Genomic DNA, 139,133 nt, shown 5'->3' on the forward strand with positions numbered 1-139,133 from the left:
CCGGGGAAATGCGGGGGTTGGGCTGGAAACGCAGGTAGCATCTAGTGCCTCCCCATGGACAGGGGAGGTAATTAGCGGACTTCTCCTTGCGAGGGAACACCTGTGACACCAGGAAGCTGCGTGGAGGGCGGCCCCGAACCTCCCCCACACAGTCAGCCGTGTTCCGGAATTCTGAGTGTGGGGAGGTTCTGTCTTCTGTCTGCAGCACCCAAGATCTCCTAGGAGCCCTTCGAGAGTCTTCCCCGAGTCCCTCCCAGTACGGGTTGCCGGGGAAATGCGGGGGTTGGGCTGGAAACGCAGGTAGCATCTAGTGCCTCCCCATGGACAGGGGAGGTAATAAGCGGACTTCCCCTTGCGAGGGAACACCTGTGACACCAGGAAGCTGCGTGGAGGGCGGCCCCGAACCTCCCCCACACAGTCAGCCGTGTTCCGGATTTCTGAGTGTGGGGAGGTTCCGTCTTCTGTCTGCAGCACCCGAGATCTCCTAGGAGCCCTTCGAGAGTCTTCCCCGAGTCCCCCCCAGTACGGGCTGCCGGGGAAATGCGGGGGTTGGGCTGGAAACGCAGGTAGCATCTAGTGCCTCCCCATGGGCAGGGGAGGTAATTAGCGGACTTCCCCTTGCGAGGGAACACCTGTGACACCAGGAAGCTGCGTGGAGTGCGGCCCTGAACCTCACCCACACAGTCAGCCGTGTTCCGGAATTCTGAGTGTGGGGAGGTTCCGTCTTCTGTCTGCAGCACCCGAGATCTCCGAGGAGCCCTTCGAGAGTCTTCCCCGAGTCCCCCCCAGTACGGGCTGCCGGGGAAATGCGGGGGTTGGGCTGGAAACGCAGGTAGCATCTAGTGCTTCCCCATGGACAGGGGAGGTAATTAGCGGACTTCCCCTTGCGAGGGAACACCTGTGACACCAGGAAGCTGCGTGGAGTTCGGCCCTGAACCTCACCCACACACTCAGCCGTGTTCCGGAATTCTGAGTGTGGGGAGGTTCCGTCTTCTGTCTGCAGCACCCGAGATCTCCTAGAAGCCCTTCGAGAGCCTTCCCCGAGTCCCTCCCAGTACGGGCTGCCGGGGAAATGCGGGGGTTGGGCTGGAAACGCAGGTAGCATCTAGTGCTTCCCCATGGACAGGGGAGGTAATTAGCGGACTTCCCCTTGCGAGGGAACACCTGTGACACCAGGAAGCTGCGTGGAGTTCGGCCCTGAACCTCACCCACACACTCAGCCGTGTTCCGGAATTCTGAGTGTGGGGAGGTTCCGTCTTCTGTCTGCAGCACCCGAGATCTCCGAGGAGCCCTTCGAGAGTCTTCCACGAGTCCCTCCCAGTACGGGCTGCCGGGGAAATGCGGGGGTTGGGCTGGAAACGCAGGTAGCATCTAGTGCCTCCCCATGGACAGGGGAGGTAATTAGCGGACTTCTCCTTGCGAGGGAACACCTGTGACACCAGGAAGCTGCGTGGAGTTCGGCCCCGAACCTCCCCCACACAGTCAGCCGTGTTCCGGAATTCTGAGTGTGGGGAGGTTCTGTCTTCTGTCTGCAGCACCCGAGATCTCCTAGGAGCCCTTCGAGAGTCTTCCCCGAGTCCCTCCCAGTACGTGTTGCCGGGGAAATGCGGGGGTTGGGCTGGAAACGCAGGTAGCATCTAGTGCCTCCCCATGGACAGGGGAGGTAAGTAGCGGACTTCCCCTTGTGAGGGAACACCTGTGACACCAGGAAGCTGCGTGGAGGGCGGCCTTAAACCTCACCCAAACAGTCACCCTTGTTCCGGAATTCTGAGTGTGGGGAGGTTCCGTCTTCTGTCTGCAGCACCCGAGATCTCCTAGGAGCCCTTCGAGAGTCTTCCCCGAGTCCCTCCCAGTGCGGGCTGCCGGGGAAAGGCGGGGGTTGGGCTGGAAGCGCAGGTAACATCTACGCCTCCCCATGGACAGGGGAGGTAATTAGCGGACTTCCCCTTGCGAGGGAACACCTGTGACACCAGGAAGCTGCGTGGAGGGCGGCCCCGAACCTCCCCCACACAGTCAGCCGTGTTCCGGAATTCTGAGTGTGGGGAGGTTCCGTCTTCTGTCTGCAGCACCCGAGATCTCCTAGGAGCCCTTCGAGAGTCTTCCCCGAGACCCTCCCAGTGCGGGCTGCCGGGGAAAGGCGGGGTTTGGGCTGGAAACGCAGGTAGCATCTACGCCTCCCCATGGACAGGGGAGGTAATTAGCGGACTTCCCCTTGCGAGGGAACACCTGTGACACCAGGAAGCTGCGTGGAGTGCGGCCCTGAACCTCACCCACACAGTCAGCCGTGTTCCGGAATTCTGAGTGTGGGGAGGTTCCGTCTTCTGTCTGCAGCACCCGAGATCTCCGAGGAGCCCTTCGAGAGTCTTCCCCGAGTCCCTCCCAGTGCGGGCTGCCGGGGAAATGCGGGGATGGTCTGGAAACGCAGGTAGCATCTAGTGCCTCCCCATGGACAGGGGAGGTAATTAGCGGACTTCCCCTTGCGAGGGAACACCTGTGACACCAGGAAGCTGCGTGGAGGGCGGCCCCGAACCTCCCCCACACAGTCAGCCGTGTTCCGGAATTCTGAGTGTGGGGAGGTTCCGTCTTCTGTCTGCACCACCCGAGATCTCCGAGGAGCCCTTCGAGAGTCTTCCCCGAGTCCCTCCCAGTACGGGCTGCAGGGGAAATGCGGGGGTTGGGCTGGAAACCCAGGTAGCATCTAGTGCCTCCCCATGGACAGGGGAGGTAATTAGCGGACTTCCCCTTGCGAGGGAACACCTGTGACCCCAGGAAGCTGCGTGGAGGGCGGCCCCGAACCTCCCCCACACAGTCAGCCGTGTTCCGGAATTCTGAGTGTGGGGACGTTCTGTCTTCTGTCTGCAGCACCCGAGATCTCCTAGGAGCCCTTCGAGAGTCTTCCCCGAGTCCCTCACAGTACGGGCTGCCGGGGATATGCGGGGGTTGGGCTGGAAACGCAGGTAGCATCTAGTGCCTCCCCATGGACAGGGGAGGTAATTAGCGGACTTCCCCTTGCGAGGGAACTCCTGTGACACCAGGAAGCTGCGTGGAGGGCGGCCCCGAACCTCCCCCACACAGTCAGCCGTGTTCCGGAATTCTGAGTGTGGGGAGGTTCCGTCTTCTGTCTGCAGCACCCGAGATCTCCTAGGAGCCCTTCGAGAGTCTTCCCCGAGTCCCTCCCAGTACGGGCTGCCGGGGAAATGCGGGGGTTGGGCTGGAAACGCAGGTAGCATCTAGTGCCTCCCCATGGACAGGGGAGGTAATTAGCGGACTTCCCCTTGCGAGGGAACACCTGTGACACCAGGAAGCTGCGTGGAGGGCGGCCCCGAAACTCCGCCACACAGTCAGCCGTGTTCCGGAATTCTGAGTGTGGGGAGGTTCCGTCTTCTGTCTGCAGCACCCGAGATCTCCTAGGAGCCCTTCGAGAGTCTTCCCCGAGTCCCTCCCAGTACGGGCTGCCGGGGAAATGCGGGGGTTGGGCTGGAAACGCAGGTAGCATCTAGTGCCTCCCCATGGACAGGGGAGGTAATTAGCGGAATTCCCCTTGCGAGGGAACACCTGTGACACCAGGAAGCTGCGTGGAGTTCGGCCCTGAACCTCACCCACACACTCAGCCGTGTTCCGGAATTCTGAGTGTGGGGAGGTTCCGTCTTCTGTCTGCAGCACCCGAGATCTCCGAGGAGCCCTTCGAGAGTCTTCCCCGAGTCCCTCCCAGTACGGGCTGCCGGGGAAATGCGGGGGTTGGGCTGGAAACGCAGGTAGCATCTAGTGCCTCCCCATGGACAGGGGAGGTAATTAGCGGACTTCTCCTTGCGAGGGAACACCTGTGACTCCAGGAAGCTGCGTGGAGGGCGGCCCCGAACCTCCCCCACACAGTCAGCCGTGTTCCGGAATTCTGAGTGTGGGGAGGTTCTGTCTTCTGTCTGCAGCACCCGAGATCTCCTAGGAGCCCTTCGAGAGTCTTCCCCGAGTCCCTCCCAGTACGGGTTGCCGGGGAAATGCGGGGGTTGGGCTGGAAACGCAGGTAGCATCTAGTGCCTCCCCATGGACAGGGGAGGTAATTAGCGGACTTCCCCTTGCGAGGGAACACCTGTGACACCAGGAAGCTGCGTGGAGGGCGGCCCCGAACCTCCCCCACACAGTCAGCCGTGTTCCGGAATTCTGAGTGTGGGGAGGTTCCGTCTTCTGTCTGCAGCACCCGAGATCTCCTAGGAGCCCTTCGAGAGTCTTCCCCGAGTCCCTCCCAGTACGGGCTGCCGGGGAAATGCGGGGGTTGGGCTGGAACGCAGGTAGCATCTAGTGCCTCCCCATGGACAGGGGAGGTAATTAGCGGACTTCCCCTTGCGAGGGAACACCTGTGACACCAGGAAGCTGCGTGGAGTGCGGCCCTGAACCTCACCCACACAGTCAGCCGTGTTCCGGAATTCTGAGTGTGGGGAGGTTCCGTCTTCTGTCTGCAGCACCCGAGATCTCCGAGGAGCCCTTCGAGAGTCTTCCCCGAGTCCCTCCCAGTACGGGCTGCCGGGGAAATGCGGGGGTTGTGCTGGAAACGCAGGTAGCATCTAGTGCCTCCCCATGGGCAGGGGAGGTAATTAGCGGACTTCCCCTTGCGAGGGAACACCTGTGACACCAGGAAGCTGCGTGGAGGGCAGCCCCGAACCTCCCCCACACAGTCAGCCGTGTTCCGGAATTCTGAGTGTGGGGAGGTTCCGTCTTCTGTCTGCAGCACCCGAGATCTCCTAGGAGCCCTTCGAGAGTCTTCCCCGAGTCCCTCCCAGTACGGGCTGCCGGGGAAATGCGGGGGTTGGGCTGGAAACGCAGGTAGCATCTAGTGCTTCCCCATGGACAGGGGAGGTAATTAGCGGACTTCCCCTTGCGAGGGAACACCTGTGACACCAGGAAGCTGCGTGGAGGGCGGCCCCGAACCTCCCCCACACAGTCAGCCGTGTTCCGGAATTCTGAGTGTGGGGAGGTTCCGTCTTCTGTCTGCAGCACCCGAGATCTCCTAGAAGCCCTTCGAGAGCCTTCCCCGAGTCCCTCCCCGTACGGGCTGCCGGGGAAATGCGGGGGTTGGGCTGGAAACGCAGGTAGCATCTAGTGCTTCCCCATGGACAGGGGAGGTAATTAGCGGACTTCCCCTTGCGAGGGAACACCTGTGACACCAGGAAGCTGCGTGGAGTTCGGCCCTGAACCTCACCCACACACTCAGCCGTGTTCCGGAATTCTGAGTGTGGGGAGGTTCCGTCTTCTGTCTGCAGCACCCGAGATCTCCGAGGAGCCCTTCGAGAGTCTTCCCCGAGTCCCTCCCAGTACGGGCTGCCGGGGAAATGCGGGGGTTGGGCTGGAAACGCAGGTAGCATCTAGTGCCTCCCCATGGACAGGGGAGGTAATTAGCGGACTTCCCCTTGCGAGGGAACACCTGTGACACCAGGAAGCTGCGTGGAGGGCGGCCCCGAACCTCCCCCACACAGTCAGCCGTGTTCCGGAATTCTGAGTGTGGGGAGGTTCCGTCTTCTGTCTGCAGCACCCGAGATCTCCTAGGAGCCCTTCGAGAGTCTTCCCCGAGTCCCTCCCAGTACGGGCTGCCGGGGAAATGCGGGGGTTGGGCTGGAAACGCAGGTAGCATCTAGTGCCTCCCCATGGACAGGGGAGGTAATTAGCGGACTTCCCCTTGCGAGGGAACACCTGTGACACCAGGAAGCTGCGTGGAGGGCGGCCCCGAACCTCCCCCACACAGTCAGCCGTGTTCCGGAATTCTGAGTGTGGGGAGGTTCCGTCTTCTGTCTGCAGCACCCGAGATCTCCTAGGAGCCCTTCGAGAGTCTTCCCCGAGTACCTCCCAGTACGGGCTGCCGGGGAAATGCGGGGGTTGGGCTGGAAACGCAGGTAGCATCTAGTGCCTCCCCATGGACAGGGGAGGTAATTAGCGGACTTCCCCTTGCGAGGGAACACCTGTGACACCAGGAAGCTGCGTGGAGTGCGGCCCCGAACGTCCCCCACACAGTCAGCCGTGTTCCGGAATTCTGAGTGTGGGGAGGTTCCGTCTTCTGTCTGCAGCACCCGAGATCTCCTAGGAGCCCTTCGAGAGTCTTCCCCGAGTCCCTCCCAGTACGGGCTGCCGGGGAAATGCGGGGGTTGGGCTGGAAACGCAGGTAGCATCTAGTGCCTCCCCATGGACAGGGGAGGTAATTAGCGGACTTCCCCTTGCGAGGGAACACCTGTGACACCAGGAAGCTGCGTGGAGGGCGGCCCCGAACCTCCCCCACACAGTCAGCCGTGTTCCGGAATTCTGAGAGTGGGGAGGTTCCGTCTTCTGTCTGCAGCACCCGAGATCTCCTAGGAGCCCTTCGAGAGTCTTCCCCGAGTCCCTCCAAGTACGGGCTGCCGGGGAAATGCGGGGGTTGGTCTGGAAACGCAGGTAGCATCTACGCCTCCCCATGGACAGGGGAGGTAATTAGCGGACTTCCCCTTGCGAGGGAACACCTGTGACACCAGGAAGCTGCGTGGAGTGCGGCCCTGAACCTCACCCACACAGTCAGCCGTGTTCCGGAATTCTGAGTGTGGGGAGGTTCCGTCTTCTGTCTGCAGCACCCGAGATCTCCGAGGAGCCCTTCGAGAGTCTTCCCCGAGTCCCTCCCAGTACGGGCTGCCGGGGAAATGCGGGGGTTGGGCTGGAAACGCAGGTAGCATCTAGTGCCTCCCCATGGACAGGGGAGGTAATTAGCGGACTTCCCCTTGCGAGGGAACACCTGTGACACCAGGAAGCTGCGTGGAGGGCAGCCCCGAACCTCCCCCACACAGTCAGCCGTGTTCCGGAATTCTGAGTGTGGGGAGGTTCCGTCTTCTGTCTGCAGCACCCGAGATCTCCTAGGAGCCCTTCGAGAGTCTTCCCGAGTCCCTCCCAGTACGGGCTGCCGGGGAAATGCGGGGGTTGGGCTGGAAACGCAGGTAGCATCTAGTGCCTCCCCATGGACAGGGGAGGTAATTAGCGGACTTCCCCTTGCGAGGGAACACCTGTGACACCAGGAAGCTGCGTGGAGGGCGGCCCCGAACCTCCCCCACACAGTCAGCCGTGTTCCGGAATTCTGAGTGTGGGGAGGTTCCGTCTTCTGTCTGCAGCACCCGAGATCTCCTAGAAGCCCTTCGAGAGCCTTCCCCGAGTCCCTCCCAGTACGGGCTGCCGGGGAAATGCGGGGGTTGGGCTGGAAACGCAGGTAGCATCTAGTGCTTCCCCATGGACAGGGGAGGTAATTAGCGGACTTCCCCTTGCGAGGGAACACCTGTGACACCAGGAAGCTGCGTGGAGTTCGGCCCTGAACCTCACCCACACACTCAGCCGTGTTCCGGAATTCTGAGTGTGGGGAGGTTCCGTCTTCTGTCTGCAGCACCCGAGATCTCCGAGGAGCCCTTCGAGAGTCTTCCCCGAGTCCCTCCCAGTACGGGCTGCCGGGGAAATGCGGGGGTTGGGCTGGAAACGCAGGTAGCATCTAGTGCCTCCCCATGGACAGGGGAGGTAATTAGCGGACTTCCCCTTGCGAGGGAACACCTGTGACACCAGGAAGCTGCGTGGAGGGCGGCCCCGAAACTCCCCCACACAGTCAGCCGTGTTCCGGAATTCTGAGTGTGGGGAGGTTCCGTCTTCTGTCTGCAGCACCCGAGATCTCCTAGGAGCCCTTCGAGAGTCTTCCCCGAGTCCCTCCCAGTACGGGCTGCCGGGGAAATGCGGGGGTTGGGCTGGAAACGCAGGTAGCATCTAGTGCCTCCCCATGGACAGGGGAGGTAATTAGCGGACTTCCCCTTGCGAGGGAACACCTGTGACACCAGGAAGCTGCGTGGAGTGCGGCCCTGAACCTCACCCACACAGTCAGCCGTGTTCCGGAATTCTGAGTGTGGGGAGGTTCCGTCTTCTGTCTGCAGCACCCGAGATCTCCGAGGAGCCCTTCGAGAGTCTTCCCCGAGTCCCTCCCAGTACGGGCTGCCGGGGAAATGCGGGGGTTGTGCTGGAAACGCAGGTAGCATCTAGTGCCTCCCCATGGGCAGGGGAGGTAATTAGCGGACTTCCCCTTGCGAGGGAACACCTGTGACACCAGGAAGCTGCGTGGAGGGCAGCCCCGAACCTCCCCCACACAGTCAGCCGTGTTCCGGAATTCTGAGTGTGGGGAGGTTCCGTCTTCTGTCTGCAGCACCCGAGATCTCCTAGGAGCCCTTCGAGAGTCTTCCCCGAGTCCCTCCCAGTACGGGCTGCCGGGGAAATGCGGGGGTTGGGCTGGAAACGCAGGTAGCATCTAGTGCTTCCCCATGGACAGGGGAGGTAATTAGCGGACTTCCCCTTGCGAGGGAACACCTGTGACACCAGGAAGCTGCGTGGAGGGCGGCCCCGAACCTCCCCCACACAGTCAGCCGTGTTCCGGAATTCTGAGTGTGGGGAGGTTCCGTCTTCTGTCTGCAGCACCCGAGATCTCCTAGAAGCCCTTCGAGAGCCTTCCCCGACTCCCTCCCAGTACGGGCTGCCGGGGAAATGCGGGGGTTGGGCTGGAAACGCAGGTAGCATCTAGTGCTTCCCCATGGACAGGGGAGGTAATTAGCGGACTTCCCCTTGCGAGGGAACACCTGTGACACCAGGAAGCTGCGTGGAGGGCGGCCCCGAACCTCCCCCACACAGTCAGCCGTGTTCCGGAATTCTGAGTGTGGGGAGGTTCCGTCTTCTGTCTGCAGCACCCGAGATCTCCTAGGAGCCCTTCGAGAGTCTTCCCCGAGACCCTCCCAGTGCGGGCTGCCGGGGAAAGGCGGGGTTTGGGCTGGAAACGCAGGTAGCATCTACGCCTCCCCATGGACAGGGGAGGTAATTAGCGGACTTCCCCTTGCGAGGGAACACCTGTGACACCAGGAAGCTGCGTGGAGTGCGGCCCTGAACTTCACCCACACAGTCAGCCGTGTTCCGGAATTCTGAGTGTGGGGAGGTTCCGTCTTCTGTCTGCAGCACCCGAGATCTCCGAGGAGCCCTTCGAGATTCTTCCCCGAGTCCCTCCCAGTGCGGGCTGCCGGGGAAATGCGGGGATGGTCTGGAAACGCAGGTAGCATCTAGTGCCTCCCCATGGACAGGGGAGGTAATTAGCGGACTTCCCCTTGCGAGGGAACACCTGTGACACCAGGAAGCTGCGTGGAGGGCGGCCCCGAACCTCCCCCACACAGTCAGCCGTGTTCCGGAATTCTGAGTGTGGGGAGGTTCCGTCTTCTGTCTGCAGCACCCGAGATCTCCGAGGAGCCCTTCGAGAGTCTTCCCCGAGTCCCTCCCAGTACGGGCTGCAGGGGAAATGCGGGGGGTTGGGCTGGAAACCCAGGTAGCATCTAGTGCCTCCCCATGGACAGGGGAGGTAATTAGCGGACTTCCCCTTGCGAGGGAACACCTGTGACACCAGGAAGCTGCGTGGAGGGCGGCCCCGAACCTCCCCCACACAGTCAGCCGTGTTCCGGAATTCTGAGTGTGGGGAGGTTCCGTCTTCTGTCTGCAGCACCCGAGATCTCCTAGGAGCCCTTCGAGTGTCTTCCCCGAGTCCCTCCCAGTACGGGCTGCCGGGGAAATGCGGGGGTTGGGCTGGAAACGCAGGTAGCATCTAGTGCCTCCCCATGGACAGGGGAGGTAATTAGCGGACTTCCCCTTGCGAGGGAACACCTGTGACACCAGGAAGCTGCGTGGAGGGCGGCCCCGAACCTCCCCCACACAGTCAGCCGTGTTCCGGAATTCTGAGTGTGGGGAGGTTCCGTCTTCCGTCTGCAGCACCCGAGATCTCCTAGGAGCCCTTCGAGAGTCTTCCCCGAGTCCCTCCCAGTACGGGCTGCCGGGGAAATGCGGGGGTTGGGCTGGAAACGCAGGTAGCATCTAGTGCCTCCCCATGGACAGGGGAGGTAATTAGCGGACTTCCCCTTGCGAGGGAACACCTGTGACACCAGGAAGCTGCGTGGAGGGCGGCCCCGAAACTCCGCCACACAGTCAGCCGTGTTCCGGAATTCTGAGTGTGGGGAGGTTCCGTCTTCTGTCTGCAGCACCCGAGATCTCCTAGGAGCCCTTCGAGAGTCTTCCCCGAGTCCCTCCCAGTACGGGCTGCCGGGGAAATGCGGGGGTTGGGCTGGAAACTCAGGTAGAATCTACGCCCCCCCATGGACAGGGGAGGTAATTAGCGGACTTCCCCTTGCGAGGGAACACCTGTGACAGCAGGAAGCTGCGTGGAGGGCGGCCCCGAACCTCCCCCACACAGTCAGCCGTGTTCCGGAATTCTGAGTGTGGGGAGGTTCCGTCTTCTGTCTGCAGCACCCGAGATCTCCTAGGAGCCCTTCGAGAGTCTTCCCCGAGTCCCTCCCAGTACGGGCTCCCGGGGAAATGCGGGGTTGGGCTGGAAACGCAGGTAGCATCTAGAGCCTCCCCATGGACAGGGGAGGTAATTAGCGGACTTCCCCTTGCGAGGGAACACCTGTGACACCAGGAAGCTGCGTGGAGGGCGGCCCCGAAACTCCCCCACACAGTCAGCCGTGTTCTGGAATTCTGAGTGTGGGGAGGTTCCGTCTTCTGTCTGCAGCACCCGAGATCTCCTAGGAGCCCTTCGAGAGTCTTCCCCGAGTCCCTCACAGTACGGGATGCCGGGGAAATGCGGGGGTTGGGCTGGAAACGCAGGTAGTATCTAGTGCCTCCCCATGGACAGGGGAGGTAAGTAGCGGACTTCCACTTGCGAGGGAACACCTGTGACACCAGGAAGCTGCGTGGAGGGCGTCCCTAAACCTCACCCAAACAGTCACACTTGTTCCGGAATTCTGAGTGTGGGGAGGTTCCGTCTTCTGTCTGCAGCACCCGGGATCTCCTAGGAGCCCTTCGAGAGACTTCCCCGAGTCCCTCACACTGCGGGATGCCGGGGAAATGCGGCGGTTGGGCTGGAAACGCAGGTAGCATCTAGTGCCTCCCCCTGGACAGGGGAGGTTATTAGCGGATTTCCGTCTGCCAGGGAACACCTGTGACACCAGGCAACTGCGTGGAGGGCGGCCCCGAACCTCGCCCACACAGTCAGCCGTGTTCCGGAATTCTGAGTGTGGGGAGGTTCCGTCTTCTGTCTGCAGCACCCGGGATCTCCTAGGAGCCCTTCGATAGTCTTCCCGAGTCCCTCTCACTGCGGGCAGCCGGGGAAAAGCGGGGGTTGGGCTGGAAACGCAGGTAGCATCTTGTGCCTCCCCATGGACAGGGGAGGTATTTAGCGGATTTCCCCTTGCGAGGGAACACCTGTGACACCAGGCAGCTGCGTGGAGAGCGGCCCCGAACCTCCCCCACACAGTCAGCCGTGTTCCGGAATTCTGAGTGTGGGGAGGTTCCGTCTTCTGTCTGCAGCACCCGGGATCTCCTAGGAGCCCTTCGAGAGTCTCCCGGAGTCCCTCCCAGTGCGGGCTGCCGGGGAAAGGCGGGGGTTGTGCTGGAAACGCAGGTAGCGTCTACACCTCCCCATGGACAGGGGAGGTAATTAGCGGACTTCCCCTTGCGAGGGAACACCTGTGACACCAGGAAGCTGCGTGGAGGGCGGCCCTGAACCTCACCCACACAGTCACACTTGTTCCGGAATTCTGAGTGTGGGGAGGTTCCGTCTTCTGTCTGCAGCACCCGAGATCTCCTAGGAGCCCTGCGAGAGTCTTCCCCGAGTCCCTCCCAGTACGGGCTGCCGGGGAAATGCGGGGGTTGGGCTGGAAACGCAGGTAGCATCTAGTGCCTCCCCATGGACAGGGGAGGTAATTAGCGGACTTCCACTTGCGAGGGAACACCTGTGACACCAGGTATCTGCGTGGAGGGCGGCCCCGAACCTCCCCCACACAGTCAGCCGTGTTCTGGAATTCTGAGTGTGGGGTGGTTCCGTCTTCTGTCTGCAGTACCCGAGATCTCCTAGGAGCCCATCGAGACTCTTCCCCGAGTCCCTACCAGTACGGGCTGCCGGGGAAATGCGGGGTTGGGCTGGAAACGCAGGTAGCATCTAGTGCCTCCCCATGGACAGGGGAGGTAAGTAGCGGACTTCCCCTTGCGAGGGAAAACCTGTGACACCAGGAAGATGCGTGGAGTGCGGCCCCGAACCTCCCCCACACAGTCAGCCGTGTTCCGGAATTCTGAGTGTGGGGAGGTTCCGTCTTCAGTCTGCAGCACCCGGGATCTCCTAGGAGCCCTTCGAGAGTCTTCCCAGAGTCCCTCACACTGCGGGCTGCCGGGGAAAAGCGGCGGTTGGGCTGGAAACGCAGGTAGCATCTAGTGCCTCCCCCTGGACAGGGGAGGTAATTAACGGATTTCCGCCTGCCAGGGAACACCTGTGACACCAGGCAGCTGCGTGGAGGGAGGCCCCGAACCTCGTCCACACAGTCAGCCGTGTTCCGGAATTCTGAGTGTGGGGAGGTTCCGTGTTCTGTCTGCAGCACCCGAGATCACCTAGGAGCCCTTCGAGAGTCTTCCCCGAGTCCCTCTCACTGGGGGCAGCCGGGGAAAAGCGGGGGTTGGGCTGGAAACGCAAGTAGCATCTAGTGCCTCCCCATGGTCAGGGGAGGTAATTAGCGGATTTCCCCTTGCGAGGGAACACCTGTGACACCAGGAACCTGCATGGAGGGCGGCCCCGAACCTCCCCCTCAGAGTCAGCTGGGTTCCGGAATTCTGAGTGTGGGGAGGTTCCGTCTTCTGTCTGCAGCACCCGAGATCTCCTAGGAGCCCTTCGAAATTCTTCCCGGAGTCCCTCCCAGTACGGGCTGCCGGGGAAATGCGGGGGTTGGGCTGGAAAGCAGGTAGCATCTAGTGCCTCCCCATGGACAGGGGAGGTAAGTAGCGGACTTCCCCTTGCGAGGGAACACCTGTGAAACCAGGAAGCTGCGTGGAGGGCGGCCCTAAACCTCACCCAAACAGTCACCATTGTTCCGGAATTCTGAGTGTGGGGAGGTTCCGTCTTCTGTCTGCAGCACCCGGGATCTCCTAGGAGCCCTTCGAGAGTCTTCCCCGAGTCCCTCCCTTTGCGGGCTGCCGGGGAAAGGCGGGGATTGGGCTGGAAACGCAGGTAGCATCTACGCCTCCCCATGGACAGGGGAGGTAATTAGCGGACTTCCCCTTGCGAGGGAACACCTGTGACACCAGGAAGCTGCGTGGAGGGCGGCCCTGAACCTCACCCACACAGTCACACTTGTTCCGGAATTCTGAGTGTGGGGAGGTTCCGTCTTCTGTCTGCAGCACCCGAGATCTCCTAGGAGCCCTTCGAGAGTCTTCCCCGAGTCCCTCCCAGTGCGGGCTGCCGGGGAAATGCGGGGGTTGGGCTGGAAACGCAGGTAGCATCTAGTGCCTCCCCATGGTCAGGGGAGGTAAGTAGCGGACTTCCCCTTGCGAGGAAACACCTGTGACACCCGGAAGCTGCGTGGAGGGCGGCCCTAAACCTCACCCAAACAGTCACACTTGTTCCGGAATTCTGAGTGTGGGGAGGTTCCGTCTTCTGTCTGCAGCACCCGGGATCTCCTAGGAGCCCTTCGAGAGTCTTCCCCGAATCCCTCCCAGTGCGGGCTGCCGGGGAAAGGCGGGGTTGGGCTAGAAACGCAGGTAGCATCTAGTGCCTCCCCATGGTCAGGGGAGGTAATTAGCGGACTTCCCCTTGCGAGGGAACACCTGTGACACCAGGAAGCTGCGTGGAGGGCGGCCCTAAACCTCACCCACACAGTCACCCTTGTTCCGGAATTCTGAGTGTGGGGAGGTTCCGTCTTCTGTCTGCAGCACCCGAGATATCCTAGGAGCCCTTCGAGAGTCTTCCCCGAGTCCCTCCCAGTACGGGCTGCCGGGGAAATGCGGGGGTTGGGCTGGAAACGCAGGTAGCATCTAGTGCCTCCCCATGGACAGGGGAGGTAATTAGCGGACTTCCCCTTGCGAGGGAACACCTGTGACACCAGGAAGCTGCGTGGAGGGCGGCCCCGAACCTCCACCACACAGTCAGCCGTGTTCCGGAATTCTGAGTGTGGGGAGGTTCCGTCTTCTGTCTGCAGCACCCGAGATCTCCTAGGAGCCCTTCGAGAGTCTTCCCCGAGTCCCTCCCATTACGGGCTGCCTGGGAAATGCGGGGGTTGGGCTGGAAACGCAGGTAGCATCTAGTGCCTCCCCATGGACAGGGGAGGTAATTAGCGGACTTCCCCTTGCGAGGGAACACCTGTGACACCAGGAAGCTGCGTGGAGGGCGGCCCCGAACCTCCCCCACACAGTCAGCCGTGTTCCGGAATTCTGAGTGTGGGGAGGTTCCGTCTTCGTTCTGCAGCACCCGGGATCTCCTAGGAGCCCTTCGAGGCTCTTCCCCGAGTCCTTCCCAGTGCGGGCTGCCGGGGAAAGCCGGGGGTTGGGCTGGAAACGCAGGTAGCATCTAGTGCCTCCCCATGGACAGGGGAGGTAATTAGCGGACTTCCCCTTGCGAGGGAAAACCTGTGACACCAGGAAGCTGCGTGGAGGGCGGCCCCGAACCTCCCCCACACAGTCAGCCGTGTTCCGGAATTCTGAGTGTGGGGAGGTACCGTCTTCGGTCTGCAGCACCCGGGATCTCCTAGGAGCCCTTCGAGAGTCTTCCCCGAGTCCCTCACACTGCGGGTTGCTGGAGAAAAGCGGCGGATGTGCTGGAAACGCAGGTAGCATCTAGTGCCTAACCCTGGACAGGGGAGGTAATTAGCGGATTTCCGCCTGCCAGGGAACACCTGTGACACCAGACAGCTGCGTGGAGGGCGGCCCCGAAACTCGTCCACACAGTCAGCCGTGTTCCGGAATTCTGAGTGTGGGGAGGTTCCGTCATCTGTCTGCAGCACCCGGGATCTCCTAGGAGCCCTTCGAGGTTCTTCCCCGAGTCCCTCTCACTGGGGGCAGCGGGGGAAATGCGGGGGTTGGGCTGGAAACGCAGGTAGCATCTAGTGCCTCCCCATGGACAGGGGAGGTAATTAGCGGATTTCCCCTTGCGAGGGAACACCTGTGACACCAGGAAGCTGCGTGGAGGGCGGCCCTAAACCTCACCCACACAGTCACCCTTGTTCCGGAATTCTGAGTGTGGGGAGGTTCCGTCTTCTGTCTGCAGCACCCGGGATCTCCTAGGAGCCCTTCGAGAGTCTTCCCCGAATCCCTCCCAGTGCGGGCTGCCGGGGAAAGGCGGGGGTTGGGCTGGAAACGCAGGTAGCATCTAGTGCCTCCCCATGGTCAGGGGAGGTAATTAGCGGACTTCCCCTTGCGAGGGAACACCTGTGACACCAGGAAGCTGCGTGGAGGGCGGCCCTAAACCTCACCCACACAGTCATCCTTGTTCCGGAATTCTGAGTGTGGGGAGGTTCCGTCTTCTGTCTGCAGCACCCGAGATCTCCTAGGAGCCCTTCGAGAGTCTTCCCCGAGTCCCTCCCAGTACGGGCTGCCGGTGAAATGCGGGGGTTGGGCTGGAAACGCAGGTAGCATCTAGTGCCTCCCCATGGACAGGGGAGGTAAGTAGCGGACTTCCCATTGCGAGGGAACACCTGTGACACCAGGAAGCTGCGTGGAGGGCGGCCCCGAACCTCCCCCACACAGTCAGCCGTGTTCCGGAATTCTGAGTGTGGGGAGGTTCCGTCTTCGGTCTGCAGCACCCGGGATCTCCTAGGAGCCCTTCGAGAGTCTTCCCCGAGTCCCTCACACTGCGGGCTGCCGGGGAAAAGCGGCGGTTGTGCTGGAAACGCAGGTAGCATCTAGTGCCTCCCCCTGGACAGGGGAGGTAATTAGCGGATTTCCGCCTGCCAGGGAACACCTGTGACACCAGGCAGCTGCGTGGAGGGCGGCCCCGAACCTCGTCCACACAGTCAGCCGTGTTCCGGAATTCTGAGTGTGGGGAGGTTCCGTCTTCTGTCTGCAGCACCCGGGATCTCCTAGGAGCCCCTCGAGGGTCTTCCCCGAGTCCCTCTCACTGGGGGCAGCCGGGGAAAAGCAGGGGTTGGGCTGCAAACGCAGGTAGCATCTAGTGCCTCCCCATGGACAGGGGAGGTAATTAGCAGATTTCCCCTTGCGAGGGAACACCTGTGACACCAGGAAGCTGCGTGGAGTGCGGCCCCGAACCTCCCCCTCAGAGTCAGCCGTGTTCCGGAATTCTGAGTGTGGGGAGGTTCCGACTTCTGTCTGCAGCACCCGAGATCTCCTAGGAGCCCTTCGAGAGTCTTCCCCGAGTCCCTCCCAGTACGGGTGCCGGGGAAATGCGGGGGTTGGGCTGGAAACGCAGGTAGCATCTAGTGCCTCCCCAAGGACAGGGGAGGTAATTAGCGGACTTCCCCTTGCGAGGGAACACCTGTGAAACCAGGAAGCTTCGTGGAGGGCGGCCCTAAACCTCACCCAAACAGTCACCATTGTTCCGGAATTCTGAGTGTGGGGAGGTTCCGTGTTCTGTCTGCAGCACCCGAGATCCCCTAGGAGCCCTTCGAGAGTCTTCCCCGAGTCCCTCCCAGTACTGGCTGCCGGGGAAATGCGGGGGTTGGGCTGGAAACGCAGGTAGCATCTAGTGCCTCCCCACGGACAGGGGAGGTAATTAGCGGACTTCCCCTTGCGAGGGAACACCTGTGACACCAGGAAGCTGCGTGGAGGTCGGCCCCGAACCTCCCCCAAACAGTCAGCCGTGTTCCGGAATTCTGAGTGTGGGGAGGTTCCGTCTTCTGTCTGCAGCACCCGAGATCTCCTAGGAGCCCTTCGAGAGTCTTCCCCGAGTCCCTCCCAGTACGGGCTGCCGGGGAAATGCGGGGGTTGGGCTGGAAACGCAGGTAGCATCTAGTGCCTCCCCATGGTCAGGTGATGTAAGTAGCGGACTTCCCCTTGCCAGGGAACACCTGTGACACCAAGAAGCTGCGTGGAGGGCGGCCCTAAACCTCACCCAAACAGTCACACTTGTTCCGGAATTCTGAGTGTGGGGAGGATCCGTCTTCTGTCTGCAGCACCCGGGATCTCCTAGGAGCCCTTCGAGAGCCTTCCCCGAATCCCTCCCAGTGCGGGCTGCCGGGAAAAGGCGGGGATTGGGCTGGAAACGCAGGTAGCATGTAGTGCCTCCACATGGTCAGGGGAGGTAATTAGCGGACTTCCCCTTGCGAGGGAACACCTGTGACACCAGGAAGCTGCGTGGAGGGCGGCCCTAAACCTCACCCACACAGTCACCCTTGTTCCGGAATTCTGAGTGTGGGGAGGTTCCGTCTTCTGTCTGCAGCACCCGAGATCTCCTAGGAGCCCTTCGAGAGTCTTCCCCGAGTCCCTCCCAGTACGGACTGCCGGGGAAATGCGGGGGTTGGGCTGGAAACGCAGGTAGCATCTAGTGCCTCCCCATGGACAGGGGAGGTAATTAGCGGACTTCCCCTTGCGAGGGAACACCTGTGACACCAGGAAGCTGCGTGGAGGGCGGCCCTAAACCTCCCCCACACAGTCAGCCGTGTTCCGGAATTCTGAGTGTGGGGAGGTTCCGTCTTCTGTCTGCAGCACCCGAGATCTCCTAGGAGCCCTTCGAGATTCTTCCCCGAGTCACTCCCAGTGCGGGCTGCCGGGGAAAGCCGGGGGTTGGGCTGGAAACGCAGGTAGCATCTACGCATCACCATGGACAGGGGAGGTAATTAGCGGAATTCCCCTTGCGAGGGAACACCTGTGACACCAGGAATCTGCGTGGAGGGCGGCCCTGAACCTCACCCACACAGTCACCCTTCTTCCAGAATTCTGAGTGTGGGGAGGTTCCGTGTTCTGTCTGCAGCACCCGAGATCCCCTAGGAGCCCTTCGAGAGTCTTCCCCGAGTCCCTCCCAGTACTGGCTGCCGGGGAAATGCGGGGGTTGGGCTGGAAACGCAGGTAGCATCTAGTGCATCCCCATGGACAGGGGAGGTAATTAGCGGACTTCCCCTTGCGAGGGAACACCTGTGACACCAGGAAGCTGCGTGGAGGGCGGCCCCGAACCTCCCCCAAACAGTCAGCCGTGTTCCGGAATTCTGAGTGTGGGGAGGTTCCGTCTTCTGTCTGCAGCACCCGAGATCTCCTAGGAGCCCTTCGAGAGTCTTCCCCGAGTCCCTCCCAGTACGGGTGCCGGGGAAATTCGGGGGTTGGGCTGGAAACGCAGGTAGCATCTAGTGCCTCCCCATGGACAGGGGAGGTAATTAGCGGACTTCCCCTTGCGAGGGAACACCTGTGACAACAGGAAGCTGCGTGGAGGGCGGCCCCGAACCTCCCCCACACAGTCAGCCGTGTTCCGGAATTCTGAGTGTGGGGAGGTTCCGTCTTCTGTCTGCAGCACCCGAGATCTCCTAGGAGCCCTTCGAGAGTCTTCCCGGAGTCCCTCCCAGTACGGGCTGCCGGGGAAATGCGGGGGTTTGGCTGGAAACGCAGGTAGCATCTAGTGCCTCCCCATGGACAGGGGAGGTAAGTAGCGGACTTCCCCTTGCGAGGGAACACCTGTGACACCAGGAAGCTGCGTGGAGGGCGGCCCCGAACCTCCCCCACACAGTCAGCCGTGTTCCGGAATTCTGAGTGTGGGGAGGTTCCGTCTTCTGTCTGCAGCACCCGAGATCTCCTAGGAGCCCTTCGAGAGTCTTCCCCGAGTCCCTCCCAGTACGGGCTGCCGGGGAAATTCGGGGGTTGGGCTGGAAACGCAGGTAGCATCTAGTGCCTCCCCAAGGACAGGGGAGGTAAGTAGCGGACCTCCCCTTGCGAGGGAACACCTGTGACACCAGGAAGCTGCGTGGAGGGCGGCCCTAAACCTCACCCAAACAGTCACCCTTTTTCCGGAATTCTGAGTGTGGGGAGGTTCCGTCTTCTGTCTGCAGCACCCGAGATCTCCTAGGAGCCCTTCGAGATTCTTCCCCGAGTCACTCCCAGTGCGGGCTGCCGGGGAAAGGCGGGGGTTGGGCTGGAAACGCAGGTAGCATCTACGCATCCCCATGGACTGGGGAGGTAATTAGCGGACTTCCCCTTGCGAGGGAACACCTGTGACACCAGGAATCTGTGTGGAGGGCGGCCCTGAACCTCACCCACACAGTCACCCTTCTTCCAGAATTCTGAGTGTGGGGAGGATCCGTCTTCTGTCTGCAGCACCCGAGATCCCCTAGGAGCCCTTCGAGAGTCTTCCCCGAGTCCCTCCCAGTACTGGCTGCCGGGGAAATGCGGGGGTTGGGCTGGAAACGCAGGTAGCATCTAGTGCCTCCCCATGGACAGGGGAGGTAATTAGTGGACTTCCCCTTGCGAGGGAACACCTGTGACACCAGGAAGCTGCGTGGAGGGCGGCCCCGAACCTCCCCCACACAGTCAGCCGTGTTCCGGAATTCTGAGTGTGGGGAGGTTCCGTCTTCTGTCTGCAGCACCCGAGATCTCCTAGGAGCCCTTCGAGAGTCTTCCCCGAGTCCCTCCCAGTACGGGCTGCCTGGGAAATGCGGTGGTTGGGCTGGAAACGCAGGTAGCATCCAGTGCCTCCCCATGGACAGGGGAGGTAAGTAGCGGACTTCCCCTAGCGAGGGATCACCTGAGACAACAGGAAGCTGCGTGGAGGGCGGCCCCGAACCTCCCCCACACAGTCAGCCGTGTTCCGGAATTCTGAGTGTGGGGAGGTTCCGTCTTCTGTCTGCAGCACCCGAGATCTCCTAGGAGCCCTTCGAGAGTCTTGCCCGAGTCCCTCCCAGTAGGGGCTGCCGGGGAAATGCTGGGGTTGGGCTGGAAACGCAGGTAGCATCTAGTGCCTCCCCATGGACAGGGGAGGTAAGTAGCGGACTTCCCCTTGCGAGGGAACACCTGTGACACCAGGAAGCTGCGTGGAGGGCGGCCCTAAACCTCACCCAAACAGTCACCCTTTTTCCGGAATTCTGAGTGTGGGGAGGTTCCGTCTTCTGTCTGCAGCACCCGAGATCTCCTAGGAGCCCTTCGAGATTCTTCCCCGAGTCACTCCCAGTGCGGGCTGCCGGGGAAAGGCGGGAGTTGGGCTGGAAACGCAGGTAGCATCTACGCATCCCCATGGACAGGGGAGGTAATTAGCAGATTTCCCCTTGCGAGGGAACACCTGTGACACCAGGAATCTGCGTGGAGGGCGGCCCTGAACCTCACCCACACAGTCACACTTCTTCCAGAATTCTGAGTGTGGGGAGGTTCCGTCTTCTGTCTGCAGCACCCGAGATCCCCTAGGAGCCCTTCGATAGTCTTCCCCGAGTCCCTCCCAGTACTGGCTGCCGGGGAAATGCGGGGGTTGGGCTGGAAACGCAGGTAGCATCTAGTGCCTCCCCATGGACAGGGGAGGTAATTAGCGGACTTCCCCTTGCGAGGGAACACCTGTGACACCAGGAACCTGCGTGGAGGGCGGCCCCGAACCTCCCCCAAACAGTCAGCCGTGTTCCGGAATTCTGAGTGTGGGGAGGTTCCGTCTTCTGTCTGCAGCACCCGATATCTCCTAGGAGCCCTTCGAGAGTCTTCCCCGAGTCCCTCCCAGTACGGGCTGCCGGGGAAATGCGGGGGTTGGGCTGGAAAAGCAGGTAGCATCTAGTGCCTCCCCATGGACAGGGGAGGTAATTAGCGGACTTCCCCTTGCGAGGGAACACCTGTGACAACAGGAAGCTGCGTGGAGGGCGGCCCCGAACCTCCCCCACACAGTCAGCCGTGTTCCGGAATTCTGAGTGTGGGGAGGTTCCGTCTTCTGTCTGCAGCACCCGAGAACTCCTAGGAGCCCTTCGAGAGTCTTCCCCGAGTCCCTCCCAGTACGGGCTGCCGGGGAAAGGCGGGGGTTGGGCTGGAAACGCAGGTAGCATCTAGTGCCTCCCCATGGATAGGGGAGGTAAGTAGCGGACTTCCCCTTGCGAGGGAACACCTGTGACACCAGGAAGCTGCGTAGAGGGCGGCCCCGAACCTCCCCCACACAGTCAGCCGTGTTCCGGAATTCTGAGTGTGGGGAGGTTCCGTCTTCTGTCTGCAGCACCCGAGATCTCCTAGGAGCCCTTCGAGAGTCTTCCCCGAGTCCCTCCCAGTGCGGGCTGCCGGGGAAATGCTTGGGATGGGCTGGAAACGCAGGTAGCATCTAGTGCCTCCCCATGGACAGGGGAGGTAACTAGCGGACTTCCCCTTGCGAGGGAACACCTGTGACACCAGGAAGCTGCGTGGAGAGCGGCCCCGAACCTCCCCCACACAGTCAGCCGTGTTCCGGAATTCTGAGTGTGGGGAGGTTCCGTCTTCTGTCTGCAGCACCCGAGATCTCCTAGGAGCCCTTCAAGAGTCTTGACCGAGTCCCTCCCTGTACAGGCTGCCTGGGAAATGCGGGGGTTGGGCTGGAAACGCAGGTAGCATCTAGTGCCTCCCCATGGACAGGGGAGGTAATTAGCGGACTTCCCCTTGCGAGGGAACACCTGTGACACCAGGAAGCTGCGTGGAGGGCGGCCCCGAACCTCCCCCACACAGTCAGCCGTGTTCCGGAATTCTGAGTGTGGGGAGGTTCCGTCTTCTGTCTGCAGCACCCGAGATCTCCTAGGAGCCCTTCGAGAGTCTTCCCCGAGTCCCTCCCAGTACGGGTGCCGGGGAAATGCGGGGGTTGGGCTGGAAACGCAGGTAGCATCTAGTGCCTCCCCATGGACAGGGGAGGTAAGTAGCGGACTTCCCCGTGCGAGGGAACACCTGTGACACCAGGAAGCTGCGTGGAGGGCGGCCCTAAACCTCACCCAAACAGTCACCATTGTTCCGGAATTCTGAGTGTGGGGAGGTTCCGTCTTCTGTCTGCAGCACCCGGGATCACATAGGAGCCCTTCGAGAGTCTTCCCCGAGTCCCTCCCAGTGCGGGCTGCCGGGGAAAGGCGGGGGTTGGGCTGGAAACGCAGGTAGCATCTACGCCTCCCCATGGACAGGGGAGGTAATTAGCGGACTTCCCCTTGCGAGGGAACACCTGTGACACCAGGAAGCTGCGTGGAGGGCGGCCCTGAACTTCACCCACACAGTCACACTTGTTCCGGAATTCTGAGTGTGGGGAGGTTCCGTCTTCTGTCTGCAGCACCCGAGATCTCCTAGGAGCCCTTCGAGAGTCATCCCCGATTCCCTCCCAGTACGGGCTGCCGGGGAAATGCGGGGGTTGGGCTGGAAACGCAGGTAGCATCTAGTGCCTCCCCATGGACAGGGGAGGTAAGTAGCGGACTTCCCCTTGCGAGGGAACACCTGTGACACCAGGAAGCTGCGTGGAGGGCGGCCCTAAACCTCACCCAAACAGTCACCCTTTTTCCGGTATTCTGAGTGTGGGGAGGTTCCGTCTTCTGTCTGCAGCACCCGAGATCTCCTAGGAGCCCTTCGAGATTCTTCCCCGAGTCACTCCCAGTGCGGGCTGCCGGGGAAAGGCGGGAGTTGGGCTGGAAACGCAGGTAGCATCTACGCATCCCCATGGACAGGGGAGGTAATTAGCAGACTTCCCCTTGCGAGGGAACACCTGTGACACCAGGAATCTGCGTGGAGGGCGGCCCTGAACCTCACCCACACAGTCACACTTCTTCCAGAATTCTGAGTGTGGGGAGGTTCCGTCTTCTGTCTGCAGCACCCGAGATCCCCTAGGAGCCCTTCGATAGTCTTCCCCGAGTCCCTCCCAGTACTGGCTGCCGGGGAAATGCGGGGGTTGGGCTGGAAACGCAGGTAGCATCTAGTGCCTCCCCATGGACAGGGGAGGTAATTAGCGGACTTCCCCTTGCGAGGGAACACCTGTGACACCAGGAACCTGCGTGGAGGGCGGCCCCGAACCTCCCCCAAACAGTCAGCCGTGTTCCGGAATTCTGAGTGTGGGGAGGTTCCGTCTTCTGTCTGCAGCACCCGATATCTCCTAGGAGCCCTTCGAGAGTCTTCCCCGAGTCCCTCCCAGTACGGGCTGCCGGGGAAATGCGGGGGTTGGGCTGGAAAAGCAGGTAGCATCTAGTGCCTCCCCATGGACAGGGGAGGTAATTAGCGGACTTCCCCTTGCGAGGGAACACCTGTGACAACAGGAAGCTGCGTGGAGGGCGGCCCCGAACCTCCCCCACACAGTCAGCCGTGTTCCGGAATTCTGAGTGTGGGGAGGTTCCGTCTTCTGTCTGCAGCACCCGAGATCTCCTAGGAGCCCTTCGAGAGTCTTGCCCGAGTCCCTCCCAGTAGGGGCTGCCGGGGAAATGCTGGGGTTGGGCTGGAAACGCAGGTAGCATCTAGTGCCTCCCCATGGACAGGGGAGGTAAGTAGCGGACTTCCCCTTGCGAGGGAACACCTGTGACACCAGGAAGCTGCGTGGAGGGCGGCCCTAAACCTCACCCAAACAGTCACCCTTTTTCCGGAATTCTGAGTGTGGGGAGGTTCCGTCTTCTGTCTGCAGCACCCGAGATCTCCTAGGAGCCCTTCGAGATTCTTCCCCGAGTCACTCCCAGTGCGGGCTGCCGGGGAAAGGCGGGAGTTGGGCTGGAAACGCAGGTAGCATCTACGCATCCCCATGGACAGGGGAGGTAATTAGCAGATTTCCCCTTGCGAGGGAACACCTGTGACACCAGGAATCTGCGTGGAGGGCGGCCCTGAACCTCACCCACACAGTCACACTTCTTCCAGAATTCTGAGTGTGGGGAGGTTCCGTCTTCTGTCTGCAGCACCCGAGATCCCCTAGGAGCCCTTCGATAGTCTTCCCCGAGTCCCTCCCAGTACTGGCTGCCGGGGAAATGCGGGGGTTGGGCTGGAAACGCAGGTAGCATCTAGTGCCTCCCCATGGACAGGGGAGGTAATTAGCGGACTTCCCCTTGCGAGGGAACACCTGTGACACCAGGAACCTGCGTGGAGGGCGGCCCCGAACCTCCCCCAAACAGTCAGCCGTGTTCCGGAATTCTGAGTGTGGGGAGGTTCCGTCTTCTGTCTGCAGCACCCGATATCTCCTAGGAGCCCTTCGAGAGTCTTCCCCGAGTCCCTCCCAGTACGGGCTGCCGGGGAAATGCGGGGGTTGGGCTGGAAAAGCAGGTAGCATCTAATGCCTCCCCATGGACAGGGGAGGTAATTAGCGGACTTCCCCTTGCGAGGGAACACCTGTGACAACAGGAAGCTGCGTGGAGGGCGGCCCCGAACCTCCCCCACACAGTCAGCCGTGTTCCGGAATTCTGAGTGTGGGGAGGTTCCGTCTTCTGTCTGCAGCACCCGAGAACTCCTAGGAGCCCTTCGAGAGTCTTCCCCGAGTCCCTCCCAGTACGGGCTGCCGGGGAAAGGCGGGGGTTGGGCTGGAAACGCAGGTAGCATCTAGTGCCTCCCCATGGATAGGGGAGGTAAGTAGCGGACTTCCCCTTGCGAGGGAACACCTATGACACCAGGAAGCTGCGTAGAGGGCGGCCCCGAACCTCCCCCACACAGTCAGCCGTGTTCCGGAATTCTGAGTGTGGGGAGGTTCCGTCTTCTGTCTGCAGCACCCGAGATCTCCTAGGAGCCCTTCGAGAGTCTTCCCCGAGTCCCTCCCAGTGCGGGCTGCCGGGGAAATGCTTGGGATGGGCTGGAAACGCAGGTAGCATCTAGTGCCTCCCCATGGACAGGGGAGGTAACTAGCGGACTTCCCCTTGCGAGGGAACACCTGTGACACCAGGAAGCTGCGTGGAGAGCGGCCCCGAACCTCCCCCACACAGTCAGCCGTGTTCCGGAATTCTGAGTGTGGGGAGGTTCCGTCTTCTGTCTGCAGCACCCGAGATCTCCTAGGAGCCCTTCAAGAGTCTTGACCGAGTCCCTCCCTGTACAGGCTGCCTGGGAAATGCGGGGGTTGGGCTGGAAACGCAGGTAGCATCTAGTGCCTCCCCATGGACAGGGGAGGTAATTAGCGGACTTCCCCTTGCGAGGGAACACCTGTGACACCAGGAAGCTGCGTGGAGGGCGGCCCCGAACCTCCCCCACACAGTCAGCCGTGTTCCGGAATTCTGAGTGTGGGGAGGTTCCGTCTTCTGTCTGCAGCACCCGAGATCTCCTAGGAGCCCTTCGAGAGTCTTCCCCGAGTCCCTCCCAGTACGGGTGCCGGGGAAATGCGGGGGTTCGGCTGGAAACGCAGGTAGCATCTAGTGCCTCCCCATGGACAGGGGAGGTAAGTAGCGGACTTCCCCGTGCGAGGGAACACCTGTGACACCAGGAAGCTGCGTGGAGGGCGGCCCTAAACCTCACCCAAACAGTCACCATTGTTCCGGAATTCTGAGTGTGGGGAGGTTCCGTCTTCTGTCTGCAGCACCCGGGATCACATAGGAGCCCTTCGAGAGTCTTCCCCGAGTCCCTCCCAGTGCGGGCTGCCGGGGAAAGGCGGGGGTTGGGCTGGAAACGCAGGTAGCATCTACGCCTCCCCATGGACAGGGGAGGTAATTAGCGGACTTCCCCTTGCGAGGGAACACCTGTGACACCAGGAAGCTGCGTGGAGGGCGGCACTGAACTTCACCCACACAGTCACACTTGTTCCGGAATTCTGAGTGTGGGGAGGTTCCGTCTTCTGTCTGCAGCACCCGAGATCTCCTAGGAGCCCTTCGAGAGTCATCCCCGATTCCCTCCCAGTACGGGCTGCCGGGGAAATGCGGGGGTTGGGCTGGAAACGCAGGTAGCATCTAGTGCCTCCCCATGGACAGGGGAGGTAAGTAGCGGACTTCCCCTTGCGAGGGAACACCTGTGACACCAGGAAGCTGCGTGGAGGGCGGCCCTAAACCTCACCCAAACAGTCACCCTTTTTCCGGAATTCTGAGTGTGGGGAGGTTCCGTCTTCTGTCTGCAGCACCCGAGATCTCCTAGGAGCCCTTCGAGATTCTTCCCCGAGTCACTCCCAGTGCGGGCTGCCGGGGAAAGGCGGGAGTTGGGCTGGAAACGCAGGTAGCATCTACGCATCCCCATGGACAGGGGAGGTAATTAGCAGACTTCCCCTTGCGAGGGAACACCTGTGACACCAGGAATCTGCGTGGAGGGCGGCCCTGAACCTCACCCACACAGTCACACTTCTTCCAGAATTCTGAGTGTGGGGAGGTTCCGTCTTCTGTCTGCAGCACCCGAGATCCCCTAGGAGCCCTTCGATAGTCTTCCCCGAGTCCCTCCCAGTACTGGCTGCCGGGGAAATGCGGGGGTTGGGCTGGAAACGCAGGTAGCATCTAGTGCCTCCCCATGGACAGGGGAGGTAATTAGCGGACTTCCCCTTGCGAGGGAACACCTGTGACACCAGGAACCTGCGTGGAGGGCGGCCCCGAACCTCCCCCAAACAGTCAGCCGTGTTCCGGAATTCTGAGTGTGGGGAGGTTCCGTCTTCTGTCTGCAGCACCCGATATCTCCTAGGAGCCCTTCGAGAGTCTTCCCCGAGTCCCTCCCAGTACGGGCTGCCGGGGAAATGCGGGGGTTGGGCTGGAAAAGCAGGTAGCATCTAGTGCCTCCCCATGGACAGGGGAGGTAATTAGCGGACTTCCCCTTGCGAGGGAACACCTGTGACAACAGGAAGCTGCGTGGAGGGCGGCCCCGAACCTCCCCCACACAGTCAGCCGTGTTCCGGAATTCTGAGTGTGGGGAGGTTCCGTCTTCTGTCTGCAGCACCCGAGAACTCCTAGGAGCCCTTCGAGAGTCTTCCCCGAGTCCCTCCCAGTACGGGCTGCCGGGGAAATGCGGGGGTTGGGCTGGAAACGCAGGTAGCATCTAGTGCCTCCCCATGGATAGGGGAGGTAAGTAGCGGACTTCCCCTTGCGAGGGAACACCTATGACACCAGGAAGCTGCGTAGAGGGCGGCCCCGAACCTCCCCCACACAGTCAGCCGTGTTCCGGAATTCTGAGTGTGGGGAGGTTCCGTCTTCTGTCTGCAGCACCCGAGATCTCCTAGGAGCCCTTCGAGAGTCTTCCCCGAGTCCCTCCCAGTGCGGGCTGCCGGGGAAATGCTTGGGATGGGCTGGAAACGCAGGTAGCATCTAGTGCCTCCCCATGGACAGGGGAGGTAACTAGCGGACTTCCCCTTGCGAGGGAACACCTGTGACACCAGGAAGCTGCGTGGAGAGCGGCCCCGAACCTCCCCCACCCAGTCAGCCGTGTTCCGGAATTCTGAGTGTGGGGAGGTTCCGTCTTCTGTCTGCAGCACAAGAGATCTCCTAGGAGCCCTTCAAGAGTCTTGACCGAGTCCCTCCCTGTACAGGCTGCCTGGGAAATGCGGGGGTTGGGCTGGAAACGCAGGTAGCATCTAGTGCCTCCCCATGGACAGGGGAGGTAATTAGCGGACTTCCCCTTGCGAGGGAACACCTGTGACACCAGGAAGCTGCGTGGAGGGCGGCCCCGAACCTCCCCCACACAGTCAGCCGTGTTCCGGAATTCTGAGTGTGGGGAGGTTCCGTCTTCTGTCTGCAGCACCCGAGATCTCCTAGGAGCCCTTCGAGAGTCTTCCCCGAGTCCCTCCCAGTACGGGTGCCGGGGAAATGCGGGGGTTGGGCTGGAAAGGCAGGTAGCATCTAGTGCCTCCCCATGGACAGGGGAGGTAAGTAGCGGACTTCCCCGTGCGAGGGAACACCTGTGACACCAGGAAGCTGCGTGGAGGGCGGCCCTAAACCTCACCCAAACAGTCACCATTGTTCCGGAATTCTGAGTGTGGGGAGGTTCCGTCTTCTGTCTGCAGCACCCGGGATCACATAGGAGCCCTTCGAGAGTCTTCCCCGAGTCCCTCCCAGTGCGGGCTGCCGGGGAAAGGCGGGGGTTGGGCTGGAAACGCAGGTAGCATCTACGCCTCCCCATGGACAGGGGAGGTAATTAGCGGACTTCCCCTTGCGAGGGAACACCTGTGACACCAGGAAGCTGCGTGGAGGGCGGCCCTGAACTTCACCCACACAGTCACACTTGTTCCGGAATTCTGAGTGTGGGGAGGTTCCGTCTTCTGTCTGCAGCACCCGAGATCTCCTAGGAGCCCTTCGAGAGTCATCCCCGATTCCCTCCCAGTACGGGCTGCCGGGGAAATGCGGGGGTTGGGCTGGAAACGCAGGTAGCATCTAGTGCCTCCCCATGGTCAGGGGAGGTAATTAGCGGACTTCACCTTGCCAGGGAACACTTGTGACACCAGAAAGCTGCGTGGAGGGCGGTCCTAAATCTCACCCAAACAGTCACACTTGCTCCGGAATTCTGAGTATGGGGAGGTTCCGTCTTCTGTCTGCAGCACCCGGGATCTCCTAGGAGCCCTTCGAGAGTCTTCCCCGAATCCCTCCCAGTGCGGGCTGCCGGGGAAAGGCGGGGTTTGGGCTGGAAACGCAGGTAGCATCTAGTGCCTCCCCATGGTCAGGGGAGGTAATTAGCGGACTTCCCCTTGCGAGGGAACACCTGTGACACCAGGAAGCTTCGTGGAGGGCGGCCCTAAACCTCCCCCACACAGTCAGCCGTGTTCCGGAATTCTGAGTGTGGGGAGGATCCGTCTTCTGTCTGCAGCACCCGAGATCTCCTAGGAGCCCTTCGAGAGTCTTCCCCGAGTCCCTCCCAGTACGGGCTCCCGGGGAAATGCGGGGGTTGGGCTGGAAACGCAGGTAGCATCTAGTGCCTCCCCATGGACAGGGGAGGTAAGTAGCGGACTTCCCCTTGCGAGGGAACACCTGTGACACCAGGAAGCTGCGTGGAGGGCGGCCCTAAACCTCACCCAAACAGTCACCCTTGTTCCGGAATTCTGAGTGTTGGGAGGTTCCGTCTTCTGTCTGCAGCACCCGAGATCTCCTAGGAGCCCTTCGAGAGTCTTCCCCGAGTCACTCCCAGTGCGGGCTGCCGGGGAAAGGCGGGGGTTCGGCTGGAAACGCAGGTAGCATCTACGCATCCCCATGGACAGGGGAGGTAGTTAGCGGACTTCCCCTTGCGAGGGAACACCTGTGACACCAGGAAGCTGCGTGGAGGGCGGCCCTAAACCTCACCCAAACAGTCACCATTGTTCCGGAATTCTGAGTGTGGGGAGGTTCCGTCTTCTGTCTGCAGCACCCAGGATCACATAGGAGCCCTTCGAGAGTCTTCCCCGAGTCCCTCCCAGTGCGGGCTGCCGGGGAAAGTCGGGGGTTGCACTGGAAACGCAGGTAGCATCTACGACTCCCCATGGACAGGGGAGGTAATTAGCGGACTTCCCCTTGCGAGGGAACACCTGTGACACCAGGAAGCTGCGTGGAGGGCGGCCCTGAACCTCACCCACACAGTCAGCCGTGTTCCGGAATTCTGAGTGTGGGGAGGTTCCGTCTTCTGTCTGCAGCACCCGAGATCTCCTAGGAGCCCTTCGAGAGTCATCCCCGAGTCCCTCCCAGTACGGGCTGCCGGGGAAATGCGGGGGTTGGGCTGGAAAAGCAGGTAGCATCTAGTGCCTCCCCATGGTCAGGGGAGGTAATTAGCGGACTTCCCCTTGCCAGGGAACACCTGTGACACCAGGAAGCTGCGTGGAGGGCGGCTCTAAACCTCACCCAAACAGTCACACTTGCTCCGGAATTCTGAGTATGGGGAGGTTCCGTTTTCTGTCTGCAGCACCCCGGATCTCCTAGGAGTCCTTCGAGAGTCTTCCCCGAATCCCTCCCAGTGCGGGCTGCCGGGGAAAGCCGGGGGTTGGGCTGGAAACGCAGGTAGCATCTAGTGCCTCCCCATGGTCAGAGGAGGTAATTAGCGGACTTCCCTTTGCGAGGGAACACCTGTGACACCAGGAAGCTGCGTGGAGGGCGGCCATAAACCTCACCCACACAGTCACACTTGTTCCGAAATTCTGAGTGTGGGGAGGTTCCGTCTTCTGTCTGCAGCACCCGAGATCTCCTAGGAGCCCTTCGAGAGTCTTCCCCGAGTCCCTCCCAGTACGGGCTGCCGGGGAAATGCGGGGGTTGGGCTGGAAACGCAGGTAGCATCTAGTGCCTCCCCATGGACAGGGGAGGTAAGTAGCGGACTTCCCCTTGCGAGGGAACACCTGTGACACCAGGAAGCTGCGTGGAGGGCGGCCCTAAACCTCACCCAAACAGTCACACTTGCTCCGGAATTCTGAGTATGGGGAGGTTCCATCTTCTGTCTGCAGCACCCGGGATCTCCTAGGAGCCCTTCGAGAGTCTTCCCCGAATCCCTCCCAGTGCGGGCTGCCGGGGAAATGCGGGGGTTGGGCTGGAAACGCAGGTAGCATCTAGTGCCTCCCCATGGTCAGGGGAGGTAATTAGCGGACTTCCCCTTGCGAGGGAACACCTGTGACACCAGGAAGCTGCGTGGAGGGCGGCCATAAACCTCACCCACACAGTCACCCTTGTTCCGAAATTCTGAGTGTGGGGAGGTTCCGTCTTCTGTCTGCAGCACCCGAGATCTCCTAGGAGCCCTTCGAGAGTCTTCCCCGAGTCCCTCCCAGTACGGGCTGCCGGGGAAATGCGGGGGTTGGGCTGGAAACGCAGGTAGCATCTAGTGCCTCCCCATGGACAGGGGAGGTAATTAGCGGACTTCCCCTTGCGATGGAACACCTGTGACACCAGGAAGCTTCGTGGAGGGCGGCCCTAAACCTCCCCCACACAGTCAGCCGTGTTCCGGAATTCTGAGTGTGGGGAGGATCCGTCTTCTGTCTGCAGCACCCGAGATCTCCTAGGAGCCCTTCGAGAGTCTTCCCCGAGTCCCTCCCAGTGCGGGATGCCGGGGAAAGGCGGGGGTTCGGCTGGAAACGCAGGTAGCATCTACGCATCCCCATGGACAGGGGAGGTAATTAGCGGACTTCCCCTTGCGAGGGAACACCTGTGACACCAGGAAGCTGCGTGGAGGGCGGCCCTAAACCTCACCCAAACAGTCACCATTGTTCCGGAATTCTGAGTGTGGGGAGGTTCCGTCTTCTGTCTGCAGCACCCGGGATCACATAGGAGCACTTCGAGAGTCTTCCCCGAGTCCCTCCCAGTGCGGGCTGCCGGGGAAAGGCGGGGGTTGCACTGGAAACGCAGGTAGCATCTACGACTCCCCATGGACAGGGGAGGTAATTAGCGGACTTCCCCTTGCGAGGGAACACCTGTGACACCAGGAAGCTGCGTGGAGGGCGGCCCTGAACCTCACCCACACAGTCAGCCGTGTTCCGGAATTCTGAGTGTGGGGAGGTTCCGTCTTCTGTCTGCAGCACCCGAGATCTCCTAGGAGCCCTTCGAGAGTCATCCCCGAGTCCCTCCCAGTACGGGCTGCCGGGGAAATGCGGGGGTTGGGCTGGAAACGCAGGTAGCATCTAGTGCCTCCCCATGGTCAGGGGAGGTAATTAGCGGACTTCCCCTTGCCAGGGAACACCTGTGACACCAGGAAGCTGCGTGGAGGGCGGCTCTAAACCTCACCCAAACAGTCACACTTGCTCCGGAATTCTGAGTATGGGGAGGTTCCGTTTTCTGTCTGCAGCACCCGGGATCTCCTAGGAGTCCTTCGAGAGTCTTCCCCGAATCCCTCCCAGTGCGGGCTGCCGGGGAAAGGCGGGGGTTGGGCTGGAAACGCAGGTAGCATCTAGTGCCTCCCCATGGTCAGAGGAGGTAATTAGCGGACTTCCCTTTGCGAGGGAACACCTGTGACACCAGGAAGCTGCGTGGAGGGCGGCCATAAACCTCACCCACACAGTCACACTTGTTCCGAAATTCTGAGTGTGGGGAGGTTCCGTCTTCTGTCTGCAGCACCCGAGATCTCCTAGGAGCCCTTCGAGAGTCTTCCCCGAGTCCCTCCCAGTACGGGCTGCCGGGGAAATGCGGGGGTTGGGCTGGAAACGCAGGTAGCATCTAGTGCCTCCCCATGGACAGGGGAGGTAAGTAGCGGACTTCCCCTTGCGAGGGAACACCTGTGACACCAGGAAGCTTCGTGGAGGGCGGCCCTAAACCTCCCCCACACAGTCAGCCGTGTTCCGGAATTCTGAGTGTGGGGAGGATCCGTCTTCTGTCTGCAGCACCCGAGATCTCCTAGGAGCCCTTCGAGAGTCTTCCCCGAGTCCCTCTCAGTACGGGCTGCCGGGGAAATGCGGGGGTTGGGCTGGAAACGCAGGTAGCATCTAGTGCCTCCCCATGGACAGGGGAGGTAAGTAGCGGACTTCCCCTTGCGAGGGAACACCTGTGACACCAGGAAGCTGCGTGGAGGGCGGCCCTAAACCTCACCCAAACAGTCACCCTTTTTCCGGAATTCTGAGTGTGGGGAGGTTCCGTCTTCTGTCTGCAGCACCCGAGATCTCCTAGGAGCCCTTCGAGAGTCTTCCCCGAGTCACTCCCAGTGCGGGCTGCCGGGGAAAGGCGGGGGTTCGGCTGGAAACGCAGGTAGCATCTACGCATCCCCATGGACAGGGGAGGTAATTAGCGGACTTCCCCTTGCGAGGGAACACCTGTGACACCAGGAATCTACGTGGAGGGCGGCCCTGAACCTCACCCACACACTCACACTTCTTCCAGAATTCTGAGTGTGGGGAGGTTCCGTCTTCTGTCTGCAGCACCCGAGATCCCCTAGGAGCCCTTCGAGAGTCTTCCCCGAGTCCCTCCCAGTACTGGCTGCCGGGGAAATCCGGGGGTTGGGCTGGAAACGCAGGTAGCATCTAGTGCCTCCACATGGACAAGGGAGGTAATTAGCGGACTTCCCCTTGCGAGGGAACACCTGTGACACCAGGAAGCTGCGTGGAGGGCGGCCCCGAACCTCCCCCAAACAGTCAGCCGTGTTCCGGAATTCTGAGTGTGGGGAGGTTCCGTCTTCTGTCTGCAGCACCCGAGATCTCCTAGGAGCCCTTCGAGAGTCTTCCCCGAGTCCCTCCCAGTGCGGGCTGCCGGGGAAATGCGGGGGATGGGCTGGAAACGCAGGTAGCATCTAGTGCCTCCCCATGGACAGGAGAGGAAACTAGCGGACTTCCCCTTGCGAGGGAACACCTGTGACACCAGGAAGCTGCGTGGAGGGCGGCCCCGAACCTCCCCCACACAGTCAGCCGTGTTCCGGAATTCTGAGTGTGGGGAGGTTCCGTCTTCTGTCTGCAGCACCCGAGATCTCCTAGGAGCCCTTCAAGAGTCTTGACCGAGTCCCTCCCTGTACGGGCTGCCTGGGAAATGCGGGGGTTGGGCTGGAAACGCAGGTAGCATCTAGTGCCTCCCCATGGACAGGGGAGGTAATTAGCGGACTTCCCCTTGCGAGGGAACACCTGTGACACCAGGAAGCTGCGTGGAGGGCGGCCCCGAACCTCCCCCACACAGTCAGCCGTGTTCCGGAATTCTGAGTGTGGGGAGGTTCCGTCTTCTGTCTGCAGCACCCGAGATCTCCTAGGAGCCCTTCGAGAGTCTTCCCCGAGTCCCTCCCAGTACGGGTGCCGGGGAAATGCGGGGGTTGGGCTGGAAACGCAGGTAGCATCTAGTGCCTCCCCATGGACAGGGGAGGTAAGTAGCGGACTTCCCCTTGCGAGGGAACACCTGTGACACCAGGAAGCTGCGTGGAGGGCGGCCCTAAACCTCACCCAAACAGTCACCATTGTTCCGGAATTCTGAGTGTGGGGAGGTTCCGTCTTCTGTCTGCAGCACCCGGGATCACATAGGAGCCCTTCGAGATTCTTCCCCGAGTCCCTCCCAGTGCGGGCTGCCGGGGAAAGGCGGGGGTTGCACTGGAAACGCAGGTAGCATCTACGCCTCCCCATGGACAGGGGAGGTAATTAGCGGACTTCCCCTTGCGAGGGAACACCTGTGACACCAGGAAGCTGCGTGGAGGGCGGCCCTGAACCTCACCCACACAGTCAGCCGTGTTCCGGAATTCTGAGTGTGGGGAGGTTCCGTCTTCTGTCTGCAGCACCCGAGATCTCCTAGGAGCCCTTCGAGATTCATCACCGAGTCCCTCCCAGTACGGGCTGCCGGGGAAATGCGGGGGTTGGGCTGGAAACGCAGGTAGCATCTAGTGCCTCCCCATGGTCAGGGGAGGTAATTAGCGGACTTCCCCTTGCCAGGGAACACCTGTGACACCAGGAAGCTGCGTGGAGGGCGGCCCTAAACCTCACCCAAACAGTCACACTTGCTCCGAAATTCTGAGTATGGGGAGGTTCCGTCTTCTGTCTGCAGCACCCGGGATCTCCTAGGAGCCCTTCGAGAGTCTTCCCCGAATCCCTCCCAGTGCGGGCTGCCGGGGAAAGGCGGGGTTTGGGCTGGAAACGCAGGTAGCATCTAGTGCCTCCCCATGGTCAGGGGAGGTAATTAGCGGACTTCCCCTTGCGAGGGAACACCTGTGACACCAGGAAGCTGCGTGGAGGGCGGCCATAAACCTCACCCACACAGTCACACTTCTTCCAGAATTCTGAGTGTGGGGAGGTTCCGTCTTCTGTCTGCAGCACCCGAGATCCCCTAGGAGCCCTTCGAGAGTCTTCCCCGAGTCCCTCCCAGTGCGGGCTGCCGGGGAAATGCGGGGGTTGGGCTGGAAACGCAGGTAGCATCTAGTGCCTCCCCATGGACAGGGGAGGTAAGTAGCGGACTTCCCCTTGCGAGGGAACACCTGTGACACCAGGAAGCTGCGTGGAGGGCGGCCCCGAACCTCCCCCACACAGTCAGCCGTGTTCCGGAATTCTGAGTGTGGGGAGGTTCCGTCTTCTGTCTGCAGCACCCGAGATCTCCTAGGAGCCCTTCGAGAGTCTTCCCCGAGTCCCTCCCAGTGCGGGCTGCCGGGGAAATGCGGGGGATGGGCTGGAAACGCAGGTAGCATCTAGTGCCTCCCCATGGACAGGAGAGGTAACTAGCGGACTTCCCCTTGCGAGGGAACACCTGTGACACCAGGAAGCTGCGTGGAGGGCGGCCCCGAACCTCCCCCACACAGTCAGCCGTGTTCCGGAATTCTGAGTGTGGGGAGGTTCCGTCTTCTGTCTGCAGAACCCGAGATCTCCTAGGAGCCCTTCAAGAGTCTTGACCGAGTCCCTCACTGTACGGGCTGCCTGGGAAATGCGGGGGTTGGGCTGGAAACGCAGGTAGCATCTAGTGCCTCCCCATGGACAGGGGAGGTAATTAGCGGACTTCCCCTTGCGAGGGAACACCTGTGACACCAGGAAGCTGCGTGGAGGGCGGCCCCGAACCTCCCCCACACAGTCAGCCGTGTTCCGGAATTCTGAGTGTGGGGAGGTTCCGTCTTCTGTCTGCAGCACCCGAGATCTCCTAGGAGCCCTTCGAGAGTCTTCCCCGAGTCCCTCCCAGTACGGGTGCCGGGGAAATGCGGGGGTTGAGCTGGAAACGCAGGTAGCATCTAGTGCCTCCCCATGGACAGGGGAGGTAAGTAGCGGACTTCTCCTTGCGAGGGAACACCTGTGACACCAGGAAGCTGCGTGGAGGGCGGCCCTAAACCTCACCCAAACAGTCACCATTGTTCCGGAATTCTGAGTGTGGGGAGGTTCCGTCTTCTGTCTGCAGCACCCGGGATCACATAGGAGCCCTTCGAGAGTCTTCCCCGAGTCCCTCCCAGTGCGGGCTGCCGGGGAAAGGCGGGGGTTGCACTGGAAACGCAGGTAGCATCTACGACTCCCCATGGACAGGGGAGGTAATTAGCGGACTTCCCCTTGCGAGGGAACACCTGTGACACCAGGAAGCTGCGTGGAGGGCGGCCCTGAACCTCCCCCACACAGTCAGCCGTGTTCCGGAATTCTGAGTGTGGGGAGGTTCCGTCTTCTGTCTGCAGCACCCGAGATCTCCTAGGAGCCCTTCGAGAGTCATCCCCGAGTCCCTCCCAGTACGGGCTGCCGGGGAAATGCGGGGGTTGGGCTGGAAACGCAGGTAGCATCTAGTGCCTCCCCATGGTCAGGGGAGGTAATTAGCGGACTTCCCCTTGCCAGGGAACACCTGTGACACCAGGAAGCTGCGTGGAGGGCGGCTCTAAACCTCACCCAAACAGTCACACTTGCTCCGGAATTCTGAGTATGGGGAGGTTCCGTCTTCTGTCTGCAGCACCCGGGATCTCCTAGGAGTCCTTCGAGAGTCTTCCCCGAATCCCTCCCAGTGCGGGCTGCCGGGGAAAGGCGGGGGTTGGGCTGGAAACGCAGGTAGCATCTAGTGCCTCCCCATGGTCAGAGGAGGTAATTAGCGGACTTCCCGTTGCGAGGGAACACCTGTGACACCAGGAAGCTGCGTGGAGGGCGGCCATAAACCTCACCCACACAGTCACACTTCTTCCGAAATTCTGAGTGTGGGGAGGTTCCGTCTTCTGTCTGCAGCACCCGAGATCTCCTAGGAGCCCTTCGAGAGTCTTCCCCGAGTCCCTCCCAGTACGGGCTGCCGGGGAAATGCGGGGGTTGGGCTGGAAACGCAGGTAGCATCTAGTGCCTCCCCATGGACAGGGGAGGTAAGTAGCGGACTTCCCCTTGCGAGGGAACACCTGTGACACCAGGAAGCTGCGTGGAGGGCGGCCCTAAACCTCACCCAAACAGTCACACTTGCTCCGGAATTCTGAGTATGGGGAGGTTCCATCTTCTGTCTGCAGCACCCGGGATCTCCTAGGAGCCCTTCGAGAGTCTTCCCCGAATCCCTCCCAGTGCGGGCTGCCGGGGAAATGCGGGGGTTGGGCTGGAAACGCAGGTAGCATCTAGTGCCTCCCCATGGTCAGGGGAGGTAATTAGCGGACTTCCCCTTGCGAGGGAACACCTGTGACACCAGGAAGCTGCGTGGAGGGCGGCCCCGAACCTCCTCCAAACAGTCAGCCGTGTTCCGGAATTCTGAGTGTGGGGAGGTTCCGTCTTCTGTCTGCAGCACCCGAGATCCCCTAGGAGCCCTTCGAGAGTCTTCCCCGAGTCCCTCCCAGTACGGGCTGCCGGGGAAATGCGGGGGTTGGGCTGGAAACGCAGGTAGCATCTAGTGCCTCCCCATGGACAGGGGAGGTAAGTAGCGGACTTCCCCTTGCGAGGGAACACCTGTGACACCAGGAAGCTGCGTGGAGGGCGGCCCCGAACCTCCCCCACACAGTCAGCCGTGTTCCGGAATTCTGAGTGTGGGGAGGTTCCGTCTTCTGTCTGCAGCACCCGAGATCTCCTAGGAGCCCTTCGAGAGTCTTCCCCGAGTCCCTCCCAGTGCGGGCTGCCGGGGAAATGCGGGGGATGGGCTGGAAACGCAGGTAGCATCTAGTGCCTCCCCATGGACAGGAGAGGAAACTAGCGGACTTCCCCTTGCGAGGGAACACCTGTGACACCAGGAAGCTGCGTGGAGGGCGGCCCCGAACCTCCCCCACACAGTCAGCCGTGTTCCGGAATTCTGAGTGTGGGGAGGTTCCGTCTTCTGTCTGCAGCACCCGAGATTTCCTAGGAGCCCTTCGAGAGTCTTCCCCGAGTCCCTCCCAGTACGGGTGCCGGGGAAATGCGGGGGTTGGGCTGGAAACGCAGGTAGCATCTAGTGCCTCCCCATGGACAGGGGAGGTAAGTAGCGGACTTCCCCTTGCGAGGGAACACCTGTGACACCAGGAAGCTGCGTGGAGGGCGGCCCTAAACCTCACCCAAACAGTCACCATTGTTCCGGAATTCTGAGTGTGGGGAGGTTCCGTCTTCTGTCTGCAGCACCCGGGATCACATAGAAGCCCTTCGAGATTCTTCCCCGAGTCCCTCCCAGTGCGGGCTGCCGGGGAAAGGCGGGGGTTGCACTGGAAACGCAGGTAGCATCTACGCCTCCCCTTGGACAGGGGAGGTAATTAGCAGACTTCCCCTTGCGAGGGAACACCTGTGACACCAGGAAGCTGCGTGGAGGGCGGCCCTGAACCTCACCCACACAGTCAGCCGTGTTCCGGAATTCTGAGTGTGGGGAGGTTCCGTCTTCTGTCTGCAGCACCCGAGATCTCCTAGGAGCCCTTCGAGATTCATCCCCGAGTCCCTCCCAGTACGGGCTGCCGGGGAAATGCGGGGGTTGGGCTGGAAACGCAGGTAGCATCTAGTGCCTCCCCATGGTCAGGGGAGGTAATTAGCGGACTTCCCCTTGCCAGGGAACACCTGTGACACCAGGAAGCTGCGTGGAGGGCGGCCCCGGACCTCCCCCAAACAGTCAGCCGTGTTCCGGAATTCTGAGTGTGGGGAGGTTCCGTCTTCTGTCTGCAGCACCCGAGATCTCCTAGGAGCCCTTCGAGAGTCTTCCCCGAGTCCCTCCCAGTGCGGGATGCCGGGGAAAGGCGGGGGTTGTGCTGGAAACGCAGGTAGCATCTAGTGCCTCCCCATGGACAGGGGAGGTAATTAGCGGACTTCCCCTTGCGAGGGAACACCTGTGACACCAGGAAGCTGCGTGGAGGGCGGCCCTAAACCTCACCCAAACAGTCACACTTGCTCCGGAATTCTGAGTATGGGGAGGTTCCGTCTTCTGTCTGCAGCACCCGGGATCTCCTAGGAGTCCTTCGAGAGTCTTCCCCGAATCCCTCCCAGTGCGGGCTGCCGGGGAAAGGCGGGGGTTGGGCTGGAAACGCAGGTAGCATCTAGTGCCTCCCCATGGTCAGAGGAGGTAATTAGCGGACTTCCCTTTGCGAGGGAACACCTGTGACACCAGGAAGCTGCGTGGAGGGCGGCCATAAACCTCACCCACACAGTCACACTTGTTCCGAAATTCTGAGTGTGGGGAGGTTCCGTCTTCTGTCTGCAGCACCCGAGATCTCCTAGGAGCCCTTCGAGAGTCTTCCCCGAGTCCCTCCCAGTACGGGCTGCCGGGGAAATGCGGGGGTTGGGCTGGAAACGCAGGTAGCATCTAGTGCCTCCCCATGGACAGGGGAGGTAAGTAGCGGACTTCCCCTTGCGAGGGAACACCTGTGACACCAGGAAGCTGCGTGGAGGGCGGCCCTAAACCTCACCCAAACAGTCACACTTGTTCCGAAATTCTGAGTGTGGGGAGGTTCCGTCTTCTGTCTGCAGCACCCGAGATCTCCTAGGAGCCCTTCGAGAGTCTTCCCCGAGTCCCTCCCAGTACGGGCTGCCGGGGAAATGCGGGGGTTGGGCTGGAAACGCAGGTAGCATCTAGTGCCTCCCCATGGACAGGGGAGGTAATTAGCGGACTTCCCCTTGCGAGGGAACACCTGTGACAACAGGAAGCTGCGTGGAGGGCGGCCCCGAAACTCCCCCACACAATCAGCCGTGTTCCGGAATTCTGAGTGTGGGGAGGTTCCGTCTTCTGTCTGCAGCACCCGATATCTCCTAGGAGCCCTTCGAGAGTCTTCCCCGAGTCCCTCCCAGTACGGGCTGCCGGGGAAATGCGGGGGTTGGGCTGGAAACGCAGGTAGCATCTAGTGCCTCCCCATGGACAGGGGAGGTAAGTAGCGGACTTCCCCTTGCGAGGGAACACCTGTGACACCAGGAAGCTGCGTGGAGGGCGGCCCTAAACCTCACCCAAACAGTCACCCTTTTTCCGGAATTCTGAGTGTGGGGAGGTTCCGTCTTCTGTCTGCAGCACCCGAGATCTCCTAGGAGCCCTTCGAGAGTCTTCCCCGAGTCACTCCCAGTGCGGGCTGCCGGGGAAAGGCGGGGGTTCGGCTGGAAACGCAGGTAGCATCTACGCATCCCCATGGACAGGGGAGGTAATTAGCGGACTTCCCCTTGCGAGGGAACACCTGTGACACCAGGAATCTACGTGGAGGGCGGCCCTGAACCTCACCCACACAGTCACACTTCTTCCAGAATTCTGAGTGTGGGGAGGTTCCGTCTTCTGTCTGCAGCACCCGAGATCCCCTAGGAGCCCTTCGAGAGTCTTCCCCGAGTCCCTCCCAGTACTGGCTGCCGGGGAAATGCGGGGGTTGGGCTGGAAACGCAGGTAGCATCTAGTGCCTTCCCCTGGACAGGGGAGGTAATTAGCGGACTTCCCCTTGCGAGGGAACACCTGTGACACCAGGAAGCTGCGTGGAGGGCGGCCCCGAACCTCCCCCAAACAGTCAGCCGTGTTCCGGAATTCTGAGTGTGGGGAGGTTCCGTCTTCTGTCTGCAGCACCCGAGATCTCCTAGGAGCCCTTCGAGAGTCTTCCCCGAGTCCCTCCCAGTGCGGGATGCCGGGGAAAGGCGGGGGTTGTGCTGGAAACGCAGGTAGCATCTAGTGCCTCCCCATGGACAGGGGAGGTAATTAGCGGACTTCCCCTTGCGAGGGAACACCTGTGACACCAGGAATCTACGTGGAGGGCGGCCCTGAACCTCACCCACACAGTCACACTTCTTCCAGAATTCTGAGTGTGGGGAGGTTCCGTCTTCTGTCTGCAGCACCCGAGATCCCCTAGGAGCCCTTCGAGAGTCTTCCCCGAGTCCCTCCCAGTACGGGCTGCCGGGGAAATGCGGGGGTTGGGCTGGAAACGCAGGTAGCATCTAGTGCCTCCCCATGGACAGGGGAGGTAAGTAGCGGACTTCCCCTTGCGAGGGAACACCTGTGACACCAGGAAGCTGCGTGGAGGGCGGCCCCGAACCTCCCCCACACAGTCAGCCGTGTTCCGGAATTCTGAGTGTGGGGAGGTTCCGTCTTCTGTCTGCAGAACCCGAGATCTCCTAGGAGCCCTTCGAGAGTCTTCCCCGAGTCCCTCCCAGTGCGGGCTGCCGGGGAAATGCGGGGGATGGGCTGGAAACGCAGGTAGCATCTAGTGCCTTCCCATGGACAGGAGAGGAAACTAGCGGATTTCCCCTTGCGAGGGAACACCTGTGACACCAGGAAGCTGCGTGGAGGGCGGCCCCGAACCTCCCCCACACAGTCAGCCGTGTTCCGGAATTCTGAGTGTGGGGAGGTTCCGTCTTCTGTCTGCAGCACCCGAGATCTCCTAGGAGCCCTTCAAGAGTCTTGACCGAGTCCCTCCCTGTACGGGCTGCCTGGGAAATGCGGGGGTTGGGCTGGAAACGCAGGTAGCATCTAGTGCCTCCCCATGGACAGGGGAGGTAATTAGCGGACTTCCCCTTGCGAGGGAACACCTGTGACCCCAGGAAGCTGCGTGGAGGGCGGCCCCGAACCTCCCCCACACAGTCAGCCGTGTTCCGGAATTCTGAGTGTGGGGAGGTTCCGTCTTCTGTCTGCAGCACCCGAGATCTCCTAGGAGCCCTTCGAGAGTCTTCCCCGAGTCCCTCCCAGTACGGGTGCCGGGGAAATGCGGGGGTTGGGCTGGAAACGCAGGTAGCATCTAGTGCCTCCCCATGGACAGGGGAGGTAAGTAGCGGACTTCCCCTTGCGAGGGAACACCTGTGACACCAGGAAGCTGCGTGGAGGGCGGCCCTAAACCTCACCCAAACAGTCACCATTGTTCCGGAATTCTGAGTGTGGGGAGGTTCCGTCTTCTGTCTGCAGCACCCGGGATCACATAGGAGCCCTTCGAGAGTCTTCCCCGAGTCCCTCCCAGTGCGGGCTGCCGGGGAAAGGCGGGGGTTGCACTGGAAACGCAGGTAGCATCTACGCCTCCCCATGGACAGGGGAGGTAATTAGCGGACTTCCCCTTGCGAGGGAACACCTGTGACACCAGGAAGCTGCGTGGAGGGCGGCCCTGAACCTCACCCACACAGTCAGCCGTGTTCCGGAATTCTGAGTGTGGGGAGGTTCCGTCTTCTGTCTGCAGCACCCGAGATCTCCTAGGAGCCCTTCGAGATTCATCCCCGAGTCCCTCCCAGTACGGGCTGCCGGGGAAATGCGGGGGTTGGGCTGGAAACGCAGGTAGCATCTAGTGCCTCCCCATGGTCAGGGGAGGTAATTAGCGGACTTCCCCTTGCCAGGGAACACCTGTGACACCAGGAAGCTGCGTGGAGGGCGGCCCTAAACCTCACCCAAACAGTCACACTTGCTCCGGAATTCTGAGTATGGGGAGGTTCCGTCTTCTGTCTGCAGCACCCGGGATCTCCTAGGAGCCCTTCGAGAGTCTTCCCCGAATCCCTCCCAGTGCGGGCTGCCGGGGAAATGCGGGGGTTGGGCTGGAAACGCAGGTAGCATCTAGTGCCTCCCCATGGTCAGGGGAGGAAATTAGCGGACTTCCCCTTGCGAGGGAACACCTGTGACACCAGGAAGCTGCGTGGAGGGCGGCCATAAACCTCACCCACACAGTCACCCTTGTTCCGAAATTCTGAGTGTGGGGAGGTTCCGTCTTCTGTCTGCAGCACCCGAGATCTCCTAGGAGCCCTTCGAGAGTCTTCCCCGAGTCCCTCCCAGTACGGGCTGCCGGGGAAATGCGGGGGTTGGGCTGGAAACGCAGGGAGCATCTAGTGCCTCCCCATGGACAGGGGAGGTAATTAGCGGACTTCCCCTTGCGAGGGAACACCTGTGACAACAGGAAGCTGCGTGGAGGGCGGCCCCGAACCTCCCCCACACAATCAGCCGTGTTCCGGAATTCTGAGTGTGGGGAGGTTCCGTCTTCTGTCTGCAGCACCCGATATCTCCTAGGAGCCCTTCGAGAGTCTTCCCCGAGTCCCTCCCAGTACGGGCTGCCGGGGAAATGCGGGGGTTGGGCTGGAAACGCAGGTAGCATCTAGTGCCTCCCCATGGACAGGGGAGGTAAGTAGCGGACTTCCCCTTGCGAGGGAACACCTGTGACACCAGGAAGCTGCGTGGAGGGCGGCCCTAAACCTCACCCAAACAGTCACCCTTTTTCCGGAATTCTGAGTGTGGGGAGGTTCCGTCTTCTGTCTGCAGCACCCGAGATCTCCTAGGAGCCCTTCGAGAGTCTTCCCCGAGTCACTCCCAGTGCGGGCTGCCGGGGAAAGGCGGGGGTTCGGCTGGAAACGCAGGTAGCATCTACGCATCCCCATGGACAGGGGAGGTAATTAGCGGACTTCCCCTTGCGAGGGAACACCTGTGACACCAGGAATCTACGTGGAGGGCGGCCCTGAACCTCACCCACACAGTCACACTTCTTCCAGAATTCTGAGTGTGGGGAGGTTCCGTCTTCTGTCTGCAGCACCCGAGATCCCCTAGGAGCCCTTCGAGAGTCTTCCCCGAGTCCCTCCCAGTACTGGCTGCCGGGGAAATGCGGGGGTTGGGCTGGAAACGCAGGTAGCATCTAGTGCCTTCCCCTGGACAGGGGAGGTAATTAGCGGACTTCCCCTTGCGAGGGAACACCTGTGACACCAGGAAGCTGCGTGGAGGGCGGCCCCGAACCTCCCCCAAACAGTCAGCCGTGTTCCGGAATTCTGAGTGTGGGGAGGTTCCGTCTTCTGTCTGCAGCACCCGAGATCTCCTAGGAGCCCTTCGAGAGTCTTCCCCGAGTCCCTCCCAGTGCGGGATGCCGGGGAAAGGCGGGGGTTGTGCTGGAAACGCAGGTAGCATCTAGTGCCTCCCCATGGACAGGGGAGGTAATTAGCGGACTTCCCCTTGCGAGGGAACACCTGTGACACCAGGAATCTACGTGGAGGGCGGCCCTGAACCTCACCCACACAGTCACACTTCTTCCAGAATTCTGAGTGTGGGGAGGTTCCGTCTTCTGTCTGCAGCACCCGAGATCCCCTAGGAGCCCTTCGAGAGTCTTCCCCGAGTCCCTCCCAGTACGGGCTGCCGGGGAAATGCGGGGGTTGGGCTGGAAACGCAGGTAGCATCTAGTGCCTCCCCATGGACAGGGGAGGTAAGTAGCGGACTTCCCCTTGCGAGGGAACACCTGTGACACCAGGAAGCTGCGTGGAGGGCGGCCCCGAACCTCCCCCACACAGTCAGCCGTGTTCCGGAATTCTGAGTGTGGGGAGGTTCCGTCTTCTGTCTGCAGAACCCGAGATCTCCTAGGAGCCCTTCGAGAGTCTTCCCCGAGTCCCTCCCAGTGCGGGCTGCCGGGGAAATGCGGGGGATGGGCTGGAAACGCAGGTAGCATCTAGTGCCTTCCCATGGACAGGAGAGGAAACTAGCGGATTTCCCCTTGCGAGGGAACACCTGTGACACCAGGAAGCTGCGTGGAGGGCGGCCCCGAACCTCCCCCACACAGTCAGCCGTGTTCCGGAATTCTGAGTGTGGGGAGGTTCCGTCTTCTGTCTGCAGCACCCGAGATCTCCTAGGAGCCCTTCAAGAGTCTTGACCGAGTCCCTCCCTGTACGGGCTGCCTGGGAAATGCGGGGGTTGGGCTGGAAACGCAGGTAGCATCTAGTGCCTCCCCATGGACAGGGGAGGTAATTAGCGGACTTCCCCTTGCGAGGGAACACCTGTGACCCCAGGAAGCTGCGTGGAGGGCGGCCCCGAACCTCCCCCACACAGTCAGCCGTGTTCCGGAATTCTGAGTGTGGGGAGGTTCCGTCTTCTGTCTGCAGCACCCGAGATCTCCTAGGAGCCCTTCGAGAGTCTTCCCCGAGTCCCTCCCAGTACGGGTGCTGGGGAAATGCGGGGGTTGGGCTGGAAACCCAGGTAGCATCTAGTGCCTCCCCATGGACAGGGGAGGTAAGTAGCGGACTTCCCCTTGCGAGGGAACACCTGTGACACCAGGAAGCTGCGTGGAGGGCGGCCCTAAACCTCACCCAAACAGTCACCATTGTTCCGGAATTCTGATTTTGGGGAGGTTCCGTCTTCTGTCTGCAGCACCCGGGATCACATAGGAGCCCTTCGAGAGTCTTCCCCGAGTCCCTCCCAGTGCGGGCTGCCGGGGAAAGGCGGGGGTTGCACTGGAAACGCAGGTAGCATCTACGCCTCCCCATGGACAGGGGAGGTAATTAGCGGACTTCCCCTTGCGAGGGAACACCTGTGACACCAGGAAGCTGCGTGGAGGGCGGCCCTGAACCTCACCCACACAGTCAGCCGTGTTCCGGAATTCTGAGTGTGGGGAGGTTCCGTCTTCTGTCTGCAGCACCCGAGATCTCCTAGGAGCCCTTCGAGATTCATCCCCGAGTCCCTCCCAGTACGGGCTGCCGGGGAAATGCGGGGGTTGGGCTGGAAACGCAGGTAGCATCTAGTGCCTCCCCATGGTCAGGGGAGGTAATTAGCGGACTTCCCCTTGCCAGGGAACACCTGTGACACCAGGAAGCTGCGTGGAGGGCGGCCCTAAACCTCACCCAAACAGTCACACTTGCTCCGGAATTCTGAGTATGGGGAGGTTCCGTCTTCTGTCTGCAGCACCCGGGATCTCCTAGGAGCCCTTCGAGAGTCTTCCCCGAATCCCTCCCAGTGCGGGCTGCCGGGGAAATGCGGGGGTTATGCTGGAAACGCAGGTAGCATCTAGTGCCTCCCCATGGTCAGGGGAGGTAATTAGCGGACTTCCCCTTGCGAGGGAACACCTGTGACACCAGGAAGCTGCGTGGAGGGCGGCCATAAACCTCACCCACACAGTCACACTTGTTCCGAAATTCTGAGTGTGGGGAGGTTCCGTCTTCTGTCTGCAGCACCCGAGATCTCCTAGGAGCCCTTCGAGAGTCTTCCCCGAGTCCCTCCTAGTAAGGGCTGCCGGGGAAATGCGGGGGTTGGGCTGGAAACGCAGGTAGCATCTAGTGCCTCCCCATGGACAGGGGAGGTAAGTAGCGGACTTCCCCTTGCGAGGGAACACCTGTGACACCAGGAAGCTGCGTGGAGGGCGGCCCCGAACCTCCCCCACACAGTCAGCCGTGTTCCGGAATTCTGAGTATGGGGAGGTTATATCTTCTGTCTGCAGAACCCGAGATCTCCTAGGAGCCCTTCGAGAGTCTTCCCCGAGTCCCTCCCAGTGCGGGCTGCCGGGGAAAGGCGGGGGTTGGGCTGGAAACGCAGGTAGCATCTAGTGCCTCCCCATGGTCAGGGGAGGTAATTAGCGGACTTCCCCTTGCGAGGGAACACCTGTGACACCAGGAAGCTGCGTGGAGGGCGGCCATAAACCTCACCCACACAGTCACCCTTGTTCCGAAATTCTGAGTGTGGGGAGGTTCCGTCTTCTGTCTGCAGCACCCGAGATCTCCTAGGAGCCCTTCGAGAGTCTTCCCCGAGTCCCTCCCAGTACGGGCTGCCGGGGAAATGCGGGGGTTATGCTGGAAACGCAGGTAGCATCTAGTGCCTCCTCATGGACAGGGGAGGTAATTAGCGGACTTCCCCTTGCGAGGGAACACCTGTGACACCAGGAAGCTTCGTGGAGGGCGGCCCTAAACCTCCCCCACACAGTCAGACGTGTTCCGGAATTCTGAGTGTGGGGAGGATCCGTCTTCTGTCTGCAGCACCCGAGATCTCCTAGGAGCCCTTCGAGAGTCTTCCCCGAGTCCCTCCCAGTACGGGCTGCCGGGGAAATGCGGGGGTTGGGCTGGAAACGCAGGTAGCATCTAGTGCCTCCCCATGGACAGGGGAGGTAATTAGCGGACTTCCCCTTGCCAGGGAACACCTGTGACACCAGGAAGCTGCGTGGAGGGCGGCCCTAAACCTCACCCATACAGTCACCATTGTTCCGGAATTCTGATTTTGGGGAGGTTCCGTCTTCTGTCTGCAGCACCCGGGATCACATAGGAGCCCTTCGAGAGTCTTCCCCGAGTCCCTCCCAGTGCGGGCTGCCGGGGAAAGGCGGGGGTTGCACTGGAAACGCAGGTAGCATCTACGCCTCCCCATGGACAGGGGAGGTAATTAGCGGACTTCCCCTTGCGAGGGAACACCTGTGACACCAGGAAGCTGCGTGGAGGGCGGCCCTGAACCTCACCCACACAGTCAGCCGTGTTCCGGAATTCTGAGTGTGGGGAGGTTCCGTCTTCTGTCTGCAGCACCCGAGATCTCCTAGGAGCCCTTCGAGATTCATCCCCGAGTCCCTCCCAGTACGGGCTGCCGGGGAAATGCGGGGGTTGGGCTGGAAACGCAGGTAGCATCTAGTGCCTCCCCATGGTCAGGGGAGGTAATTAGCGGACTTCCCCTTGCCAGGGAACACCTGTGACACCAGGAAGCTGCGTGGAGGGCGGCCCTAAACCTCACCCAAACAGTCACACTTGCTCCGGAATTCTGAGTATGGGGAGGTTCCGTCTTCTGTCTGCAGCACCCGGGATCTCCTAGGAGCCCTTCGAGAGTCTGCCCCGAATCCCTCCCAGTGCGGGCTGCCGGGGAAATGCGGGGGTTATGCTGGAAACGCAGGTAGCATCTAGTGCCTCCCCATGGTCAGGGGAGGTAATTAGCGGACTTCCCCTTGCGAGGGAACACCTGTGACACCAGGAAGCTGCGTGGAGGGCGGCCATAAACCTCACCCACACAGTCACACTTGTTCCGAAATTCTGAGTGTGGGGAGGTTCCGTCTTCTGTCTGCAGCACCCGAGATCTCCTAGGAGCCCTTCGAGAGTCTTCCCCGAGTCCCTCCTAGTAAGGGCTGCCGGGGAAATGCGGGGGTTGGGCTGGAAACGCAGGTAGCATCTAGTGCCTCCCCATGGACAGGGGAGGTAAGTAGCGGACTTCCCCTTGCGAGGGAACACCTGTGACACCAGGAAGCTGCGTGGAGGGCGGCCCTAAACCTCACCCAAACAGTCACACTTGCTCCGGAATTCTGAGTATGGGGAGGTTATATCTTCTGTCTGCAGCACCCGGGATCTCCTAGGAGCCCTTCGAGAGTCTTCCCCGAATCCCTCCCAGTGCGGGCTGCCGGGGAAAGGCGGGGGTTGGGCTGGAAACTCAGGTAGCATCTAGTGCCTCCCCATGGTCAGGGGAGGTAATTAGCGGACTTCCCCTTGCGAGGGAACACCTGTGACACCAGGAAGCTGCGTGGAGGGCGGCCATAAACCTCACCCACACAGTCACCCTTGTTCCGAAATTCTGAGTGTGGGGAGGTTCCGTCTTCTGTCTGCAGCACCCGAGATCTCCTAGGAGCCCTTCGAGAGTCTTCCCCGAGTCCCTCCCAGTACGGGCTGCCGGGGAAATGCGGGGGTTATGCTGGAAACGCAGGTAGCATCTAGTGCCTCCTCATGGACAGGGGAGGTAATTAGCGGACTTCCCCTTGCGAGGGAACACCTGTGACACCAGGAAGCTTCGTGGAGGGCGGCCCTAAACCTCCCCCACACAGTCAGCCGTGTTCCGGAATTCTGAGTGTGGGGAGGATCCGTCTTCTGTCTGCAGCACCCGAGATCTCCTAGGAGCCCTTCGAGAGTCTTCCCCGAGTCCCTCCCAGTACGGGCTGCCGGGGAAATGCGGGGGTTGGGCTGGAAACGCAGGTAGCATCTAGTGCCTCCCCATGGACAGGGGAGGTAATTAGCGGACTTCCCCTTGCGAGGGAACACCTGTGACAACAGGAAGCTGCGTGGAGGGCGGCCCCGCACCTCCCCCACACAATCAGCCGTGTTCCGGAATTCTGAGTGTGGGGAGGTTCCGTCTTCTGTCTGCAGCACCCGAGATCTCCTAGGAGCCCTTCGAGAGTCTTCCCCGAGTCCCTCCCAGTGCGGGATGCCGGGGAAAGGCGGGGGTTGGGCTGGAAACGCAGGTAGCATCTAGTGCCTCCACATGGACAAGGGAGGTAATTAGCGGACTTCCCCTTGCGAGGGAACACCTGTGACACCAGGAAGCTGCGTGGAGGGCGGCCCCGAACCTCCCCCAAACAGTCAGCCGTGTTCCGGAATTCTGAGTGTGGGGAGGTTCCGTCTTCTGTCTGCAGCACCCGAGATCTCCTAGGAGCCCTTCGAGAGTCTTCCCCGAGTCCCTCCCAGTGCGGGATGCCGGGGAAAGGCGGGGGTTGTGCTGGAAACGCAGGTAGCATCTAGTGCCTCCCCATGGACAGGGGATGTAATTAGCGGACTTCCCCTTGCGAGGGAACACCTGTGACAACAGGAAGCTGCGTGGAGTGCGGCCCCGAACCTCCCCCACACAGTCAGCCGTGTTCCGGAATTCTGAGTGTGGGGAGGTTCCGTCTTCTGTCTGCAGCACCCGAGATCTCCTAGGAGCCCTTCGAGAGTCTTCCCCGAGTCCCTCCCAGTACGGGCTGCCGGGGAAATGCGGGGGTTGGGCTGGAAACGCAGGTAGCATCTAGTGCCTCCCCATGGACAGGGGAGGTAAGTAGCGGACTTCCCCTTGCGAGGGAACACCTGTGACACCAGGAAGCTGCGTGGAGGGCGGCCATAAACCTCACCCAAACAGTCATCCTTTTTCCGGAATTCTGAGTGTGGGGAGGTTCCGTCTTCTGTCTGCAGCACCCGAGATCTCCTAGGAGCCCTTCGAGAGTCTTCCCCGAGTCCCTCCCAGTACGGGCTGCCGGGGAAATGCGGGGGTTGGGCTGGAAACGCAGGTAGCATCTAGTGCCTCCCCATGGTCAGGGGAGGTAATTAGCGGACTTCCCCTTGCCAGGGAACACCTGTGACACCAGGAAGCTGCGTGGAGGGCGGCCCTAAACCTCACCCAAACAGTCACACTTGCTCCGGAATTCTGAGTATGGGGAGGTTCCGTCTTCTGTCTGCAGCACCCGGGATCTCCTAGGAGCCCTTCGAGAGTCTTCCCCGAATCCCTCCCAGTGCGGGCTGCCGGGGAAAGGCGGGGGTTGGGCTGGAAACGCAGGTAGCATCTAGTGCCTCCCCATGGTCAGGGGAGGTAATTAGCGGACTTCCCCTTGCGAGGGAACACCTGTGACACCAGGAAGCTGCGTGGAGGGCGGCCATAAACCTCACCCACACAGTCACCCTTGTTCCGAAATTCTGAGTGTGGGGAGGTTCCGTCTTCTGTCTGCAGCACCCGAGATCTCCTAGGAGCCCTTCGAGAGTCTTCCCCGAGTCACTCCCAGTGCGGGCTGCCGGGGAAAGGCGGGGGTTCGGCTGGAAACGCAGGTAGCATCTACGCATCCCCATGGACAGGGGAGGTAATTAGCGGACTTCCCCTTGCGAGGGAACACCTGTGACACCAGGAATCTACGTGGAGGGCGGCCCTGAACCTCACCCACACAGTCACACTTCTTCCAGAATTCTGAGTGTGGGGAGGTTCCGTCTTCTGTCTGCAGCACCCGAGATCCCCTAGGAGCCCTTCGAGAGTCTTCCCCGAGTCCCTCCCAGTACTGGCTGCCGGGGAAATGCGGGGGTTGGGCTGGAAACGCAGGTAGCATCTAGTGCCTCCACATGGCCAAGGGAGGTAATTAGCGGACTTTCCCTTGCGAGGGAACACCTGTGACCACAGGAAGCTGCGTGGAGGGCGGCCCCGCACCTCCCCCACACAGTCAGCCGTGTTCCGGAATTCTGAGTGTGGGGAGGTTCCGTCTTCTGTCTGCAGCACCCGAGATCTCCTAGGAGCCCTTCGAGTGTCTTCCCCGAGTCCCTCCCTGTACCGGCTGCCGGGGAAATGCGGGGGTTGGGCTGGAAACGCAGGTAGCATCTAGTGCCTCCCCATGGACAGGGGAGGTAATTAGCGGACTTCCCCTTGCGAGGGAACACCTGTGACAACAGGAAGCTGCGTGGAGGGCGGCCCCGAACCTCCCCCACACAGTCAGCCGTGTTCCGGAATTCTGAGTGTGGGGAGGTTCCGTCTTCTGTCTGCAGCACCCGAGATCTCCTAGGAGCCCTTCGAGAGTCTTGTCCGAGTCCCTCCCAGTACGGGCTGCCGGGGAAATGCGGGGGTTGGGCTGGAAACGCAGGTAGCATCTAGTGCCTCCCCATGGACAGGGGAGGTAATTAGCGGACTTCCCCTTGCGAGGGAACACCTGTGACAACAGGAAGCTGCGTGGAAGGCGGCCCCGAACCCCCCCACACAGTCAGCCGTGTTCCGGAATTCTGAGTGTGGGGAGGTTCCGTCTTCTGTCTGCAGCACCCGAGATCTCCTAGGAGCCCTTCGAGAGTCTTCCCCGAGTCCCTCCCAGTACGGGCTGCCGTGGAAATGCGGGGTTTGGGCTGGAAACGCAGGTAGCATCTAGTGCCTCCCCATGGACAGGGGAGGTAATTAGCGGACTTTCCCTTGCGAGGGAACACCTGTGACCACAGGAAGCTGCGTGGAGGGCGGCCCCGCACCTCCCCCACACAGTCAGCCGTGTTCCGGAATTCTGAGTGTGGGGAGGTTCCGTCTTCTGTCTGCAGCACCCGAGATCTCCTAGGAGCCCTTCGAGTGTCTTCCCCGAGTCCCTCCCTGTACCGGCTGCCGGGGAAATGCGGGGGTTGGGCTGGAAACGCAGGTAGCATCTAGTGCCTCCCCATGGACAGGGGAGGTAATTAGCGGACTTCCCCTTGCGAGGGAACACCTGTGACAACAGGAAGCTGCGTGGAGGGCGGCCCCGAACCTCCCCCACACAGTCAGCCGTGTTCCGGATCTCTGAGTGTGGGGAGGTTCCGTCTTCTGTCTGCAGCACCCGAGATCTCCTAGGAGCCCTTCGAGAGTCTTGTCCGAGTCCCTCCCAGTACGGGCTGCCGGGGAAATGCGGGGGTTGGGCTGGAAACGCAGGTAGCATCTAGTGCCTCCCCATGGACAAGGGAGGTAATTAGCGGACTTCCCCTTGCGAGGGAACACCTGTGACAACAGGAAGCTGCGTGGAGGGCGGCCCCGAACCTCCCCCACACAGTCAGCCGTGTTCCGGAATTCTGAGTGTGGGGAGGTTCCGTCTTCTGTCTGCAGCACCCGAGATCTCCTAGGAGCCCTTCGAGAGTCTTCCCCGAGTCCCTCCCAGTACGGGCTGCCGGGGAATTGCGGGGGTTGGGCTGGAAACGCAGGTAGCATCTAGTGCCTCCCCATGGACAGGGGAGGTAAGTAGCGGACTTCCCCTTGCGAGGGAACACCTGTGACACCAGGAAGCTGCGTGGAGGGCGGCCCCGAACCTCCCCCACACAGTCAGCCGTGTTCCGGAATTCTGAGTGTGGGGAGGTTCCGTCTTCTGTCTGCAGCACCCGAGATCTCCTAGGAGCCCTTCGAGAGTCTTCCCCGAGTCCCTCCCAGTGCGGGCTGCCGGGGAAATGCGGGGGATGGGCTGGAAACGGAGGTAGCATCTAGTGCCTCCCCATGGACAGGGGAGGTAACTAGCGGACTTCCCCTTGCGAGGGAACACCTGTGACACCAGGAAGCTGCGTGGAGGGCGGCCACGAACCTCCCCCACACAGTCAGCCGTGTTCCGGAATTCTGAGTGTGGGGAGGTTCCGTCTTCTGTGTGCAGCACCCGAGATCTCCTAGGAGCCCTTCGAGAGTCTTCCCCGAGTCCCTCCCAGTACGGGCTGCCGGGGAAATGCGGGGGTTGGGCTGGAAACGCAGGTAGCATCTAGTGCCTCCCCATGGACAGGGGAGGTAATTAGCGGACTTCCCCTTGCGAGGGAACACCTGTGACAGCAGGAAGCTGCGTGGAGGGCGGCCCCGAACCTCCCCCACACAGTCAGCCGTGTTCCGGAATTCTGAGTGTGGGGAGGTTCCGTCTTCTGTCTGCAGCACCCGAGATCTCCTAGGAGCCCTTCGAGAGTCTTCCCGGAGTCCCTCCCAGTACGGGCTGCCGGGGAATTGCGAGGGTTGGGCTGGAAACGCAGGTAGCATCTAGTGCCTCCCCATGGACAGGGGAGGTAATTAGCGGACTTCCCCTTGCGAGGGAACACCTGTGACAGCAGGAAGCTTCGTGGAGGGCGGCCCTAAACCTCCCCCACACAGTCAGCCGTGTTCCGGAATTCTGAGTGTGGGGAGGTTCCGTCTTCTGTCTGCAGCACCCGAGATCTCCTAGGAGCCCTTCGAGAGTCTTCCCCGAGTCCCTCCCTGTACGGGCTGCCGGGGAAATGCGGGGGTTGGGCTGGAAACGCAGGTAGCATCTAGTGCCTCCCCATGGACAGGGGAGGTATGTAGCGGACTTCCCCTTGCGAGGGAACACCTGTAACACCAGGAAGCTGCGTGGAGGGCGGCCCTAAACCTCACCCAAACAGTCACCCTTTTTCCGGAATTCTGAGTGTGGGGAGGTTCCGTCTTCTGTCTGCAGCACCCGAGATCTCCTAGGAGCCCTTCGAGATTCTTCCCCGAGTCACTCCCAGTGCGGGCTGCCGGGGAAAGGCGGGGGTTGGGCTGGAAACGCAGGTAGCATCTACGCATCCCCATGGACAGGGGAGGTAATTAGCGGACTTCCCCTTGCGAGGGAACACCTGTGACACCAGGAATCTGCGTGGAGGGCGGCCCTGAACCTCACCCACACAGTCACCCTTCTTCCAGAATTCTGAGTGTGGGGAGGTTCCGTCTTCTGTCTGCAGCACCCGAGATCCCCTAGGAGCCCTTCGAGAGTCTTCCCCGAGTCCCTCCCAGTACGGGCTGCCGGGGAAATGCGGGGGTTGGGCTGGAAACGCAGGTAGCATCTAGTGCCTCCCCATGGACAGGGGAGGTAAGTAACGGACTTCCCCTTGCGAGGGAACACCTATGACACCAAGAAGCTGCGTGGAGGGCGGCCCTAAACCTCACCCCAACAGTCACCCTTGTTCCGGAATTCTGAGTGTGGGGAGGTTCCGTCTTCTGTCTGCAGCACCCGAGATCTCCTAGGAGCCCTTCGAGAGTCTTCCCTGAGTCCCTCACTATACGGGCTGCCGGGGAAATGCGGAGGTTTGGCTGGAAACGCAGGTAGCATCTAGTGCCTCCCCATGGACAGGGGAGGTAAGTAGCGGACTTCCCCTTGCGAGGGAACACCTGAGACACCAGGAAGCTGCGTGGAGGGTGGCCCTAAACCTCCCCCACACAGCCACCCGTGTTCCGGAATTCTGAGTGTGGGGAGTTTCCGTCTTCTGACTGCAGCACCCGGGATCTCCTAGGAGCCCTTCGAGGGTCTTCCCCGAGTCCCTCGCACTGCGATCTGCCGGGGAAAGTCGGGGGTTGTGCTGGAAACGCAGGTAGCATCTAGTGCCTCCCCCTGGACAGGGGAGGTAATTAGCGGACTTCCCCCTGCCAGGGAACACGTGTGACACCAGGAAGCTGCGTGGAGGGCGGCCCCGAACCTCCCCCACACAGTCAGCCGTGTTCCGGAATTCTGAGTGTGGGGAGGTTCCGTCTTCCCTCTGCAGCACCCGAGATCTCCTAGGAGCCCTTCGAGAGTCTTCCCCGAGTCCCTCCCAGTGCGGGCTGCCGGGGAAGGCGGGGGATGGGCTGGAAACGCAGGTAGCATCTACGCCTCCCCATGGACAGGGGAGGTAAGTAGCGGAGTTCCCCTTGCAAGGGAACACCTGTGACACCAGGAAGCTGCGTGGAGTGCGGCCCTAAACCTCACCCACACAGTCACCCTTATTCCGGAATTCTGATTGTGGGGAGGTTCCGTCTTCTGTCTGCAGCACACGGGATCTCCTAGGAGCCCTTCGAGGGTCTTCCCCGAGTCCCTCGCACTGCGGGCTGCCGGAGAAAGGCTGGGGTTGGGCTGGAAACGCAGGTAGCATCTAGTTCCTCCCCCTGGACAGGGGAGGTAATTAGCGGACTTCCCCCTGCCAGGGAACACGTGTGATACTAGGAAGCTGCGTGGAGGGCGGCCCCGAACCTCCCCCACACAGTCAGCCGTGTTCCGGAATTCTGAGTGTGGGGAGGTTCCGTCTTCGTTCTGCAGCACCCGGGATCTCCTAGGAGCACTTCGAGTGTCTTCCCCGAGTCCTTCCCAGTGCGGGCTGCCGGGGAAAGGCGTGGGTTTGGCTGGAAACGCAGTTAGCATCTAGTGCCTCCCCATGGACAGAGGAGGTAATTAGCGGACTTCCCCTTGCGAGGGAAAACCTGAGACACCAGGAAGCTGCGTGGAGGGCGGCCCCGAACCTCGCCCACACAGTCAGCCGTGTTCCGGAATTCTGAGTGTGGGGAGGTTCCGTCTTCTGTCTGCAGCACCCGGGATCTCCTAGGAGCCCTTCGAGATTCTTCCCCGAGTCCCTCCCAGTGCGGGCTGCCGGGGAAAGGCGGGGGTTTGGCTGGAAACGCACGTAGCATCTACGCCTCCCCATGGACAGGGGAGGTAATTAGCGGACTTCCCCTTGCGAGGGAACACCTGTGACACCAGGAAGCTGCGTGGAGTGCGGCCCTGAACCTCACACACACAGTCATTCTTGTTCCGGAATTCTGAGTGTGGGGAGATTCCGTCTTCTGTCTGCAGCACTCGAGATCTCCTAGGAGCCCTTCGAGAGTCTTCCCCGAGTCCCTCCCAATACGGGCTGCCGGGGAAATGCGGGGGTTGGGCTGGAAACGCAGGTAGCATCTAGTGCCTCCCCATGGACAGGGGAGGTAAGTAGCGGACTTCCCCTTGCGAGGGAACACCTGTGACAACAGGAAGCTGCGTGGAGGGCGGCCCTGAACCTCACCCACACAGTCACCCTTGTTCCGGAATTTTGAGTGTGGGGAGGTTCCGTCTTCTGTCTGCAGCACCCGAGATCTCCTAGGAGCCCTTCGAGAGTCTTCCCCGAGTCCCTCCCAGTACGGGCTGCCGGGGAAATGCGGGGGTTGGGCTGGAAACGCAGGTAGCATCTAGTGCCTCCCCATGGACAGGGGAGGTAAGTAGCGGAATTCCCCTTGCGAGGGAACACCTGTGACACCAGGAAGCTGCGTGGAGGGCGGCCCCGAACCTCCCCCACACAGTCAGCCGTGTTCCGGAATTCTGAGTGTAGGGAGGTTCGGTCTTCTGTCTGCAGCACCCGAGATCTCCTAGGAGCCCTTCGAGAGTCTTCCCCGAGTCCCTCCCAGTGCGGGCTGCCGGGGAAAGGCGGGGGTTGGGCTGGAAACGCAGGTAGCATCTACGAATCCCCATGGACAGGGGAGGTATTTAGCGGACTTCCCCTTGCGAGGGAACACCTGTGACACCAGGAAGCTGCGTGGAGGGCGGCTCCGAAACTCCCCCACACAGTCAGCCATGTTCCGGAATTCTGAGTGTGGGGAGGTTCCGTCTTCTGTCTGCAGCACCCGAGATCTCCTAGGAGCCCTTCGAGAGTCTTCCCCGAGTCCCTCCCAGTGCGGGCTGCCGGGGAAAGGCGGGGGTTGGGCTGGAAACGCAGGTAGCATCTATGCCTCCCCATGGACAGGGGAGGTAAGTAGCGGAATTCCCCTTGCGAGGGAACACCTGTGACACCAGGAAGCTGCGTGGAGGGCGGCCCTATACCTCACCCACACAGTCACCCTTATTCCGGAATTCTGATTGTGGGGAGGTTCCGTCTTCTGTCTGCAGCACACGGGATCTCCTAGGAGCCCTTCGAGGGTCTTCCCCGAGTCCCTCGCACTGCGGGCTGCCGGAGAAAGGATGGGGTTGGGCTGGAAACGCAGGTAGCATCTAGTGCCTCCCCCTGGACAGGGGAGGTAATTAGCGGACTTCCCCCTGCCAGGGAAAACGTGTGACACCAGGAAGCTGCGTGGAGGGCGGCCCCGAACCTCCCCCACACAGTCAGCCGTATTCCGGAATTCTGAGTGTGGGGAGGTTCCGTCTTCGTTCTGCAGCACCCGGGATCTCCTAGGAGCACTTCGAGTGTCTTCCCCGAGTCCTTCACAGTGCGGGCTGCCGGGGAAAGGCGTTGGTTGGGCTGGAAACGCAGTTAGCATCTAGTGCCTCCCCATGGACAGGGGAGGTAATTAGCGGACTTCCCCTTGCGAGGGAAAACCTGTGACACCAGGAAGCTGCGTGGAGGGCGGCCCCGAACCTCGCCCACACAGTCAGCCGTGTTCCGGAATTCTGAGTGTGGGGAGGTTCCGTCTTCTGTCTGCAGCACCCGGGATCTCCTAGGAGCCCTTCGAGAGTCTTCCCCGAGTCCCTCCCAGTGCGGGCTGCCGGGGAAAGGCGGGGGTTGGGCTGGAAACGCAGGTAGCATCTACGCCTCCCCATGGACAGGGGAGGTAATTAGCGGACTTCCCCTTGCGAGGAAACACCTGTGACACCAGGAAGCTGCGTGGAGTGCGGCCCTGAACCTCACACACACAGTCATTCTTGTTCCGGAATTCTGAGTGTGGGGAGATTCCGTCTTCTGTCTGCAGCACTCGAGATCTCCTAGGAGCCCTTCGAGAATCTTCCCCGAGTCCCTCCCAATACGGGCTGCCGGGGAAATGCGGGGGTTGGGCTGGAAACGCAGGTAGCATCTAGTGCCTCCCCATGGACAGGGGAGGTAAGTAGCGGACTTCCCCTTGCGAGGGAACACCTGTGACACCAGGAAGCTGCGTGGAGGGCGGCCCTGAACCTCACCCACACATTCACCCTTGTTCCGGAATTCTGAGTGTGGGGAGGTTCCGTCTTCTGTCTGCAGCACCCGAGATCTCCTAGGAGCCCTTCGAGAGTCTTCCCCGAGTCCCTCCCAGTACGGGCTGCCGGGGAAATGCGGGGGTTGGGCTGGAAACGCAGCTAGCATCTAGTGCCTCCCCATGGACACGGGAGGTAAGTAGCGGACTTCCCCTTGCGAGGGAACACCTGTGACACCAGGAAGCTGCGTGGAGGGCGGCCCCGAACCTCCCCCACACAGTCAGCCGTGTTCCGGAATTCTGAGTGTGGGGAGGTTCCGTCTTCTGTCTGCAGCACCCGAGATCTCCTAGGAGCCCTTCGAGAGTCTTCCCCGAGTCCCTCCCAGTACGGGCTGCCGGGGAAAGGCGGGGGTTGGGCTGGAAACGCAGGTAGCATCTACGCCTCCCCATGGCCTGGGGAGGTAATTAGCGGACTTCCCCTTGCGAGGGAACACCTGTGACACCAGGAAGCTGCGTGGAGGGCGGCCCCGAACCTCCCCCACACAGTCAGCCGTGTTCCGGAATTCTGAGTGTGGGGAGGTTCCGTCTTCTGTCTGCAGCACCCGGGATCTCCTAGGAGCCCTTCGAGAGTCTTCCCCGAGTCCCTCACACTGCGGGATGCCGGGGAAAAGCGGCGGTTGGGCTGGAAACGCAGGTAGCATCTAGTGCCTCCCCCTGGACAGGGGAGGTAATTAGCGGATTTCCGCCTGCCAGGGAACACCTGTGACACCAGGCAGCTGCGTGGAGGGCGGCCCCGAACCTCGCCCACACAGTCAGCCGTGTTCCGGAATTCTGAGTGTGGGGAGGTTCCGTCTTCTGTCTGCAGCACCCGGGAACTCCTAGGAGCCCTTCGAGAGTCTTCCCCGAGTCCCTTTCACTGCGGGCAGCCGGGGAAAAGCTGCGGTTGGGCTGGAAACGCAGGTAGCATCTAGTGCCTCCCCCTGGACAGGGGAGGTAATTAACGGATTTCCGCCTGCCAGGGAACACCTGTGACACCAGGCAGCTGCGTGGAGGGCGGCCCCGAACCTCGCCCACACAGTCAGACGTGTTCCGGAATTCTGAGTGTGGGGAGGTTCCGTCTTCTGTCTGCAGCACCCGGGATCTCCTAGGAGCCCTTCGAGAGTCTTCCCCGAGTCCCTCTCACTGCCGGCAGCCGGGTAAAAGCGGGGGTTGGGCTGGAAACGCAGGTAGCATCTACGCCTCCCCATGGACAGGGGAGGTAATTAGCGGACTTCCCCTTGCGAGGGAACACCTGTGACTCCAGGAAGCTGCGTGGAGGGCGGCCCTGAACCTCACCCACACAGTCACCCTTGTTCCGGAATTCTGAGTGTGGGGAGGTTTCGTCTTCTGTCTGCAGCACCCGAGATCTCCTAGGAGCCCTTCGAGATTCTTCCCCGAGTCCCTCCCAGTACGGGCTGCCGGGGAAATGCGGGGGTTGGGCTGGAAACGCAGGTAGCATCTAGTGCCTCCCCATGGACAGGGGAGGTAATTAGCGGACTTCCCTTGCGAGGGAACACCTGTGACACCAGGAAGCTGCGTGGAGGGCGGCCCTAAACCTCACCCAAACAGTCACCCTTGTTCCGGAATTCTGAGTGTGGGGAGGTTCCGTCTTCTGTCTGCAGCAACCGGGATCTCCTAGGAGCCCTTCGAGAGTCTTCCCCGAGTCCCTCCCAGTGCGGGCTGCCGGGGAAATTCGGGGGTTGGGCTGGAAACGCAGGTAGCATCTACGCCTCCCCATGGACAGGGGAGGTAATTAGCGGACTTCCCCTTGCGAGGGAACACCTGTGACACCAGGAAGCTGCGTGGAGGGCGGCCCTGAACCTCACCCACACAGTCATTCTTGTTCCGGAATTCTGAGTGTGGGGAGATTCCGTCTTCTGTCTGCAGCACTCGAGATCTCCTAGGAGCCCTTCGAGAGTCTTCACCGAGTCCCTCCAAGTACGGGCTGCCGGGGAAATGCGGGGGTTGGGCTGGAAACGCAGGTAGCATCTAGTGCCTCCCCATGGACAGGGGAGTTAATTAGCGGACTTCCCCTTGCGAGGGAACACCTGTGACACCAGGAAGCTGCGTGGAGTTCGGCCCCGAACCTCCCCCACACAGTCAGCCGTGTTTCGAATTCTGAGTATGGGGAGGTTCCGTCTTCTGTCTGCATCACACGAGATCTCCTAGGAGCCCTTCGAGAGTCGTCCCCGAGTCCCTCCCAGTACGGGCTGCCGGGGAAATGCGGGGGTTGGGCTGGAAAAGCAGGTAGCATCTAGTGCCTCCCCATGGACAGGGGAGGTACGTAGCAGACTTCCCCTTGCGAGGGAACACCTGTGACACCAGGAAGCTGCGTGGAGGGCGGCCCCGAACCTCCCCCACACAGTCAGCCGTGTTCCGGAATTCTGAGTGTGGGGAAGTTCCGTCTTCTGTCTGCAGCACCCGGGATCTCCTAGGAGCCCTTCGAGAGTCTTCCCCGAGTCCCTCTCACTGCGGGCTGCCGGGGAAAAGCGGCGGTTGGGCTGGAAACGCAGGTAGCATCTAGTGCCTCCCCATGGACAGGGGAGGTATTTAGCGGATTTCCGCCTGCCAGGGAACACCTGTGACACCAGGCAGCTGCGTGGAGGGCGGCCCCGAACCTCCCCCACACAGTCAGCCGTGTTCCGGAATTCTGAGTGTGGGGAGGTTCCGTCTTCTGTCTGCAGCACCCGGCATCTCCTAGGAGCCCTTCGAGAGTCTTCCCCGAGTCCCTCCCATTACGGGCTGCCGGGGAAATGCGGGGGTTGGGCTGGAAACGCAGGTAGCATCTAGTGCCTCCCCATGGACAGGGGAGGTAAGTAGCGGACTTCCCCTTGCGAGGGAACACCTGTGACACCAGGAAGCTGCGTGGAGGGCGGCCCTAAACCTCACCCACACAGTCACCCTTGTTCCGGAATTCTGAGTGTGGGGAGGTTCCGTCTTCTGTCTACAGCACCCGGGATCTCCTAGGAGCCCTTCGAGGGTCTTCCCCGAGTCCCTCGCACTGCGGGCTGCCGGGGAAAGGCGGGGGTTGGGCTGGAAAAGCAGGTAGCATCTAGTGCCTCCCCCTGGACAGGGGAGGTAATTAGCGGACTTCCCCCTGCCAGGGAACACGTGTGACACCAGGAAGCTGCGTGGAGGGCGGCCCCGAACCTCCCCCACACAGTCAGCCGTGTTCCGGAATTCTGAGTGTGGGCAGGTTCCGTCTTCTGTCTGCAGCACCCGGGATCTACTAGGAGCACTTCGAGAGTCTTCCCCGCGTCCCTCACACTGCGGGCTGCCGGGGAAAATCGGCAGTTGGGCTGGAAACGCAGGTAGCATCTAGTGCCTCCCCCTGGACAGGGGAGGTAATTAGCGGAATTCCCCTTGCGAGGGAACACCTGTGACACCAGGAAGCTGCGTGGAGGGCGGCCCCGAACCTCCCTCACACAGTCAGCCGTGTTCCGGAATTCTGAGTGTGGGGAGGTTCCGTCTTCTGTCTGCAGCACCCGAGATCTCCTAGGAGCCCTTCGAGAGTCTTCCCCGAGTCCCTCCCAGTACGGGCTGCCGGGGAAAGGCGGGGGTTGGGCTGGAAACGCAGGTAGCATCTAGTGCCTCTCCATGGACAGGGGAGGTAATTAGCGGACTTCCCCTTGCGAGGGAACACCTGTGACACCAGGAAACTGCGTGGAGGGCGGCCCCGAAACTCCCCCACACAGTCAGCCGTGTTCCGGAATTCTGAGTGTGGGGAGGTTCCGTCTTCTGTCTGCAGCACCCGAGATCTCCTAGGAGCACTTCGAGAGTCTTCCCCGAGTCCCTCCCAGTACGGGCTGCCGGGGAAATGCGGGGGTTGGGCTGGAAAAGCAGGTAGTATCTAGTGCCTCCCCATGGACAGGGGAGGTAAATAGCGGACTTCCCCTTGCGAGGGAACACCTGTGACACCAGGAAGCTGCGTGGAGGGCGGCCCTAAACCTCACCCAAACAGTAACACTTGTTCTGGAATTCTGAGTGTGGGGAGGTTCCGTCTTCTGTCTGCAGCACCCGGGATCTCTTAGGAGCCCTTCGAGAGTCTTCCCCGAGTCCCTCCCAGTGCGGGCTGCCGGGGAAAGGCGGGGGTTGGGCTGGAGACGCAAGTAGCATCTACGCCTCCCCATGGACAGGGGAGGTAATTAGCGGACTTCCCCTTGCGAGGGAACAACTGTGACACCAGGAAGCTGCGTGGAGTGCGGCCCTGAACCTCACCCACACAGTCACACTTGTTTCGGAATTCTGAGTGTGTGGAGGTTCCGTCTTCTGTCTGCAGCACCCGAGATCTCCTAGGAGCCCTTCGAGAGTCTTCCCCGAGTCCCTCCCAGTACGGGCTGCCGGGGAAATGCGGGGGTTGGGCTGGAAACGCAGGTAGCATCTAGTGCCTCCCCATGGACAGGGGAGGTAATTAGCGGACTTCCCCTTGCGAGGGAACACCTGTGACACCAGGAAGCTGCGTGGAGGGCGGCCCCGAACCTCCCCCACACAGTCAGCCGTGTTCCGGAATTCTGAGTGTGGGGAGGTTCTGTCTTCTGTCTGCAGCACACAGGATCTCCTAGGAGCCCTTCGAGAGTCTTCCCCGAGTCCCTCTCACTGCGGGCAGCCGGGGAAAAGCGGGGGTTGGGCTGGAAACGCAGGTAGCATCTAGTGCCTCCCCATGGACAGTGGAGGTAATTAGCGAATTTCCCCTTGCGAGGGAACAGCTGTGACACCAGGAAGCTGCGTGGAGGGCGGCCCCGAACCTCCCCCACACAGTCAGCCGTGTTCCGGAATTCTGAGTGTGGGGAGGTTCCGTCTTCTGTCTGCAGCACCCGAGATCTCCTAGGAGCCCTTCGAGAGTCTTCCCCGAGTCCCTCCCAGTACGGGCTGCCGGGGAAATGCGGGGGTTGGGCTGGAAACGCAGGTAGCATCTAGTGCCTCCCCATGGACAGGGGAGGTAATTAGCGGAATTCCCCTTGCGAGGGAACACCTGTGACACCAGGAAGCTGCGTGGAGGGCGGCCCCGAACCTCCCCCACACAGTCAGCCGTGTTCCGGATTTCTGAGTGTGGGGAGGTTCCGTCTTCTGTCTGCAGCACCCGAGATCTCCTAGGAGCCCTTCGAGAGTCTTCCCCGAGTCCCTCCCAGTACGGGCTGCCGGGGAAAGGCGGGGGTTGGGCTGGAAACGCAGGTAGCATCTAGTGCCTCCCCATGGACTGGGGAGGTAATTAGCGGACTTCCCCTTGCGAGGGAACACCTGTGACACCAGGAAGCTGCGTGGAGGTCGGCCCCGAACCTCCCCCACACAGTCAGCCGTGTTCCGGAATTCTGAGTGTGGGGAGGTTCCGTCTTCTGTCTGCAGCACCCGAGATCTCCTAGGAGCCCTTCGAGAGTCTTCCCCGAGTCCCTCCCAGTACGGGCTGCCGGGGAAATGCGGGGGTTGGGCTGGAAAAGCAGGTAGCATCTAGTGCCTCCACATGGACAGGGGAGGTAAGTAGCGAACTTCCCCTTGCGAGGGAACACCTGTGACACCAGGAAGCTGCGTGGAGGGCGGCCCTAAACCTCACCCAAACAGTCACCCTTGTTCCGGAATTCTGAGTGTGGGGAGGTTCCGTCTTCTGTCTGCAGCACCCGGGATCTCCTAGGAGCCCTTCGAGAGTCTTCCCCGAGTCCCTCCCAGTGCGGGCTGCCGGGGAAATGCGGGGGTTGGGCTGGAAACGCAAGTAGCATCTACGCCTCACAATGGACAGGGGAGGTAATTAGCGGACTTCCCCTTGCGAGGGAACAACTGTGACACCAGGAAGCTGCGTGGAGGGCGGCCCCGAACCTCACCCACACAGTCACCCTTGTTTCAGAATTCTGAGTGTGTGGAGGTTCCGTCTTCTGTCTGCAGCACCCGAGATCTCCTAGGAGCCCTTCGAGAGTCTTCCCCGAGTCCCTCCCAGTGCGGGCTGCCGGGGAAATGCGGGGGTTGGGCTGGAAACGCAAGTAGCATCTACGCCTCACAATGGACAGGGGAGGTAATTAGCGGACTTCCCCTTGCGAGGGAACAACTGTGACACCAGGAAGCTGCGTGGAGGGCGGCCCCGAACCTCACCCACACAGTCACCCTTGTTTCAGAATTCTGAGTGTGTGGAGGTTCCGTCTTCTGTCTGCAGCACCCGAGATCTCCTAGGAGCCCTTCGAGAGTCTTCCCCGAGTCCCTCCCAGTACGGGCTGCCGGGGAAATGCGGGGGTTGGGCTGGAAACGCAGGTAGCATCAAGTGCCTCCCCATGGACAGGGGAGGTAATTAGCGGACTTCCCCTTGCGAGAGAACACCTGTGACACCAGGAAGCTGCGTGGAGGGCGGCCCCGAACCTCCCCCACACAGTCAGCCGTGTTCCGGAATTCTGAGTGTGGGGAGGTTCCGTCTTCTGTCTGCAACACCCGAGATCTCCTAGGAGCCCTTCGAGAGTCTTCCCCGAATCCCTCCCAGTACGGGCTGCCGGGGAAATGCGGGGGTTGGGCTGGAAACTCAGGTATCATCTAGTGCCTCCCCATGGACAGGGGAGGTAAGTAGCGGACTTCCCCTTGCGAGGGAACACCTGTGACAACAGGAAGCTGCGTGGAGTGCGGCCCTAAACCTCACCCAAACAGTCACACTTGTTCCGAAATTCTGAGTGTGGGGAGGTTCCGTCTTCTGTCTGCAGCACCCGGGATCTCCTAGGAGCCCTTCGAGAGTCTTCCCCGAGTCCCTCCCAGTGCGGGCTGCCGGGTAAAGGCGGGGGTTGGGCTGGAAACGCAGGTAGCATCTACGCCTCCCCATTGACAGGGGAGGTAATTAGCGAATTTCCCCTTGCGAGGGAACAGCTGTGACACCAGGAACCTTCGTGGAGGGCGGCCCCGAACCTCCCCCACACAGTCAGCCGTGTTCCGGAATTCTGAGTGTGGGGAGGTTCCGTCTTCTGTCTGCAGGACCCGAGATCTCCTAGGAGCCCTTCGAGAGTCTTCCCCGAGTCCCTCCCAGTACGGGCTGCCGGGGAAATGCGGGGGTTGGGCTGGAAACGCAGGTAGCATCTAGTGCCTCCCCATGGACAGGGGAGGTAATTAGCGGAATTCCCCTTGCGAGGGAACACCTGTGACACCAGGAAGCTGCGTGGAGGGCGGCCCCGAACCTCCCCCACACAGTCAGCCGTGTTCCGGAATTCTGAGTGTGGGGAGGTTCCGTCTTCGTTCTGCAGCACCCGGGATCTCCTAGGAGCCCTTCGAGAGTCTTCCCCGAATCCCTCCCAGTAAGGGCTGCCGGGGAAATGCGGGGGTTGGGCAGGAAACGCAGGTATCATCTAGTGCCTCCCCATGGACAGGGGAGGTAAGTAGCGGACTTCCCCTTGCGAGGGAACACCTGTGACACCAGGAAGCTGCGTGGAGGGCGGCCCCGAACCTCCCCCACACAGTCAGCCGTGTTCCGGAATTCTGAGTGTGGGGAGGTTCCGTCTTCTGTCTGCAACACCCGGGATCTACTAGGAGCCCTTCGAGAGTCTTCCCCGAGTCCCTCACACTGCGGGCTGCCGGGGAAAAGCGGCGGTTGGGCTGGAAACGCAGGTAGCATCTAGTGCCTCCCCCTGGACAGGGGAGGTAATTAGCGGATTTCCGCCTGCCAGGGAACACCTGTGACACCAGGCAGCTGCGTGGAGGGCGGCCCCGAACCTCGCCCACACAGTCAGCCGTGTTCCGGAATTCTGAGTGTGGGGAGGTTCTGTCTTCTGTCTGCAGCACCCGGGATCTCCTAGGAGCCCTTCGAGAGTCTTCCCCGAGTCCCTCTCACTGCGGGCAGCCGGGGAAAAGCGGGGGTTGGGCTGGAAACGCAGGTAGCATCTAGTGCCTCCCCATGGACAGGGGAGGTAATTAGCGGATTTCCCCTTGCGAGGGAACACCTGTGACACCAGGAAGCTGCGTGGAGTGCGGCCCCGAACCTCCCCCACACAGTCAGCCGTGTTCCGGAATTCTGAGTGTGGGGAGGTTCCGTCTTCTGTCTGCAGCACCCGAGATCTCCTAGGAGCCCTTCGAGAGTCTTCCCCGAGTCCCTCCCTGTACAGGCTGCCGGGGAAATGCGGGGGTTGGGCTGGAAACGCAGGTAGCATCTAGTGCCTCCACATGGACAGGGGAGGTAATTAGCGGAATTCCCCTTGCGAGGGAACACCTGTGACACCAGGAACCTGCGTGGAGGGCGGCCCCGAACCTCCCCCACACAGTCAGCCGTGTTCCGGAATTCTGAGTGTGGGGAGGTTCCGTCTTCTGTCTGCAGCACCCGAGATCCCCTAGGAGCCCTTCGAGAGTCTTCCCCGAGTCCCTCCCAGTACGGGCTGCCGGGGAAATGTGGGGGTTGGGCTGGAAACGCAGGTAGCATCTACGCCTCCCCATGGACAGGGGAGGTAATTAGCGGACTTCCCGTTGCGAGGGAACACCTGTGACACCAGGAAGCTTCGTGGAGGGCGGCCCCGAACCTCCCCCACACAGTCAGCCGTGTTCCGGAATTCTGAGTGTGGGGAGGTTCCGTCTTCTGTCTGCAGCACCCGAGATCTCCTAGGAGCACTTCGAGAGTCTTCACCGAGTCCCTCCCAGTACGGGGTGCCGGGGAAATGCGGGGGTTGGGCTGGAAAAGCAGGTAGCATCTAGTGCCTCCCCATGGACAGGGGAGGTAAGTAGCGGACTTCCCCTTGCGAGGGAACACCTGTGACACCAGGAAGCTGCGTGGAGGTCGGCCCTAAACCTCACCCAATCAGTCACACTTGTTCCGGAATTCTGAGTGTGGGGAGGTTCCGTCTTCTGTCTGCAGCACCCGGGATCTCCTAGGAGCCCTTCGAGAGTCTTCCCCGAGTCCCTCCCAGTGCGGGCTGCCGGGGAAAGGCGGGGGTTGGGCTGGAGACGCAAGTAGCATCTACGCCTCCCCATGGACAGGGGAGGTAATTAGCGGACTTCCCCTTGCGAGGGAACAACTGTGACACCAGGAAGCTGCGTGGAGGGCGGCCCTGAACCTCACCCACACAGTCACACTTGTTTCGGAATTCTGAGTGTGTGGAGGTTCCGTCTTCTGTCTGCAGCACCCGAGATCTCCTAGGAGCCCTTCGAGAGTCTTCCCCGAGTCCCTCTCATTGCGGGCAGCCGGGGAAAAGCGGGGGTTGTGCTGGAAACGCGGGTAGCATCTAGTGCCTCCCCATGGACAGTGGAGGTAATTAGCGAATTTCCCCTTGCGAGGGAACAGCTGTGACACCAGGAAGCTTCGTGGAGGGCGGCCCCGAACCTCCCCCACACAGTCAGCCGTGTTCCGGAATTCTGAGTGTGGGGAGGTTCCGTCTTCTGTCTGCAGCACCCGAGATCTCCTAGGAGCCCTTCGAGAGTCTTCCCCGAGTCCCTCCCAGTACGGGCTGCCGGGGAAATGCGGGGGTTGGGCTGGAAACGCAGGTAGCATCTAGTGCCTCCCCATGGACAGGGGAGGTAATTAGCGGAATTCCCCTTGCGAGGGAACACCTGTGACACCAGGAAGCTGCGTGGAGGGCGGCCCCGAACCTCCCCCACACAGTCAGCCGTGTTCCGGAATTCTGAGTGTGGGGAGGTTCCGTCTTCTGTCTGCAGCACCCGAGATCTCCTAGGAGCCCTTCGAGAGTCTTCCCCGAGTCCCTCCCAGTACGGGCTGCCGGGGAAAGGCGGGGGTTGGGCTGGAAACGCAGGTAGCATCTAGTGCCTCCCCATGGACTGGGGAGGTAATTAGCGGACTTCCCCTTGCGAGGGAACACCTGTGACACCAGGAAGCTGCGTGGAGGGCGGCCCCGAACCTCCCCCACACAGTCAGCCGTGTTCCGGAATTCTGAGTGTGGGGAGGTTCCGTCTTCTGTCTGCAGCACCCGAGATCTCCTAGGAGCCCTTCGAGAGTCTTCCCCGAGTCCCTCCCAGTACGGGCTGCCGGGGAAATGCGGGGGTTGGGCTGGAAAAGCAGGTAGCATCTAGTGCCTCCCCATGGACAGGGGAGGTAAGTAGCGGACTTCCCCTTGCGAGGGAACACCTGTGACACCAGGAAGCTGCGTGGAGGTCGGCCCTAAACCTCACCCAATCAGTCACACTTGTTCCGGAATTCTGAGTGTGGGGAGGTTCCGTCTTCTGTCTGCAGCACCCGGGATCTCCTAGGAGCCCTTCGAGAGTCTTCCCCGAGTCCCTCCCAGTGCGGGCTGCCGGGGAAAGGCGGGGGTTGGGCTGGAAACGCAAGTAGCATCTACGCCTCCCCATGGACAGGGGAGGTAATTAGCGGACTTCCCCTTGCGAGGGAACAACTGTGACACCAGGAAGCTGCGTGGAGGGCGGCCCTGAACCTCACCCACACAGTCACCCTTGTTTCGGAATTCTGAGTGTGTGGAGGTTCCGTCTTCTGTCTGCAGCACCCGAGATCTCCTAGGAGCCCTTCGAGAGTCTTCCCCGAGTCCCTCCCAGTACGGGCTGCCGGGGAAATGCGGGGGTTGGGCTGGAAACGCAGGTAGCATCTAGTGCCTCCCCATGGACAGGGGAGGTAATTAACGGACTTCCCCTTGCGAGGGAACACCTGTGACACCAGGAAGCTGCGTGGAGGGCGGCCCCGAACCTCCCCCACACAGTCAGCCGTGTTCCGGAATTCTGAGTGTGGGGAGGTTCCGTCTTCTGTCTGCAGCACCCGAGATCTCCTAGGAGCCCTTCGAGAGTCTCCCCCGAGTCCCTCCCAGTACGGGCTGCCGGGGAAATGCGGGGGTTGGGCTGGAAACGCAGGTAGCATCTAGTGCCTCCCCATGGACAGGGGAGGTAATTAGCGGACTTCCCCTTGCGAGGGAACACCTGTGACACCAGGAAGCTGCGTGGAGGGCGGCCCCGAACCTCCCCCACACAGTCAGCCGTGTTCCGGAATTCTGAGTGTGGGGAGGTTCCGTCTTCTGTCTGCAGCACCCGAGATCTCCTAGGAGCCCTTCGAGAGTCTTCCCCGAGTCCCTCCCAGTACGGGCTGCCGAGGAAATGTGGGGGTTGGGCTGGAAACGCAGGTAGCATCTAGTGCCTCCCCATGGACCGGGGAGGTAATTAGCGGACTTCCCCTTGCGAGGGAACACCTGTGACACCAGGAAGCTGCGTGGAGGGCGGCCCCGAACCTCCCCCACACAGTCAGCCGTGTTCCGGAATTCTGAGTGTGGGGAGGTTCCGTCTTCTGTCTGCAGCACCTGAGATCTCCTAGGAGCACTTCGAGAGTCTTCCCCGAGTCCCTCCCAGTACGGGCTGCCGGGGAAATGCGGGGGTTGGGCTGGAAACGCAGGTAGCATCTAGTGCCTCCCCATGGACAGGGGAGGTAATTAGCGGACTTCCCCTTGCGAGGGAACACCTGTGACACCAGGAAGCTGCGTGGAGGGCGGCCCCGAACCTCCCGCACACAGTCAGCCGTGTTCCGGAATTCTGAGTGTGGGGAGGTTCCGTCTTCTGTCTGCAGCACCCGAGATCTCCTAGGAGCCCTTCGAGAGTCTTCCCCGAGTCCCTCCCAGTACGGGCTGCCGGGGAAATGCGGGGGTTGGGCTGGAAACGCAGGTAGCATCTAGTGCCTCCCCATGGACAGGGGAGGTAAGTAGCGGACTTCCCCTTGCGAGGGAATACCTGTGACACCAGGAAGCTGCGTGGAGGGCGGCCCCGAACCTCCCCCACACAGTCAGCCGTGTTCCGGAATTCTGAGTGTGGGGAGGTTCCGTCTTCTGTCTGCAGCACCCGAGATCTCCGAGGAGCCCTTCGAGAGTCTTCCCCGAGTCCCTCCCAGTACGGGCTGCCGGGGAAATGCGGGGGTTGGGCTGGAAACGCATGTAGCATCTAGTGCCTCCCCATGGACAGGGGAGGTAAGTAGCGGACTTCCCCTTGCGAGGGAACACCTGTGACACCAGGAAGCTGCGTGGAGGGCGGCCCCGAACCTCCCCCACACAGTCAGCCGTGTTCCGGAATTCTGAGTGTGGGGAGGTTCCGTCTTCTGTCTGCAGCACCCGAGATCTCCGAGGAGCCCTTCGAGAGTCTTCCCCGAGTCCCTCCCAGTACGGGCTGCCGGGGAAATGCGGGGGTTGGGCTGGAAACGCATGTAGCATCTAGTGCCTCCCCATGGACAGGGGAGGTAAGTAGCGGACTTCCCCTTGCGAGGGAACACCTGTGACACCAGGAAGCTGCGTGGAGGGCGGCCCCGAACCTCCCCCACACAGTCAGCCGTGTTCCGGAATTCTGAGTGTGGGGAGGTTCCGTCTTCTGTCTGCAGCACCCGAGATCTCCGAGGAGCCCTTCGAGAGTCTTCCCCGAGTCCCTCCCAGTACGGGCTGCCGGGGAAATGCGGGGGTTGGGCTGGAAACGCAGGTAGCATCTAGTGCCTCCCCATGGACAGGGGAGGTAATTAACGGACTTCCCCTTGCGAGGGAACACCTGTGACACCAGGAAGCTGCGTGGAGGGCGGCCCCGAACCTCCCCCACACAGTCAGCCGTGTTCCGGAATTCTGAGTGTGGGGAGGTACCGTCTTCTGTCTGCAGCACCCGAGATCTCCTAGGAGCCCTTCGAGAGTCTTCCCCGAGTCCCTCCCAGTACGGGCTGCCGGGGAAATGCGGGGGTTGGGCTGGAAACGCAGGTAGCATCTAGTGCCTCCCCATGGACAGGGGAGGTAATTAGCGGACTTCCCCTTGCGAGGGAACACCTGTGACACCAGGAAGCTGCGTGGAGGGCGGCCCCGAACCTCCCCCACACAGTCAGCCGTGTTCCGGAATTCTGAGTGTGGGGAGGTTCCGTCTTCTGTCTGCAGCACCCGAGATCTCCTAGGAGCCCTTCGAGAGTCTTCCCCGAGTCCCTCCCAGTGCGGGCTGCCGGGGAAAGGCGGGGGTTTGGCTGGAAACGCAGGTAGCATCTACGCCTCCCCATGGACAGGGGAGGTAATTAGCGGACTTCCCCTTGCGAGGGAACACCTGTGACACCAGGAAGCTGCGTGGAGTGCGGCCCTGAACCTCACCCACACAGTCAGCCGTGTTCCGGAATTCTGAGTGTGGGGAGGTTCCGTCTTCTGTCTGCAGCACCCGAGATCTCCGAGGAGCCCTTCGAGAGTCTTCCCCGAGTCCCTCCCAGTACGGGCTGCCGGGGAAATGCGGGGGTTGGGCTGGAAACGCAGGTAGCATCTAGTGCCTCCCCATGGACAGGGGAGGTAATTAGCGGACTTCCCCTTGCGAGGGAACACCTGTGACACCAGGAAGCTGCGTGGAGTGCGGCCCCGAACCTCCCCCACACAGTCAGCCGTGTTCCGGAATTCTGAGTGTGGGGAGGTTCCGTCTTCTGTCTGCAGCACCCGAGATCTCCTAGGAGCCCTTCGAGAGTCGTCCCCGAGTCCCTCCCAGTACGGGCTGCCGGGGAAATGCGGGGGTTGGGCTGGAAACGCAGGTAGCATCTAGTGCCTCCCCATGGACAGGGGAGGTAAGTAGCGGACTTCCCCTTGCGAGGGAACACCTGTGACACCAGGAAGCTGCGTGGAGGGCGGCCCTAAACCTCACCCAAACAGTCACCCTTGTTCCAGAATTCTGAGTGTGGGGAGGTTCCGTCTTCTGTCTGCAGCACCCGAGATCTCCTAGGAGCCCTTCGAGAGTCTTCCCCGAGTCCCTCCCAGTGCGGGGTGCCGGGGAAAGGCGGGGGTTGGGCTGGAAACGCAGGTAGCATCTACGCCTCCCCATGGACAGGGGAGGTAATTAGCGGACTTCCCCTTGCGAGGGAACACCTGTGACACCAGGAAACTGCGCGGAGTGCGGCACTGAACCTCCCCCACACAGTCAGCTGTGTTCCGGAATTCTGAGTGTGGGGAGGTTCCGTCTTCTGTCTGCAGCACCCGAGATCTCCGAGGAGCCCTTCGAGATTCTTCCCCGAGTCCCTCCCTGTGCGGGCTGCCGGGGAAAGGCCGGGGTTGGGCTGGAAACGCAGGTAGCATCTACGCCTCCCCATGAACAGGGGAGGTAATTAGCGGACTTCCCCTTGCGAGGGAACACCTGTGACACCAGGAAGCTTTGTGGAGTGCGGCCCTGAACCTCACCCACACAGTCAGCCGTGTTCCGGAATTCTGAGTGTGGGGAGGTTCCGTCTTCTGTCTGCAGCACCCGAGATCTCCGAGGAGCCCTTCGAGAGTCTTCCCCGAGTCCCTCCCAGTACGGGCTGCCGGGGAAATGCGGGGGTTTGGCTGGAAACGCATGTAGCATCTAGTGCCTCCCCATGGACAGGGGAGGTAATTAGCGGACTTCCCCTTGCGAGGGAACACCTGTGACACCAGGAAGCTGCGTGGAGGGCGGCCCCGAACCTCCCCCACACAGTCAGCCGTGTTCCGGAATTCTGAGTGTGGGGAGGTTCCGTCTTCTGTCTGCAGCACCCGAGATCTCCTAGGAGCCCTTCGAGAGTCTTCCCCGAGTCCCTCCCAGTACGGGCTGCCGGGGAAATGCGGGGGTTGGGCTGGAAACGCAGGTAGCATCTAGTGCCTCCCCATGGACAGGGGAGGTAATTAGCGGACTTCCCCTTGCGAGGGAACACCTGTGACACCAGGAAGCTGCGTGGAGGGCGGCCCCGAACCTCCCCCACACAGTCAGCCGTGTTCCGGAATTCTGAGTGTGGGGAGGTTCCGTCTTCTGTCTGCAGCACCCGAGATATCCTAGGAGCCCTTCGAGAGTCTTCCCCGAGTCCCTCCAAGTACGGGCTGCCGGGGAAATGCGGGGGTTGGGCTGGAAACGCAGGTAGCATCTACGCCTCCCCATGGACAGGGGAGGTAATTAGCGGACTTCCCCTTGCGAGGGAACACCTGTGACACCAGGAAGCTGCGTGGAGTGCGGCCCTGAACCTCACCCACACAGTCAGCCGTGTTCCGGAATTCTGAGTGTGGGGAGGTTCCGTCTTCTGTCTGCAGCACCCGAGATCTCCGAGGAGCCCTTCGAGAGTCTTCCCCGAGTCCCTCCCAGTACGGGCTGCCGGGGAAATGCGGGGGTTGGGCTGGAAACGCAGGTAGCATCTAGTGCCTCCCCATGGACAGGGGAGGTAATTAGCGGACTTCTCCTTGCGAGGGAACACCTGTGACACCAGGAAGCTGCGTGGAGGGCGGCCCCGAACCTCCCCCACACAGTCAGCCGTGTTCCGGAATTCTGAGTGTGGGGAGGTTCTGTCTTCTGTCTGCAGCACCCGAGATCTCCTAGGAGCCCTTCGAGAGTCTTCCCCGAGTCCCTCCCAGTACGGGTTGCCGGGGAAATGCGGGGGTTGGGCTGGAAACGCAGGTAGCATCTAGTGCCTCCCCATGGACAGGGGAGGTAATTAGCGGACTTCCCCTTGCGAGGGAACACCTGTGACACCAGGAAGCTGCGTGGAGGGCGGCCCCGAACCTCCCCCACACAGTCAGCCGTGTTCCGGAATTCTGAGTGTGGGGAGGTTCCGTCTTCTGTCTGCAGCACCCGAGATCTCCTAGGAGCCCTTCGAGAGTCTTCCCCGAGTCCCTCCCAGTACGGGCTGCCGGGGAAATGCGGGGGTTGGGCTGGAAACGCAGGTAGCATCTAGTGCCTCCCCATGGACAGGGGAGGTAATTAGCGGACTTCCCCTTGCGAGGGAACACCTGTGACACCAGGAAGCTGCGTGGAGTGCGGCCCTGAACCTCACCCACACACTCAGCCGTGTTCCGGAATTCTGAGTGTGGGGAGGTTCCGTCTTCTGTCTGCAGCACCCGAGATCTCCGAGGAGCCCTTCGAGAGTCTTCCCCGAGTCCCTCCCAGTACGGGCTGCCGGGGAAATGCGGGGGTTGGGCTGGAAACGCAGGTAGCATCTAGTGCCTCCCCATGGACAGGGGAGGTAATTAGCGGACTTCTCCTTGCGAGGGAACACCTGTGACACCAGGAAGCTGCGTGGAGGGCGGCCGCGAACCTCCCCCACACAGTCAGCCGTGTTCCGGAATTCTGAGTGTGGGGAGGTTCCGTCTTCTGTCTGCAGCACCCGAGATCTCCGAGGAGCCCTTCGAGAGTCTTCCCCGAGTCCCTCCCAGTGCGGGCTGCTGGGGAAAGGCGGGGGTTGGGCTGGAAACGCAGGTAGCATCTACGCCTCCCCATGGACAGGGGAGGTAATTAGCGGACTTCCCCTTGGGAGGGAACACCTGTGACACCAGGAACCTGTGCGGAGTGCGGCCCTGAATCTACCCCACACAGTCAGCCGTGTTCCGGAATTCTGAGTGTGGGGAGGTTCCGTCTTCTGTCTGCAGCACCCGAGATCTCCGAGGAGCACTTCGAGAGTCTTCCCCGAGTCCCTCCCAGTACGGGCTGCCGGGGAAATGCGGGGGTTGGGCTGGAAACGCAGGTAGCATCTAGTGCCTCCCCATGGACAGGGGAGGTAATTAGCGGACTTCCCCTTGCGAGGGAACACCTGTGACACCAGGAAGCTGCGTGGAGGGCGGCCCCGAACCTCCCCCACACAGTCAGCCGTGTTCCGGAATTCTGAGTGTGGGGAGGTTCCGTCTTCTGTCTGCAGCACCCGAGATCTCCTAGGAGCCCTTCGAGAGTCTTCCCCGAGTCCCTCCCAGTACGGGCTGCCGGGGAAATGCGGGGGTTGGGCTGGAAACGCAGGTAGCATCTAGTGCCTCCCCATGGACAGGGGAGGTAATTAGCGGACTTCCCCTTGCGAGGGAACACCTGTGACACCAGGAAGCTGCGTGGAGGGCTGCCCCGAACCTCCCCCACACAGTCAGCCGTGTTCCGGAATTCTGAGTGTGGGGAGGTTCCGTCTTCTGTCTGCAGCACCCGAGATCTCCTAGGAGCCCTTCGAGAGTCTTCCCCGAGTACCTCCCAGTACGGGCTGCCGGGGAAATGCGGGGGTTGGGCTGGAAACGCAGGTAGCATCTAGTGCCTCCCCATGGACAGGGGAGGTAATTAGCGGACTTCCCCTTGCGAGGGAACACCTGTGACACCAGGAAGCTGCGTGGAGTGCGGCCCCGAACGTCCCCCACACAGTCAGCCGTGTTCCGGAATTCTGAGTGTGGGGAGGTTCCCTCTTCTGTCTGCAGCACCCGAGATCTCCTAGGAGCCCTTCGAGAGTCTTCCCCGAGTCCCTCCCAGTACGGGCTGCCGGGGAAATGCGGGGGTTGGGCTGGAAACGCAGGTAGCATCTAGTGCCTCCCCATGGACAGGGGAGGTAATTAGCGGACTTCCCCTTGCGAGGGAACACCTGTGACACCAGGAAGCTGCGTGGAGGGCGGCCCCGAACCTCCCCCACACAGTCAGCCGTGTTCCGGAATTCTGAGTGTGGGGAGGTTCCGTCTTCTGTCTGCAGCACCCGAGATCTCCTAGGAGCCCTTCGAGAGTCTTCCCCGAGTCCCTCCCAGTACGGGCTGCCGGGGAAATGCGGGGGTTGGGCTGGAAACGCAGGTAGCATCTAGTGCCTCCCCATGGACAGGGGAGGTAATTAGCGGACTTCCCCTTGCGAGGGAACACCTGTGACACCAGGAAGCTGCGTGGAGGGCTGCCCCGAACCTCCCCCACACAGTCAGCCGTGTTCCGGAATTCTGAGTGTGGGGAGGTTCCGTCTTCTGTCTGCAGCACCCGAGATCTCCTAGGAGCCCTTCGAGAGTCTTCCCCGAGTACCTCCCAGTACGGGCTGCCGGGGAAATGCGGGGGTTGGGCTGGAAACGCAGGTAGCATCTAGTGCCTCCCCATGGACAGGGGAGGTAATTAGCGGACTTCCCCTTGCGAGGGAACACCTGTGACACCAGGAAGCTGCGTGGAGTGCGGCCCCGAACGTCCCCCACACAGTCAGCCGTGTTCCGGAATTCTGAGTGTGGGGAGGTTCCGTCTTCTGTCTGCAGCACCCGAGATCTCCTAGGAGCCCTTCGAGAGTCTTCCCCGAGTCCCTCCAAGTACGGGCTGCCGGGGAAATGCGGGGGTTGGGCTGGAAACGCAGGTAGCATCTACGCCTCCCCATGGACAGGGGAGGTAATTAGCGGACTTCCCCTTGCGAGGGAACACCTGTGACACCAGGAAGCTGCGTGGAGTGCGGCCCTGAACCTCACCCACACAGTCAGCCGTGTTCCGGAATTCTGAGTGTGGGGAGGTTCCGTCTTCTGTCTGCAGCACCCGAGATCTCCGAGGAGCCCTTCGAGAGTCTTCCCCGAGTCCCTCCCAGTACGGGCTGCCGGGGAAATGCGGGGGTTGGGCTGGAAACGCAGGTAGCATCTAGTGCCTCCCCATGGACAGGGGAGGTAATTAGCGGACTTCCCCTTGCGAGGGAACACCTGTGACACCAGGAAGCTGCGTGGAGGGCAGCCCCGAACCTCCCCCACAGAGTCAGCCGTGTTCCGGAATTCTGAGTGTGGGGAGGTTCCGTCTTCTGTCTGCAGCACCCGAGATCTCCTAGGAGCCCTTCGAGAGTCTTCCCGAGTCCCTCCCAGTACGGGCTGCCGGGGAAATGCGGGGGTTGGGCTGGAAACGCAGGTAGCATCTAGTGCCTCCCCATGGACAGGGGAGGTAATTAGCGGACTTCCCCTTGCGAGGGAACACCTGTGACACCAGGAAGCTGCGTGGAGGGCGGCCCCGAACCTCCCCCACACAGTCAGCCGTGTTCCGGAATTCTGAGTGTGGGGAGGTTCCGTCGTCTGTCTGCAGCACCCGAGATCTCCTAGGAGCCCTTCGAGAGTCTTCCCCGAGTCCCTCCCAGTACGGGCTGCCGGGGAAATGCGGGGGTTGGGCTGGAAACGCAGGTAGCATCTAGTGCCTCCCCATGGACAGGGGAGGTAATTAGCGGACTTCCCCTTGCGAGGGAACACCTGTGACACCAGGAAGCTGCGTGGAGTGCGGCCCTGAACCTCACCCACACAGTCAGCCGTGTTCCGGAATTCTGAGTGTGGGGAGGTTCCGTCTTCTGTCTGCAGCACCCGAGATCTCCGAGGAGCCCTTCGAGAGTCTTCCCCGAGTCCCTCCCAGTACGGGCTGCCGGGGAAATGCGGGGGTTGTGCTGGAAACGCAGGTAGCATCTAGTGCCTCCCCATGGACAGGGGAGGTAATTAGCGGACTTCCCCTTGGGAGGGAACACCTGTGACACCAGGAACCTGTGCGGAGTGCGGCCCTGAATCTACCCCACACAGTCAGCCGTGTTCCGGAATTCTGAGTGTGGGGAGGTTCCGTCTTCTGTCTGCAGCACCCGAGATCTCCGAGGAGCCCTTCGAGAGTCTTCCCCGAGTCCCTCCCAGTACGGGCTGCCGGGGAAATGCGGGGGTTGGGCTGGAAACGCAGGTAGCATCTAGTGCCTCCCCATGGACAGGGGAGGTAATTAGCGGACTTCCCCTTGCGAGGGAACACCTGTGACACCAGGAAGCTGCGTGGAGGGCGGCCCCGAACCTCCCCCACACAGTCAGCCGTGTTCCGGAATTCTGAGTGTGGGGAGGTTCCGTCTTCTGTCTGCAGCACCCGAGATCTCCTAGGAGCCCTTCGAGAGTCTTCCCCGAGTCCCTCCCAGTACGGGCTGCCGGGGAAATGCGGGGGTTGGGCTGGAAACGCAGGTAGCATCTAGTGCCTCCCCATGGACAGGGGAGGTAATTAGCGGACTTCCCCTTGCGAGGGAACACCTGTGACACCAGGAAGCTGCGTGGAGGGCTTCCCCGAACCTCCCCCACACAGTCAGCCGTGTTCCGGAATTCTGAGTGTGGGGAGGTTCCGTCTTCTGTCTGCAGCACCCGAGATCTCCTAGGAGCCCTTCGAGAGTCTTCCCCGAGTACCTCCCAGTACGGGCTGCCGGGGAAATGCGGGGGTTGGGCTGGAAACGCAGGTAGCATCTAGTGCCTCCCCATGGACAGGGGAGGTAATTAGCGGACTTCCCCTTGCGAGGGAACACCTGTGACACCAGGAAGCTGCGTGGAGTGCGGCCCCGAACGTCCCCCACACAGTCAGCCGTGTTCCGGAATTCTGAGTGTGGGGAGGTTCCCTCTTCTGTCTGCAGCACCCGAGATCTCCTAGGAGCCCTTCGAGAGTCTTCCCCGAGTCCCTCCCAGTACGGGCTGCCGGGGAAATGCGGGGGTTGGGCTGGAAACGCAGGTAGCATCTACGCCTCCCCATGGACAGGGGAGGTAATTAGCGGACTTCCCCTTGCGAGGGAACACCTGTGACACCAGGAAGCTGCGTGGAGTGCGGCCCTGAACCTCACCCACACAGTCAGCCGTGTTCCGGAATTCTGAGTGTGGGGAGGTTCCGTCTTCTGTCTGCAGCACCCGAGATCTCCGAGGAGCCCTTCGAGAGTCTTCCCCGAGTCCCTCCCAGTACGGGCTGCCGGGGAAATGCGGGGGTTGGGCTGGAAACGCAGGTAGCATCTAGTGCCTCCCCATGGACAGGGGAGGTAATTAGCGGACTTCCCCTTGCGAGGGAACACCTGTGACACCAGGAAGCTGCGTGGAGGGCAGCCCCGAACCTCCCCCACACAGTCAGCCGTGTTCCGGAATTCTGAGTGTGGGGAGGTTCCGTCTTCTGTCTGCAGCACCCGAGATCTCCTAGGAGCCCTTCGAGAGTCTTCCCGAGTCCCTCCCAGTACGGGCTGCCGGGGAAATGCGGGGGTTGGGCTGGAAACGCAGGTAGCATCTAGTGCCTCCCCATGGACAGGGGAGGTAATTAGCGGACTTCCCCTTGCGAGGGAACACCTGTGACACCAGGAAGCTGCGTGGAGGGCGGCCCCGAACCTCCCCCACACAGTCAGCCGTGTTCCGGAATTCTGAGTGTGGGGAGGTTCCGTCTTCTGTCTGCAGCACCCGAGATCTCCTAGAAGCCCTTCGAGAGCCTTCCCCGAGTCCCTCCCAGTACGGGCTGCCGGGGAAATGCGGGGGTTGGGCTGGAAACGCAGGTAGCATCTAGTGCTTCCCCATGGACAGGGGAGGTAATTAGCGGACTTCCCCTTGCGAGGGAACACCTGTGACACCAGGAAGCTGCGTGGAGTTCGGCCCTGAACCTCACCCACACACTCAGCCGTGTTCCGGAATTCTGAGTGTGGGGAGGTTCCGTCTTCTGTCTGCAGCACCCGAGATCTCCGAGGAGCCCTTCGAGAGTCTTCCCCGAGTCCCTCCCAGTACGGGCTGCCGGGGAAATGCGGGGGTTGGGCTGGAAACGCAGGTAGCATCTAGTGCCTCCCCATGGACAGGGGAGGTAATTAGCGGACTTCTCCTTGCGAGGGAACACCTGTGACACCAGGAAGCTGCGTGGAGGGCGGCCCTGAACCTCACCCACACACTCAGCCGTGTTCCGGAATTCTGAGTGTGGGGAGGTTCTGTCTTCTGTCTGCAGCACCCAAGATCTCCTAGGAGCCCTTCGAGAGTCTTCCCCGAGTCCCTCCCAGTACGGGTTGCCGGGGAAATGCGGGGGTTGGGCTGGAAACGCAGGTAGCATCTAGTGCCTCCCCATGGACAGGGGAGGTAATTAGCGGACTTCCCCTTGCGAGGGAACACCTGTGACACCAGGAAGCTGCGTGGAGGGCAGCCCCGAACCTCCCCCACACAGTCAGCCGTGTTCCGGAATTCTGAGTGTGGGGAGGTTCCGTCTTCTGTCTGCAGCACCCGAGATCTCCTAGGAGCCCTTCGAGAGTCTTCCCCGAGTCCCTCCCAGTACGGGCTGCCGGGGAAATGCGGGGGTTGGGCTGGAAACGCAGGTAGCATCTAGTGCCTCCCCATGGACAGGGGAGGTAATTAGCGGACTTCCCCTTGCGAGGGAACACCTGTGACACCAGGAAGCTGCGTGGAGGGCGGCCCCGAACCTCCCCCACACAGTCAGCCGTGTTCCGGAATTCTGAGTGTGGGGAGGTTCCGTCTTCTGTCTGCAGCACCCGAGATCTCCTAGAAGCCCTTCGAGAGCCTTCCCCGAGTCCCTCCCAGTACGGGCTGCCGGGGAAATGCGGGGGTTGGGCTGGAAACGCAGGTAGCATCTAGTGCTTCCCCATGGACAGGGGAGGTAATTAGCGGACTTCCCCTTGCGAGGGAACACCTGTGACACCAGGAAGCTGCGTGGAGTTCGGCCCTGAACCTCACCCACACACTCAGCCGTGTTCCGGAATTCTGAGTGTGGGGAGGTTCCGTCTTCTGTCTGCAGCACCCGAGATCTCCGAGGAGCCCTTCGAGAGTCTTCCCCGAGTCCCTCCCAGTACGGGCTGCCGGGGAAATGCGGGGGTTGGGCTGGAAACGCAGGTAGCATCTAGTGCCTCCCCATGGACAGGGGAGGTAATTAGCGGACTTCTCCTTGCGAGGGAACACCTGTGACACCAGGAAGCTGCGTGGAGGGCGGCCCCGAACCTCCCCCACACAGTCAGCCGTGTTCCGGAATTCTGAGTGTGGGGAGGTTCTGTCTTCTGTCTGCAGCACCCAAGATCTCCTAGGAGCCCTTCGAGAGTCTTCCCCGAGTCCCTCCCAGTACGGGTTGCCGGGGAAATGCGGGGGTTGGGCTGGAAACGCAGGTAGCATCTAGTGCCTCCCCATGGACAGGGGAGGTAATAAGCGGACTTCCCCTTGCGAGGGAACACCTGTGACACCAGGAAGCTGCGTGGAGGGCGGCCCCGAACCTCCCCCACACAGTCAGCCGTGTTCCGGAATTCTGAGTGTGGGGAGGTTCCGTCTTCTGTCTGCAGCACCCGAGATCTCCTAGGAGCCCTTCGAGAGTCTTCCCCGAGTCCCCCCCAGTACGGGCTGCCGGGGAAATGCGGGGGTTGGGCTGGAAACGCAGGTAGCATCTAGTGCCTCCCCATGGGCAGGGGAGGTAATTAGCGGACTTCCCCTTGCGAGGGAACACCTGTGACACCAGGAAGCTGCGTGGAGTGCGGCCCTGAACCTCACCCACACAGTCAGCCGTGTTCCGGAATTCTGAGTGTGGGGAGGTTCCGTCTTCTGTCTGCAGCACCCGAGATCTCCGAGGAGCCCTTCGAGAGTCTTCCCCGAGTCCCTCCCAGTACGGGCTGCCGGGGAAATGCGGGGGTTGTGCTGGAAACGCAGGTAGCATCTAGTGCCTCCCCATGGGCAGGGGAGGTAATTAGCGGACTTCCCCTTGGGAGGGAACACCTGTGACACCAGGAAGCTGCGTGGAGGGCAGCCCCGAACCTCCCCCACACAGTCAGCCGTGTTCCGGAATTCTGAGTGTGGGGAGGTTCCGTCTTCTGTCTGCAGCACCCGAGATCTCCTAGGAGCCCTTCGAGAGTCTTCCCCGAGTCCCTCCCAGTACGGGCTGCCGGGGAAATGCGGGGGTTGGGCTGGAAACGCAGGTAGCATCTAGTGCTTCCCCATGGACAGGGGAGGTAATTAGCGGACTTCCCCTTGCGAGGGAACACCTGTGACACCAGGAAGCTGCGTGGAGGGCGGCCCCGAACCTCCCCCACACAGTCAGCCGTGTTCCGGAATTCTGAGTGTGGGGAGGTTCCGTCTTCTGTCTGCAGCACCCGAGATCTCCTAGAAGCCCTTCGAGAGCCTTCCCCGAGTCCCTCCCAGTACGGGCTGCCGGGGAAATGCGGGGGTTGGGCTGGAAACGCAGGTAGCATCTAGTGCCTCCCCATGGACAGGGGAGGTAAGTAGCGGACTTCCCCTTGCGAGGGAACACCTGTGACACCAGGAAGCTGCGTGGAGGGCGGCCTTAAACCTCACCCAAACAGTCACGCTTGTTCCGGAATTCTGAGTGTGGGGAGGTTCCGTCTTCTGTCTGCAGCACCCGAGATCTCCTAGGAGCCCTTCGAGAGTCTTCCCCGAGTCCCTCCCAGTGCGGGCTGCCGGGGAAAGGCGGGGGTTGGGCTGGAAGCGCAGGTAACATCTACGCCTCCCCATGGACAGGGGAGGTAATTAGCGGACTTCCCCTTGCGAGGGAACACCTGTGACACCAGGAAGCTGCGTGGAGGGCGGCCCCGAACCTCCCCCACACAGTCAGCCGTGTTCCGGAATTCTGAGTGTGGGGAGGTTCCGTCTTCTGTCTGCAGCACCCGAGATCTCCTAGGAGCCCTTCGAGAGTCTTCCCCGAGACCCTTCCAGTGCGGGCTGCCGGGGAAAGGCGGGGTTTGGGCTGGAAACGCAGGTAGCATCTACGCCTCCCCATGGACAGGGGAGGTAATTAGCGGACTTCCCCTTGCGAGGGAACACCTGTGACACCAGGAAGCTGCGTGGAGTGCGGCCCTGAACCTCACCCACACAGTCAGCCGTGTTCCGGAATTCTGAGTGTGGGGAGGTTCCGTCTTCTGTCTGCAGCACCCGAGATCTCCGAGGAGCCCTTCGAGAGTCTTCCCCGAGTCCCTCCCAGTGCGGGCTGCCGGGGAAATGCGGGGATGGTCTGGAAACGCAGGTAGCATCTAGTGCCTCCCCATGGACAGGGGAGGTAATTAGCGGACTTCCCCTTGCGAGGGAACAGCTGTGACACCAGGAAGCTGCGTGGAGGGCGGCCCCGAACCTCCCCCACACAGTCAGCCGTGTTCCGGAATTCTGAGTGTGGGGAGGTTCCGTCTTCTGTCTGCACCACCCGAGATCTCCGAGGAGCCCTTCGAGAGTCTTCCCCGAGTCCCTCCCAGTACGGGCTGCAGGGGAAATGCGGGGGTTGGGCTGGAAACCCAGGTAGCATCTAGTGCCTCCCCATGGACAGGGGAGGTAATTAGCGGACTTCCCCTTGCGAGGGAACACCTGTGACCCCAGGAAGCTGCGTGGAGGGCGGCCCCGAACCTCCCCCACACAGTCAGCCGTGTTCCGGAATTCTGAGTGTGGGGACGTTCTGTCTTCTGTCTGCAGCACCCGAGATCTCCTAGGAGCCCTTCGAGAGTCTTCCCCGAGTCCCTCCCAGTACGGGCTGCCGGGGATATGCGGGGGTTGGGCTGGAAACGCAGGTAGCATCTAGTGCCTCCCCATGGACAGGGGAGGTAATTAGCGGACTTCCCCTTGCGAGGGAACACCTGTGACACCAGGAAGCTGCGTGGAGGGCGGCCCCGAACCTCCCCCACACAGTCAGCCGTGTTCCGGAATTCTGAGTGTGGGGAGGTTCCGTCTTCTGTCTGCAGCACCCGAGATCTCCTAGGAGCCCTTCGAGAGTCTTCCCCGAGTCCCTCCCAGTACGGGCTGCCGGGGAAATGCGGGGGTTGGGCTGGAAACGCAGGTAGCATCTAGTGCCTCCCCATGGACAGGGGAGGTAATTAGCGGACTTCCCCTTGCGAGGGAACACCTGTGACACCAGGAAGCTGCGTGGAGGGCGGCCCCGAACGTCCCCCACACAGTCAGCCGTGTTCCGGAATTCTGAGTGTGGGGAGGTTCCGTCTTCTGTCTGCAGCACCCGAGATCTCCTAGGAGCCCTTCGAGAGTCTTCCCCGAGTCCCTCCAAGTACGGGCTGCCGGGGAAATGCGGGGGTTGGGCTGGAAACGCAGGTAGCATCTACGCCTCCCCATGGACAGGGGAGGTAATTAGCGGACTTCCCCTTGCGAGGGAACACCTGTGACACCAGGAAGCTGCGTGGAGTGCGGCCCTGAACCTCACCCACACAGTCAGCCGTGTTCCGGAATTCTGAGTGTGGGGAGGTTCCGTCTTCTGTCTGCAGCACCCGAGATCTCCGAGGAGCCCTTCGAGAGTCTTCCCCGAGTCCCTCCCAGTACGGGCTGCCGGGGAAATGCGGGGGTTGGGCTGGAAACGCAGGTAGCATCTAGTGCCTCCCCATGGACAGGGGAGGTAATTAGCGGACTTCCCCTTGCGAGGGAACACCTGTGACACCAGGAAGCTGCGTGGAGGGCAGCCCCGAACCTCCCCCACAGAGTCAGCCGTGTTCCGGAATTCTGAGTGTGGGGAGGTTCCGTCTTCTGTCTGCAGCACCCGAGATCTCCTAGGAGCCCTTCGAGAGTCTTCCCGAGTCCCTCCCAGTACGGGCTGCCGGGGAAATGCGGGGGTTGGGCTGGAAACGCAGGTAGCATCTAGTGCCTCCCCATGGACAGGGGAGGTAATTAGCGGACTTCCCCTTGCGAGGGAACACCTGTGACACCAGGAAGCTGCGTGGAGGGCGGCCCCGAACCTCCCCCACACAGTCAGCCGTGTTCCGGAATTCTGAGTGTGGGGAGGTTCCGTCGTCTGTCTGCAGCACCCGAGATCTCCTAGGAGCCCTTCGAGAGTCTTCCCCGAGTCCCTCCCAGTACGGGCTGCCGGGGAAATGCGGGGGTTGGGCTGGAAACGCAGGTAGCATCTAGTGCCTCCCCATGGACAGGGGAGGTAATTAGCGGACTTCCCCTTGCGAGGGAACACCTGTGACACCAGGAAGCTGCGTGGAGTGCGGCCCTGAACCTCACCCACACAGTCAGCCGTGTTCCGGAATTCTGAGTGTGGGGAGGTTCCGTCTTCTGTCTGCAGCACCCGAGATCTCCGAGGAGCCCTTCGAGAGTCTTCCCCGAGTCCCTCCCAGTACGGGCTGCCGGGGAAATGCGGGGGTTGTGCTGGAAACGCAGGTAGCATCTAGTGCCTCCCCATGGACAGGGGAGGTAATTAGCGGACTTCCCCTTGGGAGGGAACACCTGTGACACCAGGAACCTGTGCGGAGTGCGGCCCTGAATCTACCCCACACAGTCAGCCGTGTTCCGGAATTCTGAGTGTGGGGAGGTTCCGTCTTCTGTCTGCAGCACCCGAGATCTCCGAGGAGCCCTTCGAGAGTCTTCCCCGAGTCCCTCCCAGTACGGGCTGCCGGGGAAATGCGGGGGTTGGGCTGGAAACGCAGGTAGCATCTAGTGCCTCCCCATGGACAGGGGAGGTAATTAGCGGACTTCCCCTTGCGAGGGAACACCTGTGACACCAGGAAGCTGCGTGGAGGGCGGCCCCGAACCTCCCCCACACAGTCAGCCGTGTTCCGGAATTCTGAGTGTGGGGAGGTTCCGTCTTCTGTCTGCAGCACCCGAGATCTCCTAGGAGCCCTTCGAGAGTCTTCCCCGAGTCCCTCCCAGTACGGGCTGCCGGGGAAATGCGGGGGTTGGGCTGGAAACGCAGGTAGCATCTAGTGCCTCCCCATGGACAGGGGAGGTAATTAGCGGACTTCCCCTTGCGAGGGAACACCTGTGACACCAGGAAGCTGCGTGGAGGGCTTCCCCGAACCTCCCCCACACAGTCAGCCGTGTTCCGGAATTCTGAGTGTGGGGAGGTTCCGTCTTCTGTCTGCAGCACCCGAGATCTCCTAGGAGCCCTTCGAGAGTCTTCCCCGAGTACCTCCCAGTACGGGCTGCCGGGGAAATGCGGGGGTTGGGCTGGAAACGCAGGTAGCATCTAGTGCCTCCCCATGGACAGGGGAGGTAATTAGCGGACTTCCCCTTGCGAGGGAACACCTGTGACACCAGGAAGCTGCGTGGAGTGCGGCCCCGAACGTCCCCCACACAGTCAGCCGTGTTCCGGAATTCTGAGTGTGGGGAGGTTCCCTCTTCTGTCTGCAGCACCCGAGATCTCCTAGGAGCCCTTCGAGAGTCTTCCCCGAGTCCCTCCCAGTACGGGCTGCCGGGGAAATGCGGGGGTTGGGCTGGAAACGCAGGTAGCATCTACGCCTCCCCATGGACAGGGGAGGTAATTAGCGGACTTCCCCTTGCGAGGGAACACCTGTGACACCAGGAAGCTGCGTGGAGTGCGGCCCTGAACCTCACCCACACAGTCAGCCGTGTTCCGGAATTCTGAGTGTGGGGAGGTTCCGTCTTCTGTCTGCAGCACCCGAGATCTCCGAGGAGCCCTTCGAGAGTCTTCCCCGAGTCCCTCCCAGTACGGGCTGCCGGGGAAATGCGGGGGTTGGGCTGGAAACGCAGGTAGCATCTAGTGCCTCCCCATGGACAGGGGAGGTAATTAGCGGACTTCCCCTTGCGAGGGAACACCTGTGACACCAGGAAGCTGCGTGGAGGGCAGCCCCGAACCTCCCCCACACAGTCAGCCGTGTTCCGGAATTCTGAGTGTGGGGAGGTTCCGTCTTCTGTCTGCAGCACCCGAGATCTCCTAGGAGCCCTTCGAGAGTCTTCCCGAGTCCCTCCCAGTACGGGCTGCCGGGGAAATGCGGGGGTTGGGCTGGAAACGCAGGTAGCATCTAGTGCCTCCCCATGGACAGGGGAGGTAATTAGCGGACTTCCCCTTGCGAGGGAACACCTGTGACACCAGGAAGCTGCGTGGAGGGCGGCCCCGAACCTCCCCCACACAGTCAGCCGTGTTCCGGAATTCTGAGTGTGGGGAGGTTCCGTCTTCTGTCTGCAGCACCCGAGATCTCCTAGAAGCCCTTCGAGAGCCTTCCCCGAGTCCCTCCCAGTACGGGCTGCCGGGGAAATGCGGGGGTTGGGCTGGAAACGCAGGTAGCATCTAGTGCTTCCCCATGGACAGGGGAGGTAATTAGCGGACTTCCCCTTGCGAGGGAACACCTGTGACACCAGGAAGCTGCGTGGAGTTCGGCCCTGAACCTCACCCACACACTCAGCCGTGTTCCGGAATTCTGAGTGTGGGGAGGTTCCGTCTTCTGTCTGCAGCACCCGAGATCTCCGAGGAGCCCTTCGAGAGTCTTCCCCGAGTCCCTCCCAGTACGGGCTGCCGGGGAAATGCGGGGGTTGGGCTGGAAACGCAGGTAGCATCTAGTGCCTCCCCATGGACAGGGGAGGTAATTAGCGGACTTCTCCTTGCGAGGGAACACCTGTGACACCAGGAAGCTGCGTGGAGGGCGGCCCTGAACCTCACCCACACACTCAGCCGTGTTCCGGAATTCTGAGTGTGGGGAGGTTCTGTCTTCTGTCTGCAGCACCCAAGATCTCCTAGGAGCCCTTCGAGAGTCTTCCCCGAGTCCCTCCCAGTACGGGTTGCCGGGGAAATGCGGGGGTTGGGCTGGAAACGCAGGTAGCATCTAGTGCCTCCCCATGGACAGGGGAGGTAATTAGCGGACTTCCCCTTGCGAGGGAACACCTGTGACACCAGGAAGCTGCGTGGAGGGCAGCCCCGAACCTCCCCCACACAGTCAGCCGTGTTCCGGAATTCTGAGTGTGGGGAGGTTCCGTCTTCTGTCTGCAGCACCCGAGATCTCCGAGGAGCCCTTCGAGAGTCTTCCCCGAGTCCCTCCCAGTACGGGCTGCCGGGGAAATGCGGGGGTTGGGCTGGAAACGCAGGTAGCATCTAGTGCCTCCCCATGGACAGGGGAGGTAATTAGCGGACTTCCCCTTGCGAGGGAACACCTGTGACACCAGGAAGCTGCGTGGAGGGCGGCCCCGAACCTCCCCCACACAGTCAGCCGTGTTCCGGAATTCTGAGTGTGGGGAGGTTCCGTCTTCTGTCTGCAGCACCCGAGATCTCCTAGAAGCCCTTCGAGAGCCTTCCCCGAGTCCCTCCCAGTACGGGCTGCCGGGGAAATGCGGGGGTTGGGCTGGAAACGCAGGTAGCATCTAGTGCTTCCCCATGGACAGGGGAGGTAATTAGCGGACTTCCCCTTGCGAGGGAACACCTGTGACACCAGGAAGCTGCGTGGAGTTCGGCCCTGAACCTCACCCACACACTCAGCCGTGTTCCGGAATTCTGAGTGTGGGGAGGTTCCGTCTTCTGTCTGCAGCACCCGAGATCTCCGAGGAGCCCTTCGAGAGTCTTCCCCGAGTCCCTCCCAGTACGGGCTGCCGGGGAAATGCGGGGGTTGGGCTGGAAACGCAGGTAGCATCTAGTGCCTCCCCATGGACAGGGGAGGTAATTAGCGGACTTCTCCTTGCGAGGGAACACCTGTGACACCAGGAAGCTGCGTGGAGGGCGGCCCCGAACCTCCCCCACACAGTCAGCCGTGTTCCGGAATTCTGAGTGTGGGGAGGTTCTGTCTTCTGTCTGCAGCACCCAAGATCTCCTAGGAGCCCTTCGAGAGTCTTCCCCGAGTCCCTCCCAGTACGGGTTGCCGGGGAAATGCGGGGGTTGGGCTGGAAACGCAGGTAGCATCTAGTGCCTCCCCATGGACAGGGGAGGTAATAAGCGGACTTCCCCTTGCGAGGGAACACCTGTGACACCAGGAAGCTGCGTGGAGGGCGGCCCCGAACCTCCCCCACACAGTCAGCCGTGTTCCGGAATTCTGAGTGTGGGGAGGTTCCGTCTTCTGTCTGCAGCACCCGAGATCTCCTAGGAGCCCTTCGAGAGTCTTCCCCGAGTCCCCCCCAGTACGGGCTGCCGGGGAAATGCGGGGGTTGGGCTGGAAACGCAGGTAGCATCTAGTGCCTCCCCATGGGCAGGGGAGGTAATTAGCGGACTTCCCCTTGCGAGGGAACACCTGTGACACCAGGAAGCTGCGTGGAGTGCGGCCCTGAACCTCACCCACACAGTCAGCCGTGTTCCGGAATTCTGAGTGTGGGGAGGTTCCGTCTTCTGTCTGCAGCACCCGAGATCTCCGAGGAGCCCTTCGAGAGTCTTCCCCGAGTCCCTCCCAGTACGGGCTGCCGGGGAAATGCGGGGGTTGTGCTGGAAACGCAGGTAGCATCTAGTGCCTCCCCATGGGCAGGGGAGGTAATTAGCGGACTTCCCCTTGGGAGGGAACACCTGTGACACCAGGAAGCTGCGTGGAGGGCAGCCCCGAACCTCCCCCACACAGTCAGCCGTGTTCCGGAATTCTGAGTGTGGGGAGGTTCCGTCTTCTGTCTGCAGCACCCGAGATCTCCTAGGAGCCCTTCGAGAGTCTTCCCCGAGTCCCTCCCAGTACGGGCTGCCGGGGAAATGCGGGGGTTGGGCTGGAAACGCAGGTAGCATCTAGTGCTTCCCCATGGACAGGGGAGGTAATTAGCGGACTTCCCCTTGCGAGGGAACACCTGTGACACCAGGAAGCTGCGTGGAGGGCGGCCCCGAACCTCCCCCACACAGTCAGCCGTGTTCCGGAATTCTGAGTGTGGGGAGGTTCCGTCTTCTGTCTGCAGCACCCGAGATCTCCTAGAAGCCCTTCGAGAGCCTTCCCCGAGTCCCACCCAGTACGGGCTGCCGGGGAAATGCGGGGGTTGGGCTGAAAACGCAGGTAGCATCTAGTGCCTCCCCATGGACAGGGGAGGTAAGTAGCGGACTTCCCCTTGCGAGGGAACACCTGTGACACCAGGAAGCTGCGTGGAGGGCGGCCTTAAACCTCACCCAAACAGTCACGCTTGTTCCGGAATTCTGAGTGTGGGGAGGTTCCGTCTTCTGTCTGCAGCACCCGAGATCTCCTAGGAGCCCTTCGAGAGTCTTCCCCGAGTCCCTCCCAGTGCGGGCTGCCGGGGAAAGGCGGGGGTTGGGCTGGAAGCGCAGGTAACATCTACGCCTCCCCATGGACAGGGGAGGTAATTAGCGGACTTCCCCTTGCGAGGGAACACCTGTGACACCAGGAAGCTGCGTGGAGGGCGGCCCCGAACCTCCCCCACACAGTCAGCCGTGTTCCGGAATTCTGAGTGTGGGGAGGTTCCGTCTTCTGTCTGCAGCACCCGAGATCTCCTAGGAGCCCTTCGAGAGTCTTCCCCGAGACCCTTCCAGTGCGGGCTGCCGGGGAAAGGCGGGGTTTGGGCTGGAAACGCAGGTAGCATCTACGCCTCCCCATGGACAGGGGAGGTAATTAGCGGACTTCCCCTTGCGAGGGAACACCTGTGACACCAGGAAGCTGCGTGGAGTGCGGCCCTGAACCTCACCCACACAGTCAGCCGTGTTCCGGAATTCTGAGTGTGGGGAGGTTCCGTCTTCTGTCTGCAGCACCCGAGATCTCCGAGGAGCCCTTCGAGAGTCTTCCCCGAGTCCCTCCCAGTGCGGGCTGCCGGGGAAATGCGGGGATGGTCTGGAAACGCAGGTAGCATCTAGTGCCTCCCCATGGACAGGGGAGGTAATTAGCGGACTTCCCCTTGCGAGGGAACAGCTGTGACACCAGGAAGCTGCGTGGAGGGCGGCCCCGAACCTCCCCCACACAGTCAGCCGTGTTCCGGAATTCTGAGTGTGGGGAGGTTCCGTCTTCTGTCTGCACCACCCGAGATCTCCGAGGAGCCCTTCGAGAGTCTTCCCCGAGTCCCTCCCAGTACGGGCTGCAGGGGAAATGCGGGGGTTGGGCTGGAAACCCAGGTAGCATCTAGTGCCTCCCCATGGACAGGGGAGGTAATTAGCGGACTTCCCCTTGCGAGGGAACACCTGTGACCCCAGGAAGCTGCGTGGAGGGCGGCCCCGAACCTCCCCCACACAGTCAGCCGTGTTCCGGAATTCTGAGTGTGGGGACGTTCTGTCTTCTGTCTGCAGCACCCGAGATCTCCTAGGAGCCCTTCGAGAGTCTTCCCCGAGTCCCTCCCAGTACGGGCTGCCGGGGATATGCGGGGGTTGGGCTGGAAACGCAGGTAGCATCTAGTGCCTCCCCATGGACAGGGGAGGTAATTAGCGGACTTCCCCTTGCGAGGGAACACCTGTGACACCAGGAAGCTGCGTGGAGGGCGGCCCCGAACCTCCCCCACACAGTCAGCCGTGTTCCGGAATTCTGAGTGTGGGGAGGTTCCGTCTTCTGTCTGCAGCACCCGAGATCTCCTAGGAGCCCTTCGAGAGTCTTCCCCGAGTCCCTCCCAGTACGGGCTGCCGGGGAAATGCGGGGGTTGGGCTGGAAACGCAGGTAGCATCTAGTGCCTCCCCATGGACAGGGGAGGTAATTAGCGGACTTCCCCTTGCGAGGGAACACCTGTGACACCAAGAAGCTGCGTGGAGGGCGGCCCCGAAACTCCGCCACACAGTCAGCCGTGTTCCGGAATTCTGAGTGTGGGGAGGTTCCGTCTTCTGTCTGCAGCACCCGAGATCTCCTAGGAGCCCTTCGAGAGTCTTCCCCGAGTCCCTCCCAGTACGGGCTGCCGGGGAAATGCGGGGGTTGGGCTGGAAACGCAGGTAGCATCTAGTGCCTCCCCATGGACAGGGGAGGTAATTAGCGGAATTCCCCTTGCGAGGGAACACCTGTGACACCAGGAAGCTGCGTGGAGTTCGGCCCTGAACCTCACCCACACACTCAGCCGTGTTCCGGAATTCTGAGTGTGGGGAGGTTCCGTCTTCTGTCTGCAGCACCCGAGATCTCCTAGGAGCCCTTCGAGAGTCTTCCCCGAGTCCCTCCCAGTACGGGCTGCCGGGGAAATGCGGGGGTTGGGCTGGAAACGCAGGTAGCATCTAGTGCCTCCCCATGGACAGGGGAGGTAATTAGCGGACTTCTCCTTGCGAGGGAACACCTGTGACACCAGGAAGCTGCGTGGAGGGCGGCCCCGAACCTCCCCCACACAGTCAGCCGTGTTCCGGAATTCTGAGTGTGGGGAGGTTCCGTCTTCTGTCTGCAGCACCCGAGATCTCCGAGGAGCCCTTCGAGAGTCTTCCCCGAGTCCCTCCCAGTGCGGGCTGCCGGGGAAATGCGGGGATGGTCTGGAAACGCAGGTAGCATCTAGTGCCTCCCCATGGACAGGGGAGGTAATTAGCGGACTTCCCCTTGCGAGGGAACACCTGTGACACCAGGAAGCTGCGTGGAGGGCGGCCCCGAACCTCCCCCACACAGTCAGCCGTGTTCCGGAATTCTGAGTGTGGGGAGGTTCCGTCTTCTGTCTGCACCACCCGAGATCTCCGAGGAGCCCTTCGAGAGTCTTCCCCGAGTCCCTCCCAGTACGGGCTGCAGGGGAAATGCGGGGGTTGGGCTGGAAACCCAGGTAGCATCTAGTGCCTCCCCATGGACAGGGGAGGTAATTAGCGGACTTCCCCTTGCGAGGGAACACCTGTGACCCCAGGAAGCTGCGTGGAGGGCGGCCCCGAACCTCCCCCACACAGTCAGCCGTGTTCCGGAATTCTGAGTGTGGGGACGTTCTGTCTTCTGTCTGCAGCACCCGAGATCTCCTAGGAGCCCTTCGAGAGTCTTCCCCGAGTCCCTCACAGTACGGGCTGCCGGGGATATGCGGGGGTTGGGCTGGAAACGCAGGTAGCATCTAGTGCCTCCCCATGGACAGGGGAGGTAATTAGCGGACTTCCCCTTGCGAGGGAACACCTGTGACACCAGGAAGCTGCGTGGAGGGCGGCCCCGAACCTCCCCCACACAGTCAGCCGTGTTCCGGAATTCTGAGTGTGGGGAGGTTCCGTCTTCTGTCTGCAGCACCCGAGATCTCCTAGGAGCCCTTCGAGAGTCTTCCCCGAGTCCCTCCCAGTACGGGCTGCCGGGGAAATGCGGGGGTTGGGCTGGAAACGCAGGTAGCATCTAGTGCCTCCCCATGGACAGGGGAGGTAATTAGCGGACTTCCCCTTGCGAGGGAACACCTGTGACACCAAGAAGCTGCGTGGAGGGCGGCCCCGAAACTCCGCCACACAGTCAGCCGTGTTCCGGAATTCTGAGTGTGGGGAGGTTCCGTCTTCTGTCTGCAGCACCCGAGATCTCCTAGGAGCCCTTCGAGAGTCTTCCCCGAGTCCCTCCCAGTACGGGCTGCCGGGGAAATGCGGGGGTTGGGCTGGAAACGCAGGTAGCATCTAGTGCCTCCCCATGGACAGGGGAGGTAATTAGCGGAATTCCCCTTGCGAGGGAACACCTGTGACACCAGGAAGCTGCGTGGAGTTCGGCCCTGAACCTCACCCACACACTCAGCCGTGTTCCGGAATTCTGAGTGTGGGGAGGTTCCGTCTTCTGTCTGCAGCACCCGAGATCTCCGAGGAGCCCTTCGAGAGTCTTCCCCGAGTCCCTCCCAGTACGGGCTGCCGGGGAAATGCGGGGGTTGGGCTGGAAACGCAGGTAGCATCTAGTGCCTCCCCATGGACAGGGGAGGTAATTAGCGGACTTCTCCTTGCGAGGGAACACCTGTGACACCAGGAAGCTGCGTGGAGGGCGGCCCCGAACCTCCCCCACACAGTCAGCCGTGTTCCGGAATTCTGAGTGTGGGGAGGTTCTGTCTTCTGTCTGCAGCACCCGAGATCTCCTAGGAGCCCTTCAAGAGTCTTCCCCGAGTCCCTCCCAGTACGGGTTGCCGGGGAAATGCGGGGGTTGGGCTGGAAACGCAGGTAGCATCTAGTGCCTCCCCATGGACAGGGGAGGTAATTAGCGGACTTCCCCTTGCGAGGGAACACCTGTGACACCAGGAAGCTCCGTGGAGGGCGGCCCCGAACCTCCCCCACACAGTCAGCCGTGTTCCGGAATTCTGAGTGTGGGGAGGTTCCGTCTTCTGTCTGCAGCACCCGAGATCTCCTAGGAGCCCTTCGAGAGTCTTCCCCGAGTCCCTCCCAGTACGGGCTGCCGGGGAAATGCGGGGGTTGGGCTGGAACGCAGGTAGCATCTAGTGCCTCCCCATGGACAGGGGAGGTAATTAGCGGACTTCCCCTTGCGAGGGAACACCTGTGACACCAGGAAGCTGCGTGGAGTGCGGCCCTGAACCTCACCCACACAGTCAGCCGTGTTCCGGAATTCTGAGTGTGGGGAGGTTCCGTCTTCTGTCTGCAGCACCCGAGATCTCCGAGGAGCCCTTCGAGAGTCTTCCCCGAGTCCCTCCCAGTACGGGCTGCCGGGGAAATGCGGGGGTTGTGCTGGAAACGCAGGTAGCATCTAGTGCCTCCCCATGGGCAGGGGAGGTAATTAGCGGACTTCCCCTTGCGAGGGAACACCTGTGACACCAGGAAGCTGCGTGGAGGGCAGCCCCGAACCTCCCCCACACAGTCAGCCGTGTTCCGGAATTCTGAGTGTGGGGAGGTTCCGTCTTCTGTCTGCAGCACCCGAGATCTCCTAGGAGCCCTTCGAGAGTCTTCCCCGAGTCCCTCCCAGTACGGGCTGCCGGGGAAATGCGGGGGTTGGGCTGGAAACGCAGGTAGCATCTAGTGCTTCCCCATGGACAGGGGAGGTAATTAGCGGACTTCCCCTTGCGAGGGAACACCTGTGACACCAGGAAGCTGCGTGGAGGGCGGCCCCGAACCTCCCCCACACAGTCAGCCGTGTTCCGGAATTCTGAGTGTGGGGAGGTTCCGTCTTCTGTCTGCAGCACCCGAGATCTCCTAGAAGCCCTTCGAGAGCCTTCCCCGAGTCCCTCCCCGTACGGGCTGCCGGGGAAATGCGGGGGTTGGGCTGGAAACGCAGGTAGCATCTAGTGCTTCCCCATGGACAGGGGAGGTAATTAGCGGACTTCCCCTTGCGAGGGAACACCTGTGACACCAGGAAGCTGCGTGGAGTTCGGCCCTGAACCTCACCCACACACTCAGCCGTGTTCCGGAATTCTGAGTGTGGGGAGGTTCCGTCTTCTGTCTGCAGCACCCGAGATCTCCGAGGAGCCCTTCGAGAGTCTTCCCCGAGTCCCTCCCAGTACGGGCTGCCGGGGAAATGCGGGGGTTGGGCTGGAAACGCAGGTAGCATCTAGTGCCTCCCCATGGACAGGGGAGGTAATTAGCGGACTTCCCCTTGCGAGGGAACACCTGTGACACCAGGAAGCTGCGTGGAGGGCGGCCCCGAACCTCCCCCACACAGTCAGCCGTGTTCCGGAATTCTGAGTGTGGGGAGGTTCCGTCTTCTGTCTGCAGCACCCGAGATCTCCTAGGAGCCCTTCGAGAGTCTTCCCCGAGTCCCTCCCAGTACGGGCTGCCGGGGAAATGCGGGGGTTGGGCTGGAAACGCAGGTAGCATCTAGTGCCTCCCCATGGACAGGGGAGGTAATTAGCGGACTTCCCCTTGCGAGGGAACACCTGTGACACCAGGAAGCTGCGTGGAGGGCGGCCCCGAACCTCCCCCACACAGTCAGCCGTGTTCCGGAATTCTGAGTGTGGGGAGGTTCCGTCTTCTGTCTGCAGCACCCGAGATCTCCTAGGAGCCCTTCGAGAGTCTTCCCCGAGTACCTCCCAGTACGGGCTGCCGGGGAAATGCGGGGGTTGGGCTGGAAACGCAGGTAGCATCTAGTGCCTCCCCATGGACAGGGGAGGTAATTAGCGGACTTCCCCTTGCGAGGGAACACCTGTGACACCAGGAAGCTGCGTGGAGTGCGGCCCCGAACGTCCCCCACACAGTCAGCCGTGTTCCGGAATTCTGAGTGTGGGGAGGTTCCGTCTTCTGTCTGCAGCACCCGAGATCTCCTAGGAGCCCTTCGAGAGTCTTCCCCGAGTCCCTCCCAGTACGGGCTGCCGGGGAAATGCGGGGGTTGGGCTGGAAACGCAGGTAGCATCTAGTGCCTCCCCATGGACAGGGGAGGTAATTAGCGGACTTCCCCTTGCGAGGGAACACCTGTGACACCAGGAAGCTGCGTGGAGGGCGGCCCCGAACCTCCCCCACACAGTCAGCCGTGTTCCGGAATTCTGAGAGTGGGGAGGTTCCGTCTTCTGTCTGCAGCACCCGAGATCTCCTAGGAGCCCTTCGAGAGTCTTCCCCGAGTCCCTCCAAGTACGGGCTGCCGGGGAAATGCGGGGGTTGGTCTGGAAACGCAGGTAGCATCTACGCCTCCCCATGGACAGGGGAGGTAATTAGCGGACTTCCCCTTGCGAGGGAACACCTGTGACACCAGGAAGCTGCGTGGAGTGCGGCCCTGAACCTCACCCACACAGTCAGCCGTGTTCCGGAATTCTGAGTGTGGGGAGGTTCCGTCTTCTGTCTGCAGCACCCGAGATCTCCGAGGAGCCCTTCGAGAGTCTTCCCCGAGTCCCTCCCAGTACGGGCTGCCGGGGAAATGCGGGGGTTGGGCTGGAAACGCAGGTAGCATCTAGTGCCTCCCCATGGACAGGGGAGGTAATTAGCGGACTTCCCCTTGCGAGGGAACACCTGTGACACCAGGAAGCTGCGTGGAGGGCAGCCCCGAACCTCCCCCACACAGTCAGCCGTGTTCCGGAATTCTGAGTGTGGGGAGGTTCCGTCTTCTGTCTGCAGCACCCGAGATCTCCTAGGAGCCCTTCGAGAGTCTTCCCGAGTCCCTCCCAGTACGGGCTGCCGGGGAAATGCGGGGGTTGGGCTGGAAACGCAGGTAGCATCTAGTGCCTCCCCATGGACAGGGGAGGTAATTAGCGGACTTCCCCTTGCGAGGGAACACCTGTGACACCAGGAAGCTGCGTGGAGGGCGGCCCCGAACCTCCCCCACACAGTCAGCCGTGTTCCGGAATTCTGAGTGTGGGGAGGTTCCGTCTTCTGTCTGCAGCACCCGAGATCTCCTAGAAGCCCTTCGAGAGCCTTCCCCGAGTCCCTCCCAGTACGGGCTGCCGGGGAAATGCGGGGGTTGGGCTGGAAACGCAGGTAGCATCTAGTGCCTCCCCATGGACAGGGGAGGTAATTAGCGGACTTCCCCTTGCGAGGGAACACCTGTGACACCAGGAAGCTGCGTGGAGTGCGGCCCTGAACCTCACCCACACAGTCAGCCGTGTTCCGGAATTCTGAGTGTGGGGAGGTTCCGTCTTCTGTCTGCAGCACCCGAGATCTCCGAGGAGCCCTTCGAGAGTCTTCCCCGAGTCCCTCCCAGTACGGGCTGCCGGGGAAATGCGGGGGTTGTGCTGGAAACGCAGGTAGCATCTAGTGCCTCCCCATGGGCAGGGGAGGTAATTAGCGGACTTCCCCTTGCGAGGGAACACCTGTGACACCAGGAAGCTGCGTGGAGGGCAGCCCCGAACCTCCCCCACACAGTCAGCCGTGTTCCGGAATTCTGAGTGTGGGGAGGTTCCGTCTTCTGTCTGCAGCACCCGAGATCTCCTAGGAGCCCTTCGAGAGTCTTCCCCGAGTCCCTCCCAGTACGGGCTGCCGGGGAAATGCGGGGGTTGGGCTGGAAACGCAGGTAGCATCTAGTGCTTCCCCATGGACAGGGGAGGTAATTAGCGGACTTCCCCTTGCGAGGGAACACCTGTGACACCAGGAAGCTGCGTGGAGGGCGGCCCCGAACCTCCCCCACACAGTCAGCCGTGTTCCGGAATTCTGAGTGTGGGGAGGTTCCGTCTTCTGTCTGCAGCACCCGAGATCTCCTAGAAGCCCTTCGAGAGCCTTCCCCGACTCCCTCCCAGTACGGGCTGCCGGGGAATTGCGGCGGTTGGGCTGGAAACGCAGGTAGCATCTAGTGCTTCCCCATGGACAGGGGAGGTAATTAGCGGACTTCCCCTTGCGAGGGAACACCTGTGACACCAGGAAGCTGCGTGGAGGGCGGCCCCGAACCTCCCCCACACAGTCAGCCGTGTTCCGGAATTCTGAGTGTGGGGAGGTTCCGTCTTCTGTCTGCAGCACCCGAGATCTCCTAGGAGCCCTTCGAGAGTCTTCCCCGAGACCCTCCCAGTGCGGGCTGCCGGGGAAAGGCGGGGTTTGGGCTGGAAACGCAGGTAGCATATACGCCTCCCCATGGACAGGGGAGGTAATTAGCGGACTTCCCCTTGCGAGGGAACACCTGTGACACCAGGAAGCTGCGTGGAGTGCGGCCCTGAACCTCACCCACACAGTCAGCCGTGTTCCGGATTTCTGAGTGTGGGGAGGTTCCGTCTTCTGTCTGCAGCACCCGAGATCTCCGAGGAGCCTTTCGAGAGTCTTCCCCGAGTCCCTCCCAGTGCGGGCTGCCGGGGAAATGCGGGGATGGTCTGGAAACGCAGGTAGCATCTAGTGCCTCCCCATGGACAGGGGAGGTAATTAGCGGACTTCCCCTTGCGAGGGAACACCTGTGACACCAGGAAGCTGCGTGGAGGGCGGCCCCGAACCTCCCCCACACAGTAAGCCGTGTTCCGGAATTCTGAGTGTGGGGAGGTTCCGTCTTCTGTCTGCAGCACCCGAGATCTCCGAGGAGCCCTTCGAGAATCTTCCCCGAGTCCCTCCCAGTACGGGCTGCAGGGGAAATGCGGGGGTTGGGCTGGAAACCCAGGTAGCATCTAGTGCCTCCCCATGGACAGGGGAGGTAATTAGCGGACTTCCCCTTGCGAGGGAACACCTGTGACACCAGGAAGCTGCGTGGAGGGCGGCCCCGAACCTCCCCCACACAGTCAGCCGTGTTCCGGAATTCTGAGTGTGGGGAGGTTCCGTCTTCCGTCTGCAGCACCCGAGATCTCCTAGGAGCCCTTCGAGAGTCTTCCCCGAGTCCCTCCCAGTACGGGCTGCCGGGGAAATGCGGGGGTTGGGCTGGAAACGCAGGTAGCATCTAGTGCCTCCCCATGGACAGGGGAGGTAATTAGCGGACTTCCCCTTGCGAGGGAACACCTGTGACACCAGGAAGCTGCGTGGAGGGCGGCCCCGAAACTCCGCCACACAGTCAGCCGTGTTCCGGAATTCTGAGTGTGGGGAGGTTCCGTCTTCTGTCTGCAGCACCCGAGATCTCCTAGGAGCCCTTCGAGAGTCTTCCCCGAGTCCCTCCCAGTACGGGCTGCCGGGGAAATGCGGGGGTTGGGCTGGAAACTCAGGTAGAATCTACGCCCCCCCATGGACAGGGGAGGTAATTAGCGGACTTCCCCTTGCGAGGGAACACCTGTGACAGCAGGAAGCTGCGTGGAGGGCGGCCCCGAACCTCCCCCACACAGTCAGCCGTGTTCCGGAATTCTGAGTGTGGGGAGGTTCCGTCTTCTGTCTGCAGCACCCGAGATCTCCTAGGAGCCCTTCGAGAGTCTTCCCCGAGTCCCTCCCAGTACGGGCTCCCGGGGAAATGCGGGGTTGGGCTGGAAACGCAGGTAGCATCTAGAGCCTCCCCATGGACAGGGGAGGTAATTAGCGGACTTCCCCTTGCGAGGGAACACCTGTGACACCAGGAAGCTGCGTGGAGGGCGGCCCCGAAACTCCCCCACACAGTCAGCCGTGTTCTGGAATTCTGAGTGTGGGGAGGTTCCGTCTTCTGTCTGCAGCACCCGAGATCTCCTAGGAGCCCTTCGAGAGTCTTCCCCGAGTCCCTCACAGTACGGGCTGCCGGGGAAATGCGGGGGTTGGGCTGGAAACGCAGGTAGTATCTAGTGCCTCCCCATGGACAGGGGAGGTAAGTAGCGGACTTCCACTTGCGAGGGAACACCTGTGACACCAGGAAGCTGCGTGGAGGGCGTCCCTAAACCTCACCCAAACAGTCACTCTTGTTCCGGAATTCTGAGTGTGGGGAGGTTCCGTCTTCTGTCTGCAGCACCCGGGATCTCCTAGGAGCCCTTCGAGAGACTTCCCCGAGTCCCTCACACTGCGGGATGCCGGGGAAATGCGGCGGTTGGGCTGGAAACGCAGGTAGCATCTAGTGCCTCCCCCTGGACAGGGGAGGTTATTAGCGGATTTCCGTCTGCCAGGGAACACCTGTGACACCAGGCAACTGCGTGGAGTGCGGCCCCGAACCTCGCCCACACAGTCAGCCGTGTTCCGGAATTCTGAGTGTGGGGAGGTTCCGTCTTCTGTCTGCAGCACCCGGGATCTCCTAGGAGCCCTTCGATAGTCTTCCCCGAGTCCCTCTCACTGCGGGCAGCCGGGGAAAAGCGGGGGTTGGGCTGGAAACGCAGGTAGCATCTTGTGCCTCCCCATGGACAGGGGAGGTATTTAGCGGATTTCCCCTTGCGAGGGAACACCTGTGACACCAGGCAGCTGCGTGGAGGGCGGCCCCGAACCTCCCCCACACAGTCAGCCGTGTTCCGGAATTCTGAGTGTGGGGAGGTTCCGTCTTCTGTCTGCAGCACCCGGGATCTCCTAGGAGCCCTTCGAGAGTCTCCCGGAGTCCCTCCCAGTGCGGGCTGCCGGGGAAAGGCGGGGGTTGTGCTGGAAACGCAGGTAGCGTCTACACCTCCCCATGGACAGGGGAGGTAATTAGCGGACTTCCCCTTGCGAGGGAACACCTGTGACACCAGGAAGCTGCGTGGAGGGCGGCCCTGAACCTCACCCACACAGTCACACTTGTTCCGGAATTCTGAGTGTGGGGAGGTTCCGTCTTCTGTCTGCAGCACCCGAGATCTCCTAGGAGCCCTGCGAGAGTCTTCCCCGAGTCCCTCCCAGTACGGGCTGCCGGGGAAATGCGGGGGTTGGGCTGGAAACGCAGGTAGCATCTAGTGCCTCCCCATGGACAGGGGAGGTAATTAGCGGACTTCCACTTGCGATGGAACACCTGTGACACCAGGTATCTGCGTGGAGGGCGGCCCCGAACCTCCCCCACACAGTCAGCCGTGTTCTGGAATTCTGAGTGTGGGGTGGTTCCGTCTTCTGTCTGCAGTACCCGAGATCTCCTAGGAGCCCATCGAGACTCTTCCCCGAGTCCCTACCAGTACGGGCTGCCGGGGAAATGCGGGGTTGGGCTGGAAACGCAGGTAGCATCTAGTGCCTCCCCATGGACAGGGGAGGTAAGTAGCGGACTTCCCCTTGCGAGGGAACACCTGTGACACCAGGAAGCTGCGTGGAGGGCGGCCCTAAACCTCACCCATACAGTCACACTTGTTCCGGAATTCTGAGTGTGGGGAGGTTCCGTCTTCTATCTGCAGCACCCGGGATCTCCTAGGAGCCCTTCGAGAGTCTTCCCCGAGTCCCTCCCAGTACGGGCTGCCGGGGAAAGGCGGGGGTTGGGCTGGAAACGCAGGTAGAATCTACGCCTCCCCATGGACAGGGGAGGTAATTAGCGGACTTCCCCTTGCGAGGGAACACCTGTGACACCAGGAAGATGCGTGGAGGGCGGCCCTGAACCTCACCCACACAGTCACACTTGTTCCGGAATTCTGAGTGTGGGGAGGTTCCGTCTTCTGTCTGCAGCACCCGAGATCTCCTAGGAGCCCTTCGAGAGTCTTCCCCGAGTCCCTCCCAGTACGGGCTGCCGGGGAAATGCGGGGGTTGGGCTGGAAACGCAGGTAGCATCTAGTGCCTCCCCATGGACAGCGGAGGTAATTAGCGGACTTCCCCTTGCGAGGGAACACCTGTGACACCAGGAAGCTGCCTGGAGGGCGGCCCCGAACCTCCCCCACACAGTCAGCCGTGTTCCGGAATTCTGAGTGTGGGGAGGTTCCGTCTTCGTTCTGCAGCACCCGGTATCTCCTAGGAGCCCTTCGAGAGTCTTCCCCGAGTCCTTCCCAGTGCGGGCTGCCGGGGAAAGGCGGGGGTTTGGCTGGAAACTCAGGTAGCATCTAGTGCCTCCCCATGGACAGGGGAGGTAATTAGCGGACTTCCCCTTGCGAGGGAAAACCTGTGACACCAGGAAGATGCGTGGAGTGCGGCCCCGAACCTCCCCCTCAGAGTCAGCCGTGTTCCGGAATTCTGAGTGTGGGGAGGTTCCGTCATCTGTCTGCAGCACCCGGGATCTCCTAGGAGCCCTTCGAGGTTCTTCCCCGAGTCCCTCTCACTGGGGGCAGCGGGGGAAATGCGGGGGTTGGGCTGGAAACGCAGGTAGCATCTAGTGCCTCCCCATGGACAGGGGAGGTAATTAGCGGATTTCCCCTTGCGAGGGAACACCTGTGACACCAGGAAGCTGCGTGGAGGGCGGCCCCGAACCTCCCCCTCAGAGTCAGCCGTGTTCCGGAATTCTGAGTGTGGGGAGGTTCCGTCTTCTGTCTGCAGCACCCGAGATCTCCTAGGAGCCCTTCGAGAGTCTTCCCCGAGTCCCTCCCAGTACGGGTGCCGGGGAAATGCGGGGGTTGGGCTGGAAACGCAGGTAGCATCTAGTGCCTCCCCATGGACAGGGGAGGTAAGTAGCGGACTTCCCCTTGCGAGGGAACACCTGTGACACCAGGAAGCTGCGTGGAGGGCGGCCCTGAACCTCACCCACACAGTCACACTTGTTCCGGAATTCTGAGTGTGGGGAGGTTCCGTCTTCTGTCTGCAGCACCCGAGATCTCCTAGGAGCCCTTCGAGAGTCTTCCCCGAATCCCTCCCAGTGCGGGCTGCCGGGGAAAGGCGGGGGTTGGGCTGGAAACGCAGGTAGCATCTAGTGCCTCCCCATGGTCAGGGGAGGTAATTAGCGGACTTCCCCTTGCGAGGGAACACCTGTGACACCAGGAAGCTGCGTGGAGGGCGGCCCTAAACCTCACCCACACAGTCACCCTTGTTCCGGAATTCTGAGTGTGGGGAGGTTCCGTCTTCTGTCTTCAGCACCCGGGATCTCCTAGGAGCCCTTCGAGAGTCTTCCCCGAATCCCTCCCAGTGCGGGATGCCGGGAAAAGGCGGGGGTTGGGCTGGAAACGCAGGTAGCATATAGTGCCTCCACATGGTCAGGGGAGGTATTTAGCGGACTTCCCCTTGCGAGGGAACACCTGTGACACCAGGAAGCTGCGTGGAGGGCGGCCCTAAACCTCACCCACACAGTCACCCTTGTTCCGGAATTCTGAGTGTGGGGAGGTTCCGTCTTCTGTCTGCAGCACCCGAGATCTCCTAGGAGCCCTTCGAGAGTCTTCCCCGAGTCCCTCCCAGTACGGACTGCCGGGGAAATGCGGGGGTTGGGCTGGAAACGCAGGAAGCATCTAGTGCCTCCCCATGGACAGGGGAGGTAATTAGCGGACTTCCCCTTGCGAGGGAACACCTGTGACACCAGGAAGCTGCGTGGAGGGCGGCCCTAAACCTCCCCCACACAGTCAGCCGTGTTCCGGAATTCTGAGTGTGGGGAGGTTCCGTCTTCTGTCTGCAGCACCCGAGATCTCCTAGGAGCCCTTCGAGAGTCTTCCCCGAGTCCCTCCCAGTACGGGCTGCCCGGGAAATGCGGGGGTTGGGCTGGAAACGCAGGTAGCATGTAGTGCCTCCCCAAGGACAGCGGAGGTAATTAGCGGAATTCCCCTTGCGAGGGAACACCTGTGACACCAGGAAGCTGCGTGGAGGGCGGCCCTAAACCTCACCCAAGCAGTCACGCTTGTTCCGGAATTCTGAGTGTGGGGAGGTTCCGTCTTCTGTCTGCAGCACCCGGGATCTCCTTGGAGCCCTTCGAGATTCTTCCCCGAGTCCCTCCCAGTGCGGGCTGCCGGGGAAAGGCGGGGGTTGGGCTGGAAACGCAGGTAGCATCTACGCCTCCCCATGGACAGGGGAGGTAATTAGCGGACTTCCACTTGCGAGGGAACACCTGTGACACCAGGAAGCTGCGTGGAGGGCGGCCCTGAACCTCACCCACACAGTCAGCCGTGTTCCGGAATTCTGAGTGTGGGGAGGTTCCGTCTTCTGTCTGCAGCAACCGAAATCTCCTAGGAGCCCTTCGAGAGTCTTCCCCGAGTCCCTCCCAGTGCGGGCTGCCGGGGAAATGCGGGGGTTGGGTTGGAAACGCAGGTAGCATCTAGTGCCTCCCCATGGTCAGGGGAGGTAAGTAGCGGACTTCCCCTTGCGAGGAAACACCTGTGACACCAGGAAGCTGCATGGAGGGCGGCCCTAAACCTCACCCAAACAGTCACACTTGTTCCGGAATTCTGAGTGTGGGGAGGTTCCGTCTTCTGTCTGCAGCACACGGGATCTCCTAGGAGCCCTTCGAGAGTCTTCCCCGAATCCCTCCCAGTGCGGGCTGCCGGGGAAAGGCGGGGGTTGGGCTGGAAACGCAGGTAGCATCTAGTGCCTCCCCATGGTCAGGGGAGGTAATTAGCGGACTTCCCCTTGCGAGGGAACACCTGTGACACCAGGAAGCTGCGTGGAGGGCGGCCCTAAACCTCACCCACACAGTCATCCTTGTTCCGGAATTCTGAGTGTGGGGAGGTTCCGTCTTCTGTCTGCAGCACCCGAGATCTCCTAGGAGCCCTTCGAGAGTCTTCCCCGAGTCCCTCCCAGTACGGGCTGCCGGTGAAATGCGGGGGTTGGGCTGGAAACGCAGGTAGCATCTAGTGCCTCCCCATGGACAGGGGAGGTAAGTAGCGGACTTCCCATTGCGAGGGAACACCTGTGACACCAGGAAGCTGCGTGGAGGGCGGCCCCGAACCTCCCCCACACAGTCAGCCGTGTTCCGGAATTCTGAGTGTGGGGAGGTTCCGTCTTCGGTCTGCAGCACCCGGGATCTCCTAGGAGCCCTTCGAGAGTCTTCCCCGAGTCCCTCACACTGCGGGCTGCCGGGGAAAAGCGGCGGTTGTGCTGGAAACGCAGGTAGCATCTAGTGCCTCCCCCTGGACAGGGGAGGTAATTAGCGGATTTCCGCCTGCCAGGGAACACCTGTGACACCAGGCAGCTGCGTGGAGGGCGGCCCCGAACCTCGTCCACACAGTCAGCCGTGTTCCGGAATTCTGAGTGTGGGGAGGTTCCGTCTTCTGTCTGCAGCACCCGGGATCTCCTAGGAGCCCCTCGAGGGTCTTCCCCGAGTCCCTCTCACTGGGGGCAGCCGGGGAAAAGCAGGGGTTGGGCTGCAAACGCAGGTAGCATCTAGTGCCTCCCCATGGACAGGGGAGGTAATTAGCAGATTTCCCCTTGCGAGGGAACACCTGTGACACCAGGAAGCTGCGTGGAGTGCGGCCCCGAACCTCCCCCTCAGAGTCAGCCGTGTTCCGGAATTCTGAGTGTGGGGAGGTTCCGTCTTCTGTCTGCAGCACCCGAGATCTCCTAGGAGCCCTTCGAGAGTCTTCCCCGAGTCCCTCCCAGTACGGGTGCCGGGGAAATGCGGGGGTTGGGCTGGAAACGCAGGTAGCATCTAGTGCCTCCCCAAGGACAGGGGAGGTAATTAGCGGACTTCCCCTTGCGAGGGAACACCTGTGACACCAGGAAGCTTCGTGGAGGGCGGCCCTAAACCTCACCCAAACAGTCACCATTGTTCCGGAATTCTGAGTGTGGGGAGGTTCCGTGTTCTGTCTGCAGCACCCGAGATCCCCTAGGAGCCCTTCGAGAGTCTTCCCCGAGTCCCTCCCAGTACTGGCTGCCGGGGAAATGCGGGGGTTGGGCTGGAAACGCAGGTAGCATCTAGTGCCTCCCCACGGACAGGGGAGGTAATTAGCGGACTTCCCCTTGCGAGGGAACACCTGTGACACCAGGAAGCTGCGTGGAGTTCGGCCCCGAACCTCCCCCAAACAGTCAGCCGTGTTCCGGAATTCTGAGTGTGGGGAGGTTCCGTCTTCTGTCTGCAGCACCCGAGATCTCCTAGGAGCCCTTCGAGAGTCTTCCCCGAGTACCTCCCAGTACGGGCTGCCGGGGAAATGCGGGGGTTGGGCTGGAAACGCAGGTAGCATCTAGTGCCTCCCCATGGTCAGGTGATGTAAGTAGCGGACTTCCCCTTGCCAGGGAACACCTGTGACACCAAGAAGCTGCGTGGAGGGCGGCCCTAAACCTCACCCAAACAGTCACACTTGTTCCGGAATTCTGAGTGTGGGGAGGATCCGTCTTCTGTCTGCAGCACCCGGGATCTCCTAGGAGCCCTTCGAGAGCCTTCCCCGAATCCCTCCCAGTGCGGGCTGCCGGGAAAAGGCGGGGATTGGGCTGGAAACGCAGGTAGCATCTAGTGCCTCCACATGGTCAGGGGAGGTAATTAGCGGACTTCCCCTTGCGAGGGAACACCTGTGACACCAGGAAGCTGCGTGGAGGGCGGCCCTAAACCTCACCCACACAGTCACCCTTGTTCCGGAATTCTGAGTGTGGGGAGGTTCCGTCTTCTGTCTGCAGCACCCGAGATCTCCTAGGAGCCCTTCGAGAGTCTTCCCCGAGTCCCTCCCAGTACGGACTGCCGGGGAAATGCGGGGGTTGGGCTGGAAACGCAGGTAGCATCTAGTGCCTCCCCATGGACAGGGGAGGTAATTAGCGGACTTCCCCTTGCGAGGGAACACCTGTGACACCAGGAAGCTGCGTGGAGGGCGGCCCTAAACCTCCCCCACACAGTCAGCCGTGTTCCGGAATTCTGAGTGTGGGGAGGTTCCGTCTTCTGTCTGCAGCACCCGAGATCTCCTAGGAGCCCTTCGAGATTCTTCCCCGAGTCACTCCCAGTGCGGGCTGCCGGGGAAAGCCGGGGGTTGGGCTGGAAACGCAGGTAGCATCTACGCATCACCATGGACAGGGGAGGTAATTAGCGGAATTCCCCTTGCGAGGGAACACCTGTGACACCAGGAATCTGCGTGGAGGGCGGCCCTGAACCTCACCCACACAGTCACCCTTCTTCCAGAATTCTGAGTGTGGGGAGGTTCCGTGTTCTGTCTGCAGCACCCGAGATCCCCTAGGACCCTTCGAGAGTCTTCCCCTAGTCCCTCCCAGTACTGGCTGCCGGGGAAATGCGGGGGTTGGGCTGGAAACGCAGGTAGCATCTAGTGCCTCCCCACGGACAGGGGAGGTAATTAGCGGACTTCCCCTTGCGAGGGAACACCTGTGACACCAGGAAGCTGCGTGGAGGTCGGCCCCGAACCTCCCCCAAACAGTCAGCCGTGTTCCGGAATTCTGAGTGTGGGGAGGTTCCGTCTTCTGTCTGCAGCACCCGAGATCTCCTAGGAGCCCTTCGAGAGTCTTCCCCGAGTCCCTCCCAGTACGGGTGCCGGGGAAATGCGGGGGTTGGGCTGGAAACGCAGGTAGCATCTAGTGCCTCCCCATGGACAGGGGAGGTAATTAGCGGACTTCCCCTTGCGAGGGAACACCTGTGACAACAGGAAGCTGCGTGGAGGGCGGCCCCGAACCTCCCCCACACAGTCAGCCGTGTTCCGGAATTCTGAGTGTGGGGAGGTTCCGTCTTCTGTCTGCAGCACCCGAGATCTCCTAGGAGCCCTTCGAGAGTCTTCCCGGAGTCCCTCCCAGTACGGGCTGCCGGGGAAATGCGGGGGTTTGGCTGGAAACGCAGGTAGCATCTAGTGCCTCCCCATGGACAGGGGAGGTAAGTAGCGGACTTCCCCTTGCGAGGGAACACCTGTGACACCAGGAAGCTGCGTGGAGGGCGGCCCCGAACCTCCCCCACACAGTCAGCCGTGTTCCGGAATTCTGAGTGTGGGGAGGTTCCGTCTTCTGTCTGCAGCACCCGAGATCTCCTAGCAGCCCTTCGAGTGTCTTCCCCGAGTCCCTCCCAGTACGGGCTGCCGGGGAAATGCGGGGGTTGGGCTGGAAACGCAGGTAGCATCTAGTGCCTCCCCATGGACAGGGGAGGTAATTAGCGGACTTCCCCTTGCGAGGGAACACCTGTGACAACAGGAAGCTGCGTGGAGGGCGGCCCCGAACCTCCCCCACACAGTCAGCCGTGTTCCGGAATTCTGAGTGTGGGGAGGTTCCGTCTTCTGTCTGCAGCACCCGAGATCTCCTAGGAGCCCTTCGAGAGTCTTCCCCGAGTCCCTCCCAGTACGGGCTGCCGGGGAAAGGCGGGGGTTGGGCTGGAAACGCAGGTAGCATCTACGCATCCCCATGGACTGGGGAGGTAATTAGCGGACTTCCCCTTGCGAGGGAACACCTGTGACACCAGGAATCTGCGTGGAGGGCGGCCCTGAATCTCACCCACACAGTCACCCTTCTTCCAGAATTCTGAGTGTGGGGAGGATCCGTCTTCTGTCTGCAGCACCCGAGATCCCCTAGGAGCCCTTCGAGAGTCTTCCCCGAGTCCCTCCCAGTACTGGCTGCCGGGGAAATGCGGGGGTTGGGCTGGAAACGCAGGTAGCATCTAGTGCCTCCCCATGGACAGGGGAGGTAATTAGTGGACTTCCCCTTGCGAGGGAACACCTGTGACACCAGGAAGCTGCGTGGAGGGCGGCCCCGAACCTCCCCCACACAGTCAGCCGTGTTCCGGAATTCTGAGTGTGGGGAGGTTCCGTCTTCTGTCTGCAGCACCCGAGATCTCCTAGGAGCCCTTCGAGAGTCTTCCCCGAGTCCCTCCCAGTACGGGCTGCCTGGGAAATGCGGTGGTTGGGCTGGAAACGCAGGTAGCATCCAGTGCCTCCCCATGGACAGGGGAGGTAAGTAGCGGACTTCCCCTAGCGAGGGATCACCTGAGACAACAGGAAGCTGCGTGGAGGGCGGCCCCGAACCTCCCCCACACAGTCAGCCGTGTTCCGGAATTCTGAGTGTGGGGAGGTTCCGTCTTCTGTCTGCAGCACCCGAGATCTCCTAGGAGCCCTTCGAGAGTCTTGCCCGAGTCCCTCCCAGTAGGGGCTGCCGGGGAAATGCTGGGGTTGGGCTGGAAACGCAGGTAGCATCTAGTGCCTCCCCATGGACAGGGGAGGTAAGTAGCGGACTTCCCCTTGCGAGGGAACACCTGTGACACCAGGAAGCTGCGTGGAGGGCGGCCCTAAACCTCACCCAAACAGTCACCCTTTTTCCGGAATTCTGAGTGTGGGGAGGTTCCGTCTTCTGTCTGCAGCACCCGAGATCTCCTAGGAGCCCTTCGAGATTCTTCCCCGAGTCACTCCCAGTGCGGGCTGCCGGGGAAAGGCGGGAGTTGGGCTGGAAACGCAGGTAGCATCTACGCATCCCCATGGACAGGGGAGGTAATTAGCAGACTTCCCCTTGCGAGGGAACACCTGTGACACCAGGAATCTGCGTGGAGGGCGGCCCTGAACCTCACCCACACAGTCACACTTCTTCCAGAATTCTGAGTGTGGGGAGGTTCCGTCTTCTGTCTGCAGCACCCGAGATCCCCTAGGAGCCCTTCGATAGTCTTCCCCGAGTCCCTCCCAGTACTGGCTGCCGGGGAAATGCGGGGGTTGGGCTGGAAACGCAGGTAGCATCTAGTGCCTCCCCATGGACAGGGGAGGTAATTAGCGGACTTCCCCTTGCGAGGGAACACCTGTGACACCAGGAACCTGCGTGGAGGGCGGCCCCGAACCTCTCCCAAACAGTCAGCCGTGTTCCGGAATTCTGAGTGTGGGGAGGTTCCGTCTTCTGTCTGCAGCACCCGATATCTCCTAGGAGCCCTTCGAGAGTCTTCCCCGAGTCCCTCCCAGTACGGGCTGCCGGGGAAATGCGGGGGTTGGGCTGGAAAAGCAGGTAGCATCTAGTGCCTCCCCATGGACAGGGGAGGTAATTAGCGGACTTCCCCTTGCGAGGGAACACCTGTGACAACAGGAAGCTGCGTGGAGGGCGGCCCCGAACCTCCCCCACACAGTCAGCCGTGTTCCGGAATTCTGAGTGTGGGGAGGTTCCGTCTTCTGTCTGCAGCACCCGAGAACTCCTAGGAGCCCTTCGAGAGTCTTCCCCGAGTCCCTCCCAGTTCGGGCTGCCGGGGAAATGCGGGGGTTGGGCTGGAAACGCAGGTAGCATCTAGTGCCTCCCCATGGATAGGGGAGGTAAGTAGCGGACTTCCCCTTGCGAGGGAACACCTATGACACCAGGAAGCTGCGTAGAGGGCGGCCCCGAACCTCCCCCACACAGTCAGCCGTGTTCCGGAATTCTGAGTGTGGGGAGGTTCCGTCTTCTGTCTGCAGCACCCGAGATCTCCTAGGAGCCCTTCGAGAGTCTTCCCCGAGTCCCTCCCAGTGCGGGCTGCCGGGGAAATGCTTGGGATGGGCTGGAAACGCAGGTAGCATCTAGTGCCTCCCCATGGACAGGGGAGGTAACTAGCGGACTTCCCCTTGCGAGGGAACACCTGTGACACCAGGAAGCTGCGTGGAGAGCGGCCCCGAACCTCCCCCACACAGTCAGCCGTGTTCCGGAATTCTGAGTGTGGGGAGGTTCCGTCTTCTGTCTGCAGCACCCGAGATCTCCTAGGAGCCCTTCAAGAGTCTTGACCGAGTCCCTCCCTGTACAGGCTGCCTGGGAAATGCGGGGGTTGGGCTGGAAACGCAGGTAGCATCTAGTGCCTCCCCATGGACAGGGGAGGTAATTAGCGGACTTCCCCTTGCGAGGGAACACCTGTGACACCAGGAAGCTACGTGGAGGACGGCCCCGAACCTCCCCCACACAGTCAGCCGTGTTCCGGAATTCTGAGTGTGGGGAGGTTCCGTCTTCTGTCTGCAGCACCCGAGATCTCCTAGGAGCCCTTCGAGAGTCTTCCCCGAGTCCCTCCCAGTACGGGTGCCGGGGAAATGCGGGGGTTGGGCTGGAAACGCAGGTAGCATCTAGTGCCTCCACATGGACAGGGGAGGTAAGTAGCGGACTTCCCCGTGCGAGGGAACACCTGTGACACCAGGAAGCTGCGTGGAGGGCGGCCCTAAACCTCACCCAAACAGTCACCATTGTTCCGGAATTCTGAGTGTGGGGAGGTTCCGTCTTCTGTCTGCAGCACCCGGGATCACATAGGAGCCCTTCGAGAGTCTTCCCCGAGTCCCTCCCAGTACGGGCTGCCGGGGAAATGCGGGGGTTGGGCTGGAAACGCAGGTAGCATCTAGTGCCTCCCCATGGACAGGGGAGGTAAGTAGCGGACTTCCCCTTGCGAGGGAACACCTGTGACACCAGGAAGCTGCGTGGAGGGCGGCCCTAAACCTCACCCAAACAGTCACCCTTTTTCCGGAATTCTGAGTGTGGGGAGGTTCCGTCTTCTGTCTGCAGCACCCGAGATCTCCTAGGAGCCCTTCGAGATTCTTCCCCGAGTCACTCCCAGTGCGGGCTGCCGGGGAAAGGCGGGAGTTGGGCTGGAAACGCAGGTAGCATCTACGCATCCCCATGGACAGGGGAGGTAATTAGCAGACTTCCCCTTGCGAGGGAACACCTGTGACACCAGGAATCTGCGTGGAGGGCGGCCCTGAACCTCACCCACACAGTCACACTTCTTCCAGAATTCTGAGTGTGGGGAGGTTCCGTCTTCTGTCTGCAGCACCCGAGATCCCCTAGGAGCCCTTCGATAGTCTTCCCCGAGTCCCTCCCAGTACTGGCTGCCGGGGAAATGCGGGGGTTGGGCTGGAAACGCAGGTAGCATCTAGTGCCTCCCCATGGACAGGGGAGGTAATTAGCGGACTTCCCCTTGCGAGGGAACACCTGTGACACCAGGAACCTGCGTGGAGGGCGGCCCCGAACCTCCCCCAAACAGTCAGCCGTGTTCCGGAATTCTGAGTGTGGGGAGGTTCCGTCTTCTGTCTGCAGCACCCGATATCTCCTAGGAGCCCTTCGAGAGTCTTCCCCGAGTCCCTCCCAGTACGGGCTGCCGGGGAAATGCGGGGGTTGGGCTGGAAAAGCAGGTAGCATCTAGTGCCTCCCCATGGACAGGGGAGGTAATTAGCGGACTTCCCCTTGCGAGGGAACACCTGTGACAACAGGAAGCTGCGTGGAGGGCGGCCCCGAACCTCCCCCACACAGTCAGCCGTGTTCCGGAATTCTGAGTGTGGGGAGGTTCCGTCTTCTGTCTGCAGCACCCGAGAACTCCTAGGAGCCCTTCGAGAGTCTTCCCCGAGTCCCTCCCAGTACGGGCTGCCGGGGAAATGCGGGGGTTGGGCTGGAAACGCAGGTAGCATCTAGTGCCTCCCCATGGATAGGGGAGGTAAGTAGCGGACTTCCCCTTGCGAGGGAACACCTATGACACCAGGAAGCTGCGTAGAGGGCGGCCCCGAACCTCCCCCACACAGTCAGCCGTGTTCCGGAATTCTGAGTGTGGGGAGGTTCCGTCTTCTGTCTGCAGCACCCGAGATCTCCTAGGAGCCCTTCGAGAGTCTTCCCCGAGTCCCTCCCAGTGCGGGCTGCCGGGGAAATGCTTGGGATGGGCTGGAAACGCAGGTAGCATCTAGTGCCTCCCCATGGACAGGGGAGGTAACTAGCGGACTTCCCCTTGCGAGGGAACACCTGTGACACCAGGAAGCTGCGTGGAGAGCGGCCCCGAACCTCCCCCACACAGTCAGCCGTGTTCCGGAATTCTGAGTGTGGGGAGGTTCCGTCTTCTGTCTGCAGCACAAGAGATCTCCTAGGAGCCCTTCAAGAGTCTTGACCGAGTCCCTCCCTGTACAGGCTGCCTGGGAAATGCGGGGGTTGGGCTGGAAACGCAGGTAGCATCTAGTGCCTCCCCATGGACAGGGGAGGTAATTAGCGGACTTCCCCTTGCGAGGGAACACCTGTGACACCAGGAAGCTGCGTGGAGGGCGGCCCCGAACCTCCCCCACACAGTCAGCCGTGTTCCGGAATTCTGAGTGTGGGGAGGTTCCGTCTTCTGTCTGCAGCACCCGAGATCTCCTAGGAGCCCTTCGAGAGTCTTCCCCGATTCCCTCCCAGTACGGGTGCCGGGGAAATGCGGGGGTTGGGCTGGAAACGCAGGTAGCATCTAGTGCCTCCCCATGGACAGGGGAGGTAAGTAGCGGACTTCCCCGTGCGAGGGAACACCTGTGACACCAGGAAGCTGCGTGGAGGGCGGCCCTAAACCTCACCCAAACAGTCACCATTGTTCCGGAATTCTGAGTGTGGGGAGGTTCCGTCTTCTGTCTGCAGCACCCGGGATCACATAGGAGCCCTTCGAGAGTCTTCCCCGAGTCCCTCCCAGTGCGGGCTGCCGGGGAAAGGCGGGGGTTGGGCTGGAAACGCAGGTAGCATCTACGCCTCCCCATGGACAGGGGAGGTAATTAGCGGACTTCCCCTTGCGAGGGAACACCTGTGACACCAGGAAGCTGCGTGGAGGGCGGCCCTGAACTTCACCCACACAGTCACACTTGTTCCGGAATTCTGAGTGTGGGGAGGTTCCGTCTTCTGTCTGCAGCACCCGAGATCTCCTAGGAGCCCTTCGAGAGTCATCCCCGATTCCCTCCCAGTACGGGCTGCCGGGGAAATGCGGGGGTTGGGCTGGAAACGCAGGTAGCATCTAGTGCCTCCCCATGGTCAGGGGAGGTAATTAGCGGACTTCACCTTGCCAGGGAACACTTGTGACACCAGGAAGCTGCGTGGAGGGCGGTCCTAAATCTCACCCAAACAGTCACACTTGCTCCGGAATTCTGAGTATGGGGAGGTTCCGTCTTCTGTCTGCAGCACCCGGGATCTCCTAGGAGCCCTTCGAGAGTCTTCCCCGAATCCCTCCCAGTGCGGGCTGCCGGGGAAAGGCGGGGTTTGGGCTGGAAACGCAGGTAGCATCTAGTGCCTCCCCATGGTCAGGGGAGGTAATTAGCGGACTTCCCCTTGCGAGGGAACACCTGTGACACCAGGAAGCTTCGTGGAGGGCGGCCCTAAACCTCCCCCACACAGTCAGCCGTGTTCCGGAATTCTGAGTGTGGGGAGGATCCGTCTTCTGTCTGCAGCACCCGAGATCTCCTAGGAGCCCTTCGAGAGTCTTCCCCGAGTCCCTCCCAGTACGGGCTGCCGGGGAAATGCGGGGGTTGGGCTGGAAACGCAGGTAGCATCTAGTGCCTCCCCATGGACAGGGGAGGTAATTAGCGGACTTCCCCTTGCGAGGGAACACCTGTGACAACAGGAAGCTGCGTGGAGGGCGGCCCCGAACCTCCCCCACACAATCAGCCGTGTTCCGGAATTCTGAGTGTGGGGAGGTTCCGTCTTCTGTCTGCAGCACCCGAGATCTAGGAGCCCTTCGAGAGTCTTCCCCGAGTCCCTCCCAGTACGGGCTCCCGGGGAAATGCGGGGGTTGGGCTGGAAACGCAGGTAGCATCTAGTGCCTCCCCATGGACAGGGGAGGTAAGTAGCGGACTTCCCCTTGCGAGGGAACACCTGTGACACCAGGAAGCTGCGTGGTGGGCGGCCCTAAACCTCACCCAAACAGTCACCCTTTTTCCGGAATTCTGAGTGTTGGGAGGTTCCGTCTTCTGTCTGCAGCACCCGAGATCTCCTAGGAGCCCTTCGAGAGTCTTCCCCGAGTCACTCCCAGTGCGGGCTGCCGGGGAAAGGCGGGGGTTCGGCTGGAAACGCAGGTAGCATCTACGCATCCCCATGGACAGGGGAGGTAATTAGCGGACTTCCCCTTGCGAGGGAACACCTGTGACACCAGGAAGCTGCGTGGAGGGCGGCCCTAAACCTCACCCAAACAGTCACCATTGTTCCGGAATTCTGAGTGTGGGGAGGTTCCGTCTTCTGTCTGCAGCACCCAGGATCACATAGGAGCCCTTCGAGAGTCTTCCCCGAGTCCCTCCCAGTGCGGGCTGCCGGGGAAAGTCGGGGGTTGCACTGGAAACGCAGGTAGCATCTACGACTCCCCATGGACAGGGGAGGTAATTAGCGGACTTCCCCTTGCGAGGGAACACCTGTGACACCAGGAAGCTGCGTGGAGGGCGGCCCTGAACCTCACCCACACAGTCAGCCGTGTTCCGGAATTCTGAGTGTGGGGAGGTTCCGTCTTCTGTCTGCAGCACCCGAGATCTCCTAGGAGCCCTTCGAGAGTCATCCCCGAGTCCCTCCCAGTACGGGCTGCCGGGGAAATGCGGGGGTTGGGCTGGAAACGCAGGTAGCATCTAGTGCCTCCCCATGGTCAGGGGAGGTAATTAGCGGACTTCCCCTTGCCAGGGAACACCTGTGACACCAGGAAGCTGCGTGGAGGGCGGCTCTAAACCTCACCCAAACAGTCACACTTGCTCCGGAATTCTGAGTATGGGGAGGTTCCGTTTTCTGTCTGCAGCACCCGGGATCTCCTAGGAGTCCTTCGAGAGTCTTCCCCGAATCCCTCCCAGTGCGGGCTGCCGGGGAAAGCCGGGGGTTGGGCTGGAAACGCAGGTAGCATCTAGTGCCTCCCCATGGTCAGAGGAGGTAATTAGCGGACTTCCCTTTGCGAGGGAACACCTGTGACACCAGGAAGCTGCGTGGAGGGCGGCCATAAACCTCACCCACACAGTCACACTTGTTCCGAAATTCTGAGTGTGGGGAGGTTCCGTCTTCTGTCTGCAGCACCCGAGATCTCCTAGGAGCCCTTCGAGAGTCTTCCCCGAGTCCCTCCCAGTACGGGCTGCCGGGGAAATGCGGGGGTTGGGCTGGAAACGCAGGTAGCATCTAGTGCCTCCCCATGGACAGGGGAGGTAAGTAGCGGACTTCCCCTTGCGAGGGAACACCTGTGACACCAGGAAGCTGCGTGGAGGGCGGCCCTAAACCTCACCCAAACAGTCACACTTGCTCCGGAATTCTGAGTATGGGGAGGTTCCATCTTCTGTCTGCAGCACCCGGGATCTCCTAGGAGCCCTTCGAGAGTCTTCCCCGAATCCCTCCCAGTGCGGGCTGCCGGGGAAATGCGGGGGTTGGGCTGGAAACGCAGGTAGCATCTAGTGCCTCCCCATGGTCAGGGGAGGTAATTAGCGGACTTCCCCTTGCGAGGGAACACCTGTGACACCAGGAAGCTGCGTGGAGGGCGGCCATAAACCTCACCCACACAGTCACCCTTGTTCCGAAATTCTGAGTGTGGGGAGGTTCCGTCTTCTGTCTGCAGCACCCGAGATCTCCTAGGAGCCCTTCGAGAGTCTTCCCCGAGTCCCTCCCAGTACGGGCTGCCGGGGAAATGCAAGGGGGTTGGGCTGGAAAAGCAGGTAGCATCTAGTGCCTCCCCATGGACAGGGGAGGTAATTAGCGGACTTCCCCTTGCGATGGAACACCTGTGACACCAGGAAGCTTCGTGGAGGGCGGCCCTAAACCTCCCCCACACAGTCAGCCGTGTTCCGGAATTCTGAGTGTGGGGAGGATCCGTCTTCTGTCTGCAGCACCCGAGATCTCCTAGGAGCCCTTCGAGAGTCTTCGCCGAGTCACTCCCAGTGCGGGCTGCCGGGGAAAGGCGGGGGTTCGGCTGGAAACGCAGGTAGCATCTACGCATCCCCATGGACAGGGGAGGTAATTAGCGGACTTCCCCTTGCGAGGGAACACCTGTGACACCAGGAAGCTGCGTGGAGGGCGGCCCTAAACCTCACCCAAACAGTCACCATTGTTCCGGAATTCTGAGTGTGGGGAGGTTCCGTCTTCTGTCTGCAGCACCCGGGATCACATAGGAGCCCTTCGAGAGTCTTCCCCGAGTCCCTCCCAGTGCGGGCTGCCGGGGAAAGGCGGGGGTTGCACTGGAAACGCAGGTAGCATCTACGACTCCCCATGGACAGGGGAGGTAATTAGCGGACTTCCCCTTGCGAGGGAACACCTGTGACACCAGGAAGCTGCGTGGAGGGCGGCCCTGAACCTCACCCACACAGTCAGCCGTGTTCCGGAATTCTGAGTGTGGGGAGGTTCCGTCTTCTGTCTGCAGCACCCGAGATCTCCTAGGAGCCCTTCGAGAGTCATCCCCGAGTCCCTCCCAGTACGGGCTGCCGGGGAAATGCGGGGGTTGGGCTGGAAACGCAGGTAGCATCTAGTGCCTCCCCATGGTCAGGGGAGGTAATTAGCGGACTTCCCCTTGCCAGGGAACACCTGTGACACCAGGAAGCTGCGTGGAGGGCGGCTCTAAACCTCACCCAAACAGTCACACTTGCTCCGGAATTCTGAGTATGGGGAGGTTCCGTTTTCTGTCTGCAGCACCCGGGATCTCCTAGGAGTCCTTCGAGAGTCTTCCCCGAATCCCTCCCAGTGCGGGCTGCCGGGGAAATCCGGGGGTTGGGCTGGAAACGCAGGTAGCATCTAGTGCCTCCCCATGGTCAGAGGAGGTAATTAGCGGACTTCCCTTTGCGAGGGAACACCTGTGACACCAGGAAGCTGCGTGGAGGGCGGCCATAAACCTCACCCACACAGTCACACTTGTTCCGAAATTCTGAGTGTGGGGAGGTTCCGTCTTCTGTCTGCAGCACCCGAGATCTCCTAGGAGCCCTTCGAGAGTCTTCCCCGAGTCCCTCCCAGTACGGGCTGCCGGGGAAATGCGGGGGTTGGGCTGGAAACGCAGGTAGCATCTAGTGCCTCCCCATGGACAGGGGAGGTAAGTAGCGGACTTCCCCTTGCGAGGGAACACCTGTGACACCAGGAAGCTGCGTGGAGGGCGGCCCTAAACCTCACCCAAACAGTCACACTTGCTCCGGAATTCTGAGTATGGGGAGGTTCCATCTTCTGTCTGCAGCACCCGGGATCTCCTAGGAGCCCTTCCAGAGTCTTCCCCGAATCCCTCCCAGTGCGGGCTGCCGGGGAAATGCGGGGGTTGGGCTGGAAACGCAGGTAGCATCTAGTGCCTCCCCATGGTCAGGGGAGGTAATTAGCGGACTTCCCCTTGCGAGGGAACACCTGTGACACCAGGAAGCTGCGTGGAGGGCGGCCATAAACCTCACCCACACAGTCACCCTTGTTCCGAAATTCTGAGTGTGGGGAGGTTCCGTCTTCTGTCTGCAGCACCCGAGATCTCCTAGGAGCCCTTCGAGAGTCTTCCCCGAGTCCCTCCCAGTACGGGCTGCCGGGGAAATGCGGGGGTTGGGCTGGAAACGCAGGTAGCATCTAGTGCCTCCCCATGGACAGGGGAGGTAATTAGCGGACTTCCCCTTGCGATGGAACACCTGTGACACCAGGAAGCTTCGTGGAGGGCGGCCCTAAACCTCCCCCACACAGTCAGCCGTGTTCCGGAATTCTGAGTGTGGGGAGGATCCGTCTTCTGTCTGCAGCACCCGAGATCTCCTAGGAGCCCTTCGAGAGTCTTCCCCGAGTCACTCCCAGTGCGGGCTGCCGGGGAAAGGCGGGGGTTCGGCTGGAAACGCAGGTAGCATCTACGCATCCCCATGGACAGGGGAGGTAATTAGCGGACTTCCCCTTGCGAGGGAACACCTGTGACACCAGGAAGCTGCGTGGAGGGCGGCCCTAAACCTCACCCAAACAGTCACCATTGTTCCGGAATTCTGAGTGTGGGGAGGTTCCGTCTTCTGTCTGCAGCACCCGGGATCACATAGGAGCCCTTCGAGAGTCTTCCCCGAGTCCCTCCCAGTGCGGGCTGCCGGGGAAAGGCGGGGGTTGCACTGGAAACGCAGGTAGCATCTACGACTCCCCATGGACAGGGGAGGTAATTAGCGGACTTCCCCTTGCGAGGGAACACCTGTGACACCAGGAAGCTGCGTGGAGTGCGGCCCTGAACCTCACCCACACAGTCAGCCGTGTTCCGGAATTCTGAGTGTGGGGAGGTTCCGTCTACTGTCTGCAGCACCCGAGATCTCCTAGGAGCCCTTCGAGAGTCATCCCCGAGTCCCTCCCAGTACGGGCTGCCGGGGAAATGCGGGGGTTGGGCTGGAAACGCAGGTAGCATCTAGTGCCTCCCCATGGTCAGGGGAGGTAATTAGCGGACTTCCCCTTGCCAGGGAACACCTGTGACACCAGGAAGCTGCGTGGAGGGCGGCTCTAAACCTCACCCAAACAGTCACACTTGCTCCGGAATTCTGAGTATGGGGAGGTTCCGTTTTCTGTCTGCAGCACCCGGGATCTCCTAGGAGTCCTTCGAGAGTCTTCCCCGAATCCCTCCCAGTGCGGGCTGCCGGGGAAAGGCGGGGGTTGGGCTGGAAACGCAGGTAGCATCTAGTGCCTCCCCATGGTCAGAGGAGGTAATTAGCGGACTTCCCTTTGCGAGGGAACACCTGTGACACCAGGAAGCTGCGTGGAGGGCGGCCATAAACCTCACCCACACAGTCACACTTGTTCCGAAATTCTGAGTGTGGGGAGGTTCCGTCTTCTGTCTGCAGCACCCGAGATCTCCTAGGAGCCCTTCGAGAGTCTTCCCCGAGTCCCTCCCAGTACGGGCTGCCGGGGAAATGCGGGGGTTGGGCTGGAAACGCAGGTAGCATCTAGTGCCTCCCCATGGACAGGGGAGGTAAGTAGCGGACTTCCCCTTGCGAGGGAACACCTGTGACACCAGGAAGCTTCGTGGAGGGCGGCCCTAAACCTCCCCCACACAGTCAGCCGTGTTCCGGAATTCTGAGTGTGGGGAGGATCCGTCTTCTGTCTGCAGCACCCGAGATCTCCTAGGAGCCCTTCGAGAGTCTTCCCCGAGTCCCTCTCAGTACGGGCTGCCTGGGAAATGCGGGGGTTGGGCTGGAAACGCAGGTAGCATCTAGTGCCTCCCCATGGACAGGGGAGGTAAGTAGCGGACTTCCCCTTGCGAGGGAACACCTGTGACACCAGGAAGCTGCGTGGAGGGCGGCCCTAAACCTCACCCAAACAGTCACCCTTTTTCCGGAATTCTGAGTGTGGGGAGGTTCCGTCTTCTGTCTGCAGCACCCGAGATCTCCTAGGAGCCCTTCGAGAGTCTTCCCCGAGTCACTCCCAGTGCGGGCTGCCGGGGAAAGGCGGGGGTTCGGCTGGAAACGCAGGTAGCATCTACGCATCCCCATGGACAGGGGAGGTAATTAGCGGACTTCCCCTTGCGAGGGAACACCTGTGACACCAGGAATCTACGTGGAGGGCGGCCCTGAACCTCACCCACACACTCACACTTCTTCCAGAATTCTGAGTGTGGGGAGGTTCCGTCTTCTGTCTGCAGCACCCGAGATCCCCTAGGAGCCCTTCGAGAGTCTTCCCCGAGTCCCTCCCAGTACTGGCTGCCGGGGAAATGCGGGGGTTGGGCTGGAAACGCAGGTAGCATCTAGTGCCTCCACATGGACAAGGGAAGTAATTAGCGGACTTCCCCTTGCGAGGGAACACCTGTGACACCAGGAAGCTGCGTGGAGGGCGGCCCCGAACCTCCCCCAAACAGTCAGCCGTGTTCCGGAATTCTGAGTGTGGGGAGGTTCCGTCTTCTGTCTGCAGCACCCGAGATCTCCTAGGAGCCCTTCGAGAGTCTTCCCCGAGTCCCTCAAAGTGCGGGCTGCCGGGGAAATGCGGGGGATGGGCTGGAAACGCAGGTAGCATCTAGTGCCTCCCCATGGACAGGAGAGGAAACTAGCGGACTTCCCCTTGCGAGGGAACACCTGTGACACCAGGAAGCTGCGTGGAGGGCGGCCCCGAACCTCCCCCACACAGTCAGCCGTGTTCCGGAATTCTGAGTGTGGGGAGGTTCCGTCTTCTGTCTGCAGCACCCGAGATCCCCTAGGAGCCCTTCGAGAGTCTTCCCCGAGTCCCTCCCAGTACGGGTGCCGGGGAAATGCGGGGGTTGGGCTGGAAACGCAGGTAGCATCTAGTGCCTCCCCATGGACAGGGGAGGTAAGTAGCGGACTTCCCCTTGCGAGGGAACACCTGTGACACCAGGAAGCTGCGTGGAGGGCGGCCCTAAACCTCACCCAAACAGTCACCATTGTTCCGGAATTCTGAGTGTGGGGAGGTTCCGTCTTCTGTCTGCAGCACCCGGGATCACATAGGAGCCCTTCGAGATTCTTCCCCGAGTCCCTCCCAGTGCGGGCTGCCGGGGAAAGGCGGGGGTTGCACTGGAAACGCAGGTAGCATCTACGCCTCCCCATGGACAGGGGAGGTAATTAGCGGACTTCCCCTTGCGAGGGAACACCTGTGACACCAGGAAGCTGCGTGGAGGGCGGCCCTGAACCTCACCCACACAGTCAGCCGTGTTCCGGAATTCTGAGTGTGGGGAGGTTCCGTCTTCTGTCTGCCGCACCCGAGATCTCCTAGGAGCCCTTCGAGATTCATCCCCGAGTCCCTCCCAGTACGGGCTGCCGGGGAAATGCGGGGGTTGGGCTGGAAACGCAGGTAGCATCTAGTGCCTCCCCATGGTCAGGGGAGGTAATTAGCGGACTTCCCCTTGCCAGGGAACACCTGTGACACCAGGAAGCTGCGTGGAGGGCGGCCCTAAACCTCACCCAAACAGTCACACTTGCTCCGAAATTCTGAGTATGGGGAGGTTCCGTCTTCTGTCTGCAGCACCCGGGATCTCCTAGGAGCCCTTCGAGAGTCTTCCCCGAATCCCTCCCAGTGCGGGCTGCCGGGGAAAGGCGGGGTTTGGGCTGGAAACGCAGGTAGCATCTAGTGCCTCCCCATGGTCAGGGGAGGTAATTAGCGGACTTCCCCTTGCGAGGGAACACCTGTGACACCAGGAAGCTGCGTGGAGGGCGGCCATAAACCTCACCCACACAGTCACACTTCTTCCAGAATTCTGAGTGTGGGGAGGTTCCGTCTTCTGTCTGCAGCACCCGAGATCCCCTAGGAGCCCTTCGAGAGTCTTCCCCGAGTCCCTCCCAGTACGGGCTGCCGGGGAAATGCGGGGGTTGGGCTGGAAACGCAGGTAGCATCTAGTGCCTCCCCATGGACAGGGGAGGTAAGTAGCGGACTTCCCCTTGCGAGGGAACACCTGTGACACCAGGAAGCTGCGTGGAGGGCGGCCCCGAACCTCCCCCACACAGTCAGCCGTGTTCCGGAATTCTGAGTGTGGGGAGGTTCCGTCTTCTGTCTGCAGAACCCGAGATCTCCTAGGAGCCCTTCAAGAGTCTTGACCGAGTCCCTCACTGTACGGGCTGCCTGGGAAATGCGGGGGTTGGGCTGGAAACGCAGGTAGCATCTAGTGCCTCCCCATGGACAGGGGAGGTAATTAGCGGACTTCCCCTTGCGAGGGAACACCTGTGACACCAGGAAGCTGCGTGGAGGGCGGCCCCGAACCTCCCCCACACAGTCAGCCGTGTTCCGGAATTCTGAGTGTGGGGAGGTTCCGTCTTCTGTCTGCAGCACCCGAGATCTCCTAGGAGCCCTTCGAGAGTCTTCCCCGAGTCCCTCCCAGTACGGGTGCCGGGGAAATGCGGGGGTTGGGCTGGAAACGCAGGTAGCATCTAGTGCCTCCCCATGGACAGGGGAGGTAAGTAGCGGACTTCTCCTTGCGAGGGAACACCTGTGACACCAGGAAGCTGCGTGGAGGGCGGCCCTAAACCTCACCCAAACAGTCACCATTGTTCCGGAATTCTGAGTGTGGGGAGGTTCCGTCTTCTGTCTGCAGCACCCGGGATCACATAGGAGCCCTTCGAGAGTCTTCCCCGAGTCCCTCCCAGTGCGGGCTGCCGGGGAAAGGCGGGGGTTGCACTGGAAACGCAGGTAGCATCTACGACTCCCCATGGACAGGGGAGGTAATTAGCGGACTTCCCCTTGCGAGGGAACACCTGTGACACCAGGAAGCTGCGTGGAGGGCGGCCCTGAACCTCACCCACACAGTCAGCCGTGTTCCGGAATTCTGAGTGTGGGGAGGTTCCGTCTTCTGTCTGCAGCACCCGAGATCTCCTAGGAGCCCTTCGAGAGTCATCCCCGAGTCCCTCCCAGTACGGGCTGCCGGGGAAATGCGGGGGTTGGGCTGGAAACGCAGGTAGCATCTAGTGCCTCCCCATGGTCAGGGGAGGTAATTAGCGGACTTCCCCTTGCCAGGGAACACCTGTGACACCAGGAAGCTGCGTGGAGGGCGGCTCTAAACCTCACCCAAACAGTCACACTTGCTCCGGAATTATGAGTATGGGGAGGTTCCGTCTTCTGTCTGCAGCACCCGGGATCTCCTAGGAGTCCTTCGAGAGTCTTCCCCGAATCCCTCCCAGTGCGGGCTGCCGGGGAAAGGCGGGGGTTGGGCTGGAAACGCAGGTAGCATCTAGTGCCTCCCCATGGTCAGAGGAGGTAATTAGCGGACTTCCCGTTGCGAGGGAACACCTGTGACACCAGGAAGCTGCGTGGAGGGCGGCCATAAACCTCACCCACACAGTCACACTTCTTCCGAAATTCTGAGTGTGGGGAGGTTCCGTCTTCTGTCTGCAGCACCCGAGATCTCCTAGGAGCCCTTCGAGAGTCTTCCCCGAGTCCCTCCCAGTACGGGCTGCCGGGGAAATGCGGGGGTTGGGCTGGAAACGCAGGTAGCATCTAGTGCCTCCCCATGGACAGGGGAGGTAAGTAGACGACTTCCCCTTGCGAGGGAACACCTGTGACACCAGGAAGCTGCGTGGAGGGCGGCCCCGAACCTCCCCCACACAGTCAGCCGTGTTCCGGAATTCTGAGTGTGGGGAGGTTCCGTCTTCTGTCTGCAGCACCCGAGATCTCCTAGGAGCCCTTCGAGAGTCTTCCCCGAGTCCCTCCCAGTGCGGGCTGCCGGGGAAATGCGGGGGATGGGCTGGAAACGCAGGTAGCATCTAGTGCCTCCCCATGGACAGGAGAGGAAACTAGCGGACTTCCCCTTGCGAGGGAACACCTGTGACACCAGGAAGCTGCGTGGAGGGCGGCCCCGAACCTCCCCCACACAGTCAGCCGTGTTCCGGAATTCTGAGTGTGGGGAGGTTCCGTCTTCTGTCTGCAGCACCCGAGATCTCCTAGGAGCCCTTCGAGAGTCTTCCCCGAGTCCCTCCCAGTACGGGTGCCGGGGAAATGCGGGGGTTGGGCTGGAAACGCAGGTAGCATCTAGTGCCTCCCCATGGACAGGGGAGGTAAGTAGCGGACTTCCCCTTGCGAGGGAACACCTGTGACACCAGGAAGCTGCGTGGAGGGCGGCCCTAAACCTCACCCAAACAGTCACCATTGTTCCGGAATTCTGAGTGTGGGGAGGTTCCGTCTTCTGTCTGCAGCACCCGGGATCACATAGAAGCCCTTCGAGATTCTTCCCCGAGTCCCTCCCAGTGCGGGCTGCCGGGGAAAGGCGGGGGTTGCACTGGAAACGCAGGTAGCATCTCCGCCTCCCCTTGGACAGGGGAGGTAATTAGCAGACTTCCCCTTGCGAGGGAACACCTGTGACACCAGGAAGCTGCGTGGAGGGCGGCCCTGAACCTCACCCACACAGTCAGCCGTGTTCCGGAATTCTGAGTGTGGGGAGGTTCCGTCTTCTGTCTGCAGCACCCGAGATCTCCTAGGAGCCCTTCGAGATTCATCCCCGAGTCCCTCCCAGTACGGGCTGCCGGGGAAATGCGGGGGTTGGGCTGGAAACGCAGGTAGCATCTAGTGCCTCCCCATGGTCAGGGGAGGTAATTAGCGGACTTCCCCTTGCCAGGGAACACCTGTGACACCAGGAAGCTGCGTGGAGGGCGGCCCCGGACCTCCCCCAAACAGTCAGCCGTGTTCCGGAATTCTGAGTGTGGGGAGGTTCCGTCTTCTGTCTGCAGCACCCGAGATCTCCTAGGAGCCCTTCGAGAGTCTTCCCCGAGTCCCTCCCAGTGCGGGATGCCGGGGAAAGGCGGGGGTTGTGCTGGAAAAGCAGGTAGCATCTAGTGCCTCCCCATGGACAGGGGAGGTAATTAGCGGACTTCCCCTTGCGAGGGAACACCTGTGACACCAGGAAGCTGCGTGGAGGGCGGCCCTAAACCTCACCCAAACAGTCACACTTGCTCCGGAATTCTGAGTATGGGGAGGTTCCGTCTTCTGTCTGCAGCACCCGGGATCTCCTAGGAGTCCTTCGAGAGTCTTCCCCGAATCCCTCCCAGTGCGGGCTGCCGGGGAAAGGCGGGGGTTGGGCTGGAAACGCAGGTAGCATCTAGTGCCTCCCCATGGTCAGAGGAGGTAATTAGCGGACTTCCCTTTGCGAGGGAACACCTGTGACACCAGGAAGCTGCGTGGAGGGCGGCCATAAACCTCACCCACACAGTCACACTTGTTCCGAAATTCTGAGTGTGGGGAGGTTCCGTCTTCTGTCTGCAGCACCCGAGATCTCCTAGGAGCCCTTCGAGAGTCTTCCCCGAGTCCCTCCCAGTACGGGCTGCCGGGGAAATGCGGGGGTTGGGCTGGAAACGCAGGTAGCATCTAGTGCCTCCCCATGGACAGGGGAGGTAAGTAGCGGACTTCCCCTTGCGAGGGAACACCTGTGACACCAGGAAGCTGTGTGGAGGGCGGCCCTAAACCTCACCCAAACAGTCACACTTGCTCCGGAATTCTGAGTATGGGGAGGTTCCATCTTCTGTCTGCAGCACCCGGGATCTCCTAGGAGCCCTTCGAGAGTCTTCCCCGAATCCCTCCCAGTGCGGGCTGCCGGGGAAATGCGGGGGTTGGGCTGGAAACGCAGGTAGCATCTAGTGCCTCCCCATGGTCAGGGGAGGTAATTAGCGGACTTCCCCTTGCGAGGGAACACCTGTGACACCAGGAAGCTGCGTGGAGGACGGCCATAAACTTCACCCACACAGTCACCCTTGTTCCGAAATTCTGAGTGTGGGGAGGTTCCGTCTTCTGTCTGCAGCACCCGAGATCTCCTAGGAGCCCTTCAAGAGTCTTCCCCTAGTCCCTCCCAGTACGGGCTGCCGGGGAAATGCGGGGGTTGGGCTGGAAACGCAGGTAGCATCTAGTGCCTCCCCATGGACAGGGGAGGTAATTAGCGGACTTCCCCTTGCGAGGGAACACCTGTGACAACAGGAAGCTGCGTGGAGGGCGGCCCCGAACCTCCCCCACACAATCAGCCGTGTTCCGGAATTCTGAGTGTGGGGAGGTTCCGTCTTCTGTCTGCAGCACCCGATATCTCCTAGGAGCCCTTCGAGAGTCTTCCCCGAGTCCCTCCCAGTACGGGCTGCCGGGGAAATGCGGGGGTTGGGCTGGAAACGCAGGTAGCATCTAGTGCCTCCCCATGGACAGGGGAGGTAAGTAGCGGACTTCCCCTTGCGAGGGAACACCTGTGACACCAGGAAGCTGCGTGGAGGGCGGCCCTAAACCTCACCCAAACAGTCACCCTTTTTCCGGAATTCTGAGTGTGGGGAGGTTCCGTCTTCTGTCTGCAGCACCCGAGATCTCCTAGGAGCCCTTCGAGAGTCTTCTCCGAGTCACTCCCAGTGCGGGCTGCCGGGGAAAGGCGGGGGTTCGGCTGGAAACGCAGGTAGCATCTACGCATCCCCATGGACAGGGGAGGTAATTAGCGGACTTCCCCTTGCGAGGGAACACCTGTGACACCAGGAATCTACGTGGAGGGCGGCCCTGAACCTCACCCACACAGTCACACTTCTTCCAGAATTCTGAGTGTGGGGAGGTTCCGTCTTCTGTCTGCAGCACCCGAGATCCCCTAGGAGCCCTTCGAGAGTCTTCCCCGAGTCCCTCACAGTACTGGCTGCCGGGGAAATGCGGGGGTTGGGCTGGAAACGCAGGTAGCATCTAGTGCCTTCCCCTGGACAGGGGAGGTAATTAGCGGACTTCCCCTTGCGAGGGAACACCTGTGACACCAGGAAGCTGCGTGGAGGGCGGCCCCGAACCTCCCCCAAACAGTCAGCCGTGTTCCGGAATTCTGAGTGTGGGGAGGTTCCGTCTTCTGTCTGCAGCACCCGAGATCTCCTAGGAGCCCTTCGAGAGTCTTCCCCGAGTCCCTCCCAGTGCGGGATGCCGGGGAAAGGCGGGGGTTGTGCTGGAAACGCAGGTAGCATCTAGTGCCTCCCCATGGACAGGGGAGGTAATTAGCGGACTTCCCCTTGCGAGGGAACACCTGTGACACCAGGAATCTACGTGGAGGGCGGCCCTGAACCTCACCCACACAGTCACACTTCTTCCAGAATTCTGAGTGTGGGGAGGTTCCGTCTTCTGTCTGCAGCACCCGAGATCCCCTAGGAGCCCTTCGAGAGTCTTCCCCGAGTCCCTCCCAGTACGGGCTGCCGGGGAAATGCGGGGGTTGGGCTGGAAACGCAGGTAGCATCTAGTGCCTCCCCATGGACAGGGGAGGTAAGTAGCGGACTTCCCCTTGCGAGGGAACACCTGTGACACCAGGAAGCTGCGTGGAGGGCGGCCCCGAACCTCCCCCACACAGTCAGCCGTGTTCCGGAATTCTGAGTGTGGGGAGGTTCCGTCTTCTGTCTGCAGAACCCGAGATCTCCTAGGAGCCCTTCAAGAGTCTTCCCCGAGTCCCTCCCAGTGCGGGCTGCCGGGGAAATGCGGGGGATGGGCTGGAAAAGCAGGTAGCATCTAGTGCCTTCCCATGGACAGGAGAGGAAACTAGCGGATTTCCCCTTGCGAGGGAACACCTGTGACACCAGGAAGCTGCGTGGAGGGCGGCCCCGAACCTCCCCCACACAGTCAGCCGTGTTCCGGAATTCTGAGTGTGGGGAGGTTCCGTCTTCTGTCTGCAGCACCCGAGATCTCCTAGGAGCCCTTCAAGAGTCTTGACCGAGTCCCTCCCTGTATGGGCTGCCTGGGAAATGCGGGGGTTGGGCTGGAAACGCAGGTAGCATCTAGTGCCTCCCCATGGACAGGGGAGGTAATTAGCGGACTTCCCCTTGCGAGGGAACACCTGTGACCCCAGGAAGCTGCGTGGAGGGCGGCCCCGAACCTCCCCCACACAGTCAGCCGTGTTCCGGAATTCTGAGTGTGGGGAGGTTCCGTCTTCTGTCTGCAGCACCCGAGATCTCCTAGGAGCCCTTCGAGAGTCTTCCCCGAGTCCCTCCCAGTACGGGTGCCGGGGAAATGCGGGGGTTGGGCTGGAAACGCAGGTAGCATCTAGTGCCTCCCCATGGACAGGGGAGGTAAGTAGCGGACTTCCCCTTGCGAGGGAACACCTGTGACACCAGGAAGCTGCGTGGAGGGCGGCCCTAAACCTCACCCAAACAGTCACCATTGTTCCGGAATTCTGAGTGTGGGGAGGTTCCGTCTTCTGTCTGCAGCACCCGGGATCACATAGGAGCCCTTCGAGAGTCTTCCCCGAGTCCCTCCCAGTGCGGGCTGCCGGGGAAAGGCGGGGGTTGCACTGGAAACGCAGGTAGCATCTACGCCTCCCCATGGACAGGGGAGGTAATTAGCGGACTTCCCCTTGCGAGGGAACACCTGTGACACCAGGAAGCTGCGTGGAGGGCGGCCCTGAACCTCACCCACACAGTCAGCCGTGTTCCGGAATTCTGAGTGTGGGGAGGTTCCGTCTTCTGTCTGCAGCACCCGAGATCTCCTAGGAGCCCTTCGAGATTCATCCCCGAGTCCCTCGCAGTACGGGCTGCCGGGGAAATGCGGGGGTTGGGCTGGAAACGCAGGTAGCATCTAGTGCCTCCCCATGGTCAGGGGAGGTAATTAGCGGACTTCCCCTTGCCAGGGAACACCTGTGACACCAGGAAGCTGCGTGGAGGGCGGCCCTAAACCTCACCCAAACAGTCACACTTGCTCCGGAATTCTGAGTATGGGGAGGTTCCGTCTTCTGTCTGCAGCACCCGGGATCTCCTAGGAGCCCTTCGAGAGTCTTCCCCGAATCCCTCCCAGTGCGGGCTGCCGGGGAAATGCGGGGGTTGGGCTGGAAACGCAGGTAGCATCTAGTGCCTCCCCATGGTCAGGGGAGGTAATTAGCGGACTTCCCCTTGCGAGGGAACACCTGTGACACCAGGAAGCTGCGTGGAGGGCGGCCATAAACCTCACCCACACAGTCACCCTTGTTCCGAAATTCTGAGTGTGGGGAGGTTCCGTCTTCTGTCTGCAGCACCCGAGATCTCCTAGGAGCCCTTCGAGAGTCTTCCCCGAGTCCCTCCCAGTACGGGCTGCCGGGGAAATGCGGGGGTTGGGCTGGAAACGCAGGTAGCATCTAGTGCCTCCCCATGGACAGGGGAGGTAATTAGCGGACTTCCCCTTGCGAGGGAACACCTGTGACAACAGGAAGCTGCGTGGAGGGCGGCCCCGAACCTCCCCCACACAATCAGCCGTGTTCCGGAATTCTGAGTGTGGGGAGGTTCCGTCTTCTGTCTGCAGCACCCGATATCTCCTAGGAGCCCTTCGAGAGTCTTCCCCGAGTCCCTCCCAGTACGGGCTGCCGGGGAAATGCGGGGGTTGGGCTGGAAACGCAGGTAGCATCTAGTGCCTCCCCATGGACAGGGGAGGTAAGTAGCGGACTTCCCCTTGCGAGGGAACACCTGTGACACCAGGAAGCTGCGTGGAGGGCGGCCCTAAACCTCACCCAAACAGTCACCCTTTTTCCGGAATTCTGAGTGTGGGGAGGTTCCGTCTTCTGTCTGCAGCACCCGAGATCTCCTAGGAGCCCTTCGAGAGTCTTCCCCGAGTCACTCCCAGTGCGGGCTGCCGGGGAAAGGCGGGGGTTCGGCTGGAAACGCAGGTAGCATCTACGCATCCCCATGGACAGGGGAGGTAATTAGCGGACTTCCCCTTGCGAGGGAACACCTGTGACACCAGGAATCTACGTGGAGGGCGGCCCTGAACCTCACCCACACAGTCACACTTCTTCCAGAATTCTGAGTGTGGGGAGGTTCCGTCTTCTGTCTGCAGCACCCGAGATCCCCTAGGAGCCCTTCGAGAGTCTTCCCCGAGTCCCTCCCAGTACTGGCTGCCGGGGAAATGCGGGGGTTGGGCTGGAAACGCAGGTAGCATCTAGTGCCTTCCCCTGGACAGGGGAGGTAATTAGCGGACTTCCCCTTGCGAGGGAACACCTGTGACACCAGGAAGCTGCGTGGAGGGCGGCCCCGAACCTCCCCCAAACAGTCAGCCGTGTTCCGGAATTCTGAGTGTGGGGAGGTTCCGTCTTCTGTCTGCAGCACCCGAGATCTCCTAGGAGCCCTTCGAGAGTCTTCCCCGAGTCCCTCCCAGTGCGGGATGCCGGGGAAAGGCGGGGGTTGTGCTGGAAACGCAGGTAGCATCTAGTGCCTCCCCATGGACAGGGGAGGTAATTAGCGGACTTCCCCTTGCGAGGGAACACCTGTGACACCAGGAATCTACGTGGAGGGCGGCCCTGAACCTCACCCACACAGTTACACTTCTTCCAGAATTCTGAGTGTGGGGAGGTTCCGTCTTCTGTCTGCAGCACCCGAGATCCCCTAGGAGCCCTTCGAGAGTCTTCCCCGAGTCCCTCCCAGTACGGGCTGCCGGGGAAATGCGGGGGTTGGGCTGGAAACGCAGGTAGCATCTAGTGCCTCCCCATGGACAGGGGAGGTAAGTAGCGGACTTCCCCTTGCGAGGGAACACCTGTGACACCAGGAAGCTGCGTGGAGGGCGGCCCCGAACCTCCCCCACACAGTCAGCCGTGTTCCGGAATTCTGAGTGTGGGGAGGTTCCGTCTTCTGTCTGCAGAACCCGAGATCTCCTAGGAGCCCTTCGAGAGTCTTCCCCGAGTCCCTCCCAGTGCGGGCTGCCGGGGAAATGCGGGGGATGGGCTGGAAACGCAGGTAGCATCTAGTGCCTTCCCATGGACAGGAGAGGAAACTAGCGGATTTCCCCTTGCGAGGGAACACCTGTGACACCAGGAAGCTGCGTGGAGGGCGGCCCCGAACCTCCCCCACACAGTCAGCCGTGTTCCGGAATTCTGAGTGTGGGGAGGTTCCGTCTTCTGTCTGCAGCACCCGAGATCTCCTAGGAGCCCTTCAAGAGTCTTGACCGAGTCCCTCCCTGTACGGGCTGCCTGGGAAATGCGGGGGTTGGGCTGGAAACGCAGGTAGCATCTAGTGCCTCCCCATGGACAGGGGAGGTAATTAGCGGACTTCCCCTTGCGAGGGAACACCTGTGACCCCAGGAAGCTGCGTGGAGGGCGGCCCCGAACCTCCCCCACACAGTCAGCCGTGTTCCGGAATTCTGAGTGTGGGGAGGTTCCGTCTTCTGTCTGCAGCACCCGAGATCTCCTAGGAGCCCTTCGAGAGTCTTCCCCGAGTCCCTCCCAGTACGGGTGCCGGGGAAATGCGGGGGTTGGGCTGGAAACGCAGGTAGCATCTAGTGCCTCCCCATGGACAGGGGAGGTAAGTAGCGGACTTCCCCTTGCGAGGGAACACCTGTGACACCAGGAAGCTGCGTGGAGGGCGGCCCTAAACCTCACCCAAACAGTCACCATTGTTCCGGAATTCTGAGTGTGGGGAGGTTCCGTCTTCTGTCTGCAGCACCCGGGATCACATAGGAGCCGTTCGAGAGTCTTCCCCGAGTCCCTCCCAGTGCGGGCTGCCGGGGAAAGGCGGGGGTTGCACTTGAAACACAGGTAGCATCTACGCCTCCCCATGGACAGGGGAGGTAATTAGCGGACTTCCCCTTGCGAGGGAACACCTGTGACACCAGGAAGCTGCGTGGAGGGCGGCCCTGAACCTCACCCACACAGTCAGCCGTGTTCCGGAATTCTGAGTGTGGGGAGGTTCCGTCTTCTGTCTGCAGCACCCGAGATCTCCTAGGAGCCCTTCGAGATTCATCCCCGAGTCCCTCCCAGTACGGGCTGCCGGGGAAATGCGGGGGTTGGGCTGGAAACGCAGGTAGCATCTAGTGCCTCCCCATGGTCAGGGGAGGTAATTAGCGGACTTCCCCTTGCCAGGGAACACCTGTGACACCAGGAAGCTGCGTGGAGGGCGGCCCTAAACCTCACCCAAACAGTCACACTTGCTCCGGAATTCTGAGTATGGGGAGGTTCCGTCTTCTGTCTGCAGCACCCGGGATCTCCTAGGAGCCCTTCGAGAGTCTTCCCCGAATCCCTCCCAGTGCGGGCTGCCGGGGAAATGCGGGGGTTATGCTGGAAACGCAGGTAGCATCTAGTGCCTCCCCATGGTCAGGGGAGGTAATTAGCGGACTTCCCCTTGCGAGGGAACACCTGTGACAACAGGAAGCTGCGTGGAGGGCGGCCATAAACCTCACCCACACAGTCACACTTGTTCCGAAATTCTGAGTGTGGGGAGGTTCCGTCTTCTGTCTGCAGCACCCGAGATCTCCTAGGAGCCCTTCGAGAGTCTTCCCCGAGTCCCTCCTAGTAAGGGCTGCCGGGGAAATGCGGGGGTTGGGCTGGAAACGCAGGTAGCATCTAGTGCCTCCCCATGGACAGGGGAGGTAAGTAGCGGACTTCCCCTTGCGAGGGATCACCTGTGACACCAGGAAGCTGCGTGGAGGGCGGCCCTAAACCTCACCCAAACAGTCACACTTGCTCCGGAATTCTGAGTATGGGGAGGTTATATCTTCTGTCTGCAGCACCCGGGATCTCCTAGGAGCCCTTCGAGAGTCTTCCCCGAATCCCTCCCAGTGCGGGCTGCCGGGGAAAGGCGGGGGTTGGGCTGGAAACTCAGGTAGCATCTAGTGCCTCCCCATGGTCAGGGGAGGTAATTAGCGGACTTCCCCTTGCGAGGGAACACCTGTGACACCAGGAAGCTGCGTGGAGGGCGGCCATAAACCTCACCCACACAGTCACCCTTGTTCCGAAATTCTGAGTGTGGGGAGGTTCCGTCTTCTGTCTGCAGCACCCGAGATCTCCTAGGAGCCCTTCGAGAATCTTCCCCGAGTCCCTCCCAGTACGGGCTGCCGGGGAAATGCGGGGGTTATGCTGGAAACGCAGGTAGCATCTAGTGCCTCCTCATGGACAGGGGAGGTAATTAGCGGACTTCCCCTTGCGAGGGAACACCTGTGACACCAGGAAGCTTCGTGGAGGGCGGCCCTAAACCTCCCCCACACAGTCAGCCGTGTTCCGGAATTCTGAGTGTGGGGAGGATCCGTCTTCTGTCTGCAGCACCCGAGATCTCCTAGGAGCCCTTCGAGAGTCTTCCCCGAGTCCCTCCCAGTACGGGCTGCCGGGGAAATGCGGGGGTTGGGCTGGAAACGCAGGTAGCATCTAGTGCCTCCCCATGGACAGGGGAGGTAATTAGCGGACTTCCCCTTGCGAGGGAACACCTGTGACAACAGGAAGCTGCGTGGAGGGCGGCCCCGAACCTCCCCCACACAATCAGCCGTGTTCCGGAATTCTGAGTGTGGGGAGGTTCCGTCTTCTGTCTGCAGCACCCGAGATCTCCTAGGAGCCCTTCGAGAGTCTTCCCCGAGTCCCTCCCATTACGGGCTGCCGGGGAAATGCGGGGGTTGGGCTGGAAACGCAGGTAGCATCTAGTGCCTCCCCATGGACAGGGGAGGTAAGTAGCGGACTTCCCCTTGCGAGGGAACACCTGTGACACCAGGAAGCTGCGTGGAGGGCGGCCCTAAACCTCACCCAAACAGTCACCCTTTTTCCGGAATTCTGAGTGTGGGGAGGTTCCGTCTTCTGTCTGCAGCACCCGAGATCTCCTAGGAGCCCTTCGAGAGTCTTCCCCGAGTCACTCCCAGTGCGGGCTGCCGGGGAAAGGCGGGGTTTCGGCTGGAAACGCAGGTAGCATCTACGCATCCCCATGGACAGGGGAGGTAATTAGCGGACTTCCCCTTGCGAGGGAACACCTGTGACACCAGGAATCTACGTGGAGGGCGGCCCTGAACCTCACCCACACAGTCACACTTCTTCAAGAATTCTGAGTGTGGGGAGGTTCCGTCTTCTGTCTGCAGCACCCGAGATCCCCTAGGAGCCCTTCGAGAGTCTTCCCCGAGTCCCTCCCAGTACTGGCTGCCGGGGAAATGCGGGGGTTGGGCTGGAAACGCAGGTAGCATCTAGTGCCTCCACATGGACAAGGGAGGTAATTAGCGGACTTCACCTTGCGAGGGAACACCTGTGACACCAGGAAGCTGCGTGGAGGGCGGCCCCGAACCTCCCCCAAACAGTCAGCCGTGTTCCGGAATTCTGAGTGTGGGGAGGTTCCGTCTTCTGTCTGCAGCACCCGAGATCTCCTAGGAGCCCTTCGAGAGTCTTCCCCGAGTCCCTCCCAGTGCGGGATGCCGGGGAAAGGCGGGGGTTGTGCTGGAAACGCAGGTAGCATCTAGTGCCTCCCCATGGACAGGGGATGTAATTAGCGGACTTCCCCTTGCGAGGGAACACCTGTGACAACAGGAAGCTGCGTGGATTGCGGCCCCGAACCTCCCCCACACAGTCAGCCGTGTTCCGGAATTCTGAGTGTGGGGAGGTTCCGTCTTCTGTCTGCAGCACCCGAGATCTCCTAGGAGCCCTTCGAGAGTCTTCCCCGAGTCCCTCCCAGTACGGGCGGCCGGGGAAATGCGGGGGTTGGGCTGGAAACGCAGGTAGCATCTAGTGCCTCCCCATGGACAGGGGAGGTAAGTAGCGGACTTCCCCTTGCGAGGGAACACCTGTGACACCAGGAAGCTGCGTGGAGGGCGGCCATAAACCTCACCCAAACAGTCATCCTTTTTCCGGAATTCTGAGTGTGGGGAGGTTCCGTCTTCTGTCTGCAGCACCCGAGATCTCCTAGGAGCCCTTCGAGAGTCTTCCCCGAGTCCCTCCCAGTACGGGCTGCCGGGGAAATGCGGGGGTTGGGCTGGAAACGCAGGTAGCATCTAGTGCCTCCCCATGGTCAGGGGAGGTAATTAGCGGACTTCCCCTTGCCAGGGAACACCTGTGACACCAGGAAGCTGCGTGGAGGGCGGCCCTAAACCTCACCCAAACAGTCACACTTGCTCCGGAATTCTGAGTATGGGGAGGTTCCGTCTTCTGTCTGCAGCACCCGGGATCTCCTAGGAGCCCTTCGAGAGTCTTCCCCGAATCCCTCCCAGTGCGGGCTGCCGGGGAAAGGCGGGGGTTGTGCTGGAAACGCAGGTAGCATCTAGTGCCTCCCCATGGTCAGGGGAGGTAAATAGCGGACTTCCCCTTGCGAGGGAACACCTGTGACACCAGGAAGCTGCGTGGAGGGCGGCCATAAACCTCACCCACACAGTCACCCTTGTTCCGAAATTCTGAGTGTGGGGAGGTTCCGTCTTCTGTCTGCAGCACCCGAGATCTCCTAGGAGCCCTTCGAGAGTCTTCCCCGAGTCACTCCCAGTGCGGGCTGCCGGGGAAAGGCGGGGGTTCGGCTGGAAACGCAGGTAGCATCTACGCATCCCCATGGACAGGGGAGGTAATTAGCGGACTTCCCCTTGCGAGGGAACACCTGTGACACCAGGAATCTACGTGGAGGGCGGCCCTGAACCTCACCCACACAGTCACACTTCTTCCAGAATTCTGAGTGTGGGGAGGTTCCGTCTTCTGTCTGCAGCACCCGAGATCCCCTAGGAGCCCTTCGAGAGTCTTCCCCGAGTCCCTCCCAGTACTGGCTGCCGGGGAAATGCGGGGGTTGGGCTGGAAACGCAGGTAGCATCTAGTGCCTCCACATGGCCAAGGGAGGTAATTAGCGGACTTTCCCTTGCGAGGGAACACCTGTGACCACAGGAAGCTGCGTGGAGGGCGGCCCCGCACCTCCCCCACACAGTCAGCCGTGTTCCGGAATTCTGAGTGTGGGGAGGTTCCGTCTTCTGTCTGCAGCACCCGAGATCTCCTAGGAGCCCTTCGAGTGTCTTCCCCGAGTCCCTCCCTGTACCGGCTGCCGGGGAAATGCGGGGGTTGGGCTGGAAACGCAGGTAGCATCTAGTGCCTCCCCATGGACAGGGGAGGTAATTAGCGGACTTCCCCTTGCGAGGGAACACCTGTGACAACAGGAAGCTGCGTGGAGGGCGGCCCCGAACCTCCCCCACACAGTCAGCCGTGTTCCGGAATTCTGAGTGTGGGGAGGTTCCGTCTTCTGTCTGCAGCACCCGAGATCTCCTAGGAGCCCTTCGAGAGTCTTGTCCGAGTCCCTCCCAGTACGGGCTGCCGGGGAAATGCGGGGGTTGGGCTGGAAACGCAGGTAGCATCTAGTGCCTCCCCATGGACAGGGGAGGTAATTAGCGGACTTCCCCTTGCGAGGGAACACCTGTGACAACAGGAAGCTGCGTGGAAGGCGGCCCCGAACCCCCCCACACAGTCAGCCGTGTTCCGGAATTCTGAGTGTGGGGAGGTTCCGTCTTCTGTCTGCAGCACCCGAGATCTCCTAGGAGCCCATCGAGAGTCTTCCCCGAGTCCCTCCCAGTACGGGCTGCCGTGGAAATGCGGGGTTTGGGCTGGAAACGCAGGTAGCATCTAGTGCCTCCCCATGGTCAGGGGAGGTAATTAGCGGACTTCCCCTTGCCAGGGAACACCTGTGACACCAGGAAGCTGCGTGGAGGGCGGCCCTAAACCTCACCCAAACAGTCACACTTGCTCCGGAATTCTGAGTATGGGGAGGTTCCGTCTTCTGTCTGCAGCACCCGGGATCTCCTAGGAGCCCTTCGAGAGTCTTCCCCGAATCCCTCCCAGTGCGGGCTGCCGGGGAAATGCGGGGGTTATGCTGGAAACGCAGGTAGCATCTAGTGCCTCCCCATGGTCAGGGGAGGTAATTAGCGGACTTCCCCTTGCGAGGGAACACCTGTGACAACAGGAAGCTGCGTGGAGGGCGGCCATAAACCTCACCCACACAGTCACACTTGTTCCGAAATTCTGAGTGTGGGGAGGTTCCGTCTTCTGTCTGCAGCACCCGAGATCTCCTAGGAGCCCTTCGAGAGTCTTCCCCGAGTCCCTCCTAGTAAGGGCTGCCGGGGAAATGCGGGGGTTGGGCTGGAAACGCAGGTAGCATCTAGTGCCTCCGCATGGACAGGGGAGGTAAGTAGCGGACTTCCCCTTGCGAGGGATCACCTGTGACACCAGGAAGCTGCGTGGAGGGCGGCCCTAAACCTCACCCAAACAGTCACACTTGCTCCGGAATTCTGAGTATGGGGAGGTTATATCTTCTGTCTGCAGCACCCGGGATCTCCTAGGAGCCCTTCGAGAGTCTTCCCCGAATCCCTCCCAGTGCGGGCTGCCGGGGAAAGGCGGGGGTTGGGCTGGAAACTCAGGTAGCATCTAGTGCCTCCCCATGGTCAGGGGAGGTAATTAGCGGACTTCCCCTTGCGAGGGAACACCTGTGACACCAGGAAGCTGCGTGGAGGGCGGCCATAAACCTCACCCACACAGTCACCCTTGTTCCGAAATTCTGAGTGTGGGGAGGTTCCGTCTTCTGTCTGCAGCACCCGAGATCTCCTAGGAGCCCTTCGAGAATCTTCCCCGAGTCCCTCCCAGTACGGGCTGCCGGGGAAATGCGGGGGTTATGCTGGAAACGCAGGTAGCATCTAGTGCCTCCTCATGGACAGGGGAGGTAATTAGCGGACTTCCCCTTGCGAGGGAACACCTGTGACACCAGGAAGCTTCGTGGAGGGCGGCCCTAAACCTCCCCCACACAGTCAGCCGTGTTCCGGAATTCTGAGTGTGGGGAGGATCCGTCTTCTGTCTGCAGCACCCGAGATCTCCTAGGAGCCCTTCGAGAGTCTTCCCCGAGTCCCTCCCAGTACGGGCTGCCGGGGAAATGCGGGGGTTGGGCTGGAAACGCAGGTAGCATCTAGTGCCTCCCCATGGACAGGGGAGGTAAGTAGCGGACTTCCCCTTGCGAGGGAACACCTGTGACACCAGGAAGCTGCGTGGAGGGCGGCCCTAAACCTCACCCAAACAGTCACCCTTTTTCCGGAATTCTGAGTGTGGGGAGGTTCCGTCTTCTGTCTGCAGCACCCGAGATCTCCTAGGAGCCCTTCGAGAGTCTTCCCCGAGTCACTCCCAGTGCGGGCTGCCGGGGAAAGGCGGGGGTTCGGCTGGAAACGCAGGTAGCATCTACGCATCCCCATGGACAGGGGAGGTAATTAGCGGACTTCCCCTTGCGAGGGAACACCTGTGACACCAGGAATCTACGTGGAGGGCGGCCCTGAACCTCACCCACACAGTCACACTTCTTCAAGAATTCTGAGTGTGGGGAGGTTCCGTCTTCTGTCTGCAGCACCCGAGATCCCCTAGGAGCCCTTCGAGAGTCTTCCCCGAGTCCCTCCCAGTACTGGCTGCCGGGGAAATGCGGGGGTTGGGCTGGAAACGCAGGTAGCATCTAGTGCCTCCACATGGACAAGGGAGGTAATTAGCGGACTTCACCTTGCGAGGGAACACCTGTGACACCAGGAAGCTGCGTGGAGGGCGGCCCCGAACCTCCCCCAAACAGTCAGCCGTGTTCCGGAATTCTGAGTGTGGGGAGGTTCCGTCTTCTGTCTGCAGCACCCGAGATCTCCTAGGAGCCCTTCGAGAGTCTTCCCCGAGTCCCTCCCAGTGCGGGATGCCGGGGAAAGGCGGGGGTTGTGCTGGAAACGCAGGTAGCATCTAGTGCCTCCCCATGGACAGGGGATGTAATTAGCGGACTTCCCCTTGCGAGGGAACACCTGTGACAACAGGAAGCTGCGTGGAGTGCGGCCCCGAACCTCCCCCACACAGTCAGCCGTGTTCCGGAATTCTGAGTGTGGGGAGGTTCCGTCTTCTGTCTGCAGCACCCGAGATCTCCTAGGAGCCCTTCGAGAGTCTTCCCCGAGTCCCTCCCAGTACGGGCGGCCGAGGAAATGCGGGGGTTGGGCTGGAAACGCAGGTAGCATCTAGTGCCTCCCCATGGACAGGGGAGGTAAGTAGCGGACTTCCCCTTGCGAGGGAACACCTGTGACACCAGGAAGCTGCGTGGAGGGCGGCCATAAACCTCACCCAAACAGTCATCCTTTTTCCGGAATTCTGAGTGTGGGGAGGTTCCGTCTTCTGTCTGCAGCACCCGAGATCTCCTAGGAGCCCTTCGAGAGTCTTCCCCGAGTCCCTCCCAGTACGGGCTGCCGGGGAAATGCGGGGGTTGGGCTGGAAACGCAGGTAGCATCTAGTGCCTCCCCATGGTCAGGGGAGGTAATTAGCGGACTTCCCCTTGCCAGGGAACACCTGTGACACCAGGAAGCTGCGTGGAGGGCGGCCCTAAACCTCACCCAAACAGTCACACTTGCTCCGGAATTCTGAGTATGGGGAGGTTCCGTCTTCTGTCTGCAGCACCCGGGATCTCCTAGGAGCCCTTCGAGAGTCTTCCCCGAATCCCTCCCAGTGCGGGCTGCCGGGGAAAGGCGGGGGTTGGGCTGGAAACGCAGGTAGCATCTAGTGCCTCCCCATGGTCAGGGGAGGTAAATAGTGGACTTCCCCTTGCGAGGGAACACCTGTGACACCAGGAAGCTGCGTGGAGGGCGGCCATAAACCTCACCAACACAGTCACCCTTGTTCCGAAATTCTGAGTGTGGGGAGGTTCCGTCTTCTGTCTGCAGCACCCGAGATCTCCGAGGAGCCCTTCGAGAGTCTTCCCCGAGTCACTCCCAGTGCGGGCTGCCGGGGAAAGGCGGGGGTTCGGCTGGAAACGCAGGTAGCATCTACGCATCCCCATGGACAGGGGAGGTAATTAGCGGACTTCCCCTTGCGAGGGAACACCTGTGACACCAGGAATCTACGTGGAGGGCGGCCCTGAACCTCACCCACACAGTCACACTTCTTCCAGAATTCTGAGTGTGGGGAGGTTCCGTCTTCTGTCTGCAGCACCCGAGATCCCCTAGGAGCCCTTCGAGAGTCTTCCCCGAGTCCCTCCCAGTACTGGCTGCCGGGGAAATGCGGGGGTTGGGCTGGAAACGCAGGTAGCATCTAGTGCCTCCACATGGCCAAGGGAGGTAATTAGCGGACTTTCCCTTGCGAGGGAACACCTGTGACCACAGGAAGCTGCGTGGAGGGCGGCCCCGCACCTCCCCCACACAGTCAGCCGTGTTCCGGAATTCTGAGTGTGGGGAGGTTCCGTCTTCTGTCTGCAGCACCCGAGATCTCCTAGGAGCCCTTCGAGTGTCTTCCCCGAGTCCCTCCCTGTACCGGCTGCCGGGGAAATGCGGGGGTTGGGCTGGAAACGCAGGTAGCATCTAGTGCCTCCCCATGGACAGGGGAGGTAATTAGCGGACTTCCCCTTGCGAGGGAACACCTGTGACAACAGGAAGCTGCGTGGAGGGCGGCCCCGAACCTCCCCCACACAGTCAGCCGTGTTCCGGAATTCTGAGTGTGGGGAGGTTCCGTCTTCTGTCTGCAGCACCCGAGATCTCCTAGGAGCCCTTCGAGAGTCTTGTCCGAGTCCCTCCCAGTACGGGCTGCCGGGGAAATGCGGGGGTTGGGCTGGAAACGCAGGTAGCATCTAGTGCCTCCCCATGGACAGGGGAGGTAATTAGCGGACTTCCCCTTGCGAGGGAACACCTGTGACAACAGGAAGCTGCGTGGAAGGCGGCCCCGAACCCCCCCACACAGTCAGCCGTGTTCCGGAATTCTGAGTGTGGGGAGGTTCCGTCTTCTGTCTGCAGCACCCGAGATCTCCTAGGAGCCCATCGAGAGTCTTCCCCGAGTCCCTCCCAGTACGGGCTGCCGTGGAAATGCGGGGTTTGGGCTGGAAACGCAGGTAGCATCTAGTGCCTCCCCATGGACAGGGGAGGTAATTAGCGGACTTTCCCTTGCGAGGGAACACCTGTGACCACAGGAAGCTGCGTGGAGGGCGGCCCCGCACCTCCCCCACACAGTCAGCCGTGTTCCGGAATTCTGAGTGTGGGGAGGTTCCGTCTTCTGTCTGCAGCACCCGAGATCTCCTAGGAGCCCTTCGAGTGTCTTCCCCGAGTCCCTCCCTGTACCGGCTGCCGGGGAAATGCGGGGGTTGGGCTGGAAACGCAGGTAGCATCTAGTGCCTCCCCATGGACAGGGGAGGTAATTAGCGGACTTCCCCTTGCGAGGGAACACCTGTGACAACAGGAAGCTGCGTGGAGGGCGGCCCCGAACCTCCCCCACACAGTCAGCCGTGTTCCGGATCTCTGAGTGTGGGGAGGTTCCGTCTTCTGTCTGCAGCACCCGAGATCTCCTAGGAGCCCTTCGAGAGTCTTGTCCGAGTCCCTCCCAGTACGGGCTGCCGGGGAAATGCGGGGGTTGGGCTGGAAACGCAGGTAGCATCTAGTGCCTCCCCATGGACAGGGGAGGTAATTAGCGGACTTCCCCTTGCGAGGGAACACCTGTGACAACAGGAAGCTGCGTGGAGGGCGGCCCCGAACCTCCCCCACACAGTCAGCCGTGTTCCGGAATTCTGAGTGTGGGGAGGTTCCGTCTTCTGTCTGCAGCACCCGAGATCTCCTAGGAGCCCTTCGAGAGTCTTCCCCGAGTCCCTCCCAGTACGGGCTGCCGGGGAATTGCGGGGGTTGGGCTGGAAACGCAGGTAGCATCTAGTGCCTCCCCATGGACAGGGGAGGTAAGTAGCGGACTTCCCCTTGCGAGGGAACACCTGTGACACCAGGAAGCTGCGTGGAGGGCGGCCCCGAACCTCCCCCACACAGTCAGCCGTGTTCCGGAATTCTGAGTGTGGGGAGGTTCCGTCTTCTGTCTGCAGCACCCGAGATCTCCTAGGAGCCCTTCGAGAGTCTTCCCCGAGTCCCTCCCAGTGCGGGCTGCCGGGGAAATGCGGGGGATGGGCTGGAAACGGAGGTAGCATCTAGTGCCTCCCCATGGACAGGGGAGGTAACTAGCGGACTTCCCCTTGCGAGGGAACACCTGTGACACCAGGAAGCTGCGTGGAGGGCGGCCACGAACCTCCCCAACACAGT

This window comes from Camelus bactrianus, unplaced genomic scaffold, assembly GCF_048773025.1.
Source record: "Camelus bactrianus isolate YW-2024 breed Bactrian camel unplaced genomic scaffold, ASM4877302v1 HiC_scaffold_53, whole genome shotgun sequence".
Classification (NCBI taxonomy): Eukaryota; Metazoa; Chordata; class Mammalia; order Artiodactyla; family Camelidae; genus Camelus; species Camelus bactrianus.